This window comes from Callospermophilus lateralis, chromosome 7 (genome assembly GCF_048772815.1).
Source record: "Callospermophilus lateralis isolate mCalLat2 chromosome 7, mCalLat2.hap1, whole genome shotgun sequence".
NCBI lineage: Eukaryota > Metazoa > Chordata > Mammalia > Rodentia > Sciuridae > Callospermophilus > Callospermophilus lateralis.
Window position 1 is genome coordinate 103,388,590 of NC_135311.1, and position 108,272 is coordinate 103,496,861.

General features: G+C 37.9%; 1 protein-coding gene across 1 annotated transcript; it reads right to left on the reverse strand.

The window, feature by feature from the left end:
- Nucleotides 1-9,355: 9,355 nt before the first annotated feature.
- Nucleotides 9,356-84,179, reverse strand: Zyg11b (zyg-11 family member B, cell cycle regulator). Its single transcript, XM_076841297.2, has 14 exons — nucleotides 83,984-84,179; nucleotides 61,402-61,567; nucleotides 55,912-56,666; nucleotides 49,493-49,633; nucleotides 46,695-46,871; nucleotides 41,033-41,097; nucleotides 34,024-34,123; nucleotides 33,724-33,774; nucleotides 30,810-30,971; nucleotides 30,652-30,699; nucleotides 27,820-28,017; nucleotides 27,646-27,698; nucleotides 25,358-25,455; nucleotides 9,356-14,850 (listed from the first exon to the last, which is right to left on the reverse strand). The coding sequence occupies exons 1-14, from the start codon at nucleotides 84,011-84,013 to the stop codon at nucleotides 14,660-14,662; spliced, it is 2,235 nt and encodes a 744-aa protein (XP_076697412.1). The 5' UTR covers nucleotides 84,014-84,179; the 3' UTR covers nucleotides 9,356-14,659.
- Nucleotides 84,180-108,272: the final 24,093 nt, after the last annotated feature.

Consider the following 108,272-nt stretch of genomic DNA (forward strand, 5'->3'; position numbering starts at 1 on the left):
CTTGCAATTTGAATCCTGTGTTGGAATACTAACTCAGCCCTCTATTAATTTGTGAACTTTGGTCAAGATTCTTTTTTGTATTGAAGCTTAACGTCCTTATTAGTAAAATAGGATGAGAATGCTTTTATCTCAAAAGGTTAATGTGAGGATTAAATAAAATAATGTATGTAAAAACACCACAATGCAAGTCCTTGATGAGTGGATTCAAATGTTAAAATTACTTGAGCAAGTCCTTGATGAGTGGATTCAAATGTTAAAATTACTTTTCATGTAGAAATAACTTTGCAAAATGCTTTCCTTTAACGATTACTCCTCCTCTTTTAAAAAGTGGGCTATTTGGTGTCCTCCATTCCTAAAATTCAAACACCTCCTCCCCCATCCACACTAACTTTTCTTTTACTGAAAAACCAAAAACTATCACAAGCTCTGATATGAGTACCAGAAAATGTTATACGATTATTGACTGTGGGTATTTTAATTAGTGTGTGTGTTAAATTAAAAACTGTAAGCATTATGTCCATGATGTAATGTGTACTGCAAAACTTAGAATCTAACTGCAGAATTTAGATAGACTTAAGACAGTGATATAAGAATCTACACCGGGGCTTAGACCCCAGAGCTCACCCAGTTATCAGCTGGAAGAACAACTGAATTAGGACTTAAAAGCCCAGCCTTCGGGAGCCCGGGACTAACAGGACCCAGACAGAGAGGCGACATGACACTTCCGGTCCCTGTTGCCAACCCTGCACCAGACTCCTCAGGCCGGGATGGAGTTCTAGCGACCTGGACTTAAGACACATCACAGGTGAGTGTCTTGGACCCTTGGGTGTAGACTCAGTTATGACTTTGGGTGTGTGTCTGAAGTGTGATGAACATTAATAAAGTAGATTTGGTTGAATCTAACTGTGCCTCAGACTGATATGGGGGAAGTATTCCTACCTGTAAACGCTCTGCCTTTCCCTCCTTCCTCTTAAAAACTGTTTGTACTCTTAGCTAAGGCCAACCCATGGGCTTGTGCTCTAAATCCCATCACATCTGGCTTACTCCAAGACAACATCCAGCAACAGAATTTGCATGTCATTTTATTAGTTTATTTTCCAAAAGAAGAAACTGATGGGTTTTTGGTTGGGGATTGGGTGTTCCCCCTCCCCCCGGACCAATGCTGAGGAAACCCAACCCAAGTTACCAAGACTAGTGGCTACATCTTCAACCATTTTTATCTTTTTTTATTTTAAGAGAAGGTCTCTGTAAATTGCCCAGGCTGGCCTTGAACTTGCCATCTTCCTGCCCCCCACCAAATAGCTGAGATCACCACCACCACCCCCAGGGCCAAATTTAACAGAATTTTGAATACTGAGAAAACATACTAACAGCCTATGTGTTATTTTTGTCTTCTCAAACAGATAGGATGCTTTCCAAAGGAAAAGATTCTGTGTTGCTCTTGGACCTTCAAGAAGTCTTTATCTCTTCATGGGCATCAATTGCTTCACTTTTGAAATAGAATAAGGTGCCAGATCTGAGGCACTCCATCACTCTGCCGTTCTCTGGATCCCTCCTTTCCCTCCTCTAATATGTTCAATGGGTTTTCCAGGAATATTTACTTTATCCTGTGTGTGTGTGTGTGTGTGTGTGTGTGTGTCTCCTAGTACTGGGGTTGGAACCCAGGGCTTTCTGTATGTGAGACAGGAACTCTACCACTGAATTATGCCCCCAACTCTTTTCATTTTATTTTGAAACTTAATCTTGCTAAATTGTTCAGGTTGTATGGAATTTGCAGTCCTCCTGCCTGATCTCTCCTGCCTCAGCCTCCTGAGTAGTTGGGATTAAGTAGTGAAATTTTTTTTTTTTTTAAGAATTTGCAGTTTATTCTGCTGTCAGGTATAGTGAATTAGAATTTTTTAAAAAAATTGCAGCTTAATGACAAATAAAAGAAAAATTTAATAAAGTGGTAATCATTGTATTGAGCGGCAATTGAGAATGTTCAAGCAGGAGCCCAACCCTTTTTTAAAAAATTTTTTTGAGACTGTCTCATTAAATTGTTTAGGACTTTGCTTAATTGCTGAGGCTGCCTTCCAACTTGTGATACTCCTGTCTCAGCCCTCAGAGTCACTGGGATTACAGGCATGTGCAAATTTTTTTTTCCATTTTTATCTTTTAGTTTTTTTTTTTTTTTTTTTAGGTGGACACAATATCTTTATTTCATTTTTATGTGGTGCTGAGAATCAAACCCAGTGCCTCACGCATGCTAGGCGAGCGCCTACCACTTGAGCGCCCCCCAGCCCTTGCAAATTATACCAAGGAAAATTCCTGATTGTTGAACCACCTGCAAAGAAAAGACTACCAACTCCAATTTTAAATCAAATTAAAGCAAGCCTGTATTTGTGTACACTGGAGCTGGCCTGGACTGTCTCTCCCAAAAACCCCAGGCTAGAGATCAATACCCCAGCTCTCTGGGAACAAGGTTTTATAGCACAAAAAGTTGCAAAGGGGGGTGGGTGTCTTGAGAACTTAGAGTTAACAGGATTTTGACAAGCATAATACAAAGGCAGATAGTAGATTAATGATCCACATGGCATGATATTTCAAGGTAGGGAGTAAATTCAGATCCCAACATCAGAATTTATGAGGTGTCACTAACTAAGGTTTTAGAAAGTGTTGTTATCTGGTCAGGGAAAGCCAGGCATGGGTGAGTTCAAGGCACAGTCAGGAATTCCAAACAAGTTTAGAAATCGCAGTAATTTATAGTAAAACAGAAATTAATTTTTCATGACTTTTTGACAAGATGGCTCCCAATCTTAAGATGGAATTCCCCCCTTGTCTTATGTGTCCCTTTCAAATCTTTGATAGGGTGGAGAAAGAGCTCTGAAGGAATTTTAATCCCTCAGGGGACAGTCTCCAACTTTCCAGACTTACCGAAAATTGGCCTCCTTGCTCTGACCTGACTCGATTTACCTATCTACACTGTCTGTCCATCTAATTCTGTTTTTATTCCCCCCTTTCTAATTTTAGGAACTTTCTACTACTGTAAGGAAAAGGAGTAATGACCAACCTGGCTGCTTCACCAGAAGGGGCAAGAAGTTTGTAGTTCCCTTTTAGAAGTCAGGTTGGATTGAAGTTAGGTTGGATTGAAAATCTGGTTGGGGGGCTGGGGATGTGGCTCAAGCGGTAGCGCGCTCGCCTGGCATGCGTGCGGCCCGGGTTCGATCCTCAGCACCATGTACAGACAAAGATGTTGTGCCTGCCGAAAAACTAAAAAATAAATGTTAAAAAATTCTCTCTCTCTCTCCACTCTCTCTTAAAAAAAAAAAAAAAAAAAAAAGAAAGAAAATCTGGTTGGGGAAGAACACATTGTAAAGTCCTCTGGGGATAGATTCTTCTATAAGAGAGAGAAACAAAAAAAAAAAATTGAACAAATATTGCAGCTTCTGGAACATGTCAATGAATATCATAAAGACAACAGAAGTTAATATTGTCTCACCAGGAGGTGTGAAGACTGAGAAGCTGTTCCCATAATAAGGCCAGAGTGGACAAGGCCTTTATATAGGAATGTAAATCTTTAACATTTTAAAGTTATCAGGAATATAAACACAACATTTAACTTTTAATGTTGCAGGTGTCTAACCCCATGAGATGTAGCTAAGCTACTCAATGTCATCTGATCTTGTTAAATTTTACTGGTTATGTCCTCTGTGTCTAGTAGAGAACCTTTATTTCTGTTACTTAGGGTTATATAATTATGTTAGCAAATCTTGATCCTACCTGTGTCAGAGGTTAGGAAGATCTATACGGCTTAAACTGACCAAAACTTCTGACTTGGCAGTTTCACTGGATAGAAGAGATATTGTGTCCACCTAAAACTTAAGAATAAATATTGGGCTGAGGATGTGGCTCAAGCAGTAGCATGCTCACCTGGCATGCGCAGGGAACTGGGTTCAGTCCTCAGCACCACATAAAAATAAAAGATGTTGTGTCCACCGAAAACAGAAAAATACATATTAAAAAATTCTCTCTCTTTCCCCCTCCCTCCTCTCTCTCTCTCTTTAAAAAAAAATAAATATTAAAAAAAAAAAAAAGATTATATATTTTGTCTTCATTGCCTAAGACTCTGTCTTCCAAGTAGTCTAGTCTGTTGGTGATGCTTTTTATTGAATTTTTAATTTCGTTTATTGTTTCCTTCATTTCAAGGATTTCTGCTTTGTTATTGCTTTTTTTTCTTCAGAATCTTTGCCTCATTATTGAAGTGATCTTTGACTTCCTGTGTTTTCTCTTTGATTTCATTTCTTATACTCTCCTTTACTTCACAGATCAGTTTAACTATGCACATTCTAAATTCCTTCTCTGACACTTCTTTACCTGTGGTGTCAATGGATTCTGTTATTAGAGTATCTTGGTTTGTTCGAGGCAATTTGTTCCCTTGCTTTTTCATGTTGTTTTTGTATCTACCCATCTAACAGTATGGATCTCAGGCAGTAGAACTTTTACCCTGTGGACTTAGTATCCCTGAAGTTTTCCAATATCTCACTGTTTAGGGGCAGACAAATAATAACAACCACCTATGCAAACAATATACAGCATTAAACCAAACAGTTCCTACTATGATGTCTACAATGTTAATTATCACAATAAACAGAAATAATATGATCAGTTAATGCCTAAAAAAAAAAAAACAGCAGGTTTGAAAAAGGTTTATAATTTCAAAAGGTGGAAAGGGATAGACCATAAATGATATAGTATGTGATGATTATGAAGTAAAAGGAAAGAAGAAGTAAAAAAAAGAGTGAAATAACAATAGAGGTTGACTATTAGCAGAATAAAGGAGATTTTTACTTTATATATAAAGTAAAAATTTTAAAAATAAGAACACAAAACAAAACTAAAATATACTAATGGTTCATCAATTCTGATGAACCCAGTCTAATTCTCTCTTAAGATCAGGAGCCATCTTGTCAAAAGTTATAAAAGATTTACTTCTGTTTTCTGTAAAATACTAGGATTTCTATTTGGCTATAAAACTCTGCTCAAGCTGGAATACTGTCTTCCATCCCACAGATTTCAGGAGAGACAGTACCAGCTAGTCGGAATTACAAGCTTGCTTTAATTTGATGTAAAATTGGAGTCAGTGGTCTTTTCTTTGCATCATGGTTTAACAATTTTAGTTCACAAAAAAAAAAAAACTAATCCATGAAAAATAACTGGCTTCAAAAATGCTAGAAATGAGAGGAAAAAATGAGAATGTATAAATTACCATGTACCATTAAGGTCACAATTAAACAAAGAACAAAAAAATCTTTTTTTTTTTTTTTTTAATGTTAGCTTTTTGTTAAAACAATTGACTTTATTTATTTATTTTTTAATATTTGGCGGACACAACACTTTGTTTGTATGTGGTGCTGAGGATCGAACCCGGGCCACACGCATGCCAGGCGAGTGCGCTACCGCTTGAGCCACATCTCCAGCCCCCAAAAAAATCTTGATGAAAAGAATTCTTTCCGTTGGAGTTCAAAATATTCTCAGCTGGGCTCCAGGCTCTTTGCCAAATGCCAATTGGTCTGAAGATTTTTTAAAAAGTGTACCTCCAGTGCCCAGTATTTGCTGGTTCACACTGGATCTCCCCTGGGTTCCACTTGTGTGGTGGGGGACCCAATTTTTAATCCCCTACATCAACTTCAGACCCCACATTTCCTGGTCTTAGGTTCAGTCTCCAATCTGCTCCCACCCTTCTGAGTTCCCAGCCAGATGTGTCTCTCCCAGGGAGTCCTGCAAGCAATCAGATGGGCAGAGGTAGAGCTCAGTGGCTTTCCACAACCAGTTGTCCCCTGTGTAAACCTCTTTCTATGTTTGATTCTCTCCGGGTCACTTAAGCACACTCTGTAGTCCTGCAATGTGTGTTTACTGGGCCTGTATTTTGGCCCACACTCAGGTTTGCCAGGAATCAGCCCCCTCAGCTGCCAGCCCAGCAAAATAGTTCCTTCCTTTGTTCTCTGCACACTGCTAGAGACATGGCAGCTTCTTTCCCGCATGTAGATATTGTGCAGTATGTCTTTCAGGTTTGTCAGACAATGTCCTTGATCTCTAACTGCTCCAGACCCAGACACTCCTTAGGTCTCCTAAATATATGGGTTCCTTTTTTCCCCTTATCCCTCCATTATGCTCAGGGAGGGACTTCTCTGGCTGTGCTTCTGGCCCAGCCAAGGCAGTGGCTGTGCCACTAAGGATTTCTTTTTTTTTTTTTTAAGAGAGAGTGAGAGAGGAAGAGAGAGAGAGATAATTTTAATATTTATTTTTTAGTTATCTGCGGACACAACATCTTTGTTTGTATGTGGTGCTGAGGATCGAACCCGGGCTGCACGCATGCCAGGCGAGCGCGCTACTGCTTGAGCCACATCCCCAGCCCCGCCACTAAGGATTTCCTCCTTTATTTATTTATTTAAACTGTTTTCTTTTTTTAGCTGCAGATGGACACAATATATTTATCTAATATTTATTAAATAAAAATAAATATTTACGTGGTGCTGAGGATTGAACCCAGTGCCTCACATGCTAGGTAAGTGCTCTGCCACTGAGCCACAACCCCAGCCCTCTTCCTTCTTTTATTATATTCAACCTCCTTGTAAAGGTCAGGCGAACGTCGGAGGAAAAGACCACCAAGAGACTGTCTCATGCAACAGCAAAGGGTTTATTGGGGGTCCAGCATGCTGGGGCTCCAAGCCTACCTCGAAGAGGTAAAGAGCAAAGAACAAAGAGCCCTGAGAACAATTTAAGCAGAGTTTATATACATTCTTTGGAGAGGGAAGGAACTTTATATACATCATAGCATCCCTTAGCAAATCATCACATACCGCTGGAAAATCAAATAACAACTCTAACATGATTAGCACATTCACTGGCAGAAACAGGTCGGTTGGGGGTTATTGGTCAGTACTAAGAAGGGGTACACATTCAAACTGATTGGTTTAAGCCCTGAGGTGTATACGTGCTGGACTACACGGCTTCTGAGGAAAGATGGTTGTTCTCGTTGAGCAACTAGGTGGTCAGGGGAGATTTCGACACACATCTAATGGGCAGTTCCGGGAATTGTTTTACTGCCACATGAATTTCAGGTTCCGAATGCAACTTAAAAACTTTTCAGGACAAACCTTATCCTTTCACTCCTGAGTCCTCAGTCTGCTTTGAATGTCTAGTTTTAAATTCCAGTAAAGTCCCCCCATTTTTTTTTTTTTGTTTTGTTTTGTTTGTTTGTTTTTGTTCACCCATCTTGCTGAGAAGCTGCCTGTCTGCTTTCCTGGTTTCACTACACAGAACAGCCAGGAAAATGATGTCCTCTACTCCACCATCTTGAAAACCTCCTCCACCTTTTTAAAAATTTTTTAAGATAAGATCTGCCTAAATTGCTTGGGACCTTGCTAAGTTGCTAAGGCTGGCCTTGAACTTGCAATCCTCCTGCCTCAGCTGCCCAAGTGATTACAATTAAAAGTGTGCCCCTAGGAGCTGGGATGTGGCTCAAGTGGTAGCACACTTGCCTAGCATGCGTGAGGCACTGGGTTCGATTCTCGGCACCACATACAAATAAAAATAAAGATATTGTGTCCACCTAAAACTGAAAAATAAACATTAAAAAAAAAAAAAGTGTGCCCCACTAAGCCCAGCTTGTTTGGTTAAATATAGCCATAGATACAGGGGCAATGACTCTCAATTGTAATCCTGGCTTCTTGAGAGGCTGAAGCAGAAGGATTCCAAGTTTGAGGTCAGCCTGGATAATTTAGTGATACTTCTATCTCAAGACAAAGAATTTTTAAAAGGGTTGGGAATATAGCTCAGTGGTAGAGTGCCCTTGGGCTCAATACCCAATACTGCAAAACAAAACAACAACAAAAACCCAGAACAATAAGCTCTACAATCACCCTAACAAATCTAATCTCATTTTTTATTAGTGAAGTAGTAGTTTCTGTAGTGACTTTTTAAATTTTTTTTTGATAGTTGTAGATGGACAGAATGCCTTTATTTTATTTATTTTTATGTGTTGCTGAGGATTGAACCTAGTGTCTCATGCATGCTAGGCAAGCTCTCTATCACTGAGCTATAGCCCCAGCCCCTCTGTATTGACTTTTTATTAACGATTGTATGTAAGTACAGAATCTAAATAGTAATGCTGCTCTATAATGTCATTCTTGAAGACAATCTCCTTGGTACATTATTCTCTCCTGTAGCATTCATTTGACGCTTAATCACATTCTGTCAGAGATCTAAGAAATATCAAGTTATCCTATTATAAAATGGTGGGGTGGGATTCACTGTATTGGAAATGAGAATTGGAGTTGCTACAATCAATGTTCTGTGACTTAGGCAAATCGATTTACCTAAGACTTAACTATAAATGAAGGTTCTGAAACAAAAATCACAAATACTTTGTGTTTTTGGTAATCTCTCTCACTAAGTGCACTTAAACATTCTCTCTCCATAGATAGTTCTTTTTTTGGGGGGGGGTGGATATAGTGGGGATTGAATCCAGAGGTGCTTAACCACTGAGCCACATCCTCAGTCCTTTTTATTTTTTGAGGCAGTGTCTCACTAAGTTGCTTAAGGGCTCCCTTAATTGCTGAGGCTGGTCTCGAACTTGCAATCCTCCTGTCTCAGCCTCATGAGTCACTGAGATTACAGCATGCACCACCGTGCCCAGCAAACAATGTATACCAATTAATTATCTCAATTATATCACCAGGTATAGGTGTCCAGTTTGGATTAAGCACTGTGAACTGGGTTTCAAATATACTGTTAAATAATTTTTATTTAACCTTTATTCTTCTCCATTATTTTTTATTTTTTGGTACTGTGGATTGAGCTCAGAGGTACTTAATGAGAAAGCCACATCCCCAGCCCTTTTTGAGACAGGGCCTTGCTCAATTGCTTAGGGTCTTCTAAATTGCTGAGGCTGCCTTCAAATTTATTATCCTTCTGCCTCAGCCTCCCCAGTTGCTGGGATTAGAGGCATGCACCACCATGCCTGACAAACTATATAGCCTTTTTCACAAAGCAATTGCTGCAAGTAGATCACTAAGGAGCCCAGAACCCAAAACTTGCATTAATATTATTTTATTTATTTATTTGTTGGTACTGGGGATTGAATTCAGGATGCTGAGTCATATTCCCAGTCCTTTTTATTCTTTTATTTTGAGACAGGCTCTTGCTAAATTGCTTAGGTCCTTCCTAACTTTCTGAATCAGCTATGAACTTGAGGTCCTCATTCCTCAGCTCTTAACCTGCTGGAATTATAGGTGTAAGCCACCACACCCAGTTGCATTAATATTAAATTTTAAAGCAAAGGACTAGAAGCAAAGTAGACAAGACACACTTTACATAAAATTTATAACATTTATTTAGGCAAAAAAAAAAATCCAAAACAAAAATCTGTACACACATTAATACTTAAGTGATGTCCTGATTTAAAATATAGCATGATTCATGTACAGAATACTCCCATTCATCTGGCCATAATGAAAACAATGCCTCCAATCCAGATAATTGAGTCTTTAAAATGTACACACATTACACATTCCAATCAATTTTTCATATCCTTTGAAAGGAGCTAAATTATTTCATCAGAATTCAAGCAAAAGATAGCTTTTCTCATACAAGTCAGTGAGGATTTGATAAAGGGAATCCTATATAAATCAAGGATTTAAAAAACTTGTATTGTTGCAGATTATCTGAGTATTAATCTTCATAGTCTCTTATTTTTAGAGGGAAAAATGCTCTCAATAAAGTGTCTCAGCTTTCACTAGCTAAGTGGTTATTTGCTTCAAAAGCTGATTAAATAAACACACAAGAACCTAATTTGAACAATTTTACCCATAGTAAGGCCAAAATTAATCACATAGTATTAATGAACTAGATTTCTGACTTTCCATAATTTTGAATTATTGGAAAAAAATTTTTTTTTGACACAGGGTCTCACTATGTTGCCCAGGCTGGCCTCCAATTCCTAGGCTCAAGCTAATTCTCCCACCTCAGCTTCCAGAATAGCTGGGATTATGAAAGTGTACACCATGCCCAGCTCTGAATTTTTTCCCCACAGCATGGGGAATTGAACTCATGGTTTCTTTACCACGGGGCTACATCCCCATTATTTTTCACTTTGAGACAGGATCTTGCTAAATTGCTGATGTTGACCTTGAACTTATGACCCTCCTGTTTCACCTTCAGAGTAGCTGGGATCACAGGTGTATGCTACCATCACAATAGTTTCCTGTCTGGCTTTAAAGTTAGGCTATGCTGTCCAAGAGAGCTCTTATTCCATTCAGAGTAATAAGAAACAGCATTAATCTTTGTATAACTTACCAAAAAAGAGTGGGGCAGGGGACAAACAAGCAGAATAAGTTCTTTTTTAGACCACTAGTCAGTTAACATAAAAGTATCTTGGGTTAAGACTGATTTGGAAACGAAAGAATGCATAATTAGGAGTATACCATGTCATGCAAAGTCTATGAAACACTAAGTAAATAAAGCAATCACTCATTTAAAGCCCAATCAGCATTTTCCTATCATACTACTACTCTCATCACCAAACATTGATTTTACATTATTCCTAAAACAAATAGTTAACACTAAAAATTAAAAATGTGAACACTCAGCAAATGGTAAAGACTAACATCCCTTATTCACAAAATCATTCAAAACTGCTACAGTGGATTTAAGAGGGAAACCAAAAGTTTGCAAACATATCTGAAAGCTGTCTCAGAGCAATTTTGAAGCCCTAGCTGTACAAAGTCCCCCAATAAATAATATCAGATAAAATTGAAAAAGCCCACATCAGCTGACAATATGACACTATCTTTAACTTATGCCTTCAATTAAATAATACTGTTTATACCCCTTTTAATGTTGTACAAAAACCAAATATGTAAACATACATGAGAGGGCAGGAGTGGGGTGCATTTTTAAATATATAAAACAGTACATTTCTCCTACCTCTGTTCCTTGAGCACCGCTACACAGTGGTTTTTTTTTTTTTTTTTTTTTTTTGGAAGGGGGGTAATGCATTTTAAAACACTAAGCCCAATGAAACAAAACAAAAAATAAATAAAAACACTAAGCCAAACTTTTGGTTCATTAATTTACCCCAATTTGGTGCATAAAATGTTTTCATTAAGATTTGCTCAAAGAGGATGGAAGATGGCCCGATGCTATTTTGATAAATAGCATAATTAAAAACACAGCGAAACTAAAATGACTAGGAGAAATACAGGTCAATGTATAAGGACTCATTTGTAAGAGCAACTTTCTAAACTAGACAAATAGGATTAATAGTTTAAAATATGAATCTTTGATTCTTCAGAAGTTTGAAAATAAAAGAGATCAGGAAAGCAAATTCCCATAGCAACCTTATTTACCCCCACCTAGGGAAATCCCCTTCTAGTAATGGCATATCCACCCAGGGATGACAAGCAGCAATATTTATGGTCAACTCCAGGAATTATGGGTCTGATATGCTTTATAAAAATCCTCAACCTAGATCAGTAGCCATTGCATGTGTGGTTGAAGAATAAACTAACCCCCATTAGTACTTGATTTATGCTTCTTTTTTAACTACAAAAAGAAAAAAAAAAAAAACTAATACTCTTTTCTTTTTGGTGCTTGGGTCTGAACCCCAGGCCTTGTACATGCCAAGCACATGTTCAACTACTGAGCTGAGCTATGCCCTCAACCCAAAAGAAATGCTTTTTAGAATATAAAGACTATAGCACAACTTGATACAAAGAATAAGATCCCTAATAAAATTTGTTGTACTTCTTTCTTGTCTTACTCAATGATACCCACACATACCATTATAATCTAAAAGGTCTAATTCCATTTCCTTTAGTAGATCCAAACCTTGCTGTTGCTCCTAAACTGATCTACTGATGTATAATAATATCTGAGCATACCAATGATTTGAGTGGTTCAACTCTAGTGCTTGAAACAGCACTCTAAGTCACCAAAAGGTAACCTTTGAAGGTACCAAGTACTGGTACATTCTAGTCTACAGCTACAAAAAAGAAGCCTCATAGACACTAACTGTAGAGACTCCAATTATACCTCATAATTTCAATATATACATCCATTATATTTCAACCAGATTCAAGATCTTACAGTTAATTCTATGCCTTAATTATATACAAAATTTTAAGAACCATCCCAACCAGAAAGGCACCAAAATTTTTATATATTTGAGATGTGCTTGATTTGCTTTTAAGACTCAGATCTGGCTACTACTAAAAACAGTAAATTTAACTTTAACTTTAAATATTTTTTGAGTCTTTATATTTATTCTGAATAAAGAAGGGATTTACTGTTTTCTGTACATTTTTAGCCATTTCTGAAAACAAGTGGTAAAGATAAAAACCTATCAATAGTCTAACAGGGAACATACACAGTTGCCTTGAACAGTGTAAAACAAATTTGAAGACAAATTTCTCAGACAGGATTTCCCTTCAGTACACAAAACAGACCTGAAAATGGTCAACAGAGCTAGCAACTTTCAAGTTATTGCAGGCCATCCTATTTTCTAAATTTTGCCTTAGACACTGAGAAAAAAGGGAGACAAAGTATGGAGATGCATGCCTGTAATTCTGGTGACTGGGGAAGCTGAGGCAGTAGGATCCCTTGGCCCAAGGTCCAGGCCATTCTCAGGACTTTAAGAGAGGCCCTAAGCAACTTATTAGCAAGATCCTGTCTCAAAAGTGAAAAACGAAAAGAGCTGGGATGTACCTCAGTGGTAAAAACATTCATGGGTTCAATCCCAGTATAAAATAAAAAATAATAAAAATGAGAATGAGGAGGAGAAAAAAGGAAAGAAAACTTTAAAAATTCACTTTATCTAAAAAATTCCTTTAAGCCAATTAAGTTAGAATTAAAACACAATTTAATGTGCTTTTAGTGGTTCTAAATATTTGTTTTCTTTTAATATAAGTCAGTTTTCATTCCCATGAAGGAACTTGAAAAAATTCAAAGCTGATTATTGAGATAGTGGGTCAAATATGTGTGTCAAAAATGTTAACAGCATATTATCAAACCAGCTTCTTTCTAAGCTAAAATACCTTTGGAAAAAAATACTGCAATTTAAACATCCTATTTAAAATCTCTACTGAAAACATTTTGTCCATCTATGAAAAAAAAAGTAGTAATCTGAGATTACAGAAGAACCTTATCTCAAAGTGAAAATTTAAATGGAATTTACATTTCCAGGCAACTTGCTGCCTCCCAAGTGCAATTATTGATATAATGATAATTGATTCTTTACTATACTGGGTTAACTATCTTAAGGAAAAGGCAACTGTCAAAAAAATAATCCATCAAAAATATTTTCCTTATCTAAACATTTAACAATAACCTAATTCTTCTCTTGCATTTTAGGCAGTGAGATATGGACATTTTTCTCCAACATGAACACATTAAGAAGACATATATATGAACAAAAGAAAATTTAACCTTTTGGGGGGCATTAAACCCAGGGCCTTGCACAAACTAAATACCACTCTACCACTGAGTTATATGCCCAGCCCAAATTAAACTTTTTGTGGAAAAATTTACTGTTGTCAATTGTATTTTAACTGAGTAAGTCAATACCACAAGTAGTCACTATTCCACTGAACAAAAATGACTTTGAAATAGAGGGGAAAGAATGGCTAGTTTGAACCAGAGACAATTTGTAAAAAATTCACATTTTCACAACATTATGACATAATGGAGAATTAGACAGGCTTAAATACAGAATGCTATAATATTTTATACTGAGATATTTGGGGAAATATTTGTTGAGAGTAACCTGCAGTCTGTACAGGAAGTAGCAGTCCATACTTCCCAGCCATAAATACAGAAAACCAGCTTCTGCTCACTGCCTCAAGACAGATGGTCTCCAGAAGGATAGCCTGGCCCATTTAAAAAACTATACCATGAAAGCAATTCCCAATTCCTAACCTCTATTCTTCCTTAGTAGTTTTTCTTCCTAATATATTTTTCTTTCTTTTCTTCTTCTTCTTTTCTTTTTCTTTCTCTTTGTCTTTGTAGTACTAGGAATTGAACACAGGGCCTTACACATGCTGGGCAAGCGCTCTACTACTGAGATACATCCCCAGCCCTCTAAAAATATTTTTCTATTAGCCATCCAGGTTACAGTGAGTAAATTCCACAAGGAGACAACTTAGGTTTCCATTCTTTCATACTAAGAAGGACATCTTATAAAAGATACACAGAGAATAAAGGCATTTTGTACAGAAGCAGTATAAAATTTACAAGTGAAGCAGTGCCAGAAATCAAGTTAACAGCTCATGGGAAGCTGCAAATTGATTGGAAGGGACACTGAGATCAGAAGAATCTGGCCTAAGGGTTCGTGCAAACTTTATCATAAAACTTTAGAATCTCAAGCACAGTAAGTTCAAACACTGAAAGATGTGGAAAATTTCCTAAAAGGCAATGATGAAGGAAGAGACCTTTCTTGCCTCATTAGTTAAAAATCACAAGACAAATTAGAGACTGTTCACATGGGCAGTAGTGTACATTATCAATCCAAACTGATCTTATGAATCTTGTCACAGAACCCCCCCAAAACACCACAGAGGGTAAGATATTCCAAATGAACCAATCACAAATTCCTGTGGTTCAGTGATCCAATAATCTATGGATATTAATTTAGTCTAGCCTGAGGCTGCTTTTTACAGGGAGGCGGCCTCCCATGGCGCACAATGTGTTTTTCTAAGCTGTCCAGAATGGCCACAGCAATCTGTTGAACATGGGGATCAGTCTGTTCATGTTCTTTGATGTTGTATAAATGCTGCAGCCCTCCTTCTTCAATCAGCATGCTGCAATACCTTGAAGCTGAAAGAAAACAAGAGAAAACTTTTTTTTGATACTGGGAATTGAATCTAGGGGCAGTTAGCCACTGAGTCATACCCCCAGCCCTATTTTATTTTTTGGTACTGAGGATTGAACCCAGAGGTGTTTTACCACTGGGCTACATCTCCAGCCCTTTAAAAAATTTTTCTTTTCTTTTTTTTTTTTTTTTTAAGACAGAGTCTCACTAAGTTACTTAGGGCCTGCTGAACTGTGAGGCTGGAGTGAAATTTGTATCCTTCTACCTCCGCATTCTGAGCTGCTGGCATTACAGGCATGCTTATTTTTTATTTTGAGACAGGGTCTCACTAAGTTGCTTAGGGCTTCAATAAGGTGCTGAGGCTGGCCTTGAACTTGTGATCCTCTTGCCTTATCTCCCTATTCACTGGGATTATAGGAAGGTGCCACTAAGCCTGGCAAGAAAGCTTTATTAAAAACACAAATTATCCCACAAAAACCAAATTCTTAGGATCTTTTTGCATTTACAGTTAGATTTTTTTTTTTTTTTTTGGTGGATTGAATCCAGTAATCTCACACCTTGCACATTAGGCAAGGGCTCAAAAACTGAGCCACACCCCCAGCTCCCATTTCAGCTGTTTTATTATTGACCACTACATGATGATACAGCTTAATGAATATCACTATATATATATATATAATGATACTATGTCTATGGTCAAAGGCCCAAACATAAATAGTATACAATAAATAAATAAATCCAAAGTCTTTTTTATCCTAGTCTCAAGACACAGACAATCTGGAAAAGAAAATTAAAAAGAACTAGAATTACAAGTCTTATCTTTCTTGGATATCTGTCTTACCCAAAATCATAAGTAAGAAAAGTATTACTAAAATTTTTTTCTCAGTATTGGAGATTGAACTCAGGGTGCACTTTGTCATTGAACACTCACAGCCCTTTCTTATTTTTTATTTTGAGCCAAGGTCTTGCTAAATTGCCCAGGCTAACCTTGAATTTGTGATCCTCCTGCCTTAGCTTCCTGTGTAGCTGAAATTATAGGCCACAATGCCTAGTGCTAATTTTTTTTTTTTTTAAATTCACAAATGGTAACTTACACAGCTTAATAATGGAAGTGGGAGATCAACCTGGTGGTATATACCTGTAATCCCACCAACTCAGAAAGTTGAGGCAGGAGGATTACAAATTTGAGACCAGCCTCAACAATTTAGTGAGTCCCTGTCTCAAAATAAAAAAAAATTAAAAGGCCTGGGGATATAGCTCAGTAGTAAAGACCCCTGGGTTCTAACTCCAGTGCTAAAATGATGATGATGATGATGATGATGATGGAGAAGAAGAAGAAGAGTGGGGGAAAATAGAAGCATAGGAATGCCAATTAATTAAATTGTATTCTAAGTATACTGTATTATTCTTTCTTATAAGATTGTGTTATGTGAACATAACGCCTTCTCTCAGAGAGTCTCCAAATAAGAGGGGGAAAATGCAACTGGATGCTGTAACTGAAAGTGTTTTCAGTTGAAGACAAATGTTTTAGTCTGCTTTGCGTCACAGTGACCTAAATTTTTTTATTAAATCCAAATAATCTAGGTGGTTTTTGTTTTGTTAATTTTTTTTTTTTTTGTTACTTGTATTTCTGATGTCCTAAGAATCCATTACTTAATTCAAGGTTGTAAAGTTTTGTTCTGTTTTTTTTTTCTTTCTTCCATTTTTTTATTGGTGCATACATATTGGTGTGATTTGCTGTTACGTATTTATATATGCACTTTTTAAAAAATATATTTATTTTTAGTTGTAGTTGGACACAATACCTTTATTTTATTTATTTATTTTTATGTGGTGCTGAGAATCCAACCCAGCCCCTCATATGTACTAGGCAAGCGCTCTACCTCTGAGCCACAACCCGCCCCCTCCCTGTATATGCACTTTTTTAAACTGTTTTTCTGGTGCCAGGGATTGAACCAAGGGGTGCTTAACCACTGAGATACATCTTCAGCCCTTGTTTTTAGTTTTTATTTTAAGACAAGGTCTTGCTAAATTGCTGAGGCTGGCTTTGAACTTGCTATCCTCCTCCCCCAGCCTCCCAAGCCACTAGGATTATAGGCATGTGCCACTGTGCCTGGTATAACTTTTTTTTTTTGGTGGGGGGTACCAGAGATTGAACTCAGGGCTACTTGACCACTGAACCAAAACCCCAGCCCTATTTTGTATTTTATTTAAAGACAGGGTCTCTCTGAGTTGCTTAACACCTTGCTTTTGCTAAGGCTGGTTTTGAACTCATGATCCTCCTGCCTCAGTCTCCCAAAATGCTGGTATTAAGGGTGTGCCACCACACAGGGTGGGCTGGCCTAAATTTTCTTTTTTAAATGAAGTTTCATAGTTATGTTTCCTTCACAAAGTTTTATATATTTAGCTCTTACTGGTGGGTCTATTTTTTTTTTGAATTTTAATATTTATTTTTTAGTTTTCGGCGGACACAACATCTTTGTTCTATATGTGGTGTTAAGGATCGAACCCAGGCCGCACGCATGCCAGGCGAGCGCGCTACCGCTTGAGCCACATCCCCAGCCCTTACTGGTGGGTTTATAATCCAATTGGAGTTCATTTGTTGAAAAGCCTGCTCTTTTCCCAACAAAATGTTTCCGTAGCCTTTTTGAAAATAAGCTGACCATAGAATTATGGCATTTTCCTAGATTCTCAATTCTAATGCATCAATTGATATGTTTTTCCTTAAATTTAGCATATTTTGTATGTGTGTGTGTGTGTGTGTATGGTATTGGGGATTAAACCCAGGAGCACTATACCACTGAACTACACAACTCCAGCCATTTTTATTATGTATTTATTTTATTTTTACTTTTTTTGTTTTGTTTTTAGATGTTGATGGACTTTTATTTTATTCATTTATTTATATGCGATGCTGAGTATTGAACCCAGTGCCTCACACAATGGAGGCAAGTGCATTGATCCACAACCCCAGCCCCCACCTCGTTTTTTTTTTTCTTTAATATCTTTATTTCATTTTTATGTGGTGCTGAGGGAACCCACTGCCTCATGCATGCCAGGCAAGCGCACTACCACTTGAGCCACATCCCCAGCCCCCCCACCCCTTGTTTTTAAAGAGTAAACAGAGTAGGATTTTAAGTAAGAAGAGATGAATTCCTACCATGAGAGAGGGGGGATGATAGCAGAAAAACTCATGTTGGTGTGCCAGCTTAGGAGTTTGTATATGGTTTGGGGCAGAGCATGGACCAAAATTTATTTAAAATAGGTATTGAAAAAAGCATCCTGGCCACCATCTGGGTTCTCTTCCATCCTATCTGTGACCATCCTCCTTTCAGTAACTTCCATCGGGGTTCATCCCTGGGACAAAGGATTTGGTTGAAGGTGTTCCAGAGAGTCAGCCTCCAGGTTTTTTACATTTGAAATAAGCCTTAAAGGTACTCCTAAAATGGGGCCCATTATCCTGACTGCCTGGTCATTTTACTATCTATTCTATTTTATTGTCATTTACTGTGAACAGGAAACCATGAGGATGGCCTTAGGCCTGAGCCTAAGCAATTCTTTATAAACTTTTTAAAAACTCCAGTTTGAAACCTGCAATCCCACTAGGCACACCAAACTAAGGAGCCCACCAGTATTGCCCTCAGGCACAGACAAGTCACTCCCCCCAACCCAGATAAGCTCAGAGTGAAGCCTCTGGCAGGCTGTCCTCACCTGATAAAAAGGAAAGGACAAAAGATCAGGGTGGGGACCACAAGACCAGATATTTTAACCTCAGGGTAAATGATGGAAGCTGATAAAGATTAAAAGGGTGGGGGGCCAAAAGCCCCCAAATTTAGTATAAATAACAGAGCAAAGGAACAAATATTCAGTCAACCTATACTGATGCACACAAGCTGGAGAGCTTGATGAGGACCTGGATGACATCATCATTTGCTGATCCTCTGCATATTCCTCACCACTCTCAAACTCTATAGCCACATCTTGACCCCGGTGAGAATGGAAACTTCTCTCTAAGACCCTCTCCTCAGCCAGCTGTCAGCTCTACCCCAGGAGAAGTCTGCCTTGGTCCCAGACAATCACCTCGGTCTGAGTGAGTGTGCATCTGCTGGACTTAAAAGCCTAAGGCTTGAGACTTTTGAACTGATTAATCTAGAATTTTTTGCTGTGAATTGATTATGTTTATTGTAATGCCTAGCATTAAGGATTGTCATTTTCTTGATTAAGAAACTATAGAGTAAAATTGTATTGAATGATCTGAATGAATAAAGCATTGAAAAGGGCAGAAGCATGTGGACATTCTTTATTTCTCCCCCTGGACTGGATAAATCGCACCTTTTGCCCATCACAACAGGAACCCTGGCTTTGGAAATATAACAGTTTGACCTTTGAAGAGCTATGCAGGAATTCCAGATTTCAAATTTGGGTTCTGGATTTGAGATACTACTTCATCTACATTTAAAAAGCTCAGGAGGTATAGGTATGAGAATCAGAGTTCAAAGCCAGCCTCAGCAACTTAATGAGACCCTAAGAAACTGGTGAGATCCCGTCTCTAAATAAAAAATATAAGAAAGGGCTGGGGATATGGATCAGTGGATAAACACCGCTACCAAAAACCAAACAAAAAAACCCTCAGGAGAAACAAAAACTGAGGACCCTAAAAATCACAGCTTCTCTCATGTAGGAACACAACAAATGGAGTTGGGGTTCTCTCCTGATTATTATCCCAGTTTTCACCACATAAGCTGTGAACTTGCGGGGCTAGTGGCACATTGATATACACATAGACCTTTACCATTTCCTGGCTTTCAGGTTGCTTAGTGTTCTCCCTATGTGTGAGGATGGCCTTAAGCCTGAGCCTAAGCAATTCTATTTTAAAAACTCCTGTTTGAAACCTCTAGTTTCACCAGGCACATCCAACAGATCCCTCCAGTACAGTTTCAAACTTCCCCTCACCCTGATAAATAGAGTGAGGCCTCTGGCAGGCTGTGAGAAAGGCGAGATCAGGGTGGAGATCACAAGACCAGATATTTCTGACACCAGGGTAAATGATGTCATGGAGAAATCCCGTGGTAGCTGATAAGGATTGAAAGGGGGGTCAAAGCCCCAAAATTTAGTATAAATAATAGAGCAAATGAACAGGGATTTCGAACTGGAGAGCCTGATGAGGACCTGACATCCCATTACTTATCATCTTTTCCTGATCCTCACTGCTCTCAAATTCTACCACCTCCTCTGGACCTTGGTGAGAGCCACAACTTCTCCCTAGGACCCTCTCCTCAACCAGTTGTCCCTCCACGCCAGGAAAAGCCTGCCTTGGTTCTGGACCCGATCTCCTAGGTCTGATTGAGTGTGTGTATCTAGTGGACTTAAAGCCTAAAGCTCGAGACTTTTGACCTTAGCACACAGAGGGAATGTCTGTCATTAGCCTGTCATGATTAAGTGTGCTTGCAGTGCTTAGAATTAATCTAGAATTGTTGGCTGTGAGTTAATTAATCTAGAATTGTTGGCTGTGAATTGATTATATCTATTGCAGTGCCCAGCATTAAGAATTTCTGTTTTCTTAACAATCCAGAGTGAAATTGTATTGAGTAACTTGAGGGAATAAAGCATTGAAAGGGGCAGAAGCGCGTAGTAGACATTCTCTATTTCTCCCCTCTACTGCATATGTCGCAATTTTGCCCCATCTTGACACTATGGTTTTTTCAGCACCTGTGTAGCACAGAAAGCTAGGGCTCCTGATCTAGGAAAGGAAGCCTATAAACATTCAAATAATGGCGGGATCCAGACCCATAGTGACTAACTTTTACTTTTTGTGGTACTAAGGATGGAGCATTCTACCTCCAAGCTACATCATTAGTCATTTTTATTTTATTTGGAGACAAGGTCTTACTAGGTAGCCAAGATGGGCCTTGGAACCTTTTTTTTTTTTTTTTAATATTTATTTTTTTAGTTTTAGGTGGACACAATGTCTTTTATTTTATTTTTATGTGGTGCCAAGAATTGAACCCAGTGCCTCAAACATGCTAAGCAAGCTTGCTACCACTTGAGCAACATCCCCAGCCCAGGCCTTAGAACTTTTGATCCTTCTGCCTCAGCTTCCCAAATTACTGGTATTGTAGGCATGTAGGCATGTACCACTATGCTTTATTCTAGTGCTTCAATTTTTTTTTTTTTTTGGGGGGGGTACTAGGGAGTGAATACAGGGGCACTTAACCACTGAGCCACATCACCAGCCATTTTTAGCATTTTATTTAGAGACAGGGTCTCCCTGAGTCACGTAGGGCCTCACTAAGCTGCTGAGGCTGGCTTTGAACTTGTGATCCTCCTGCCTCAGCCTCCCAAGCCACAGGGATTACAGGCATGCGCCACCACACCCAGTAAGCTATTTTTTGGTTTTATTTTTAGCTCTATGATGAATTTAGAGCTAATTCTTTATGTAGTAGAGGTATAAATCAAAGTTCAATTTTTTTTTACATATTTATATCCAGTTGTTCTAGCACCATTTTTTACAAAGACTCCTTTCTCCACCAAACTGCTTTGAACCTATGTAAAAATTTAATTAATTTTATATGTATATGTCTATGTCTGTATTCTCTGTTTTGATTCATTAATCTATTTTTTTTTAAAGAAAGAGTGAGAGAGAGGAGAGAGAGGGAGAGAGAATTTTAATATTTATTTTTTAGTATTTGGCGGACACAACATCTTTGTCTGTATGTGGTGCTGAGGATCGAACCCAGGCCGCACGCATGCCAAGCGAACGCGCTACCGCTTGAGCCACATCCCCAGCCCATATTGGTTTATTTTTACATGGTGCTAAGGATCTAACCCAGGACCTCATGCATGCAAGGCAATCGCTCTACCACTGAGCTAGATCTCACTATGTTGCTTAGGGCCTCGTTAAATTGCTGAGGTTGACCTCAAACTTGCCATCCTCCTGCCTCAGCCTCCCCAGTCACCACCAGGCATGTCCTACTTTTATCTATTTTTATGTCTCAACACTTTGGGGCGGGGGGGGGGCGGGCACCAGGGATTGAACCTAGGGGTACTCAATCCCTGAGCCACATCACCAGCCCTTTTTTGTATTTTATTTATCAGCAGGGTCTTGCTGACTTGCTTAGGGCCTTGTTAAACTGCTAAGGCTGGCTTTGAATTCAAGATCCTCCTGCCTCAGCCTCCCAAGCTGCTGGGATTATAGGCATGCACCCCGGCACCTGGCCTGATACTATCTTGATTACTACAGGTATGTCAGATAATATAAGTCAAATTTGTTCTTCCTTTTTTATTTTTTAGTTGTAGTTAAACACAATACCATTATTTTCTTTATTTATCTTTATGTGGTGCTAAGGATCAAACCCAGGGCCTCACACATACTAGATGTGCACTCTATGGCAGAGCCACAACCTCAGCCCTCTTTTTTGATTCTTGTTATTTCTTTCTCTGTTTATGATGTCTTTAAATTTAAATTTCTCCCCCCCCCCATTTTTTGGCATCAAGGATTGAACCCAGGAGTGTTTTACCACTGAATCACATCCTCAGCCCTTTTTTTATTTTGAGACAGGGTATCATTAAGTTGTTTAGGGCCTATTCTCCTGCCTCAGCCTCCTGAGCCACTGGGATTATAGGCCTGACTTTTTTTTTTGGCTTTTTTTCCTTTTCTTTTTTGTGGTTCTGGGGATTGAACCCAGGGCCTTGTACATGCAAGGCAAACACTCTACCAACTGAGCTATATCCCCACCCTACCCCCCCTTTTCTTTGGCTTCTTGAGGTAGAAGTTGAAGTCACTGATTTGAGACATTTCTTCTTTTCTTACGTAGACATTTTGTATTTTTGTTATTGTTTCAGTGCTTGGGATCTAATCCAGGGCCTCATACATGCTAGATAGGCTCTCTACTATTGAACTATACATCTCAGTTCCCATATACAGACTTTTAATGTTATAAATTTCCCTCTTTTATCACAACCATCTCATCCATTTTGATGTTATTATGTTCATTCACTCATTTCAAGATACTTTTGTGCATGGCATATAACATGACTTTTTACTGACTCCTTTTAATGTTTCCTTTCCATTACCATTCTCGGTAATTTGATTCTAATGAGCTTTGTTATAATTTTATTACAATTTACTCTACTTGGCCTTTGTTGAGTTTCTTCAATATGTGGTTTTAGTTTCAAACAAATTTGGAGTATTTGCTACTATCGCTTTTTCCAATCTTTTTCTGTTCTCCCTCTTTCCACTAGTCAGACTCAAATTACACTTAGGACACTTGATGTTGTACCAAGGGTCACTGAGGTCTAAAATACTTCTTTTATGTATTCCAACTTTATGTTTGGGCCATCTCTATTGTTATATCTTCAATTTCACTGATTTTTCCTTTTGGTGTTATCTGCTCTTAAGGTCATTGTATGACTCACCTTTTTGTGGCTGAGACTAAAATACTTGACAAAAACAATACTAAAAGAGTTAAGTTTTATTTTGGCTCACAGTTTTACAGGTTTCAGTCCATGGTCAGCTGGCTTTATTACTTGGGCCTGCGGTAAGGCATAATGACATGGTGGAAATGCTTGGCAGAGAAAAGATGCTCAGCTCATGGTAGCCAGAAAGTAGACAGTATGTGATTACATCCCATCTTCTACAGTTTCTACTACCTCCCAATAATCTATTCAAATTATTAATCCATTGATGAGGTCAGAGCCCTCATGACCTAGTCACCTCCCAAAAACCCCATCTCTGAAGACTGCTGGTTAGGGAACACATGAGCCTTTGGGGCCATTCCATATGCAAACTCATGTAGATCTCCCACCCCCATACTTTACCACTGAGCCAAATCCCAGTCCTTTTGATTTTTTAGAGATAAGGTCTTACTAAGTTACTGAGACTGGCTTCAAACTTGTGATCCTCCTGCTTCAGCCTCCCAAGTAGCTAGGATTACACAGGTTTGCCACTACACCTCTCGGTAATTATATTACAACCTTCAAGAAATAAGAATATGACTGGGTGTGGTATTGCTCAGAGGCTGAAGCAGGAGGACCACAAATTCAAAGTCAATCTCAAGGCCCTAAGCAATTTAGTGAGACCCTGTCTGTAAATAAAAAGGGCAGGGGATGGCTTTGTGGTTAAGTGCCCCTGGGTTCAATCCCTAGTAACAAACAAAGAATGATATGAAACCTGACCTAAATGTTGCATCTGAGGCTTGGAGTGGAGCTCAGGGTTAGGGTGCTTACCTAATATGTACGAGCCATCCCAGCACCACACTCACACATTCACATCACACACACACACACACACACACACACACTCTTTTGAAAAATATATTTATAGGGCTGGGGTGTAGCTCAGTAGAGTGCCTGCTTCACACATGCAAGGCACTGGGTTTGATCCTCAGCACCACATAAAAATAAATAAATAAAGATATTGTGTCCATCTACAACTAAAAAAAAGATTTTAAAATAAATAAAAAATAAAAATATATTTATATTTGTGTGTATACACACACAGTATACACAAACACACACATATTCTGTTTAACGCTGCCATTTTGCTGGGCATAGTAGCACATGCTTATAATCTCACCTATTTAAGAGGCTGAGGCAGGAGAATTTTTTTTAGTTCAGGAGTTTGAGGCCTGCCTGGCAACATAGAAAGACTCCATGTTTTAAAATAAATAAATGAACAGGGAAGGAGTGGGAACTGCTGGGGAGTGATACTGCCCAAATTATATTGTTGTGCATGTGCATTATGAATATGTAACAACAAATTCCATCAATATGTACAATTATAATGCGCATACAAAAATGTGGAAAAAATAAATAAATGAATGACTGAAAAGAAAAATACTTTGTTTCTCCAGGGATAATGGGTACTAACAATAATGTCTTATATAATGAAATTTGGGGTGAATAAAGATTAGGCACTGGAATGTTTGATAAATAGCAGTGACCCTACTTAGGATCTTTTATTCAACAAATGGGACTCACTATAGGTTTTTTTGTTTGTTTGTTTGTTTTTAGTTTTCGGCGGACACAACATCTTTTTTGTATGCGGTGCTGAGGATTCAACCCGGGCTGCATGCATGCCAGGCGAGTGCGCTACCGCTTGAGCCACATCCCCAGCCCCATTGTTTTTTTTTTTTTTTTTAATATTTTTTTAGTTGTAAGTGGACACAATGCCTATATTTTATTTATTTATTTATTTCTATGTGGTGCTGAGGCTCAAACCCAGTGTGCCATAAATGCTTTACCACTGAGCTAAACCCCAGCCTTCACTATATGTTCTTAATCTTTAAATTCCATGAGGTCCAGAACAGTATCTCCATTATAGCACTATCATTCAGTATTGCCAAGCTCCTTCTGAAAGATTCTTTTAGTTTATAACCTCAAATTTTCTTATATTATATCTTTAAAAGTCAGTGTCCTTACAACCCACTACAATACACAAATGAGAAATGGGTTTCTGTGAAAGGAGAATTTCACTTGAAAAGGAAAACTGTAATTCTCTTTTTTGGTACATACGATTCTTGCTGCAGACATGTTGCATGGCCCAAACAGCCCACAGTTGGACTCCTGGTGTTGTGAAGCAGCCAAGTAGTGGGAAAAATGGATTAAAGGATCTAAAATTTCAAAAGAAAAGAATCAAAGTTACATTCTATATGTAGCGTTATTTTCTTTTTCTGGTACCAGGGATTGAACTCAGGGGTACTCAACTGCTGAGCCACCTCCCCAACTCTATTTCATATTTTTCTCACCGAGTTGCTTAGCACCTTGCTTTTGCTGAAGCTGGCTCTGGATTCTCGATCCTCCTGCCTCAGCTTCCTGGGCTGCTGGGATTACAGGCATGGGCCACCGCACCCAGCTCGAAGTGTTATTTTCTAAGTGGTAATTTCTAAACCTTTCATTTTAGAAATTTCATCTTGTTAATTCTAAATTAATATAAATGAATTTTAGAACATCTTTTCTTTGTCTTAGACTAATTTTAGAAAAGACTGCATTTAGATATATCTTGGTATAGAACATGAAAAGTGATTAGGACACAGAATCAAAAGAGGGGAAAAAAATCTTTCAAAAACATTTTTTTGGTCTTATAATACACATTTTGAACATTAAAGGATGTTGATTTAGAAATTAAGAAATGGATAAGTTAGGCGATAACTAATTGAGAATATTCTGAAGGTCTAGAATTAGCTTTTTTATTTCTACTGGTCTTCATAAAAATGGGTAAAACATAAATTGGGGAAGTCAATAAGCACTAGCACTTATGAAGCAGACAACAAAAATCAGTCATAAAAAAATTAAGAAGCAACCAGGACATGGGTGTGGTAGCATTAATCCCAGTGGCTCGGGAGGCTGAGGCCAGAGGATTGCAAATTCAAAATCAGGAACTTAGAGAGACTGTAAGCAACCTAGTAAGACCCTCTCTCAAAATAAAAAATAAAAAGTGTGAATTGGCTCAGTGGTTAACCACCCTTGGGTTCAGTCCTTGGTTCAAAAAAGAAAAAAAGAAAGAGAGAAAAGAATAAAAAGCAGCAACCAGGAATACTTTGGGTAATTTAGTAAATTGGCTATCAAGTCACTAAATTTTCATAAAGAGTTAGGAATTCAGTATGCACTTTAATTATTATAGTTTTCCTGAACAAATGTGGTATTACTTCTAGTTCTGTCAATGCTATCACGTTGTTTCAGATCTGTGTGTATTCACACATTGCTTTCTCATCAAAAAATCTCTTGCCCAACTTTAAGTATCTTTCAAAACTCAGTAGTAATTCACTTCCTTTAAATATCTTCCAGCATAAGGTTAAGGACTCTTATTTTTAATTTTACAACATTCTATGCACATCTAGCATAATGGTGAATTATATAAAATTCACATTTGATCTGCCTCACTAAAGTATAAGATTCTTGTGTGCAGTACCATGTCTTGGTCATCTTTGAATTCCGAGATTAGAGACAGGGGCTGGGGTTGTGGCTCAGCAGTAGAGCACTTGCCTAGCACTTGCCTAGCACTTGCCTAGCACGTGCGAGGGCCTGGGTTCAATCCTCAGCACCACATAAAAATAAATAAATAAAATAAAATAAAGGTATTGTATCCAACTACAACTAAAAAATAAAGAGTAGAGACAAATCCTTGGGACTTATATATATAGAAAGAATGATTAATGTATAGGTGACAGAAAAATGTCAAATATTTTGCTACTTTTTTTTTTCGGTTGTACTGGAGACTAAACCCAGGAGTGCTCTACCACTGAGATATATAACCAAACCATCTATTTTATTTTAAAACAGAATCTCACAGCCTGGAGTTTCTGATCCTCCTGCCCCTGCCTCCTGAGTAGCTGCGATTCCTCGGGTGTGCCACCACACCACGCAAAATTTTGCTTCTTTTAAAGCCAGTACTAATAGAGAAAAATTATACAACTAATAGGGGTAATCTTGAAGTATGAAAAATGACTGATTGATTTCAGGGGCATATTCCCAGCCCTATTTTGTATTTTATTTAGAGACAGGGTCTCAGTGAGTTGCTTAGTGCCTCACTTTAGTTGAGACTGGCTTTGAACTTGTGTTCCTTCTCCCTCAGCCACCTGGGCCACTGGGTTACAGAGCTACTGGGATTATACTGCGCCCAGCTGGTCACTAGCTTTGGTCACTAGCTTTTTAATCTTTTTTTTTTGTGTGTGTGTATGTGTGTGTGTGTGTGTTGCTTGGGATGGAACAAAGGGCCTCAGGTATGCTAAGCAAACAATCTAATAACTGAGCTATATCCTCAGCACTCCCACTGGCTGTTTACTAATTATCATGTTAATTACCTGTATGCTACCATTTCACACTCTGGAGTTGGCCATTTCAAAATAGCTGAATGCTAGAAGACATAAGACATACAGGAAGAATTATAATAATTATTAATGTCACATTATCATATTATAAGACTCTGATAGTTTAACCAATATGTAATTTTTCTAGAAAATGAAAAATGACCCTACCAGGTCATCAAGAAGAGAATTCCTCTGGCTACGGCTTAATGTCCAAGCTTGTTCTCCTCTTGATATTAAATGTGCAATAATTCCAGCTGCAAAGTAACTGACTTCCACTTCAACACTGTGTAGGAGACTACTGATGTGGTCTATAAAATCTTTCCACATTAATTCAGAATGCAATTCTTGAACTTCAGCTATATTGTTCTGAGAAAAAAAATAATATATGAAAATTAATGCAATACACATACTAAGTGGTTAAGGGAACTGTCTTCAGACACTGAACAACAATGCCAGAAGGTGACTGCTGAGAGAAAAGTATTCAAATGGTGCAGTTTCCAGATTACAATGAACCCAAAGAGAACCTTGCTGTTTTGTTGAGTTGAGAAGGCAGAAGTTGTAATTCAGGGTAGCCAAGCTGCAAAATTTTGTAAAACAGGGTATTGGAAAGGAAAGAGAGAGTGAGTATCAATAGTCAGACACATACACAGAGACAGAGTTGTATAGATGTACCCTCAAATCTTTGGCTGACTAATTATATGATATGGGGTGAAATACCATGGGGCTGAGTAAGAATAGAAGAAGGAAGGATGGCTAGAAAGGAGACAAACTGGGAAGGAAAAAGAAACTATAATTTTAAATCTAAAACTCTCATGAGGGGCTATTGTTGTGGCTCAGGGGTAGAGCACTTGCTTAGCATACATGAGGCACTGGGTTTAATCCTCAGCACCACATAAAATAAATAAATAAAATTTAAGTATTGTATCCATCTATAAAGAAAAACATTAAAAATAAATAAATAAACAAATAAAGCCTGCACGAACACTCTCTCCTTCACTTGCCAGACCTGTTTTCCTCCAGGCCTGAATTTTAAATAAAGGTCCAATAAATCTTAGGGTATTGTAAATTCAGTTAAATAGAGCCTATATACCTTGTCAGTTTACAGAATGTATTTTTAGACAGATTAAAAGAAGCAGAGAGAGAGAAAGAGAGAATGTTAAAAAGCTATTACATGGTACAGACTAAGTGCTATTATAAAGAACCAGATCACTCAGAATGACTCTGTTCCTTGATCAAAAGAATGGAGCTCATTAGGCTGATGCTCAACACTTAACAAAGTTTCCTTTAAAAGAAGAAGCCTAAGACCCCAAAAGCACGTCTCACTTTTTTTGTTTGTTTTGTTTTATATCAGGGATTGAACTCAGTATTCTACAACAGAGCGCATCCCCAGTCCATTTTATTTTTTATTTTGAGACAGGGACTAAGTTGCTTAGGGCCTCACTAAACTGCTGAAACTTTTCCTTGATCTTACAATCTTCCTGCCTCAGCCTCCTGAGTCACTGGGATTACAGGCATGCTTTACCATAGCCAGCTGGCATCTCACCCTTGAGTGCCCACACTCCCTGTGCTTTGAGTGCATATCCTGCTCTATTGTTTGCTTTCCTGGGTAAATCTCCTTACTTTTTCTAAATAAACCTCTGCTTGTGCCTCTTTGACACATACTGAAATTCCTTTCTGCAGTGTCAAGAACCTGCCAGGGCAGAATTAAGGTCTCCACTTGAGATACACAATACTTCTGGCAAAGATTTAAAAGAGCTATTATAAATATTACTCAAGATAAAATGAAAACATAAGCATGAGGAGAAAAAAATAAATATATAAGAAAGGGATGTGGCTCACTGGTAGAATATTTGCTTAGAATGCACTGGGTTCAATTCCAAGTACTGAAAAATTGCTAACTTTGTGGTAATTTCTTGCCAATGTTATGGGCGAGGATATATGGGAAATAACCAAACATAACTCCATTTTACCCTGAGACTCCTTGTCATATAAGAAATGCTTTTCCCATGGGAACACCCTGCCTCTATACCCATCAACAGTTGCTTAGGATAGCATGTTTGGCAATACAAAATGGCAATTCTTATGCAATGTAAAATTGTTCTCTTTTTGATTCCCATTTTTCTTGGACAATGTACCCTGTCAAAGAATGATTGTCTAGATATTAGTAACCATTCTTTAACTTGTAGTCAACTAGTGGGCTGGTGAATAAAGATGGTTCCATCTCCTGCTTTAAGATTGACTTGGTGATTTATTGCAATCTTGCCATAACACCCAGAGGGTGATGCAGGAGGACTGCAAGTTCAAGGCTAGCCTGGACAACTAAGTAACCCCCTGTCTCAAAATAAAATTTAAAAAAGGGTTGGGGATATAGCTTAATGGTAGATTGCTTGCTTACCCAGCATGCTCAAATCCCTGAATTCAATATTAAGTACTCCAGACAGAGAGAAAAGAGAAGAAGAGGGAAGAGGAGAGAAGAGAAGAAAGGAGAAGGAAGGGAAGAAGAGAAGAGGAGAGAGGGAAGGAGAGGACAGGAGAGGGGAGGGGAGAAAGAACAAACATGAGAAATATCATTTCCTCTCTCTCTTGGCGTATTAGTGATTATACTCGGGGTGCTCTACTACTGAGCCAAATCTCAGGCCCCCCGCCTTTAAAATATATATATATTTTTTTAGTTGGACACAATATCTTTATTTTATTTATTTATTTTTATGTGGTGCTGAGACTCAAACCCAGTGCCTCACATAGGCGAGGCATGAGCTCTACTACTGAGCCACAACCCAGCCCCAGCCCCAGCCCCCGCCACCCCCTTTTTTTTTTGAGATAAGGTTTTGCTAAATTGCCCAACTTGCCTTTGAATTTGCAATTCTCTGGCCTCAGTCTTCTGAGTACTGGGATTATTGGCGTGTGCTCCCATCACCTGTTCAGCAGCAGCTTTCAATGTATTCCCCCAGAAGGAAACAAAGATAGCTTGGAATTTAACAGGAAATGTTTATATCTTACCAAAAGTCCTAGAACTTTCTGTTGAATGGATGACTCAGTTGGGAAAGACTGTAACAAAGAAAGGGAAACCTGTAATTACCCAAAGAACCAAATATAACAAATAAATGCATAAATAAGTAAATCAATATTAAAACAGTAGACTAAGTTCTCATTCTAACCTCCAGAACTCTCATGAAGAGTTCTAAGCCTTGGTTTTCAATAAAGTGTCTGCAAGTGGTTGGGGATTCATCTGTGAGGTTCCAAAGTGCACTCAAAGTAAACTTCAATGTAGTATCCACTGAATTTTGGTTGGTTTTCTGCTTCACTATTTGAAGAAGTTGCTAAAAGAAGTAAAACAGAATTAATTTTTCATTATTGAATTGTCATTATAATTTGTGATTTTTTGTTGTTTTGTTTTTGGTTTTTTTGGTGCTAGGGATTGAACCCAGGGCCTCATACATTTTAGGCAAGTGCTCCAAACCTGAGCTATATCCTTACCCCTTTTTATTTTGAGACAGGATCTCACTAAGACGCTCAGGTTGACCTTGAATTTGCAATCCTCCTACCTCAGCCTCCAAAGTTATTGAGATTACAGGAGTGCACCAGCATACCTAGGCCCAGTCCTTTCTTAAATATTTTGAGACAGGGTTTTTCTTTTTTTTTTTTTTTTTTTTATTGGTTATTCAAAACATTACAAAGATTGCAGAATCACATCGGTTACACATCCACATTTTTACATAATGCCATAATAGTAACTGTTGTATTCTGCTACCTTTCCTATCCTCTACTATCCCCCCTCCCCTCCCATCTTCTCTCTCTACCCCATCTACTGTAATTCATTTCTCTCCTTATTTTTTTTCCCATTCCCCTCACAACCTCTTATATGTAATTTTGTATAACAATGAGGGTCTCCCTCCATTTCCAAGAAATTTCCCTTTTCTCTCCCTTTCCCTCCCACCTCATGACTCTGTTTAATGTTAATCTTTTCCTCCTGCTCTTCCTCCCTGCTCTATTCTTAGTTGCTCTCATTATATCAAAGAAGACATTTGGCATTTGTTTTTTAGGGATTGGCTAGCTTCACTTAGCATAATCTGCTCTAATGCCATCCATTTCCCTGCAAATTCCATGATTTTGTCATTTTTTAGTGCTGCGTAGTGCTCCATTGTATATAAATGCCACATTTTTTTTATCCATTCATCTATTGAGGGGCATCAGGGTTGGTTCCACAGTCTAGCTATTGTGAATTGTGCTGCTATGAACATCGAACGCTCTTTTAAGGTCTTCAGGGAATAGTCCGAGAATTGAGACAGGGTTTTTCTAAAGTGCCCAAGCTGGCCTTGAACTTGTGATCCTCCTGCATTACTGGGATTATAGGTGCAGGACTTTTTTTTTTTTTTTTCCTTAAACCTCCAGTACTGGGGATTGAATTTAGGTCCATTCTACACCCAGCCCTTTCTTTTATTTATTTATTTTTTAATATTTACTTTTTGGTTTTAGGTAGACACAATATCTTTATTTTACATTTATGTGGAGCTGAGGACTGAACCAAGGGCCTTGCACCTTCTAGGCGAGCACTCTACCACTGAGCCACAACCCCAGCCCCCAGCCCTATCTTATTTTTTATTTTGAGATAGGGATTCACTAAATGCTGAGGCTGGCTTCAAACGTGCAATCCTTCTGCCTTAACTCCTGAGTCACTGGGATTACAAGCATGCACTACCACACTGGGCTAGATAGGACTTTGTTATTGTTTTTGTACCAGGGATTAAACCCAGGGTGCTTACTCACTGAGCCATATTCCCAGCCCATGTTTTATTTTGAGACAGTATCTAAGTTTGCAGGGGCTAGCTTTGAACTTGTGATCCTCTTGCCTCAGCTTCCCAAATCACTGGAATTACAGATATGTGCCACATAACCCAGCTAGATAGGATCTTATTACTATGTAGGGCCCAGGATCTTTTTTTTTTTTTTTTTTTTTAAGAGAGAGTGAGAGAGGGAGAGAGAGAGGGAGAGAGAGAGAGAGAGAGAGGGAGAATTTTTTTTAATATTTATTTTTCAGTTTTCGGCGGACACAACATCTTTGTTTGTATGTGGTGTTGAGGATCGAACCCGGGCCGCACGCATGCCAGGCGAGCGCGCTACCGCTTGAGCCACATCCCCAGCCCCCAGGGCCCAGGATCTTAATGCTTATGTAGGCCCCAAAGGTTCAAGTAATTTGCCTAAAATTCACAAGTAAGATTACAAATTAGAATCTAGGTCATCTCAGGGCTTTCTCCATCTGTTAAGGCATGAAGTTGCTTCTTGAAAATAAATGAATACATCCATTAAGAAGTAATAAAGGGGCTGGGGTTGTGGCTCAGTGGTGTAGTGCTTGCCTCGCATGCGTGAGGCCCTGGGTTCAATCCTCAGCAACCCATAAAATAAATAAATAAAAAATAAAGACATCAGATCCATCCACAACTAAAAAATATTTAAAAAAAAAAAAAAGAAGTTATAAAAAAGCCAGGTGCAGGGATGCACGCCTATATCCCAGCATCTGGGGAGGCTGACACAGGAGGATCACGAGTTTAAACAGAGCCTCAGCAAAAGTGAAGCACAGAGCAAGTGAGACTCTGTCTCTAAATAAAATACAAAATAGGGCTGGGGATGTGGCTCAGTGGTTGAGTGCCCCTGAATTCAATCCCTGGAACCCCCCTCCCCCAAAAAAAGAAGAAGAAGAAGAAGAAGAAATAATAAATTGTTTTAAAAAAATAGAGGCTGAGGATGTAATTCAGTAGACCAGCACTTGCCTAGCATGTAAAAGCTCTGAAGTCAGTCCCCAGTACCAAGCTAGGCATGGTGGTGCTCATTTAGAATCCTAACTATTCAGGAGGCTGAGACAAGGAGGATCACAAGTTCCAGACCAGCGTAGACAACTTAGTGAGACTCTGTCAGCAGTAGAACATCAATGGGTTCAAACCCTAATACCAGAAAAACACACACACATGTGTACAGGTATATATGTGTATACAGTCAGAAGATACAAAACACTGCCTGAAAATAAGAAAAATAAATAACATCTAGTAGACTGCAGAGAGGAGATAATGAGCTTACCCTGACAATGAAGAGCTCAGCACCAAGCTGTGCAGTTTGTTCTGTAGAAAGCTAGAAACAAGCATAAGACAAAGTAAATGTCCAAAAACTAATAGTGTGAGTTTACTGCCATTTATTTTAATAGACTCTAAAGCCAAAATATCTGACCAACTTGGAATTCTCGAATATTTAATGCAGCTTGAATAAGTAGGTTGGCCAAGAGGCTTAATGATATTTCTAGGACTCAGAGGATGAGGGCAGATGGTAACTGTAATGGGAAACAACTTCCTATAGAAAATTATTCGGCAGGAGTTGAGGTACCTTGGCAGCTAGGATGGAAATGATAGCAACTGCCATCCTTTGCATATTTTGATCCTCGTGGTTGCAGAGCCACTGCATGACAAGCTTGGCTGCTTCAAACCTGAAAACACATATAGGGTTTCATGAGTTAATTCTGGAGGCCCGTAATTAGTTTCAGAGCTCTAGCTGGGAATTGATGCTATAACTGAAGTAGGTGAAATCAGAAAGTGAAAATTCTTCTTAACTGATAGAGAATAAACAATTACACTTAATGTTTTCTAGATGATGCCTTATTAATTCTGACATTTTATAAAGAATTAACAATTTGGAAAATATGGTCAAAACTGCATTTTATCTTCTAGAATTATCACCTATTTTATATTTCTATACTACAGGGACTTTGTTATTTTTATTTTATTTTTGGTACCAGGGATTGATCTCAGGCGCACTCAACCACTGAGCCACATACCCAGCCCTGTTGTGTATTTTATTTAGAGACAAGGTGTCACTGAGTTGCTTAGTGCCTTGCCATTGCTGGAGCTGGCTTTGAACTCAAGATCCCCCTGGCTCAGCCTCCTGAGCCACTGTAATTACAGGTGTGTGCTACCATGCCTACCTATACCACAGTGTTAATTTAAGCATTTTCTGGGCTCCTCATAGCACATAGCAAAAATAGGAACATTCATTAATTCACAAACTTTACTGAAAATCTGCTTTGTTCCAGAGTGTTCTTAGTGGTAGAGATAGAGCAGTGACCAAAGCAAAAACAAAAAAAAAAAAGAAATCCTTCTCATAGATTTTATATCTAGGGAAGAAGAAAAAAGACATTAAATCAGGTAAATAAATAAAATATATGGTATGGCATATACTACAAAAAATAATAAGCAGGGAAAGAGAAGATATGAAATGGTGAAATTTTATTTATGGACACTTAGTAAGTAAAGCCTTTTTAACCTTTTGAAGAAGTATAAGAGCAAGCCACATTAATGTAAAAGGAAAAGCATTCAGGGTAGAGAGATAGGAAATACATGGACATGAAATACATGAACAGGAAATTCATGGACATGATGTACCTGGAGGTTTTGAGAAATAGCATGGAAGCCAGTGAGGCCAGAGCAGAGAAAAGCAGGGCAAGACTCTGAGATGAAGTCAGAGATGGGTAACAGGGGAGCCAGATAAAGAGTTTTAGTAAAGAATTAGCTTGACCTGGGTTTTAGCTTAGTGGTAGAGCTAAAACCCAGCACATACGAGGCACTGGGTTCAATCTTCAGCATCACATAAAAATAAATGAAATAAATGTACTGTGTCTCCTACAACTAAAGAAAATTAAAAAAAAAAAAAAAAGAAAGAAAGAAAGAAATTAGCTTGCTAGGCAGTAGTGCATACCTTAATCCCAGCTACTCAGGAGGCAGAGGCAGGAGGATCACAAGTTTGAAGCAAGCTTAGGCAACATAGCACAAGACCCTGTCTCAAAATAAAAAGTTAATAGGTCTAGAGATGTAGCTCAGTGGTGGAGCACTCACCTAGCATGTGTGCTTAATACACAGTATGGGAAAAAAAAAAAAAAAAGAATTAGCTTTTTCTCTGAATGAGATAAAAAGACATGGAAGCTTTCTGAGTACAGATATGACAGGCACTGACTGATGGTTTATTCTGTGTTTTGGTACTGTGGATTGAATCTAGGGATGCTTTCCCAAAGAGCTATATCCTCTGATATTTTTATTTTTGATTCTGAGATAAGATTTCACTAAATTGCTGAGCTGGCCTCAAACTTGAAAACCTCCTACCTCAGGCTCCCAAGTCACTGAGATTATAGGCATGTGCCATTGCACCAGGCCCAATTCACTGATGTTTTTTAATAGGATTACTCTATTAGCTATGTGTAGAATGAGCATCAGAAGGCAAGAGACAGAAGCAGGAAAGCAGTTCAAAAGCTAGTACAATAATTCAAAAAGAAAGTTACTTTTAGTCTAGTCTGGGTGGTAGAAATGTCAGTAGAGAAAAATTGTAGAATTCTGGATATATTTTGAAATAGGGATTGAACCCAGGGTTTTGTGCATGCAAGGCAAGCCCTTTACCAACTAAGCTATATTCCCAGCCCAGTAAGTCATTGTTGACTTCTCAAACCCTTAGTGTTTTGTTTATAACTCAATCAGAGATCCATAATCATCCAGAGACTCACCTGAGTCCTCCCAATGGCTTGTGAGGTTCTTGAGGAAAGGAACCATATCCTATTTATACCTTTATGCCAGATACCCAATACGGTGATTAACAAATAAGTAGTGTTTCATACATGTTGGCTGAATGATTATATTGAGATTGATGTTCTGCAACTTCCCTCATTTAATGTTACCTCCTTTTATTCCCAAGGCCATCTCTGAGCAGGCATATTTTATTTTAATTGTATAGCTGTGTGGAACTGGGAATCCAATCTAGGGCTTCATGCATGTTAGGCAAATGCCCTTATCACTGAGCTGTATTATTACATCCCCAACCCAGGGACACTTTACCACTGAGGTATATCCCCAGCCCTTTCTATATTTTACTTTGAGACAAGGTCTCACTAAGTGGTTGAGGCTAGTCTTGAATTTGCAATCATTCTATGTCAGCTTCCAAAGTCACTGGGATTACAAGTGTGTGCCACTGTGCCAAGCCCAGCCCAACCCAGCATTCTTTTTTTGGTACTAGGTATTGAACCTAGGGCCATACCCCCAGCCCTTTTTATATTTTGTTTAGAGACACAGTCTCACTAAGTTGCTTAGGACCTCATTAAATTTCTAAGGCTGGCTTTGAACTTGCAATCCTCCTGCCTTGGCCTCCTGAGCCCCTAGGATTACAAGTATATTCCAACCCAGCAGTTTTAGATTTATAAGGTGGTTCTGTTTCCATTGCTTTCCCTTCAGTTTGTGTCTGCATGTTAGCAGTAAACTTGTCACAGAACTTAGGCATGATGTTGCGACTGTATAGCATTCTAGAATTATAGGATGGATCTACACTTTCAAATCTTTGCTTTTTCTTCTTCTTCTTCTTCTTCTTTTTTTTTTTTTTTTTTTTTTTTTTGCTACTAAAGATTAAACTCAGGGTTTCAGGAATGCTAGGCAAGTACTCTACCACTGAGGGACATCCTCAACCCTTTTTATTTTGAGAGTCTCACTAAATTGGCCACGACAACCTTGAACTGTGATTCTGCTGCCTCAGCCTTCAGAGTTGCTAGGATTACAGCTGTGCACTACCATGCCCGGCTAAGTGTATAGATTTTGAAGCCAGGTTTTGAATTCCAGTTACTCAATGATAATAATAAAATGAATTATTTTATCATGTAAAGCAATGCAGTCAAATCATTAAGAGCATCATATACTTTGGAGTCAGCCCGGATTCGAATACCAGTTTTATCACTTAGTAATTTTGGGACCCTGGTAAATTCCTTAATTCCTCTGAACTTCAATATTTTTATCTGTAAAATAACAACAAAAACATTCCATAAGGTTGCTGTGAGGATTAAACATCACATGGACTGGGATATAGTTCAGTGACAGAGCATTTGCTTAGTATAAGCAAGGCCCAGGGTTTGATTCTCAGCACTGCAAATATGCAAATAATAATAATATCACATACAAGCTCACAAACTTAGTACAAAACTTGTGACATAATAAGTTCTTAATAAAGGTTAATTTTTACTAGTATTATTATTATTTACTCTTTTTGTGCTTTTATTCATGCAATTTCTAAACATAAAACAACTCTATCATACCTTATCTTTAAAACTATTTATATATTATGGATATAAAAAGTAGAGACTCTGAAGTCAGCCTGGATTTATAGTTTTTGTTTGTTTTTTTATTTTATTTTTTGCAGTGCTGGAGATCAAATCCAGGGCCCCTGCACACCAGGCCACACTCTTACCACTGAGCCACATGCCCAGCCCACCAGTCTAGATTTAAATCTATACTACTCTACTTATTATCTTCATTACCTTGAACTTGTTATTAAGCCTTTCTGTGCCTGTCTCCTCATCTATAAAATGAACATAAGAATAACAATATTACTGAGTGTTGTAAGGACTGACTAAGCATATGAAAAACATTTGGGAATGGTGCGTGACGCGTTCATTATTATTATATCAAGTGCCATCACTAACATGAAGATATTTTTTTTTTTCCAGCGCTAGGAATTAAAACTAGGGCTTTGCACATGCTAGGCAAGTGCTCAAACTGAGCTACCTCCCCAGCTCTTTTATTTTATTTTGAGGCAAGAATCCCACTAAGTTTCCCAGGCCTGCCTCAGCCTCCTGAGTAGCTTGTATTGTAGGTATGCATGAGCTTAGTTTCAATGATCACCAATCATATATCACTTTTCTTTCTTGCTTGGGGTTCTAGTGAATTTTTCCAACATCTCTTCTATGAAAACTTCTGTCTCTTGTTATACTCATTTAGTTACTCATCCACCCATCCATTAAATATTCACATAAACACTAGAGACAGGACTGGGGTTGTGGCTCAGTGGTACAGCACTTGCCTACCATGTGTGAGGTACTGGGTTCAATTCTCAGCACTGCATATAAATAAATGAATAAAATAAAAGGCCCATCATCATCTAAAAAAATATTAAAAAACAAAAACAAAAACATACACCAGAGCCAGGTGCGATGGTACACGCCTGTAATTCCAGCAGTACAGGAGGCTGAGGCAGGAGGATCTCAAGTTCTAAGCCAGCCTCAGTAACTTCAAGGCACTAAGCAACTCAGTAAAAGCCTGTTTCTAAATAATATACAAAACAGGGTTGGGGATGTGGCTCAGTGGAGTGCCCCTGCCCCTGGGTTCAATCACTGGTAACAAAAAAACAAAAAACAAAAAAACACACACACTAGAGACAAAAAGATGAATCAGTCATAGCCTCTGGCCACAAAGAAGCTCAATTCTAGCACGATGCATTGGCTAGAACAGAGGGAGGCAAACTATAACCTGTGGGCCAGGCTGCCTGTTTTATAAAGTTTGTTGGAACTGATCCCACTCATTTGTTTACATATTGTCTATGGCTGCTCTTTACAATGAGTTAAAGTTTTTTCAATAGAGACCCTATAGCCCACAGCCTAAAATATTTATAATTTGGTTCTTTAAGAAAACTTGCTAGTACTTGGGCTAAATTTTAATCTTCTTTAGGAGAGTGAGAAAATCTTTCCCACCTTTGATTTTATTTCAGCCATAGGCATAGAGGTTCAGTGTTCATAAAATAAAATTAGCAATCTACCCCAGACATAGTTATATTTTTATACAAATATTTACTTCCAATAATAGATGCAATACCTCATCCCTTAGCCATGCCAGATAACAGTGTACTCTATATCCAAATAAAGTAAATCATGGCTGGTTGTAATGGCTTGGGAGATCAATGGCTTGGGAAGCCAAAGCAGGAGGATCACAAGTTCAAAGCCAGGCTCAGCAACTTAATAAGGCTCTCAGTAACTTATACCCTGTCTCTAAATAAAATTTTTAAAATGGGCTGGGGATGTAGCCCAGTGGGTAAGCACCCAAGAGTTCAATTCCCAGTATCAAAAATAAATAAATCTTGGGTTGGGATTATGGCTCAGCGGTAGAGTGCTCGCCTCGCACGTGCGAGGTCCTGGGTTCGGTCCTCAGCACCACACATAAATAAATAGTTATTGGGTTCAACTACAAATACAAAAATAAATATTTTTTAAAAATAAATAAATAAATAAATAAATCTCAATAAAATTGCTACTCAAGAAACGTGCTTCATTAAGTCATAAATTTCCTTTTCAAAATGCCATTGTTAAAAGAATGTTTAAATAGTAAAATGAAGGGAAAAAAAAAAATCACTGTTAAAACTCCCAAAGTACAACTTAAGACAACAAGAGACCCTTTTACATGTAATGGAATCCGATTACATTGCTTCCATTAGCCTCTGCTTAAAATGTTTCTTCCATAATTTAATACTGAATAATGATAATAATAAAGAGGTTTTTTACAGAGAAAAGAACTAGAAGGCCTGAGTCTTTCCAGCATTGCAGTCATCATTAGTCACAAAACCACAGGCAAGGCACTGAACCTAAGACTTAGTTTCTTTTTTTTTTTTTTTTTTAAAGAGAGAGTGAGAGAGGGAGAGAGAGAGAGAGAGAGAGAGAATTTTTAATATTTATTTTTTTTTTAGTTATTGGCGGACATGGCATCTTTGTTTGTATGTGGTGCTGAGAATCGAACCCGGGCCGCATGCATGCCAGGCGAGCGCGCTACCGCTTGAGCCACATCCCCAGCCCCAAGACTTAGTTTCTTCATCTTTCTTTTTTTTTCAGTACTGGGCTCAATTCCCAGTACTGGGTGGCATTCTACCACTGAGCTATATCTCCAGTCCTTTTTAATATTTTTTAATTATTTTGGGGGGGAGGGTGGTGCTGGGGATTGAACCCAGGGTTTTATGCATGCCAGGCAAGCATTCTACCAACTGAGCTTTATCTCCAGTCCAAACATTTTTTTTTCATTTTGACACAGGGTCTTACTAAGTTGCTAAGGCTGGCCTGGAACTTGTGATACTTCTGCCTTAGCTTCCCAAGTCACTAAGATTACAGGCATGCACCACTGTGCTTAGCCTGGCTCTTCAACTTTTAAATGGGGATAATAATACTAATAGCACACAATATTATGTGGATACTTTGCAAACCATAACCAATATAATTTATTTTATAAATATAAAATAAAGGGGGCTGGGACTGTGGCTCAGTGGTTAGAGTGCTCGCCTGATATGATGCACTGGGATTGGATCCTCAGCACCACATAAATTGTGTCAATCTAAAACTAAAGAATAAATATTTTTTAAAAATAATAAAATAAGGGCCAATAAGTTCTTGTGAATGTCAAAAGCATTAAATCTGAGAAAGATTAAGCATTCTTTAAATGAGTCAACCACAATTCCATCTACTCAATTAATCTTACCTCAAGGATATCCTAACCAATAAGAAATGACCCAAGACAGAATTCTAAAATTCCAAATTTTAATTTTTATGGCTATCACTTGCCTGTTAAATGGAACATCTTGAAGGATCCGGTCACTGCAAAGTGAAAGGAGGCAATTCTTCTGTAACTAAAGAATCAAAGGAAGAAAAAACATCCTAAATAAAACAGCACTCTTTATTTGCTTATTTGGTTTTTAGTTTTTTAGGAGGGAGTCCTGGGGATGGAAACCAGGATCTTATGTATGCTAGGCAAATGCTCTATCACCAAGCTATACTTCAGTCCTTAAATTTTGATATAGGGTCTTACTTTACTGCCCAGGATGGCCCTGAATTTGATATACTCCTGTCTCAGCCTTCCAAGTAGCTGGACTACAGATGTGTGTAATTATGTAATACTGTGTGCCACTGCACAGAACTCTTAACTTTTTTTTTTTGGCAGGAGGGGATACTTGGATTAAACCAAGGGTGCTTTACCACTGAGCTACTTCCCCAGCCTTATTTATTTATTTGTTTATTTTGAGGCAGTGTCTCACCAAGTTCTTCAGGGCCTTGCTAAATTGCTGAAGCAGGCCTCAAACTTGGGACCCCTCTGCCTCAGCTTCTGCTGGAACACCATGCCTGCCAGATCTGTTATCTTCTATTAGAAAAGGAAGAAAACTGATGGAATACTAGTTACTTCGTACAACCTTCATTCTGCCCATCTATTTGTTTTGTTTTGTTTCTGTGGTGCTGGAAATCTAGACCAGGTCTGTGCACAAGTAAGACAAGTGCACTACCACTGAGCCACATCCCCAGCTCCTTTGCCTGTCTATTGTTGAAATACGGACTTTCACTGGGCCCATATAAATTTATTAGCACTTTTTTTGTCTTTTCCATTATAGGAGAAATAGAATATAAACACAATAATATCAGTTAATTTCCCTCCTTTCATGTAGTCCATCAAGTAACCTTGTCTTTTTGTTTTCTGAAATGGAAAATATGACAAAAATGATGGCTGATGGGGCTGGGGATGTGGCTCAAGCAGTAGCGCGCTTGCCTGGCATGCGCGGGGCGCTGGGTTCAATATTCAGCACCACATAAAAATAAAATAAAAATGTTGTGTCTGCCGAAAACTGAAAAATAAATACTAAAAAATTCTCTCTCTCTCTCTCTCTCTCAAAAAAAAAAAAATGATGGCTGAGGGCTGGGGCTGTAGCTCAGTGGCAGGGCGCTTGCTTGGCATGCATGAGGCAATGGGTTCAATCCTCAGCACCACACAGAAATAAATAAATAAAATAAAATAAAGGCATTCTGTCCATCTACAAATACAAATAAATAAATTTTTTTAAAAATGATGGCTGAAAATTCTGCCTGGTGATATAGCATCAAGAAATTCAAGCCAGCCTGCTTTGATTATAGCCTAACTCTAACCTAGAATATATGGGGCTAGTGTTTTACACTTTGGCCTTTAAAGAAAGACTGACTGATATACTTGGCTCTGTCTTAAGTTTAGACTAATACCATTAAACAAGAGTAAATGAAAATATGAATCATTCACCAACCAGTAAAAGTACACCATCATAACAGAAGGGTGATTCAGGTTATTCCTGTGAAGCAAAATAATAACTTTTAAGGTGTGGGTTTAAAAAATTTGTTATTTTGTATGCACTAATTAATTTTTAATTTGGGAAAATGACTTTTTAATACTTTAGAAATTTTTCATTGTAATCAGTTGGGAGACCTCTTACCTAAAGAAGACAATATTAAGAGCTCAATCACAGAAAACAAAACTCAGATTAATGGGCTATTTAAAGCTAGTCAAGAAACAGCAAAATGGATATAAAATCAACATGTTACTTGTTTCATAGAAGATGTATCGAGATAGCAGGAATTTCACAGAAAAGACAAAATAGCACTAATCTCAGATAAATGACACTGAACAAGTCAGGTCTAAGAATAATTAATTAAGAGAGTTTCTCAGGAAATTCTATATTCACTACAAGTAGTCAAGGTGATAGGAAAGACTTGGCCTGAGTTACCTCCCCTGAAATCTGAATCATTATCTGGCATATGAGTGAGTAGCGGATACCTTGCCTCCTATGTCACCTTTCTTCTCATTTTTCTCCCCAAATAAACAATAATTTGTACAGGATCCACTGAAATAAGAGAGACAATAATGCTATTCCAATTACCTCTGCATGGAAAGCCCAAACCTCTTCCTCCTTTACCTGGAAAACTCCTAATTTTTTTTTCACAATTCAGCTCAAGGCAGATATTACATCTTTGAGGAAGACTTCTTAATTTTCAAATTGACCTAAATGATTCTTCTGTGTCCTCAGCATTATAGGTAGAACAGCTCAAATCTGAAATTCTTGGTTCCAAAAAAATGGTTAAGATTTCAAAGCTTTTCAGATTTTGGAATATTTGTTTAAAATTTAACAATTGAGCATTCCTAATCTGAAAATCCAGAATCCATAATGTTCCAAGATCCAAAACTTTTTGAGCGTCACATCAGTGTCAAAAATTTTGGTTTTCAAAAGATTTTTGGATTTTCATATTAGGAATGCTCATGCTATACTTACTTCTATCTCAGTACTTGCTGCACTGCGCTACATTATGTGTTCCTGTGTTTGGATTTGTAGAATTTGGCCCAGGGACACAAATTCTGAATTGAATAAAAAGACATGAAGTTTAACTAAACTAATGGCTTAAACTGGTAATAGAAGAAAAAGCTTCAGTGGATCTATGTCTTACTGCCTCTGAAAAGCACCACAGGCAAACGAGAGGTAAGATACTTGCTATATTCTTCAAGTTCTACTCAGCTAGAATTTGGGCTTCTGGGGCTATGGTTTGAAATTTCAAGTATTCAAGAATTTTCTATATGGGCATTTACCCAATCTAGTCATCTGGCTACACCCTACACTGTTCTTCCTATACTCTGGTCACAAGCAACTTGGCCTTCCTGGTATGGCCTGCACATTCACAAACGTTTCCACTGTTTTACTCAGATGTGAAATCCTATCTAGTTTTCAAGATACGATTTCACCGGGGACAATGGCACATGCCGGTAATCCAAGAGATTTGGGAGGTTGAGGCAGGAGTATCATCAGTTCAAAGTCAGCCTCAGCAACATAGCAAGACTCTAAGCAACTTAGCAAGACCCTGTCTCAAAAAAAAAAAAAAGTGCTAGGGCTATGGGTCAAGGGTTCAATCCTTGGTACCAAAAAAAAAAAAAAAAAAAAAAGTGATTTCAATGTCACCATCTCTTTGAAGTCTTGTCATGTATCTTTGTGCACACACCAATCTAGTAGTAGAACTATTAATTTTCCTCAAGTTTCCATGACATTTAATTACAGGTGTTTTATTTGTTGTTTGAGACAAGGTTTTGATATCTTGCCCACCCTGGCCTTGAATTCCTGAGTTCCAGCAATCCTCGTGCCTCTACCTCCCAAGTAGCTGAGACTTCAGGCATGTACCACCACACTCCACTAAATTAAATCATTTTAAATGTTATTATTTAATACTGAATACAGAAAAATACTTACTAAATGTATGTGGGTATAAAGCAGTGCTTCTCAAATGTTACATGCATACAAATCAACTGCAAGTCTTTACACAATGATTCAGTGGCTTAGAACTCAAGATTCTGTATTACTAAAAACCTTAAAGGCAATAGGCAGAATGCACTTTGAGTAACAGGTGCATAAAGAGTAACAATACAGGGATGGGTTGTGGCACAGTGGTAGAGCACTTGCCTTGAATATGTAAGGCATTGGATTCAATTCTCAGCACCGTATATAAATAAATGAATAAAATAAAGGTTCATCAACAACTAAAAAAAATTTTTTTTAAAGAATAAGAATACAACAAATACCTGTGTACCTACCACTCAGTTTAAGAAAACAAATGTATCACCAATAGGACCATTTACAAAATCTGTTTCCTCCCCTTGTTTCACTCTCATTTCCCCTGAGAGGAATCACTGTGTTTAGCAGTCCCTTACTTTAAAAAACAAAACAAAACAAAACTTATCTATTTATTTATTTAAATACTGGGGATTAAACCCAGGGGCACTTTACCACTGAGCCACATCCCCAGCCCTTTTTATTTTGTACTTTGAGACAGGGTCTCACCAAGTTGCCCAGGCAAGCCTTAAATTTATGATCCTCTGCCTCAGCCTCCCATGAATTGCTGAGACTACAGGCATGAACCAGTGCACCTGGGAGGTTTTTTGGTTTGGGGTTTTTTTTGTACTGGGGATTTAATCCAGGAATGTTTACCTCTGAACTACATCCCCAATCCTTTTCGTTTTATTTTGAGACAAGGTCTTGCTAAATTGCCTATGTGGACCTCAAACTTCTGATCGTCCTGCCTCAGCCTCCCAACATACCCAGGACTACTGTATGCACCATCATACGTGAATCCTAATTTTTTAATTTAAATCTTCTCATTTTTTTCTTGATCAATTTTGCCAATGATTTATTATTATTATTAACAAGTACAAATATATAATTCTTGGCTTTGTTAACCCTCTCTAATCCAATGTACATGTGGGTTTTTTCATTAATTTTTATTCTTTTTTTTAAAAAGAGAGAGAGAGAGAGAGAGAGAGAGAGAGAGAGAGAGAGAATTTTTTTAATATTTATTTTTTAGTTTTTGGCGGACACAACATCTTTGTTTGTATGTGGTGCTGAGGATCAAACCCGGGCCGCACACATGCCAGGCGAGCGCGCTACCACTTGAGACACATCCCCAGCCCTATTTTTATTCTCTTTTTATAATTTCCTTCCTTCTACTTTGTTTTGAGTTTATTATCTTGTTTAAAACAAACAGGTTTATTCTTAGCTTTCTTCTACTAAGGGCAAATCCTTTTGGTGGGGTAGTAAGAGATTTATGTGTGGGGTCTTTCTTTTGTCATTTGCTTTCTAGAGGCTATGAAAACCAAAGCCTAAATTTCCACTTGTTTGGCAACTGCTCTCAATAAGTGAATGTGGCTTTAATAGTTCAGTGACCAGTTTAAGGCTGTTATTTTTACTTGTTTTGGGGCCTCTGAGTTTTGTTTTTGCTGTTTTACTAATATGCCACTTACTGCTCAATTTCAAAAGAGCTAAATAATTCAAGTAGCATTTTTAGTATTTATCCTGAGAATAGGACATGTCATTTGGTCTATTATACAACTAGAAAAAGAAAACATATGTCCTACTCATTTCTGGGGGTTGAACCCAGAGGTGCTTAACCACTGAGCCATATCCTCAGCCCTTTTTTATATTTTTTTGAGACAGGGTCTTCTCGAGTTGCTTACGCCTCGCTAAGTTGCTGAGACTTGCTTTGAACTTGCAAAACTCCTGCCTCAGCCTCCCAAACCTGCTGGGATTACAGGCATGCACCACCATGCCCAGCTCTCCTACTCATTTCTATATCTCAGTATTTGACAGTGCCTAGTCCAAAATAAATCCTCCATGACTATTTACTGAAATTATTAAAACTCAAGATCTAGATGAAGGTGAGTTTTGTATGGTCTGCACTATTTCCCCCAATATATAGACTCTAAGGATGGAATTTATGCCTCACTTGTTCACTTCTCTATTGTCCTATACACAGTCATACCACAAATTTATTACTGTACTGTTTCAAAAGGTATTTGAGCTTCTAGCCTTGGTTTGTTAAATTGAATTATATGGAGGTAGGAGATGGGTAAAAGGAGAAGCTAGAAGGCTTATTTGTATGGGAATTCACATGAGCTTACCTGCTGGTGATTGGGAAAATGTTCCATGGCTTTGAGCAGCAAATGGGTTACATCAGCCAGGAGTCGAACAGGCATTCCTGCAGCAAGATCCTGCTTGGTTAAATTAAATACACAGGCGCTTGCAGCCAGTTGCACTGGCAAATTCATAGGGTGATTTCTCATTCCAGTAACTACAAGCTGAAAAATAATTAGTTCTCTTAATTTACCTTATAATGCAAGCCCTTTTCACACCAAATTTAATTCATTGATCTATACTAATTTCAAAGATGTCTTAACTATGTTTTTTATCCTCGTGTGCAAAGAGCCTAGGAGCCTATTAGTAGTTATTCACAAACAGTTCCTGCTCACTTGGTCAAGGTAGACATCCAGTTCTTTGTATCTAGAGATTTTCCTGTATAGCAGATCTTTTCTACACATGTAATAAGATCTATTTGTAATCCTAAAACCTACTATATGGAAAGCAGTGAATGAATTTTCACTGACTTGAATGGTGACAAATTGTACCTTCAATTCCCAACTTTCCCCTCTTTGAGAAGAACACTGCTGAAGTTGTAATACAATAAAATCCATTCATTTCCTCCTGGTCTAGACAACTATTCCTCACCTTTCCCTTTCTCCTTAACCTCCCCAAGTCCTCCCCATTCCTCATTATCAGTGGAAGATATATACTATACTAAGAAAACTGAAGCAATCAGGCAAGAACTTCAAATTTTCACTACTAAATGTTACCCTCTTACCTGCACACAGACATACATATGCAACCCTCTTACTGTTACCATAAATGATCTTTTTAGGCTTCTCTTTAAAGTTTATGCCTCCATTTATAAGCTAAATCATTCCCTTCTTTTCTACTCAAAGATATCACTTCAGCTGATCTCTGACACCTACATCAATTTTTTCTTTCTGTGCTGGGTCATTCATATGACCATACAAACAAGCTACTATTTTTCACTTCTTAAGAAAACAAAGCAAACAAAACTATTTAGTCAATTATCACCTTTTTTCTTTGTTATCTTTTGGAGCAAAATTCCTTATACAAAAAACACCTATATTTTAAAATTTCTACTCATTCCATGAATAAATGAATGAGTTTTTTTTTTTTTTTAATTAATGGGTATGTCAAAAAAAGACAATGCATATACAATGCATATACCAATATCCTCTAGTATCTATGGAGGGACTGACAATCTTGGGGATAATATACTAAGGAATGAAATGTTACCAGTTCCTATCCAAGCATCACGTTTTCAAAATTTAAGATAGTTAGGAATTCAAATCAGTTCTGGCTCTGCCACTGACTTATTATTACTTAACCTTCTAGACCTTCAGTTTCACAATCTGCAAAATGATAAAATCTATTTCTTCAGATTGTTGTGCCCACTAAAAGAAGTTATTAAATATAATATAGTCCTATACTCACTATTCTTCAGAATTCAATGTGCATTAGAAATATCTTAATGGGTGGGTCCTGGGGCTGGGGCTTAGTGGCAGAGCACTTGCCTGGCACATGTGAGGCACTGGGTTCAATCCTTAACACCACATATAAAAATAAGCAAACAAAATAAAGTCATGCTGTCCAACTACAAAAAAAAAAAAAAAGAAGAAAGAAAGAAATATCTTGTGGGCTTCTCAGGTGTGGTGACATACACCTGTATTCCCAGGTACTTGGAGGTTTGAAGCTGGAAAATCCCAAGTTTGAGGCCAGTATGGGCAACTTAGAGAGAATCTATCTCCAAATAAAAAAAGGCTGGGGATGTAGCTTAGAAATTGATTGCCCTGGGTCAACTCCCCAGTACTGAAGAAAAAAGAAAAAATCTTGAGGGTTTATTAAAATGCAGATTCATGTACCCATCTATCCCTATCAAATTTAAATTTCTTTGTGAGATTCACAAATATAATTTTTTTTTTATAGTATTGGAGAATTGAACCCAGGGGTGTTTTAGCACTGAATATATCCACAGCCTTTTCATTTTTTATTTTGAGATAGAGTCTTGCTTGCTAAGTTGCCCAAGCTGGCCTTAAACTTGCTTCTTCTGTCTCAATTTCCCAAGTCACTGGGTTTACAGGCTTCTACCACCGTGCCTAGTCACAAATGTGATTTTCATTTCAGATTTTTTGGTACCGGAGATTGGGAGTTCTACCACTGAGCTACATCCCCAGTCCTTTTGATTTTTCATTTTGAGAAAGGGTCTTACTAAGTTGCATGGGAAAATGGCATAAAAAAATGCATTAAGGAATTCGAATATTGCATTTCTAAAAAAATACTTTAATCTGGGAAGCAATACAAGGCTGATATACAATGCAGTGTACTGATTCCAGTCATATACTTTCATTTTTTTGGGGGGGTGGGGATATACCAGGAATTAAACCCAGGAACACTTAACCACTAAGCCACATCCAAGAGCCCTTTTTATTTTTTATTTTGAGACAGGGTATTGCTAAGTTGATGAGGCTGGCTTTGAATCTGCGATCCTCCTGCCTCAGCCTCCCAAATCACTGGGATTCCAGTCATGGACCACAGTGCCCAGATTATTTTCATTTTTTACTAGAGCTGGTGATAAAATGTCAGCATGATCTCTAGTTTTAGGCAGTTGAATATTACTAGAAAGCATTTACATTTCTTAATGAGACCTTTATAAAACTTCCATTACACTAGGCAGCTATCTTTCATTTTAGCTAATAATTGAAATCACAGATCATTAATTCCATTATAAATAAAAATTAAAAACTAAATGCAAATTTTCTTAGAAAATCCTCATCTACCAGGGAGACAGTTTCAAATTTTTCATAACTCTTACCTTTAAAATTTCTGGTTTTGTTTTTTCCATCACATGAGTCAGGCTAAAAAGGTGAAATAGAGCTTCTCGGACAAAAAATGCCCTTTCGCTGTACCGCTTCAGTGCTTCTGCAATCTGAGTTTCATTGGCTTCTCCAGACACCTTTGAACACAACCAAAAGATTAACTTTCAGATTTCTTTTCAACCCTCTACATTTCTCTATCTAAACAACCACTCTAAAGATGACATCCAGGATAGTCATGTAAGATGAAACAAATGGGAATGATTACTTTCTAACCCATCCTGAATAGTCATCCTAAAGAGATGTACATTAAATAGGCTCAGAACCAAGTATAAACCTATAGGGAAAATTTTCTGTACTGTACCTAAAATAAATTTCAAGATATTTAACACTATTTATAAGGCCTTACCATGCCATGAGGTTCTTATCTGCCTCTTTGTGTGGTACCGAAGATTAAACCCAAAGGCACTTTACCACTGAACTACATCCCTCAGACTTTTTAATTTTTATTTATTTATTTTTGACACAGGGTATTGTTAAATTACCAAGGCCTAGGTTGGAAATGTGGCTCAAGTGGTAGCGCGCTCGCCTGGCATGCGTGCGGCCCGGGTTCGATCCTCAGCACCACATACAAACAAAGATGTTGTGTTCGCCGAGAACTAAAAAATAAATATTAAAAAATTCTCTCTCTCTCTCTTTAAAAAAAAAAAAAAAAATTACCAAGGCCTGGAACCTGTGATTCTCCTGCCTCAGCCTCCACAGTAGCTGGGATTACAAGTGTGTGCCACCATACCAGGTGCCTCTTTTACAGGGGTAGCGGGTGCTGGGGATTGAATCCAGGGCCCTTTGTATCTCATGCATGCTAGGCAAGCAATCTACCATGGGCCTATACTCCCAGCCCACTTACCTGCCTTTTAATGTAACTCTTTCCCCCTTGTTCACAATGCAACATCAACCCTTTTTCTAATTTTTCATTAAGCTAAGCTCTTTCTCAACAAAATACCATTATAAATAATAATAAACTCTGAAACCTTCCGTTCTCTCTTTGCTTGACTAATTTATATTTATCCTTCCTAACTCAATCACTTCTTTTTTTAATATTTATTTTTTAGTTGTAGGTGGACACAATACCTTTATCTTATTTTTAATGTGGTGCTGAGGATGCATGAACCAAGTGCCTCATGCATGCTAGGCAAGCGCTCTACCTCTAAACCACAAACCCCAGCCCCTCAATCACTTCTTTTTTTTTTTTAAGAGAGAGAGAGAGAGAGAGAAAGAGAAAAAGAGAGAGAGAGAGAGAGAGAGAGAGAGAGAGAGAGAGAGAGAGAATTTTTAATATTTATTTTTCAGTTTTTTGGCAGACACAACATCTTTGTTTGTATGTGGTGCTGAGGATCGAACCCGGGCCGCACGCATGCCAGGCAAGCGCGCTACCACTTGAGCCACATCCCCAGCCCCCTCAATCACTTCTTTAGAGATCTTCTAATCTAAGGCATCTCTTTCATAGATATTATAATCTTCCCACTAGACTGACCCATTCACCACTGTGCCCCATGTCTAGCATTATGCTTAGCTCAAAATAAGCACAATAGGTATTCATCAAATAAATTTATTAATTTTCCAGATTTTTCAAGCTCTCTAAGAGGTCTGTTCAAAATTAAGTCTATGTAGGAATTTTTTATTTATACAGGTTAACATACTTATCTTAAACTGTGATTCAGGTACCATTGGATTACCAAATATAAATAACAGGAAGTGGCTCTTGTAAAAGTAATCCAACTATAAGTGGAAAAAAAAAAGATTAAAATATCACCATAATCCCCAGTGAATTAATAGTTCTAGGTATTGAGCTCCAATAGCTGTTAATATTACAGAAAAAAATAACAATTTTTTGCATTAGCACCAAAAATAATAACAACAAAAATAATCAAATACTTAAACTCAATAACTAAGTTTCATATATGAGATATTCATACTGGAAAAATGCAGCTTTGAAGAAATGAAAGAATGTATCATAGGTGACATTTCAACCATTGAAATGATATACCACAAAGGTCTAAAATGAATTGGACTATAATACTGACATATGCCAAGTGACACAAGGGTACACATTAAGTGTTTTTAATATTATAGAGACAACAATGGAAGTTTCTCTTTTTTTTTTTTAAACACATTTGGAAATTGAACCCAGGGGCACTCTACCACTGAGCTATACCCCCAATCCTTTTGTTATTATTTATTTGCTTACTTAGTTTGTTTTCAGTACTAGAGGTTTAACTTAGGGGTGCTTTACCACTAAGCTATATCTCTAGTCCTTTTAGTTTTTTATTTTGAGATTCAGTCTCACTAAATTGCTGAGGCTAGCCTCAAACATGTGATCCTCCTACTTCAGCCTCCTGCTTCACTGGAATTATAGGTATGCACCACCACACCAAGCTACAAAATGACTTTTAGAGTTTCTATTTATGCATAATACACACAAAAAATCGATTTTGACTACATATTCACATAAATAAGCAGTGATAAAATTTTTCAGTTTGTTCATTTTTTTTTCAAGCACCCTGAACTTTTTCTTGTAGGTTCAGAAACACACTGAAATGTGAAATGAAAAAGACTGCAAGAAGTAAAATATTTAATAATAATCTCAGTTGAACTTCATTTACTCATATTTGGTTGTTTCAACCCTTTGTAAATTTCCTATATTAATTACAACCTCAAGTTATATTTCAATACAAAACTAAAGAACTTTTAATTACTGGAATATTAAAAACTTTAAACAATTTCATGTTTTATTTAGTGATCAACACTCCTCTAGCTACTAATAAACCCTCAAATTGTGTAATCTGGCTCTTAAATCAATTTCATTTGCTAGATCAAAAAATAAGTACCACTGTGCATGGTGACACCTGCCTGTAATCTCAGCAGTTTGGGAGGCTAAGGCAAGAGGATTTCAAGTTTAAGGCTAGTCTCAGCAACTTAGTGAGGACTTAAGCAACTTAGTGAGACCCCATCTCAAAATTTGAAAAATAAAAATGGCTGGGGATATGACTCAGTGGTTAAGTACCCCTGGGTTCAACATCCAGTGCCCCCAAAAAAAGTATCTTAGGGGGTCATGGGAAGAACGGAGGAACTTTGGATTGGGCAAAGGGGAGGGTAGGGAAGGGTTATGAGAATAGGAAAGATGGTGGAATGAGATGGACATCATTAGCCTAGGTACATCTATGATTGCACGAATGGTGCACCTCTACACCGTGTATAACCAGAGAATTGAAATATTGTGCTCTATTTGTGTACGAGAATTGAAATGCATTCTGCTGTCATGTACAAATAAAAGTAGAAGTAGAACAAATAAATAATAATTAAAAAAAGAACTACCACAAAAAAGTATCTTTGTATACTAGTTTTTTCAAACTGTTTAAAAATAGAGAAACAATTCTTAGCCACTAAATTAAGCCTTACTAATATATGGATTAAAACTAAGTTTTAACACACTTACAACAAATTTTCTTACATACTAAAAACAATTTTTATTTTTCAATGCTGGGGATTGAAGCCAGAACATCATACTAGGCACATATTCTAACACTATGCTATACCCATATCCTATAGTTGGGACTACAGGCACTCACCATCTCACCAGAGACAAAAGAACAAATTTTCTTGTAGTATTCCACATAACTGTATTGAAGCTTTTTATTTTTAAACTGGGAACTGAACCCAGGAGTGCTCTATCAGTGAGCTACTTCCCAAACCCTTTTTCCTTTATATTTTTGAGACAGAGTCTTGCTAAATTGAAGATGCTGGCCTCAAATTTGCCATCCTTCTGCCTCAGGCTCCTGAGTAGTTGGGAATTCAGACATCTGCCACTGCACCTGGCAAAAAAAGCTATTTTTAAATTTGTCTGTTTCCTCTCCACTAGACTAGCATTCAAGAGCTAATCATCCCCCCAACATCTGTTTTTCTTTCTTTCTTTCATAATACTGGTAATTGAACAGTGGGGTTCTACTACAGAGCTATGCCCCTAGCCCCTTCGTTTCCCCGCCCCCCCCAGGGCTAAGGACTGAACTCAGGGCCTTGCGCAAGCACTCGGCCACTAAGCTAAACCCCCAAGCCCCCTTTGATTTTATGTGTTCTTCTATTTTTTTGCATCAGGGATTGAACCCAGGGGTGCTTAACCACTGAGCACATCCCCACCCCACCACCCTTGATTTTGTTTTGGTTTTTTTTTTGGTACCAAGGATTGAACTCTGGGGCACTGTTGACCACTGAGCCACATCCCCAGCCTTATTTTGTATTTTATTTAGGGACAGGGTCTCACTGAGTTGCTGAAGCTGGCTTTAAACTCACGATACTCCTATCTAAGCCTCCCAAACCACTGGGATTACAGGCATGCACCAACATGCCCGAAACCCCTTTTATATTATTTCCAGGATTACTTAGTACTAAACTATGGCTCATAACTCCTGAGAATCATTGGAAATCTGCAAATCCCAATGTTTAGCTCTATATCTGTTTGGGTGCTAAAATTTTTTCCAGGAAATATAGGTATAAGACCTAACAATCAACCTGGGTATGGTGGTACATACCTACAATCCCAGAAACTCTGGAGGCTGCAATAGTCCAGCACTGAATCCAGTGCTAGAGTATCCTTGGGTTCAATCCCCAGTATCACAAAAACAAATAAATATGTATAGATTTATAAAAAATAAATATATCTATAAAAAGTGTTTTTGTGTGGGTGTGATACTGGGGATTGAACCAAAGGCCTTGTACATGGTAAGCAAGTGCTCTATTGCTGAACTACATCCTCAGTCCTTAAACAGTGGTTCTTGACTTTGGTTGAATGTTCATTACCTAAGGAACTTTAAAAAAATATTGATTCCAGGGTCTCACCTTTATATACATTATTCTCTCTGCCTGGAATACTGTCAAGCTACTCACCCTTATGATCTCTATTCTTCAGAAAAGCCTTAAATTAAACCAATTCTCTCTGCTAAACATTCCCATATACAGTATTGGGTATTGTGTAGATTACTTACACAGTTTAAATAAATAAAAATGTATAGTTGGGTGAGGCGGCACATACCTATAATCCCAATGATTTGGGAGGCTAAGCCAGGAGGATTCCAGTTCAAGGATCAGCGTTGGCAACTTAGGCCCTAAACAATTTAGCTAGACCCTGTCTCAAAATTAAAAATTTTAAAAAAAAAGAAAAAAGGACAGGGGACGTAGCTTAGTGGTAAAACCCACCTGAGTTCAACCCCTAGTACCAATAAATAAATAAATGAATAAAATGTATAAACATATTTGTGATCATAACACCACTATTTCTTAGAAGCAGATTCTGTATTTTATTCATTTTTGAATCCCAAGCTGTACCAAGTTCAACTAATGTTTGTTAAATTTAAACTATTAGACATTAGAAACCTTAAGAAAAAATTTTCCAGGCATGGTATTGCAAATCTGTAATTCTAGCAATACCCTGTCTCTAATTTTCTAATAAAAATAGAAAAGGGCTTGCAATGTAATTCAGTGGTAGAGCACCCCTGAATTTATTTATTTATTTATTTATTTATTATTTATTTTTCAGTTTTCAGCGGACACAACATCTTTGTTTGTATGTGGTGCTGAGGACCGAACCCAGGCCACACGCATGCCAGGCGAGCGCGCTACCACTTGAGCCACATCCCCAGCCCCAGAGCACCCCTGAATTTAATTCCCAGTACCAAAAAAAACAAAACAAACAAAAAAATTCCCACTTCTACTATGGAGATTTCTTCAGAGAACTTAATTTACCTTTGGGTATTCAATTTAATAAGGGGTATTTTTAGTTTCATTGAAGTGATCCATTAGGAATGATATATTGATATGGTTCAAAATATATAAACATTGTAACAGTAAGACCTAATGTTTAACCAGGACCTACTACATGACTTGCACTTGGCTTTTTTTTTTTGGCCAAAATTTGGGATTAAACCCAGGATATTCTACCACTGAATTTCATCTCCAGCTTTTTATACTTTGTATTAGGAGTCAGGATCTCACTATATTGCCAAGGGTAGCCTCGAACTTGCAATCCTTCTGCCTTAGCATCCCAAGTAGCTGGGATTAGAGGTATGAGCAGTTGTACCTGCCTCACAATTACAATTATTAATCTTCAGAAGAATACTGCAAGGTAGGAATAGTATCTATTTTACAAATAAGGAAATAGAAACAGAGAGGTTATGCTATAACTCACTCTGGATCATGAAGCAAGAAAGCTGGGTTTTTTCTTAGGACTCTGACTCTAAAGTAAGCTTTACTATACATACCCTATTTCATGAATGTATTTCATATATCAGACAGTCATCTTAATAGAGTCTTATACCACCAAGACACAGGTCAGCTTGACAAAAATAATATATTTTTAAGGTCTAACCTTCAAAGGCCCTTCGCCTGTGAGAAATTCAGAGTATCCAGCATCAGTGGCCAGCAAACCTACAAACTGCATGCTGGGCCGTTGTTGTATAAAGGCTTCAACAGCTTTATCTGTCACATGCTTTCTCCCAGAAACATCCAGGGAGACAAGATTGGGTAGGATATCCTTTTGTTCTAGTAAGCGAAGAGCTATGTCTGATGTAAACTGTTTATCATCTGAGATATCAAGATGATTCAGATGTTTTAGTTCCCGAACAACATCCAGTATCTGGGTAGTTGTCATTTTTAAACATTTCAAGTGGTGCATGGTTAGAGACTTGAGTCGGTCTTTGCAGGCCAGGAGGGCAGTGATGTCTGTGATTGAGGTGTTAGAAATATCCAGGCTCTCTAATCTTGGTAATGAGGCAACTTCAGCCAGATCTTCATTGTAAAAGAGAACATTGGTGATGCTTAGAGCTCGAAGGCCAGAAAGCCGGCTGAAGCACCGCTCATATGGATCCTCAAGGGAGAGAGTTAATGAGTTCAGCACTAAGCACTGAAGATTTTGCTGGATCCATTTGTTACTGCCAAGCCCACTGATAATGTCTGTAATGGTGATGTCAGCATTCACACCTGTGGCATCAAGTTCCACTAACTTGTGGTGGCAGAAGGCTTTCCGGAAAGCAACAGCAGAGATCTTTGCCTTGCGAATGCAAGCTCGCTTTAAACGCATCTGGTTGCCTCTAAAAATACCCACAGTTCCATCGTTCAGTAGACCTGCGGAAAAACAAGCAGAATTTTAACTTCGAAAAACAAGCTAAGAAGAGCTAAAACTTCCATCATACTTTACATTTCCAATGTGCTCCCCCATTCAACTGTATCTCATTTGATACAATTCAGTGAGGATATTTTTGTCTATAATCATATGAGAATATTATTGACTATAATTTACAAATGAGTAAAATAGACCTCAGAAAGAGGCTTTCCAGGGGCTGGGATTGTGGCTCAGCAGTAGAGCGCTCGCCTAGCACGGGTGGGACCCAGGTTCGATCCTTAACACCACATAAAAATAAAGGTATTGTGTTGTGTCCATCTACACCTAAAAAAATAAATATTAAAAAAAAAAAAAAAAGAAAGAGGCTTTCCAAAATCATGGAGGTAGCAAGTGGCAGATTCAAGACTGTGGTAAACATGACTGATATCTATTAACATCTGTTTCTCCTCACCTTTCTAGAATCATAGACATACAGCTATACATACCAGCCCTCCCGTGGACTTAGGAGGGAACTTGTGCTAATTCTGGTCAATGGTGTGTAAGCTGAAGCACCTGAGACCCAGTGCATAGTTTTTCATGCTAGCTTCTCCTGCTATGGCAATGAGAAGGCTTCAGGTTCTAAAGAACTAAATTTGCTGGGTGCAGTGGTGCATGCCTATAATTCCAGCAATTTAGGAGGCTGAGGCAAAAGGATCACAAGTTCAAGGCCAGCCTCAGCAATTTAGAAAGACCCTAAACAACTTAGCGAGATCCTGTTTCAAAATAAAAAAATAAAAAGGGCTGGGGAAGTAGCTCAGTGGTAAAGTACCCCTGGGTTAAATCTCCAGTAACAAATAAATAAAATAAAAATAAAGAGTGTAAATTTAAAGGGTTAAAGTTTGGATACTAGGAGACATGGAACAAAACCCTCAATGGACTTCATTTCCAACCTATCCTTTAAATTGGTACAACATATTATTATACAAACCCATATACTTAGCTCATATATAATGTCTATAATTCATTATTAAACCACTAGCTACACCTGAAACCTTATTAAGAGGGGTTAGGAGTTATAGACCCTCACTGTCAGATAAATGCCAATCAAGTAGACACAGAAATTTCTTGAGGTCCCTTAGAGATTTACCTGCCTACCAATCAATAGATACTTTGGAGCCATATCTCAACAACATCACGTAAACTAAACAGCATCTACTGTGAAATAAGTAACAGTTATGACAATAAAAGGTAGTCTAAGAGATGGGGTAAATGAGCAGCTGGACAAGATAAATAAGTAGCCTGGGTTTGAACCTCAAATCAGTTCCAATATCTATTTGATATTTGACACTGAACAATTACTTATTCACAAAATATGAATAATTATATTTCCCTCACAGGGATTGCTATGAAAATTAAATAATACAGTGTACATAAAAAAAATTTTAAAACTTAAAACACTACATAAATGCCATTAATTAAATTTGAAGGAAATTTTCCTAAATATCTTTGTGGGTATTTCTGTTTTTGTTGTTTGGTGGTGCAGGGGATTGAACCCTCAAACTTGCAATCCTCCTACCTCAGCCTCCCAAATCACTGGGATTATAGGCATGTGCCATCTCACCCAGTCTATCTTTGCCTTCTTTCAAACATCAGCAAAATAAAGACTCATCTAGCTTTTCCTATAACCAAAAATTATTGCTAAATGATACTTTGCTGTCATACTAATCACTTATGTTACTAGGTGGCAGCCTTTCTCCTTCAGATTTGCAGTTCTTAATTTGCTACTGTCAGAGAATCAAGATTAGATTTTATGTATTAACAATCAATGCTGAACGTGGTGGCTCACACCTATAATTCCAGCAGCTCAGGAGGCTGAGACAGGAAGATTGTGGGTTCAAAGCTAGCCTCAGCAATAGCAAGGTGCTAAGCGATTCAGTGAGACCTGGTCCCTAAATAAAATATAAGATAGGGCTGGGGATGTGGCTCAGTGGTTGAGTGTCCCTAGGTTCTATCCCCAGTACTCAAAAAAAAAAAAAAAAGAATCAAGGGGTTGGGGTAGAGCCCAGGTGTAGAGCTCTTGCCTATTATATGTGAGGCTCTGGGTTCAATTCCCAGCACCACATATAAACAAATAAATAAACAAAAATAAAAGTCCATCAATGACTAAAAAAAAAAAAAAAAAAATGAATATGCTTCAGGAGTTCAACAGAGTATAGGAAAAAAATTTGAGAAGGAGGGTAGAGGGGTGGGCATGAACAAAATTTACCAAGTGTTACATCCATGTATGCTATGTCCACATATGAACATACCACAATAAATCTATGCACACATATACATGCATATATTTATAATGTACTCATTAAACTAATAATAATGACAATAATAATAATAATTATAGAAAGAGTCCAATAGAGCAGAGCAAGATGATCAGAGGGAGGGAAGAGGGGTATTGATACAATGAGTAAAGACTATGACAACAGAATCATAAATCCTAATATATAAAATCCCTTAGTGTCATAATTATTTTAATGAAGACTGTTATCAGTATAATCAATCCATTAAATGGGTAAATAATTTTTTTGTTTTATTTTGCTTTTCTTTGTTACTGGGGATTAAACTCAGAGATGCCCTACCACTGAGATACATCCCCAACCTTTTTTATTTTAACTTTGAGAAAGGATTTTGCTAAATTGCTTAGGCTGGCCTCAATCTTGTAAATCTCCTGCTCGTAAATCTCCTGAGTTGCTGGGATTACAGGTGTGTGCCCCGGTGCCCAGCAAATAAATTTAAAAAAATGTTAAGAGTACATGTTAAGTACTTTCTAAAATCAAAATGCTATTAGAAAATGCATGGTATTTCCAAAAATTTGAAAAAAAAAAAGAAGTAGTTTCAGTACTGGGAATTGAACCCAGGACCTCACACATGCTAGGCAAGCACTCTGTCACTGAGCTACATCTCCACTCCTTTTCTAAATTTTATTTTACTCTGAGACAGAATCTGGTTACCCAAGCTGACCATGAACTTGTGATCCTCCTGTCTCAACCTTCTAAGTGGCAGGGATTTACAGGAATGTGCCATCAGGCCCAGTGGTATTACCAGTTTTCATAGTATGATTGTTTTTTTCTATTTTATGAAAAATTTCAAACACAAGAAAATTTATAAAACAACTTTTTAAAGTTCTAACATGAAATAGCAAGATGGAGTTTTATTTGCATATTCAATTGCATCCACACTAAATCAATTCAAGATGGATACGATTTTTACAAAGATGTTAACTAATTCAGAACTTTTTTGGAGGTGGGTACTACAGAACTACATCTACATCCCCAATCTATTTTTTTTTATTTGTTCTATTTAATTGTATATGACAACAGAATGTATTTTAATTCATCGTACACAAATGAAGTACAACATTACAATTCTCTGGTTGTTCACAGTGTAGAGACGCACCATTTGTGCAATCATACATGTAGCTAGGGTAATAATGTCCATCTCATTCCATCATAGTTCCTATCCTCCTAACCCTACCCCAACCTCCCTTTTGCCGCATCCAAAGTTCCTGCATTCTTCCCATGCCTCTGCCCCTGCCCCCGCCCCCATCATAGATCACAATCCACTAATCAGAGAAAACATTCAGCCTTTAGGTTTTTGGATTGGCTTCTGTTGTTGTTGTGTAGATGGGCACAATATCTTTTTATTTATTTATTTTTATGTGGTACTGAGGATTGAACCCAGTGCCTCACATGTGCTATGCAGGTGCTCTAAAATTGAGCTACAGCCCCAGCCCTTGGCTTTTCTTTTTTTTTAAGTCAGGGTCTCTTTAAATGACAGAGACTGGCATTAATTTGTGATCTTTCTGCTTCAGCTTCTTCACTCACTGGGATTACAGGCCTATGCCACTGTGCCTGGTCAACTTTCCATTTTAAAAGTCAGAAACAGAAATCATTTTTTCATAATACTGTATGACTCTCTCACTGTCAAATTCAGATATAAGGTATTGGGGCTTGGGTTGTAGCTCAGTGGTACAGTGCTAGCATGTGTGAGACCCTGGGTTCCATCCTCAGCACCACATATAAATATATAAAATAAAAGTCCATCTACAATAAAAAAATATTTATATAAGGCTGAGGTTAGGGCTCAAAGGTAGAGTCTTTGCCTATAATGCATGAAGCACTGGGTTTGATCCTCAGCACCACATAAAAATAAACCAAAGGTATTGTGTCCACCTAGAAGTAAAAAATAAATTAAAAAAAAAAATTTATATATATTTATATACCGTGTGTGTGTGTGTGTGTGTATGTGTAAGGTATTTTATTCCTTAGACTTATAAATGAACATTGTAGACTTAGAGAAGTTATTTCTGACCTAAGAATGGTTTCTCAAAGAAAAGCAAACCAAAACAAAAAAAGCTACTTGCCAAAATTAGAAAAGAAAAATACTTTTCCTAAATTACAATTAAGGTGGCTCAGTGGTCGTGAGCTTGCCTTGCATGTGTGAGGTACTGGGTTCAATCCTCAGCACCACATAAAAACAAATAAACAAAATAAAGGTATTGTGTCCATCTACAATGAAAAAATAATAATAAATAAATTACATAGTTAAGAGTCAAGACAAGAAAAAATAAATGAATTCCTTTTTTCTAGAACTGGGCTTATCCGGAGTGTTATTTCTAAGAAAACAATTTAATGTCAACAATAATACTTCAAAATCCAATTCCAATTATTAGCACATAATTTGTTTTCTGTTTTTGTTTTTTACCATGAAATGCCATGGTCTGAAGCAGTCGATCAGCCACCTCCTGTGGAAATACTCCAGGTTCCTGCAGACATAATGTTCCATCTTGTCTTGCTGAACAGAACTTCTCAAGGTGTGTGGTCAGGAAACTCAAGCAGATATCAAGTAAGGAATAGGGAGATGCCTCCTCCTTGGAGCCCAGGAAGAAACATGGAACACAAAAGGGAACAAGTTAGTTTCCAGAAAAGTCCAGAATAAAAGATTGATTTACTCATTCAACAAGCCATAGGCAGTAGATACTTTGTTAGGCAGTAAGAATACAATGTGTGTCTGGAAGCAATGGCAGCACACCTATAATCTCAAATCACTTGGGAGATTGAGGTAAGAATATCTCAAGTTCAAAGCCAGGCTCAGCAAATTAGTGAGACACTGTCGCAAAATAAAAAATCAAAAGGGCTGGCAATGTGGCACAGTGGTTAAGCACTACTGGGTTCAGAACACAATATGTGACCTATGTTCTCAGAATCAAAAGAGAAACACTGAAACAAATATGTATACACAGTCTCCAGTACTACAACAGTGGACACATTAGGTACTATGTATAAATTGTTGAAGGGTTCTAAGCATTCAGGGGTAATCAGTCAAGACCTCAGAGGCACAGTAGATTAATTTTCCTAAACTATCACTCATGAACTCCCTACTCAACCTTCAATGGACTCTCACAGGCCTAAAGACAAAAAAACTAACATTGTTAGATTGGTATCTTGAGTTCTTCCAAAATCTATCCCTAATTTGCTTTTCAACATAATCTCCCACAAAATTTCCATTCTAACCTGATGGTTCAAATATGACAAATTCATTTGGACAAAAGAGTATATTCTCAAAGTAATATTCTCAAAAAAGGGAAAATTTAACCCAGTTATTCCAGTCTAAGGAATAAAGTAGCCAAAACTTAACTGGAAGGGATTTTTTTGTAGGATCAAACTTAGGGCCTCATACTTGCTAGGCAAGTGCTCTATCACTGCACTATACCCTCAGCCCAAATGTAAGGGCTTTAACTGCAGAAATAAACACTCTAAATGTTCCCAGCAATAAAATATGGTTAAAATATAATTACATTTAACCATCTAGTAGGTACTTTCTGCATGATTGTGCTAAGCATTTTATAAGAAATACATACTATTTCATTTATTCCTCACCCTTCTTTTGCATAGTCAAGTATTCTCTTCTTGTTTATATGACTAAAAACATGTTCATAAACAACATCTTTCTCAGCATTACACACAATAGTAAATGGCAAAGTATGGCTTCACAAAAGAAGTTGATTTGGTACTGATTGAACCCAGAGCTGCTTAACCACCGAGCCATATCCCTAATGCTTGTTATGTTTATTTTGAGACAGGGCCTTGCCAAGTTGTTGAGATTGGCTTTGAACTTATGATACTTCTGTCTCAGCCTCTCAAGCTGCTGGGATTACAGATGTGTACCACCACGCCTGCCACGAGTATAACTCTTAATCTCTCTATTCTACATATGTGACATTTTAATGGCTGAATAATGTATAGCCATTAAAAATTGTATTTCAAAGATATACTGTATAAATCACATAGAAAAATACAAGGTAAGGTATAAAAAATAGCCTACTAAACTTCCTCAACCCAATGAAGAACATCTACCAAAAAAAAAAAAAAAAAAAAAAAAACCAGTAAAGCTGGGTATAGTATGCACTCCTGTAATCTTAGCAACTCCAGGAAATTGAAGTTCTAGGATCACAGGTTTAAGGCCTGCCTCAGCAGTTTAGTGAGATCCCACAATAACTTAGCAAGATCCTGTCTCAAAATAAAAAAGGACTGGGAATGCAGCTCAGTAGTAAAGCATGCAGGGGTTCAAGGCCCAGTACCAAAAACAAACAAAAACTAAACAAAACAAAAAATCCAGTTAACAATCATAATTATGAAAATCTTAATGTTTTCACCCCAAATCAGGAAGAGGATGAGGATGTCTATTTTTACTACTTCTATTAAACATTTTACTGAAGGTTCTAACCAAAGAAATTAGGCATGAAAAAGAAATAAAAAGCATATAAATTAAAAAGGAAAAAGGAAAGCTATCTTTATTTGTAGTTGACACCATCCAGATACAGAAAATCCCAAAGAATTTTTTTTAAAACATGTTTCAATTACATCATGGACCCTTTTATTTATTTATTAAATATATATATATATATATATATATATATATATATATATATATATATTTTTTTTTTTTTTTTTTTTAACTCTTCCTTAGCAAGAAGAGTGAAGCAGGTGGCATCCCTATACCAGACCTTAAACTATATTACAGAGCAACAGTAACAAAAACAGCATGGTATTGACACCAAAAAAGACTTGTAGACCAATGATACAGAAAAGAGGACACAGAGACAAACTCACATAAATACAGTTATTTTCATACTAGACAAATGCACTAAAAACATATATTGGAGAAAAGATAGCCTCTTCAACAAATAGTGCTGGGAAAACTGGAAATCCATATGCAGTAAAATGAAATTAAGCCCCTATCTCTCATGAATAAAACTCAGCTCCAAGTGGACCAAGGACCTAGGAATTAGACCAGAGACCCTGTGCTTAATACAAGAAAAAGTAGGCCTAAATCTTCATCATGTCAGATTAGGTCCCAACTTCCTTAATAAGACTCCTATAATGCTAGAAATAAAACCAAGAATCAATAAATGGGATGGATTCAAACTGAAAAGTTTCTTCTTAGCAAAAGAAATAATCAGTGAGGTGAAGAGACAACCTACAGAATGGGAGCAAATTCTTACCAGATACACATCAGATACAGCACTAATCTCCAGGATATATAAAGAACTCAAAAAACTTATCACCACAAAAACAAATAACCCAATCAATAAATGGGCCAATGAACTGAACAGACACTTCTCAGAAGAAGATATACAATTAATCCACAAATATATGAAAAAAATGTTCAACATCTCTGGCAATTAGAGAAATGCGAATCAAAACTACTCTAAGATTTCATCTCATTCTAGTCAGAAAGGCAGTTATTAAGAATACAAACAATATAATAGGTACTGGCAAGGATGTGGGGGGGGAAAGGCACACATACTCATACATTGCCAGTGGAACTGCAAATTGGTAAACAACCAATCTGGAAAGCTATATGGAGATTGCTTGGAAAACTGGGAATGGAACCACCATTGGACCCAGCTATCCCACTCCTCAGATTACACCCAAAGGACTTAAAAACAGCATAGCCACATCAATATTCATTCTCAGCATCGCATATAAATAAATTAATTAAATAAAGGTCCATCAACTACTAAAAAAAATTTAAAACATAAAATAAGGGCTGGGGTTGTGGCTCAATGGTAGAGTACTTGCCTAGCATGTGTGAGGCACTGGGTTCAATTCCCAATACCGCATGTAAATAAATGAACAAAATAAAGGTTTATCAACATCCAAAAAAATATTTTTTTAAATAAATAAATAAAATAAAAGTTAAGCACAGAGTTACCATATGACCCAGTAATTCTACTTCTAGGCATAAACCCAAGAGAAATGAAAGCTTACCCACAGAACATGTACATGGACCACTGAGCAACAGTTTAGCAACATCCCCAGCACCCCCACACCTTTTTTTTTTTTTTTTTAAGACTAAGCTTTGCTAAACTGTCCAAGCTGGCCTCAAACTTGCAATCTTTCTGCCTCAGCCTCCAAAGTAGCTGGTATTATAGGTGTGCAACACCATGTCCAACAAGACACCTTTTTTGGGGGGTTCTGGGAATTGAACCCAGGGATACTTTACCACTGAGCTACATTCTCAGACTGTTTATTTTTTGAGAAAGGCTCTCACTAATTTGCTTAGGATGTCATTAAATTGTTGAAGCTGACCTCAAGCTTTCAATCTCAGCCTCCCAATTCAATAGGATCACAAGTGTGCCCCAATGCACAAGGATCAGACATCATTTTGTATGTGAAGATAACGAATAATGTACCCAAGTTTATCTACCTGGAATGTGACAGAATTATGCCTTGATCCAAGGTCTTTAATTCCAAATAGCAATATCCATTTTCTTACCTATAAGGTTCTCTCAACTAAAGAAGAAAAAGGATAGAAGAAGTTGAGAAAAAAAACTATATCTAAGATTTAAAATAGTACTTACCCAGGGAAAACAATAAATGCATGTGTGTAAAAAGAAATAGGCCATGTTACAGCATATGTAGTAAAATTTAGCATTTGGTGAATCTGGGTCGATGCTAGATGAGAATTATTTTCATTACTTTTGCAACTTTTCGAAATCTAAAACTGTTTCAAATAAAAAATAACAATTAGTACTTCCATGATCTCAATGAAAAAATTGGTAAGTAAAGAAATGGTACAGCTCAGTCCTATGAAAAGATAAATTCCTGGGGTGAATAAAAAAAGCAATTAAGCTCTACAAATAAATACCTTAAGTATAAGACGAAGAGTGAGAAGGTCCCTGAGCAATAGTTGAAAAGATATCCTATGGCAACAGAAACAACGATTCCAGCATGAGAGAACAATGCAGTCCATTTTTTAATTTTATTTTAATTTTTGGTTAACATGGTGTTTTCTAGAACATGATGTAACCCTGGTTATTGTGAAACTATTCAAATAAAGTTTACCCAGATTAGTGCTCTCAAATATTGCTGGTCAAAGTGTAAACTGGCACAATTTTTCAGAACATAGATTTAATAATAGTGTGGTGGCCTACACCTGTAATTCTAGTGACTCAGAAGGCTAAGGAAGGAAGAACACAAGTTCAAGGCCAACCTGGGCAACTTAGAAAAACCCTGTCTCAAAATTTTTTTTTAAAAAGGGGGTGGGGATAGGGGGAGGCTTAAGATGTAGTTCAGTTCAGTGGTGAGAGCCCTGGATTTAATCTTCAATACTACAAAATGAAACAAAAACTATATGCAGTAATAAAAAACTATATGCAGTAGGATTCAATTATGCATCTGTACAGGATAGGAAATGATACTGCCTAAAGCTTACTTTAGAATGTAAGATTAGAAAGCTAATCTCTAAATTAAATAATATAGAGAACTATAAAGAAAAGTAAGATTGGGCTGGGATTATAGCTCAGCATGGAGTGCTTGCCTGGTACATGCAAGGCCCTGGGTTCGATCCTCAGTACCTCATAAAAATAAAGAAAATAAAGGTACTGTGTTCAACTACAACTAAAAAATAAATATTTTTTTTAAAAAAGCAAGATTAAAAATAAGTTGTTACCTTGGGGTGGGGTATAAAGAAGTGGCATAGAAGAAGGAGGCACATAGTAAAAATGGTAGTGGTCATGTTCTTTGGTTTTTTTTTTTTTTTTTGTATACTGAGGATTAAACTCAGGGTCACTTTCCTGAGCTACATTCCCAGCCCTTTTTATTTTTCATTTTGAGACAGGCTCTCACTAAGTTACTGAGACTATCCTCAAACTTGGGATCCTCCTGCTTCAGCCTCCCAAGTCACTGAGATTATAGGTGTGCACCACTGCACTAGACATGTTCTGTTTCTTTTCTTTTCTTTTTTTTTTTTTTTTTGGTACCAGGGATTGAACCCAAGAGCAGAACCACTGAACCACATCCCCAGCCTTCCCCCCTTTTTTTGAGGCAGGGTTTCACTAAATTGCCCTAAGTTGCTGACACTGGCTTTGAACTTTCAATCCTCCTGCTTCAACATCCTGAGTTGCTGGGACATGCAGCACCATGCCCAACTAACATGTTTAATTCCTTAAATTGGATGCTGGGTTTAATTTTTATACAACTGTTTATATTCCATGGTTTACATATGTGTTTCAAATTGTCTTCTGAATACATCAAATTATTAAAATGGTAAAAGAACAAAAATAAAATTTGTGGAATTGAAAAAAGCTTGCATTCACTTACTCATTTTTCTGATTTTCAAATGTAAAATACTTTAGAAACCAAAACCATTGACCACATTTTCTAATAGTATATATATTCAAACTAGTCAGAACATTTTTCTCAGTAGATTCAATAAAATTGTTTTAATTTTGAATGAAAGTGTGTGTATATATAATACACATACAAAACTTTTATTTTCCCTAAACTGGTCATAAGGTAACTTCTCACTACTGCTCTTATACCTTTTCCTGATATAATTTTACACTCTCCAGGAGCCTTCACAATCTGATAATCATAGACTGTGACACAACCAAAAAGGAGTATTAGGGGAGTTTTTAGGTGAAACACAGAGGATTAGGGGAGGTGGTGATGATGTGTGAGGAAATTGATAGGAAATGAAAAAGTATCATCTGAGAACTCTCTTCATAGCATTTAAAAAAATCCAAATTAAAAACTTGAGTTATTTCAAAATAGCTTTTGGTTAGAGGATAATGTTCCACAATGCTCTAAAACTAGACCACGTTGGTCATAATGTAAGTACTTAAAATACTTATAAGCAAATAGAAAATTGTCTCCTATTAAAACAAGGAATATACATATATTTCGTTTCTGTTCTCACTTTGAATATCACAGAGAAGAGCTTTGAAGGAAAAGAAAAAAATTTCTGAGAGACATCAGAAGTCTTTTTTTTTTTTTTTTTTTTTTTTGCGGGGGGAGGATGTTACTGAGGATTTAATCCTAAATCACATCCCCAGACTTTTTTATTTCTTAGTTTGAGACTCACTAAATTGCTGGAACTGGTCTTGAACTTGTGATCTTCCTGCTTCTGCCTCCCAAGTCACTGGGATTACAGGTGTGTGCCACCGTGCTCAGCTCTTGGCTTTCTTTTACACTTCCCCTGCAGACCCCCACCCTTTTCTCTGCCTTCTTATAGTCTCTTTCCTTGAAGTATTTAGTCATTTATACACACTCAACTAAAGGCACTCTCAGTCATTCCCCCCGAGACTTAGTTATGTAATTTTTTTGGTGGGTTGATTGGAGATGGAACCCAGAGCTTTATACAGAAGAGGCAAGTGCTCTACCACTGAGCTATATGCTCAGGCCTGTATTTTCAAAACTTCATTCTGTTAGTATATTGCCAGAGCCATGGAAACAAGAATTTCAACGTTGTGAGTATAGCCCATCCATTTCTACCAAGTGAAGAGATGCGGGGGCGGGTGCTGGGACTCAACTACATACTATAAAACTGTTTACTTTTACAGACTGGTCTGATGACATCAAAGAGAGTCCCATAGATCTGTTATCTTTACACTTGGAAACTGAAGCCTCATAATAATGCATCAAATAAATTATTTGTTAAATGAATCAGTCAATTACTGAATGGATTATCTGTCTCAAAACTCATTTCTTAGTTGCGTTTAGTGGTACATGCCTGTAATTTCAATGACTCAAAAGGCTGAGGTAGGAAGATCACAAGTTCAAGGCCAGTCTTGATGATCTGATGAGACCTTGGCTCAAAATTTTAAAAATTAAAATTAAAAAGGGCCGGGGGTATAGTATCACAAAACAAAAGAAATCCTCATTTTTCCTGATACTACTTGAGGAAACATATAAAATGTAATACAGCTGGGCTGGGTGGGGGTCCCAGTTACTTGGGAGGCTGAGGCAGGAGGACAATGAGTTCAGGGCCAGTCTGGGCAACATAATAAGCCTCTATCTCAAAAATTTAGAAAGAATGGGCTGGGGATGTGGCTCAAGTGGTAGTGCGCTCGCCTGGCATGCGCGGCCCAGGTTCGATCCTCAGCATCACATACAAACAAAGATGTTGTGTCTGCCGAAAAACTAAAAAATAAATATTAAAAAATTCTCTCTCTCTCTCTCTTAAAAAAAATTTAAAAGGAAGGAAGGAAGGAAGGAAGGTTGGGTTATAAAATTTCCTTAATTCTTTAAAAAAACAAAACCTTTTTTCCTTAATTCTTTAAAGACAGACCTTTTGGACTTCCGAATCTTTGCATAATGAGACTTATGTTTAGGTTAGTTATAAGGAAAAATACCCTGTATAGATGATATTGGTGATTCAGATTCTTTAGTTCATTTGATACTCAAAATAACTTTATGAAGTAAAAAGAAAAGTATTACAAATTTCATTTTACAGTCAGGTACAGTGACACATGCCTGTAATCCCAGCTACACAGGAGGCTGAGGCAAGAGGATCCCAAGTTTGAGGCCAGTCTTGGTAATTTAGTGAGGCCCTGTCTCAAATAAAATAAAGGACTGGGGATGTAGCTCAGAGATAGAGTGCTTGGCTAAAACGTGTGAAGCCCTGGCTTATTTCCCAGTACCAAACACACAAACATCATTTTACAGATAAGGAAACTGCAGCACAAAAATAAAGTGACTTCTCTAGACATTTTATGGTTAGTAGGAAGAGTACTAGAACCAGATTTGAATCATAGTACTATCACACTGGGCAAATTATCTAGCTTTTCTGACCCTCAGTTATGGCCTTTGTAGAATGGGGATAATGTTAAGTATTAATCTCATGATACCTCTGTCCAAATGAAGTATGTTTTTTTTTTCCAAAATATTTTTTGTGTGTGTGCTGGTGATTGAACACATAGATTTGAGAATGCGAGGCAAGCACTCTACCAACTAAGCTATATCCCCAGCCCCTCAAACACATTTTATCATAGAACTATTCCAGACGAAGTATGTAAAACCCCAGCACGATACCTAACAAAACAGTTAATCAGTGTTTCCTATCCTCTTAGTAGTCACTACTTTGCACAGGTAACATAAATTCAAACCTCAGATACGTAAGACAGCAGTTTCATGGTTGTAAAATCTTTAAAAATTTCCCATCCAAAACTGGCCGTGGTGGTGCACCCCTGTAATCCTAGAGGCTCCAAGGCTGAGATAGGAGGCTGGAGAGTTCAAAGCCAGCCTATGCAATGCTGACAGGGAGGTGTTAAGCAACTCATTGAGACCCTGTTCTTTAATAAAATTCAAAATAGGGCTGGGGATGTGATTCAGTGGCTGAGTGCCCCTGAGTTCAATCCCTGGTACCACCCCCCACAAAAAACTTTTTTCCCATCCAAAATCCATCTCATGGCAAACAAACTTCTTTGTCTCCCCACTCCATCAGGCAGATACTTTTTTAGTCTTCCTTTTCACCAAAAGTATGGGTCTTTTAGGATCCTGGTTTTATGTAGTGGTCTCAGTTTCAGTTAATATGAATCAGGCTCTAGTTGTCATCTTCTACTGAAACATTCCTAAGACTGACAAGTCCTCCAATTGAATACAATGGCTTTTTATTTTATTTTTATTTATTTATTTATTTATTTTTTAGAATTTTAATATTTGTTTTTTAGTTATCGGTGGACACAACATCTTTGTTTGTACGTGGTGCTGAGGATCGAACGCGGGCCACACACATGCCAGGAGAGCACGCGCTATCGCTTGAGCCACATCCCCAGCCCCGGCTTTTTATTTTTTTGCATTCCTTTTTTCTTTGTTTTATGTGGTGCTGGGGACTGAAACCAGGGCTTCCTGTATGCTAAGCAAGTGTTCTACCACTGAGCTAAACACCCAGTCCCTCTTGAGTAATTTTTTCTTTTTTCCTCCTAGTGATTCTGTAGATAATGCATACTGGGGATTTAACGCAGGGGCATTTTACTACCCAGCTACACCCTCGTCATATTTTTATTTTTATTCTGAGACAGGGTCTCACTAAATTGCCCAGGCTAGCCTTGAATTTGCAATCTTTCTGCCTCAGCCTCCAGAGTCACCAGGATTACAGGTATGTACCACCACACCTGGCATCCTGAATGATTTTTTTCCTAAAGACTGGGCAGGAAACCAGGTAACTACAAGGATTACAAATGATAATTTTATGAGAGGAAGGTTTTTAACTGATGTGTTTCTGAAGGATTGTGTAACACTGTGTTGAAGAATGTGGACTTGAGACTCCAACTGCCTGCATTAAAATGCCAGCTCTACCATTTACAAAACAATATATCTTTAGGCCAAGTACTTAATTTCCCTGCACCTCATATATCATAAGACTGTTATCAGAATTAAACAAATTCTAAGTGCAAAACATTTATAACAGTACTGGCATATATTACATGCTCAATAAATGTTAACTAGGGCTGGGGTTGTAGCTCAGCGGTAGAACGCAAGCCTCCTTGCACCTGCGAGACCCTGGGTTCGGTCCTCAGCACTACATAAATACACAAATAAAATAAAGGTATTGTGTCCAACTACAACTAAAAAATAAACATTTTTAAAAATAATAATAAAATAAATAAATATATAACTATTATTATAAACTATAATCTCCATGGGGGAAGAAAATACATTTTTTTCACTGATATTGTCTGAGAGCCTAAAATACAGCCTACTAAACAGTGGCACTAAATGTTTACTGAATGAATGAGTAAATAGTCAAATACAAATTTACTATTAGATATAATTAAAGTACAAATTTGCTCTGACAAAAAGAGACTATAAACCCAAAGAGAAATATTAAGTCCCAAGACTAGCCCTGAAGTTAAAAAAAAATAGAACCAAAAGGTAGTCATGTGTCATCTAAGTTCACAGGTACTAATTAAAAACTAGATATTAGACATCGCTGACTCCTCACTGCAGTACACCATGAGAAATCTCTTAGTTTATGTGTTTTTTGTTTTTACAGCACTGTGGATCTAACCCAGGGCCTCATGCATGCTCAGCAAGTGTGCCACTGAGCTATACCCCCAGCTCTCTCCTCCCCCACCCTCATACAGGGGATTGAACCCCAGGGTGCTCTACCACTGAGCTATATCCCTAGACCTTTCCTCCTGCCTCAACCTCCCAAGTAGCTGGAATTACAGATGTGCACTATCACACCTGGCTTTTTTTTTTTTTTTCTTTTAACTAGTATTTTCTACCATTGATTCAACCAAGTCAGGCTTTCAGAAATAAGCATCTAATAAAGCCCTATTATGATCTAACTCTTTACCCTCACCTTCCCCAATCATAGTCATTTTTATAGATAAAGAAGATGAAGAAACTATTCCTACCAACTTTTTGCTTCCCCACACCCAATTAATATATTCTGAAAGTAACTTCAATCCTGTCTCCCAAGTTTTCAGTGTCAAAAAGATCTCTTTGTGAAGTCCTCTGCTTCAGACCAGAGATGAACATAAAACTCTGCATAGGAAAAATGCAATGTCTCCATTCTTATTTCCATTTTCACCTAGTTACTATAGGAAAATTTCATTTCATTTTCTAGTATGATAGTCTTCATCACAATTAGTGTGAAAGTAGCAGTAGTAGTAGTAGCAGCAGCATACAATTTGTCAAAGAAATACTTAAATGCTAAAGACATAGATAAAAGTGCTTTATAAAAGCGAGTTGAGGGGGGCTGGGGTTGTGGCTCAGTAGTAGAACCATGCCTTGCACGTGTGAGGTACTGGGTCTGATCCTCAGCACCACATAAAAATAAATAAAGGTATTGTGTCCATCTACAACTAAAAAATATGTATATGTTAAAAAAAAATAGCGATTGACAGCATGGAAAAAGAACCATAAAATTTATACCCTTTTGACCAATTTTCTTTCAATAAATATGAATTATCTTTACAATAAAACAATGCTAAAAATATTTTAAATGCCTCATTTCAGTTTAGATTTCTACAACTCATGGAGTCCATGGTATTTGAAATAATATTGGCTAGGGGTCAGAAAAATCAGAGGGTTTTTTTGGTACCAGAGATTGAACCTAGGGGCATTTAACCACCAAGCCACATCCCCAGCCCTTTTTTATATTTCATTAGAGACAGGGTCTTGCTGAGTTGCTTAGGGCCTCAATAAATTGCTGAGGCTGGGTTTGAACTGGAGATCTCCTAGCTCAGCCTCCGGAAGCACTGGGATTACAGGCATGCACCACATTCCTTTTTGCATTCAGTAGAAAAATCAGTGTTTGAATCAAGTTCTGACACTGAATAGCTGTGACTATAGGAAGGTTACTCGATTTTTCAAAGCCTTGATTTCTTATGTGTGCAATGAAAAAAAATCATCAACCTCAGAGAACTCTGTAGATTAATTAGCATATCCCTAGATACACTATATGGTCACTAAATGAAAGCTACTGCATGAATTCAAGCTCTTCTAAATGTCTAACATTCAAGAATTTTGCCTGTAATGTTTTTTAATTTTAATTATTAGCATTAAATTATGCAAATAATGACTATTATTTCTGCCACTCCCTAGTTAAATGTGCTTTTAAGAGAACACTTCAAAACCTATGAAAAGAACAATGTTTTAACCAGCATGTCCCAATTCATAGATGTTTTATAGGCTTATCATTGGATTCAATATTGATATTTATTTCAATCTACTTCTGAATATTTGATAAAATAATCATCTAAAATTTCCTTCTTTAAAAAACAGTTTGAGCCAGGCACAGTGGCAACATGCCTACAATCTCAGCAACTCAGGTGGCTAAAGCAGGAAGACCACAAGTTCAAGGGCAGCCTCGGCAATTCAGTGAGACCCTGTCTTTATTTATTTATTTATTTATTTTTTAAAGGATATTATGGATCAGAGAATATATTTTTTTTTTAAAGAGAGAGTGAGAGAGGAGAGAGAGAGAGAGAGAGAGAGAGAGAGAGAGAGAGAGAGAGAGAGAGAGAGAACTTTAATATTTATTTTTTAGTTATTGGCGGATACAACATCTTTTGTTTGTATGTGGTGCCGAGGATCAAACCCGGGCCACACGCATGCCAGGCAACGCGCTACCGCTTGAGCCACATCCCCAGCCAGAGACCCTGTCTTTAAATAAAATACAAAAGGGCTTGGAATGTGACTCAGTGGTTGAGTATCCCTGAGTTCAATCCCCAGTACTAATAAAAAAAGAAGAAAAAAGAGGCTAGGGTGTGTGTAGCTCACTGATAGAGCTTTTACTAGCATGCACAAGGTCCTGGATTTGATCTCTATCACTATAAAAATAACTAAGTACATGAAAATGAAAGAATAAATAAATATATTTATCGGATTTATTTATATTTATTTATTTATATTTATTATCCCTGATCAGGATTCTTAAGTAAAACACCAAGATATCAGTATTTTTTCTGTTATAAGTAAGAAGCATGCCAATAATTATGTTAAATTTGAATTTTTATTCATGGTAAGTAAAATATTCATACTTTAAAAGCTTTAAAAGCTTTATTGGGGAGACAAATTTTCCTTGTTTTTTTTTTTTTTTTTGGTCATTTACAAACAAAACAGAACAATTATAAAAATTTGTTGACTTTTTTTAAGTATAAAAATGCAAGAATTATAAACTTATGTTTTTGTTTGTTTGTTTTTGAGGTTTATTTTGTGGGGATGGGCAGGCTAGGAATTGAATCCAGGGCTGCACATTGTAAACACATACTCAACCATGGAGGTATAACTTTAACTCTCAAATTTAAATTTTTAAAAAGTCAGTTCTAATAGGCTGGAAATATAACTCAGTAGAGAATGCTTGCCTAGCATGTGTGAAGCCCTCAGTTCAATCCTCAGTACCACAAAATACATAAATAATCAGTTACTGTCTACTGTAGTAACATATTTAAAATATATATTCATTTAAAAATCTAATAATGCTGTATTTTATGATAATGTGTCATTTGTTAAACAAGAAAAAGCTGAAATTTGTTTTAATATATAATAAATAAACTATGTGTACAATTTAAAAATAAAGTAGGGCTGGGGTTGTAACTCAGTGGTAGAGCATGTACTCCGCATACCCAAGGACCTGGGTTAAATCCCTACACCATAACAAATTTTTTATTTTTTTTTATTTATTTTTTTTTTTTAGTTTTTCGGCAGTTTTTTTTTTTTTAGTTTTTTTTAGTTTTTTTTTTTTAGTTTTTTTTTTGTTTGTTTGTATGAGTTGCTGAGGATCGAACCCGGGCCGCACGCATGCCAGGCGAGCACGCTACCGCTTGAGCCACATCCCCAGCCCCACCATAACAAATTTTTAAAAAATACTTACTTATATATGTAAAAATTCCTTTCTCATATCATATAAAAACTATACAAAATATGCTCTTGGAAATGAATAATTATGATTTCTAGAATAAACAAATTTAATAAAAAGGAATAAAAAGTAACAATATTTGACAGACACTAACATTTCAAAATCAAGAATCCAAAAAAGGTTTGATAAACAGTAACAGAGTAGAATTTGATTTTAAAAAAACTTTAACTTTTTCTAGAAAAATCCAACCCAAGCTACTCTGAAAATGGCTAAAGTAACTAAGAAAAGGAGTAGCTGAGTCTTGTTTGTAAGTTTTAGTGAAACAGGAAGTGATTCTGTCTCCATATATAATTGCTTTCATGTATAAGAATTATCTATGGGGGCTGGGGATGTGGCTCAAGCGGTAGTGCGCTCGCCTGGCATGGGTGCCTCCCGGGTTCAATCCTCAACACCATATACAAACAAAGATGTTGTGTCCGCCGAAAACTAAAAAATAAATATTAAAAATTCAAAAAAAAAATGTAGTGGTATATTTCATGTCTTAAAAAAAAAAATTATCTATGGAAAACAACTACCTGTGTAGAATCATTATTTAACTCAGAAATTGAGTCTGCAAATAAATTAAACCATACACCTGAAAGTAGGGTCAAGGGAGATATAGAATACTACCAGTGTTAATATTTAATCTCTATATACAATTGTATAAATGCTTTTTTAAGAAGAAAATTTAATCAGATTTTTATTGTAGGATATTTCCCCTTTGGTGCTTTTAAATGACTGACTCACGCTATAGTGACATGTCTCAGATCTATCATTCAAAAGCATGAGCTTGGAAGGGATTTCTATTTATTTATGAATTCTCCATGTGCATATCCTTTTGGCAGTTTAAAGAATACATTTACTGATATTAATACTAACCTCCATCTTTTTAGTTTAAAATGTCACTACCATAAGAAAAAAAAATAATTGAAAGCCCTGATACAAACCCCCAGGAGAGGTCATTGTTGAATGGGAATTCTTTTCTTGTTGGTTTCTCTGTGTATGCCTTGTCTTTTAACAAGGAATATATATTCTTCATGGACAAATTCCCTGTCTCTAAATAACTTTGTACTCTGAAGCCTTAGGCAAATACTGCATACTGAGAAGGTGCCAAAGATGTGCTCCTGAAATTCAATCATTATAAGAGAGTACTGTTAAAACAGATTACTACCCCTTGCTTGACCTTCAGCTTTCTACATGCATAGATTGGGGGGGTGGGGAGGGGAGTGTCAGTGTATTTTTCACAAGGTGATTAATCTTTAATATAATCTATACTCAATCATTACAGGATAATAAAGATGATATCAGCAACCCCTAAAAAAAAAGTAATAATACTGATAAATAAAGTTAGGAATTGCTGATTTCCTAATACATAACTTTTGGGAAACCTACTGTTTGGAAAGGACTTTCATGTAGTAAACTTATTATAATATTTTCATGAAAACCTGAAGATTTATGAAAACTAAAGATCACTGAGCAAAATTGCAACATTATTAATGATTCTGCACTTTTTCTACAATTCCACTGTGATGTCTCTATGGAAAATTCACTTAGCCAAAAAGTAATGTACCAAATCTTTAACTTTATTTTTCTTTTCTTTTTTTAATATTTATTTTTTAATTATAGGTGGACACAATATCTTTATTTTATATTTATGTGTTGCTGAGGATCGAACCCAGTGCCTCATGCATGCTAGTCGAGCACTCTATCACTGAGCCACAACCCCAGCCCTGGACTTCATTTTTTAATATTCTTTCCTATTTTAATATTTTTATATTAAATATGTTTATTTATTAAAATTTTTATTAAATACTCAACATTTAATACTATTTTAATAACTATATTAATTATTAGTTATTTAATTTAAATCACCACTACTATAACAAGTTGAGGATAAAAACTCACACTTATTTTTCATCTAAAGTAGTACAATAACTATCCCATTCCAAACAATGTTTATGAATAATCATTCTTAAAATTCTTTTTTTCCCCTTTTTGATACCAGGGACTGAACCCAGTGGCACTTAACCACTGAGCCATATCCCCAGCGCTCCCCTTTTTTAAATTTTTTATTTTTTTTTTTTTTTAGTTTTCAGCGGACACAACATCTTTGTTTGTATGTGGTGCTGAGGATCGAACCGGGCCGCACACATGCCAGGCGAGCGCGCTACCGCTTGAGCCACATCCCCAGCCCGGCTCCCCTTTTTTAAAAATTATTTTTATTGGGCTGGGGATGTGGCTCAAGCGGTAGCGCGCTCGCCTGGCATGTGTGCGGCCCGGGTTGGATCCTCAGCACCACATACAAACAAAGATGTTGTGTCCGCCAAATACTAAAAAATAAATATTAAAATTTAAAAAAAAAAAATTATTTTTATTTACTATTTATTTTGAGACAGGGTCCCATTAGGATGCTTAGAGCCTCACCAAGTTGCTGGGATTACATGCATGTGCCACCATGCCCAGCTCAAATATCTTCTTGTTTATAATAGTCCTTTACACACCCACACATATACAAAAAAAAGCTTTTAAGGTACTTAGGATCTTTACAATATGGCCCAAACTGTAGCTTATGAGTTAAGGTTCCTCCACAATCTGACCTGCTCACCTAATCTCTACTGTACCCTCAATGCTGGAGTTATATATTTCCTAGAATCCATCATGGAATATATGGTATTTCACAAAGTTTATTTGTTTTAATAGACTATTAAAATAGTTATTAAAAGACTATTAAAATAATTATTTTTAATAACTATATTAACTATTAATTATTAAAATAGACTATTAAAACAAAATAAATTTACTCTATTTCTATTTCAGTTTCCATGCTCAAGCTTGTCCCTTTCCCTACTGGGAAAGCTTTCTTTCCCAAACTTTTACCTAGCTAAAATATCGTCTTGTTATAATAGTCCTTTACACACACACATATACAAAAAAAAACTTTTCATTTACTATTAAAACCAGCAGTTCATAGGCTAGGGATATAGCTCAGTTGGTGGAGTGCTTGCCTCCTATGCATAAGGTTCAATCTCTAGTAACACACACACACACACACACACACACACACACACACACAGAGGCAGTTTAAATGTCCCCTTCTAGCCTGTAATCCCAGCCAGGCTGAGGCAGGAGGATCCCAAATTCAAGGCTATCCTCAGCAAGTTTGAGGCCAGCCTGAGCAACTTAATGAGACCCTGTCTCAAAATTTAAAGAAGTGGGGGGGGTGGGGGGACAGAGAAAACAAAAAACAACAATAACAAATAATTAATGAGCTCTTATATGAGCACCAGGCATTATATAGGTATTGAAGATGCAATGATGGGCCAAACAAACATGGTATTACCTTCACTGATCAAGTACCTAACTTAATAGATTACCATGGGAATTAACAAATAAAACATATAAAGCACAAAAAACAGTACACAGTACAATCATGTTGAATAAATATTTGCTATTGTTGCTGCCTAACCATTCTATCTAAAATAGCTGCCACACATATACACACACACACACACACACATATCCGACTTTATATCTTATCCTAGTTTATTTTTTCTGTATATTAATAGATTTGTTTATTTCTATCCCCTCCCCCACCCACAAGTCTTTTTTTAACCACTGTAACCACAGTGCTGTAACATCCCCTGGCCCTTAGCAGCTGGTCAAAAAAATTATCTTTGTATCAAAGATTTTTATACTCTCTGGATTTGGAGAAAGACTCTAGTCAAATAATCATAGCAAGGAATATAAAATTACAATTGATATATATTCTATGAAGAAGAGTTACATAATAGAGAGAGTGTGACCTGGGTTTTGTTTTTGGTTTTTTTTGAGGGGTAGGCAGGGCAGAGAGTTTCCCTGAACAACTTGATTTGAGAATTCCAAGACATGTCAGTTACACAGTCTAGAAAAAATACTACCACAGGTCATCTGCACATGTTCTTCTTTCTTATCTGAACTACTCTTTCCATAACACAACTTTTATAATTTAATATCTCAGTTCTCTACTTTAAAGATTGAGCCTACCTGGGGGCTGGGGTTATGGCTCAGCAGTAGAGCGCTCCCCTAGCACGTGCGAGGCCCTGGGTTGGATCCTCAGCACCACATAAAATATAAAATAAAATAAATTTATTGTGTCCATCTACAACTAAAAATAAATATTAAAAAAAAAGATTGAGCCTGCCTGAAGCTACCCTTGACTATCCTATTCCATGATGTCAAAATTTCTTTCTTATCATTTTAAAAAAAGTACTCTTCACATTTAAAACTCTTCACATTTAAAAATTAATCTACTAAGGCTACAGTTCAGTGGGACAGTGCTTATCTAGCATATACAAGGCCCTGAGATCAATCCCCAATATGGCAAAAATAAAAATAAAATTTCAAAAATAATAAAATGGATATTCTTTAATAATAAAATTACACAAATAAGATAAAAAGTCAAGAATCACACTTGTTTTACCATCTGTGATATCCCCAATGCCAATACAGTTAATGAAATTCTATAAACACTGCTGGATAAATAAAAAGCAAGAGCTATTATCCTAAACCAGTGGTTCTTAAAAACATGGTTCAAAGACCATACTTTACACTGATTCTTGTCAGAAATTCAAATTCTCAGGTTCTACTCCAACCAAACCCAGTGAATCAAATTCTGGAGGTGGGCGGGAGGAAGCAAGCCTTGCTAGGGCTTAACCTTCTGATTTAAGGTAGTTTAAGAACCCCAGTCTTAGACATTTCTCACTGAGCTGCTTGCCTCTCATGGGTGAGGCAGCACCACATAAAAATAAACAAATAAAATAGAGGCATGCTGTCCGTCTACAACTACAAAATTAAAACATATATATATTTTAAAAGTTGAATATTTCAACTATTCAAAACACAATGTAGGGGCTGGGGATGTGGCTCAAGCGGTAGCGCGCTCGCCTGGCATGCGTGGGGCCCGGGGTTCAATCCTCAGCACCACATACAAAACAAAGATGTTGTGTCCGCCAATAACTTAAATAAATAAATAAATAAATAAATAACACAATGTAATAAACATTTGAAAAACATAAAATGCAAAGCTTTTTTTTTTTTTTTTCAATACTGGCGATTGAACTCATGGGCATCAACCACTGAGCCGCATCCCCAGTTCCATTTTGTATATTATTTAGAGACAGGGTCTCACTGAGTTGCTTAGTGCCTTGCTAAATTGCTGAGGCTGACTTTGAACTTGATCCTCCTGTCTCAGCCTCCCCAGCTGCTGGGATTACAGGAGTCCACCACTGTGCCCTGCCAAAATGCAAAGCTTGTAATAATCATTTACTCAACTCTTATTAAGAGTGCCTAATAAATATATTGTACAAGAAAAACAAAAAAGCAGCCTCCACAAATAATTCTGACATCACAATAAAGTAATATTTTGCCTTCCCTTAACTGCTCCAGTACACTCTTACTGTGTGAACATTTTTAATAAGGAAGGAAAAATCGAATTAGTTGGATGCAAAGTCTGAAACACAATAATGCCTAATATACCTGCTATGGTCTGAATATCTGCCTTCCCTAAATTCATATATTGAAATCCTAACCCCCCAAAGTGATAGCTTTGGAAGTAGGGCCTTTGGGAGATGATTAATCATCAAGACAGAACCCTCACAAATGTGACTGGCACCCTTATAAAAGAAGCCCTATAGAGGCTGTTTATAAAGCTCAGTTGGTAGAGTACTTACCTTAAATGCCCAAGGCCCTGGGTTCAATCACCAGCACCACAAAAAAAAAAAAAGAAGAAGAAGAAGAAGAAAAAGCCCTAGAACTGTCCTGCTCCTTTTACCATGCAAGGACACTGGTAGAAGATGCCATCTATTAAACAGGAAGACAGGAGCTGGGGCTGTAGCTCAATGGCAGAGCGCTTGCCTCTCATGTGTGAGGCATTGGGTTCAATCCACAGCACCACATAAAAATAAAAATATTTTATTTAAATAAAGGCATGCTATCCGTCCACAATTACAAAATTTAAAAAATATATATATTTTAATAATTTTTTTAGTTGCAGTTGGACACAATACCTTTATTTCACTTATTTATTTTTATATGGTGCTGAGGATTGAACCTAGGGTCCCGCACATGCGAGACGAGTATTCTACCACTGAGCCACAATGCCAGCTCATAATTTTTTTTTTTTTTTTTAGGTGTAGATGGACACAACACAATGCCTTTATTTTTATGTGGTGCTGAGAATAGAACCCGGGTCCCACTCGTGATAGACAAGCACTCTACCGATGAGCCACAATCCTAGCCCCTAAAAATTTTTTAAATAAATAAACAGGAAGAAAGCCCTCACCAGAAACCAAATGTGCCAGAGCCTTGATCTTGGACTTCCTAGCCCCCAGAACACTGAGAAATAAATTTCTGTTGTTTACAAGCTACCCACTTTATGGTATTTTGTTAAAGAAACATGAAAAGACTAAGACAATATCTTTCTAGCCTCATTTCCTAATACATATCTTCACTCTTACATCCTTTCATTCTATATAAGGTAATTCTGCGTCCTGAAATACATTCTATAGTTTTTCTACTTCATATTCACAGTGAAGCTTTCTTTCCCCTCCCAAATGATCTACAAATAAATAAATCCTATTCATCTTTCAGGCTCAGCTCAAATGACACTTTAAGGTCCTAAATAGCCAAAGAAGAGTTCATAATTCCTCCCTCTGTATTTATACATTCATTCTCAGTGGGAAGGCCCACACTTTCAAAAATCTAGCAATCTGTCTTGGGTAGGATGGCTCAAAATTAAAATTAAAAAAAAAAAAAATCTCAAAACTCACTCTTTTTTTTTTTAAGAGAGAGAGAGAGAGAGAGAGGGAGAATTTTAATATTTATTTTTTAGCTTTCAGCGGACACAACATCTTTGTTTATATGTGGTGCTGAGGATCGAACCCTGGCCGCACGCATGCCAGGCAAGCATGCTACCGCTTCAGCCACATCCCCAGCCCTCTCAAAATTCACTCTTGCTGTGGAGTCCACTAGTTGCCTCAATTTTCAGTTTAAGACTATCCATGTCAAGTTGAAAAATGAGAACACAAAGTGAATCAATCAAGCATCTACTTGACCTGGCACAGGGAATAACAGGAAGGCACAGTTGCTGCTAGAATTCACATTCCACAAGGACAAACAAGCTAGCACACATTGACAGTGTGATGGAGACATAAACAGGAGAATGAAAACCTATAAATGCAGTCAATGAGTTTGGAAATGTTTATAGGTTAAATGACTTGATAGTAAACCATTTCCTAAAATTCAGATAAAGAGAAAATAGAAACTGACTAACCAAGGAGAACATGATTACCAGCACTGAGTTTTGACTAGAATGTCTTATTCTTCACAGCGATCAAAATTTAGCTTGAAAGTGATGTAGTAATGTTTTCAATAAATGTACAGAAAATCACAGGTAATCAATTCAATGAAAAGCCAACCGAAGTCTCAACCTGTTTTGAAACATAAAGAAAATTTGTAAATAAAAGGCTCTCCCAAGAAAGGGCAAAACAAATGAACCCTTTAGAAGGAATCAGGCTGCCACAAGCTGATTGCCACACTTATTTTCAGTCTTCAAATGCCTTTGGTAGTTGCTTCCAAACAAGAACATTTTTTTTTCTTTTTTTAATTCTAAATGGACACAATATCTCTATTTTTGTATGGTGCTGAGGATCAAACCAGTACCTTATGCTTAGGAACTGAGCTACAACCACAGCCTAAAATTCATTTACTCTAAGTAATAACAGTAAAGTCTGAAAACAAATATTTTTAAATTTCACAAACTGTACCTCCACTTAAGACACTGAAAAGCAAATTTCAAAACATTTTTAGCTATTTCTGTCAAAAGGCCATATCTCTCATAAGATCACAATATGCATGCTGGCCCTCACTCCACCACTCCATAACACACCATCACTCAGGTTTTCCAATGACACAAAATAAAAAAGCTCCCAAGCTCTCTTTCATACCTCTAATATCTTTCTGCCCTCCAGAGAGGGAGGGAGGAGATGAAGAGATGAAGAGAGAGAGAGAGAGAGAAAGCCAGCCAACGAATCCCTATCTGCCCGCCCGACAGTTCCTGGGAAGCAATCGCCTTCAATTTGTTCCTGCTTAGACCCCTGAAGCCTGTAGAAGGAAATGGGGAGAACTGTGCGAGCCGGCGAGGCTAAGTGAAGGAAATGTGGATGGTAGAGGACGAAGGGGAGGAGGGGGTAGTGGAGATAAAATGGTGAAGGGGGTGAGAAGGGAGAGCAAAGTGCAGGAGCGAAAAATGGGGAGGAAGAAGGGGGAAGGGGTAAAGACCACAGCAGAGACAAAAAGGCAAAATGGTAGAGGAGAAAGAAAGGAAGGTTAAAGGAGAGGAGGGAGACGCGAAGAGAACGCGAGAGAGGCTGTCACTGGGGGGTGACAAAGGGTATCAGCGGGAATAAGGGAGATTAAGGGGGTGTCACCCGAAGGGGCTCGCCCCAGCAGGTGGACTGGGAGCACCGGGAAGGAGGAGCTGGACGCCGAGGGTGAGGCCACAAAGGGATAGGTGAGGGAAGGGCGTCCGAGGGACACCAAGGCTAGGGAGGGGCAGGCCCGCGGGGGCTAGGCTGGCGGGCGGCTCCGGCTAGGGCAGGCCTAGCTTCCTCACCATGGCTGTGCCGGCCGGGTCCTCGGGCATGCAGCTTCGGTCCTGGGTGCGGCGGCGGACCTGGCCCGAGCCGGCCCCCAGGCTGAGCCGGCGCGGAGGCTCCAGGAGGCTCCAGCGAGCTGCAACTCCGGGCTCGGCCCAGGCCTCGGCCTCCTTCCCTCAGAAGATAGGAGTGCACCAAGCCGCAGCCGCAGCCGCAGCCCGAAGCCGAGCGCAGACTCCACCCCCGCGAGGCCCCGCCCCCGCCGGCCCGACTGGCCGGAGCCGGCCCCGCCTCCGTCGTCCCGGCGCAGACTCGGCTGCGGGGACCCGCCCCAAACTGGACCTCAGGGCTCTGGGCGTGCAGGCCCTTAAAGGGGCAACGCCCCCCTCAAATCTACCTAGTCCCTTTGAAAACAGTAAGAGATTTGAGCCATACGTCTTGGCAGGAGACTGGAGCGTTTGTTTCAGTCACCTATGTACCCCTGTATCATTCACCATCGTTTTTGTTTTGGTTTTGGTACCGGGAAATTGAACTCAGGAGCACTTGACCACTGAGGCACCATTTTATATTTTATTTAGAGACAGGGTCTCACTCAAGATCTTAATTTTTGATTCACTGTCATTGAATTACCGTTGTCATCATTCTTGGTGATTTCAACATTCTCTTAGAGGATTCTTCCCTCTGGTTTCCTCTCCTCTAGAGATCACCCTTCTTTATCTTCTCATTCTTATGTTCATACCTTCTATTATCAATAATTACATAATTGCAACCTCTCTAATCATAATGCTTTTTTTTTCTGTCGGTGCTCAGAATTGAGCCCACAGCCTCGCATATGCTAGGTGAACTCTCAACCACTGATCTATATCTCCAGCCCGTGTAATCTCTAACTTTCCTACCACAATTTGCTTCCTTCCTCACTCCATCCAGTATTTCAACTGTTCAACTCTACCAAGACCCCAAATCCATTGATCCTACTACCCCTTCTCTATTCTTCTCACTGCCCTCATATCCTCACTTCCTTAGTAGCTTAGGCTCTATTGCCTGTGGTGAAAATCATTCCCAAATATTTACCTTCATTTCTCCAATCCATCTATCTCTCCTTACTTTATACTATCAAAACTTCAATCCTGAACCTGAAGCAAAACCAAGAGAGTGAGGAAAACCCAAAGCCATACTGACTGGTTGATTGATGCCCCTAACTTTGATTTCAGTATTCTCAAATGGGCCCTTAGTGTTTGGCTTCACTGCTACATCTATGTATGTTACCACCTTCCTAGGTAACTATCTCATATCCCTCTCTCTTCAAACCTCCAACACTTCTTCCCTCATCCTCATTTAACTTATGATTTTGCCTCCAACTCACTGAGAAAAGTGAAAGGAGCAAAAGAGAAAATATACAAGTTTCCACCATCCAACGGTGACTTCCAACCAATTTGTAACTCTGCCTTCCCTTCCTTATATGAAATATTGAGTCTTTATTGAGTCTTTTTTGTTTGTTTGCTTTCAGTGCTTATGGATCAAATTTCATACATGCTAGGCAAGTGTTTTCCCACTGAACTACATCCCCAGGTTGTATTTGTCTTTTAGCTAAGGTCAAATCCTTCTCAGTTCTGAAACCATCTGAGGCTGAAAACTGAAAACCCAGGTGTTTCTCCCTGAGTGTTAGACCTATATTTTTGTAAAATACAATAAAAATTAATTACTATGAAAAGTGAGTTTTTTTGATTTTTGGAGTTTTGTTTGTTTGTTTTTTTTTTTTTTTTTTTTTTTTTTTTTTTTTTTTTGTGGTTCTGGGGATCTAACCCAGGGCATTGCAATTGCACATGTTAAGTAATTGCACATGTTAATCATGGGCTCTACCACTAAGCTACATCCTTAACCTCCAGCTTTTTTTTTTTTCCCTTTCACCGTCATAACCGTTTTGTTTTTGTTGTTTTGGAACGGGGAATTGAACCTAGGGGTCTTTTACCATAAAGCTATATCCCTGGTCCTTTTATTTTTTTTAAGTTTGAGATAGGGCTCAGTAAGTTGCTGAGGCTGGACTTGAACTTGCAATCCTCCTGCCACAGCCTCCCCAGCTGGAGGATTGCAAGCCTGGCTCCATCCTAACCATTTTTTTTTTTTTTTAAAGAGAGTGAGAGGAGAGAGAGAGAGAGAGAGAGAGAGAGAGAGAGAGAGAGAGAGAGAGAGAGAGAATTTTTTAATATTTATTTTTTAGTTATCGGCAGACACAACATCTTTGTACGTGGTGCTGAGAATCGAACCCGGGCCGCACGCATGCCAGGTGAGCGCGCTACCACTTGAGCCACATCCCCAGCCCCCATTTTTTTTTAATATTTATTTATTTATTTATTTATTTTAGTTGTAGTTGGACACAATACCTTTATTTGATTTACTTATTTTTATGTAGTGCTGAGGATTGAACCCAGGGCCTCCCACGTGCTAGGCAAGTGCTCTGCTGCTGAGCAACAGCCCCAGCCTCCTAACCATTTTTAAATGTACCGTGAAGTGTACATTCACATTGTTGTGCCACCATCACCACTTTGCAGCCCTAGAACCCTTCATCTTGCAAAACTGAAATTCTGTACCCGACAATAACTCCCCATTCTCTCCTCTCCCAACCCCTGTTCATTTATGTGTGTGTGTGTGTGTGTGTGTGTGTGTGTGTGTGTGTTTTGTGCTGGGGGTCCAACCCAAGGACTCAAGCATGCTGGGCAAGTGCTGTACCACTGAGCTTCCAATCCAATACCGTTCTATTTTACCTCTATGACTTTGACTACTCTAGATCAAGTTTTATTTTTGTTTTTTTTTTCTGTTAGATCCCATAGACAAAAAAAGTTTTCTGTCTAATGGCACCCATTTGTATTCCCAGCTACTATTGAGGCGGGAGGATTGCTTAAGTATAGGAGCTTGTGACCAGCTTGGGTAACTTAGCAAAGGCCAGTCTCAAAAAAAGTTTTTTGTCAAACTGACATAAAGTTCTATATTATGTACAAACTATACTGTGCTGATATTTTTTAAGTTTCTAAATATTTACTCTGAATTTTTATCACAAACTGGTGGGCAAACCATTCTTAGACAATCATTAGTCTTTCTTAGAGGAGCACAAGTCCATTTCATTGTTTCAAAAATATCTTTCCAGCAATTCCTTTCTCATACATCAACATTTTTCCGCTTTTCTTTCCCATTGTTACATCAACATGAATATATGTCTTCCATTTTAAAAACAAACAAATGAAAACTACTTCCTAGACTTAGTTGTCCCTCCAGCTACAGCTCAGTGTCTCTACCTCCTTTACAGCAAAATGTCCCACAAAGGTAGCCTGTTCTAAACTCAATGTCTTGGCTGTGTTTCCCCCATTTTCTCTGGAACTCTCTCCACTACATTTTTCACCTCCAGTACTCCATCAAAATGCTCCCATCAGGGTCATCAGTGATGTCCACTTGCTAACAACAGTCCAGCCTCAGTGCCCTTATTCTTGACCACTGAAACAAAACAGCTCATCATCATCCCTTCCTTGAATACACCATGCTGTTCCACTCTTCTGGTTAGTCTAACTCACTAACTGACTTAAGTATCTTATTTCTCTGACCTTGAAATACTTCAGTGCCTCAAGGCTCAATACTTAGACTTAAATTTTTCCACCTAAACTCCCTGCTTGATGATCTTATTCCAAACGATTATGAATTTCAAATTACTATATCTACTGAGATAGGAATTTGGGATACAGCAAAAGAAAGATAATACTGTCAAAGACAAGTGTCCAGTGAACCCTTGGAAAGCAAGAAACACTCAAGAACTATTAGAATGCAAAACTAGAAACTCAGGAGCAACCTGTCAGCATCCTTAGCCCAATTCCTTGCCTGAAGAAAGTAGCATAATGTTACTGGGCATGGTGACATGCACCTGTAATCCCAGCAACTCAGGAAGCTGAGGAAGGAGGATTGCAAATTCAAGCCCAGCCTGGGAAATTTAGTAAGACCCTGTCTCAAAATACAAACTAAACAAAACCCCCCAAAAAGATAGGGGACTGGAGTTGTATTTCAATGTCATAGCTCTTGTCTAACAGGCTAAGACCCTTGGTTCAATCCCCAGGTTCCTCAGGAGCAAAGAAAGAAAAAGCACAAAGAAAAAAAAAAGAGAGAGAGAGAGAGATAAAACCATAAGGTACTAGTGGAAAGAGTCACACACAAAAATGGGGGAGGGGGGTACTAAGGATTCAACCCAGGGGGTGCTTAACCACTGAGCCACATCCCCTGCCCTTTAAAAAAAAAATAATTACACACACACACACACACAGAGAGAGAGAGAGAGAGAGAGAGAGATGGGGGGGAGTCTTGCTAAGTTGTTGAGGCTGGCTTTGAACTCTGATCCTCCTGCTTTGGCCTCACAAGCCACTCAGATTACAGGTATGTGTGCCACCACCCAGCAAGGGTAGCAAAATTCTTAAATTAGTAAAATTGATTCTTCAAGGGATTGGTTCAAATTCACTAAATTTGTTTATAATGCATATTTAAGAGCAACTAAACTAAGGAGGTACAAGTAAAAGGAAGAAAGAGGGAAAAACTACTCTCCAATAACAGTTGAAACTGTTAATATAAATTGGAAACTGCTAGGAACAACAACAAAAAGTCAAGGTTCTGCCCTCAAGAAAGAATGGAGTCACAGTTGTTTTGCAATCAATGAAATCAAATAGAAAATCCAAAAATACATCCAAATATATACAGGAATTTAGTATGATAAAATAGAATTTTAAATTAGTAAGGAAAAGGTGGGATTATCATTGGTGTCAGAATAATTGAATGCACCCTGGAAAAATTTAACATCACACTATTCAGCAAGATAAATTTCAAATAAATCAAACATTTAAATGTTTAAATTAAAGAAGAAGAAGATGAAACCCAAACACACTGAATGGAACCATAGGAGAATTTTTTTCTTCAGTGCTAGGGATGGAACCCAGGGCCGCACACACTAGCAAATGTTCTACCACTGAGAGCTACATTCCCACTCCACTGGAGAAATTTTTATAATCTCCGAGTAAGGTCTCTTTAAGTACAAAACAAAACTTGGATGCCATCAAAGGAAAGATCAATATATTTAGCCATGTAGGAATAAAAAAAAAAAACCATAAGGCAAAAAAAAAACACCATAAGGAAAGTCAGATGATAAATGACTACATATATTTGCATTTCTTATCTTAGAATAATGGATAATTTTCATATTTATACACAGTGCTGAAATTTGTGAGAACAAATATCCAAGGGGGAAAATGTACAGAAGATAGGAATTGTTAGAAAAAGAAATAAAGTGGCTCTTAATTGTTCACTCTTACTCATAATAAGAGAAAAGCAAATTAGAATTTCTTTGAAATACTACTTTTCACCTATTGAATTAACAAAGATCTATAAGACTAGTAAAACACTGTGTGACAAGGAGGGAATAATATTTAATAGGTATCTTCCTTTTGTCTGTGAAAGTGTAAATTGAAATAATTTTGTGGGTGTGTGATTCTGAGGATTGAACCCAGGACTTTGCACATGATAGTCAAGCAGTCTACCACTGAGCTATTTCCCCAGCCCCTTTAATAACTTCGGTGGAGACAATTAGGCAGTGGTATTTATCAAATTTTTAAATGCACATTCCCTTTGACCCAACAATTCTACTTCTAAAAAAATAATCTACACAAATGCTCAAGCATATGAATGAAATTTATTTAAAATAGCAAAAGATTGGACACAACTTAAATGGTTTGGGGGTTTTATTGAGGTACTGGGGACCTCCACATGCAGTCTACCAAAGAGCCACACCTCCAGCTATTAAATATCAATGCAACCATATAATGCATACTCTGCAGTCATAAAAAAATAGAATGAGAGGGCTGGGTTTGTAACTCAGTGGTAGAGTACTTGCCTAGCACGTGTGAGGCACTGGGTTCGGATCTTCAGCACCACATAAATAGATTAATTAATAAACAAAACAAAGTTGGGCTGGGACTGTGGCTCAGTGGTAGAGCGCCTGCCTCGCACGTGTGAGGCACTGGGTTCGATCCTCAGTACTGCATATAAATAAATAAATTAAATTAAATCATTGTGTTCATCTACAACTAAAGAAAAAACATTTAAAAAAATAAAAAATAAAAAGTTTTTAAAAAAAAAAGAAAGAAAGAAAAAGAGCCTGGTGCAGTGGTACATGCATGTCTGGAGACTCAGACTCAAGAGACTGAGGCAGGAGAATCACAAGTTTGAGGCTAGTCTTGGTGAGTGTGAAGCCAGCATGGGCAACTTAGCCAGACTCTATCTCAAAATATAAAATAAGGGGCTAGGGTTGTGGCTCAGTGGTAGAGCGCTTGCCTAGCATGTGTTTGATCCCCAGCACCACATAAAAATAAAAACAAATAAAATAAAATTATTGTGTCCATCTACAACTAAAAAAAAATTTAAAATAAATAAATATATAATATTTGTTTGTGTGTATATGTGTAAGTATATATATATATACTTTTTTTCAGTTGTTTGGAGCCACAGTCCCAGCCCAACTTTGTTTTGTTTATTAATTTATATATATATGGCTGGGGATGTAGCTCAGTGATAAAGCAGCCCTGGGCTCAATCAAACAAACAAAAATAAATAATTATTTTTAAAGGGATAGGGAGGGTCTGGGGTTGTGGCTCAGTGGTAGAGCACTTGCCTAGGATGCATGAGGCACCAAGTTCGATCCCCAACACAACATAAAAATAAATAATTAAAGGTATTGTATCCATCTAAACAACTGAAAATTATCTACAACTGAAAATACTTTTTTAAAAAAATGGGCTGCGGGGGTTGGGGCTGTGGCTCAGCAATAGAGTGCTCCCTTAGCACGTGTGAGGCCCTGGGTTCAATCCTCAGCACCATATATAAATAAATAAATAAATAAATAAATAAATAAATAAAGGTGTTGTGTCCAACTACAACTAAAAAATAAATACTTTTTTAAAATACATAAATAAAGGTATCATGTCCAACTATAACCAAAACAGTAAATACATTAAAAAAGGGGGGGGCTGGGGAATGTAGTTCAGTGACAGATTGGATTTGGGCTCAATCCCCAGTACTAGAGCAGTGGGGGGTGGAGGTTGGGTGGGGGAGTGAAGAGAGGGGGGAAATGCAAAAATTGTTTATGTACTGATGTAGAATGATTTTCAAATTGTTAAGTGAAGAAGCAAGTCCTAAACAGTGTATATTGCATGCTATCATTCCTCTAAGAAGGTAGGGGGTGCAGGTTTTGAGAGTGTAGCTAAGTAGCAGAGCACATGCTTAGCATGCAAAAGGCTCTGCATTCAATACCCAGCACCCAGGGGTAAAAAAATGTGGTGGTAATGTACATTAATAATTGCTTATATTTGCATAAATATTCCTGGAAGAATTTAATAGAAACTAATATCATTTTGCTGCCAGGAAGCAAACTAGATGACAGGAAACAGGTAAGAGAGAAGCTTTTCTTTTCTTTTTCTTTTTTTTTCTTTTTGGTACTGAGGATTGAACTCAGGGCCTTGTGTATGCTACGCATAGTACTCTACCACTGAACATATCTTCAGCCCAGAGACTGGCTGTAGTATATAGTTTTGGGTATCTTTTGATATTTTAAATAATGTGAATGTGTTATCTATTTTGAAAGTAAATAAATGTAAAAGTTTAAAGTAACTTATTTTTTATAAGTAAAACTCATTTTTACAAAGAAGAATGCCTTTATTGGTATTCCCAGCTTTAAGAGATTGTTAGTCCTTTTTTGTGAGTGTGAGTGTGGGTGTGTGGTACTGGGGATGGAACCCAGGGCTTCATACATGCTTAAGCAAGCCATCTACCACTGAGCTATATCAACAAAAATTTTTTTAGGGGGGTGCAGTTTACAGGGGATTAAATCAGGGGCACTCCACCATTGAGCCAAATCCCCAGTCTTATTTTGTATTTTATTAAGATACAGGGTTTCACTGAGTTGCTTAATGCCTCGCCATTGCTGAGTCTGGCTTTTAACTTGAGATCTTCCTGCCTCAGTGTGCGCCAACACACCTGGATCCCCAAAATTTTTTTATATTTTATTTTAAGACAAGGTCTCACTAAGTTGCCCAGGCTGGCCTGGGATTTGTGATCCTCCTGCCTCAGGCTCCCAAGTAGTTGGGATTACAGGGGAGTGCCTCAATACCCAATTTATTAAAGTCTCATTTTTTCAGTACTGGGGATTGAACCCAGGATTTCATGCATGTATGCTGGGTAAACTGTCTACCACTAAGCTATGTCTCCAGCCCCTACAATCTTTTATTCTTGTTGAGTTAATTAGATCAGCAGTTATTTATTATAAAGTTATTGAACATAACCAACCTCTTTTGGCAAAGAATTTACAATTTGTGTAAACAAATATTGTTTTCTTTTTTTAATATTTATTTATTTATGTATCTTTAATTTTAGGTGGATACATTAGTTTGTTTTTATTTGGTGCCAAGGATCGAACCCAGTGCCTCATGCATGCTAGGCGTGCACTCTACCATTGAGCCACCACTCCAGCCCCCAAATATTGTTTTCTACTATAAACATTTTAACAAATATAATTTATTATATAATAAAAATCTCAAAAATACAAATAAAAAACACAAATCAATATTCCTCAGAACTATAATTTTTGTATTATTGGCATGTTCTTCTTCTTTAAAAACACGTAGAGGGCTGGGGCTATAGCTCAGTGGCAGAGTGTTTGCCTTGCACATGTGAGGCACTGAGTTTGATCCTCAGCACCACATAAAAAATAAATAAAATAAAGGCATGCTGTCCATCTACAACTAAAAAATAAAATTTAAAAACATGTAGAAAATTAATTTTGTTTGTTTATTTGTTTTGCGGTACTAGAGATTGAATCCAGATGTGCTCTGAGCTACATCCTCAACCCTTTTTATTTCTTGAGACAGGGTCTCTCTAAATCTTCAAGGCTCTGACTTATTCTCCTCCTACCTCAACCTCCCAAGTCACTGGGATTACAGGTGAGTGCCACTGCACCTAGAATAAACTCAATTTTGTGAGGAAAGATTCAGAGTAAGCATATATTTAACTTAAATTCAATGATAAATGGTGCATGATTATAGTACATAATCCTACCATTATGTATAACTATAATGCACTGATTAAAAAATGTGCTCTTGGGGCTGGGGTTGTGGCTCAGCGGTAGCGCGATTGCCTAAGCATGTGTGAGACAATGGGTTCAATTCTCAGCACCACATACAAATAAGTGAAAATAAAAGTCCATCAACAACTAAAAATATATATATATTTTAAAAAAATGTGCTCTTATGTCCTTTTAAATTCCTGCTATTGATCTAATTATAATCAAGCGCAAATCTTGGATACTCATGGATTATAATTTATTTCTCCAAAAAGCCAGTTTTCAGAATTTGAAGGAGTTCTTCATATGCTTAAATGATAAGATTTGTGATTATGAACATAGCAACAGGAGGGTAGATTTCAATTCAACAAATGAAGAACATTCTAAGAATGAGAGAGTTCTCCCCCATGGAATGGGCTGCTTATGAGGTGTAAGTTCCTGGTCACCAGAGAGGTGCTAAAAGAAGCTAATTGACAAAATGTTGGGGATATGAAAAATAGGGGCTCGGGGCTAGGGATGTGGCTCAAGTGGTAGCGCACTAGCCTAGCATGCATGAGGCACTGGGTTCGATTCTCAGCACCACATAAAAACAAAATAAAGATATTGTGTCCACCTAAAACTAAAAAAAATAAATATTAAAAAAAAAAGAAAAATAGGGGCTCTATAATGACTGAAAGAATTTGGATCTAATACTTGTTGATTCCTATTCTAAAAGGCAGTTGTTCATAAAAGTTAAATGGGGAAAGACAGGATTTCCTGTAATTTTTACTATTCAGTGCCCTGAAACTTCAAGGGAGGGAACATTCTGAAGAACTACTGTCTTTTGTGAACTCTGTTGGATAATGAAAAACACCCCCAGTGAAAAATAAATGAGTTTCTCCTTAACAATTTAATAAGGGGGAACATGAACTTTGTGAGTACAATGAAATTTCAACTATCACTCCCTGAGCTTGAGGTGCTGAGCTGCATCAAACCACATCAGAGCCCAAGTATCCAAAAAGAACTACCCCCAATTCATGGGCTGGCTGTTCTGAGGCAGTAGCATAGGATTTTTTTTCTTCTCACTGGGAATTGAACCCAGGGGCAATTTACCACTGCACTACATCCCCAGTGCTTTTTATTTTGAGACAAGATCTCACTAAGTTGTTTGGGGCCCACTGAATTGCTGAGACTGGCCTGGAATATGGCAATGCTCCTGCCTCAGGCTCCCAAGGCATAAGGACTACAGGCAACTAGACCTGGATTTTTAAGGGCTGAAAGCAGCACCAGATACCAATTCTAGCAATCCCTCTCAAATTCACGCAGACATTTTTTAGAAAGCAGTCTACCGCCAGCCTCACAACAATTCCCTGGGATGATAGAGGTGTTATTATTCCATTTGATCAGAAAACACAGGCTGAGAGGAAGGAAACTTCACAAGTCAGTGGTGGAAGAGAAAAATCTAATATCAGAACTCATTCCACTTCCTCACAGCCTTGCAGGGGACTGGAATTCTCTCTAGGATAGGAAAAAATCAAATGAATAAAGGATCTTTCTAATGCAAAATTAACTTTTTACTGTGATGTGTCAGAAATTTTAGAAGCTATCAGAACCACCCGTTGAACTTACTATATCCCTCCCCAGAGTTTGTGAGCCATTGGATTTGGGTTTGGGCCCTAGATTTTGCATTACTAGCATGTTCCCAGGAGATGCTGATGATGCTGGTCCAGGAAGATATTTGGAGAGCCATTCTCTTACTGTATTTTTTCCTTCCTAGTCTCTGCTATTAGATTCCAGAAGAATTTTTGTTTGAGAAACAAACAAACAAAAAACCAAAATTATTTTATACCTCTGTAGACTGCTTCTGAGACATAAGTATACTATCTCAGAATAATCAGGAGTCAGAAGGATTAAATTACAACTCCAGATTCTGACACGGGGTGGAGAGAGGGTAGATTTGGTGACCTTTCAAGAATTTGGAACCCTGAGATTCTGGGTACTTGGGCAAATCATTCCTTTCTCTGGGGCTCAGTTAGATCATCTGTAACATGTCCTGAGTATGTAAGTGGTCAGGAGGGTTGACCTCCGAATTGTCTACCCATTCTAATGTAAACTTTTTTTTTCTCCCAGAGACAGGGTCTCACTAAATTGTCCAAGCTGGCCTCAAATGGATGATCCTCCCGAGGTACCTATACCTCCATCATGAGCAGGAAATAGGTAATATTTAGCACGGACTGCAAGAATTATGAGAAATTAAGAGTGTGCATGGGAAGTTCTGTTCAAATGATGACTCCAAAACCTTTTGGAGGAGCTGGTGAGAAATCCTGACTATGGAATCAAAAATTAAGTCTCCAAGGGAATTGGGGGTATAACCTTGTGGGTAAGCCCTGGCTTAGTCCTAGGTTCAATCCCTGGCACATCTTCAATGGGTGGGCGTGCACACATGCACACATTTTGTTTCCAGGTTGGGGGTGTTGCTCAATAGTAGAGTGTTTACTTAGCATAAATGAGGCACTGGGTTCTATCCCCAGTGCCTAAGACCAGAAACATGGATTAAACATCATCAATTAAGGTGGGCTGTAGCTGTAGCTCAATGGTAGAGCACTTTCCTAGCACACATGAGGCACTGGGTTCAATCATCAGCACCACATAAAAATCAATAATTAAAATAAAATTATATTTTAAAAAATCAGTTAAGATCAGGTGTGGTAGCACACACCTGTAATCCCAGCAGCTCAGGAGGCTGAGCCAGGAAGATTGTGAGTTCAAAGCCAGCCTCAGCAACAAAAATTGAGGTGCTAAGCAACTCAGTGAGACCCTATCTCTAAATAAAATACAAAATAGGGCTGGGGATGTGGCTCAGTGGTCAAACACCCCTGAGTTCAGTTCCCAGTACCAAAAAAATAATTAATTAATTAAAAAGGCTGGGGATGTAGCTCAGTGGTTAAATGTCCCTGGGCCCCTGGATTCAATCCCAGGTACAAAAAATAAAATCAATTAAGTAATTGTCTATCTTGATGAAAAAGGAACAATGGACACAGAGTTTTATACAGAGATAATGCCAAGCCTTCTTATGTGACTAAGAAGTCTGAGGAAAGGTCACCAGTAAGATTACATTTTACCACGCTCTGCTCTGTCTTTTATTACAAGTTACAAGTCCTTCCTCTATTTGCCTGACTTTTAGAGTAAATAGATAAGATTAATTTCTAAAGCTTGTAAACTATGTTTCAGAGAATTACATAAGGGCACAAAGCATGCTTTTAGTGAAAAAGATTCGTTGAGAAATATGTCTGCTATTTTCACTTAATAAGTGACCTCTCTTGTTATCTTTTCCTTTTCCCTTCTTCACTCCCTTAGCACATAGTGAAATCTCTGGGGGTAGAAAGCAATTTGGCATTACCCTCTGCTGTTTCCCCTGAAGTTGCTGAGTTTAAAATAGTTTCTTCCAGCTATTTCTGACTCAAACATCAAGGTGCAGTGTAGTCTATAAAACAAGGAACCAAAACTCCAGGACACAGAGTTGAAGACTTTAGACCAAGGAGGACAGAGGAAGACTGACAAAACGTCTGGTATGGCGTAGGGAGAAGTGTGTGCCTAAGGTGGACAAAGAACTGACCATCAGGTGAACTGACCATCAAGTGGAAGCATCCAAGTGTCAGGGTTGAATTCTAAGTCAATTATTTAAAGTCGGTGTTTCCCCCTCTTCATTGCTGTCATCAACTAAACACATTCATAGAAGATCTTGGCACCTGACCCAGTCTTTACTGTAGCAATTGTCAAAGTGTGGTCCCTACAGCATCAGCAGAAAAGCAAATGCTTGGGTCATCAAGATGAGCTGAATCAGAAACTTGGTGTGGGCCCCCAAACCTGTGTTTTAATAAGGTTTCCAAGTGATTCTGGTCAGCCCTAAAGTTTGAGATCTACTGGGCTATTGTAACCCTATGACAACATGGGTGACTTCAACTTCACCTCAGTGATCCATTCAGCTCTCTGAACTCTCTGCTGTTTGATCTCTTCAATTTTCCTTTTTTTTTTTTGGTATCAGGGATTGAATCCAGGAGTACTTAACCACTGAGCCACACCCCCAGCCCTTTTTATTTTTTATTTTGTGATACGGTCTCACTAACTTGCTTAGGGCCTCAGTAATTTGCTGATGCTGGCCTCCAACTTGTAATCCTCCTGCCCCAGCCTCTGGGATTACAGGTGTGCACTACACACACTGGGTCCAATTTTTTTTTTTTTTTTTTTTTCAGTAGTGAGGACCTCTCACATGCAAAGCAAGCGCTCTACCACTAAGCTATATCCTCAACCAGCACCTTTATTATTGTCATCCCAGTGGGTGTGTGAAGTGGTATCTCATTAAAGTTTTAATTCACATTTCCCTAATGACTAATCATGTTAAGTCTTTTAATGCACTTAAAAGCTATTTCCAGTCTCAAGCCTTTAATTTAACACACTTTTGCTATCAAAATTATCTTTGTAACCACATTAGAGCCCTGTTTGGGTGTATTATCTCCTACAGGACAAGGTCCAAATCCTGAATTTAACAATTGAGTTACTTCCCCATCTGGCCTCTGTCTATGTTTTGGTCATCAATGCTTTTGCTCCATATTTTTCTGTTCTGCTGAAGCTATACGAATTACTCATAGCTCTTAGAATACATGTGCTATTTCAAGCCTCTGTGTATTTGCTTATGGTATTCCCTTTGCCAATAAACCCTTTCTTACTTTCTTCCACTACCTTCTTCTTGCCCTTTAATACTACATTCATGTGTGACTTCCTCTGAAGGCCTTTCCTGATCAATTACCCTTTGGTAATTGGTAAATTAGTCATCCTTTATGACCTTTCTTTTATAGATTCTACTGTTTTCCCTTTTGTTTTTCTCCCCACCTAGGCTGTGAAGAACCTGAGAGCCTTGACTGAATTTGATGTATCTCTGTCTTCAGCGCCTAGAACACGGCCTGATGGAAGGAATTAACTTCATAGTATCCTGATGTCCCTCAAATGCCCTCTGGCTCCAGTGCTAAGACTTGTCCAGTTTCCTGGGAGGAAAGCAAAGCCAGTTTACCTTTAGGCATCTTAAAATAGCCCAGACCTCAGACAGAAAACCATTCAAAAAAGAACATAATAGTTGAAAGGTAAGGCATTCTAAAAAGGAATGGAAGACAATGCTTAACTCTTAATATTAACCCATTTTGTTTCATCTCATCAAACTTTAGGTACTGAATGATCATGTGTGTATGTGTGTGTGTGTGTGTGTGTGTGTGTGTGAGAGAGAGAGAGAGAGAGACAGACAGACAGACAGACAGATAGACAGATACACTGGGGATTGAACCCAGGGGTGCTTTACCAGTGAGCCACATCCCTGGCCTTTTTATTTTTAGAGACATGGTCTTGCTAAGTTGTTTAGGGCCTCATTAAGTTGCTGAGGCTGGCTTTGAACTTGTGGTCCTCCTGCCTCAGCCTTCCTAGTAGCTGAGGAGTGCACCACGGCACCCTGCTGAATTATCATTCTTATTCTCAATATTTGTTATGCACTGTTAAGGGGACTCCTTCCCTTTCTCATAATTATCTTACAGTAGGCAATAGACTATAGTACTTGTTAAGAGTAAGCCTATCTGGACTCTGGAGCAAGCCAGTCTGCCTAGATTTCACTCCCAGCTCTACACTTTTGACTCACAGGACCATAGAATAAAACTATATGACATTTCTGTATCTCTGATTCTGATTCTTCCTCTTTTTTTCTTTTTCTTTTCTTTTCTTTTTTTCTTTTTCTTTTTTTTTTTTTTTTGGTGGTGGTACTGGGGATTGAACCTAGGGGTTCTTTGCCATTGGGCTACATCCCCAGTCCTTTTTGAGTCAGGTTTTGCTAAATTGATCAGGCTGACCTCGAATTTGAGATCCTCCTCCTTAGGCTCCCAAGTCACAGTGATTACAGGCCTGAACCATGGTATTCAGCTCTATATACAGCTCTACTAAATAGCTATTTCTTTATCTATAAAATTTATGTAATAACTTTATTTCAGAGAGGTCCACCAAGGACTGAGTTTCTATATATTTATATAGCAAGCTCTTAAAACAGGACTGAGGGGGCTGGGGATGTGGCTCAAGCGGTAGCGCGCTCGCCTGGCATGCGTTCGGCCCGGGTTCGATTCTCAGCACCACGTACAAACAAAGATGTTGTGTCCGCCGAGAACTAAAAAATAAATATCAAAAAATTCTCTCTCTCTCTCTCTCCTTTCTCACTCTCTCTTTAAAAAAAAACAAAAAAACAAAAAAACACAGGACTGAGGTGATGAAACTGTTAAATAAAGATTAGCTATTATTATAAGATCCTCCTGCCAATCCTGCAAGTAAGACATTATAATCTTTATTTTACAGATGAGAAAACTGCAGCTTAGAGAGAGGAATGATTTGCCCCACATTAGAGAATTACATTAACTCCCAGATCTAATAACTGACTCAGATCTAGCAATTTACATGCATATTTTCTTGGGGTTTTATTTCCAGGGTACCCTTCTGTACAGTCTAACAAATCATGCATCTGCCACACATGTATGTATAGAGTGGGGTAAAATTCAAATTTCCCAGGCATCCTTACTTGTCATCTATTTACCATTCTAGCCCTTTCCTGGGAAGTTATACACTTGTAAATGATTTATTATCCAACAAATATAACTGAGGCTTTTCCTACACTAGAAATTCTATTGGTAACAAATTCCCTAACTAATGATAAGTCTTTTATTCTATAGTCTTTCTACTGAATTATGTACCCAATACCTCTCCTTTGTGTCAGGCTGTATACTACAAAGTGACTATGATCCAATCTCTGCCCTCAAGGTGCTCAATCAAATCTAATGAGTGAAAAGACAGGCAATATAAAAAGAATATGACTAGCCAGGTGAGGTGTACACTTGCAATCCTCGCGACTTGAGAGGCTGAGACAGGAGGATTGCAAGTTCAAAGCCAACCTCAGCAATATGGCAAGGCCCTAAGCAATTTAGTGAGAACTTGTGTCAAAACAAAAAGAGCTGGGGGATTTGGCTCAATGGTTAAGTGCTCCAAAAACAACAACAAAGAATGGCTATGATGGGGGTGTAGCACATGGCCTTGGCTTGCATCTCCAACACCACACACACACACACACACACAAAAAAAAAAAACATGGTGCCTACTAGAGCACAGAGGAATCAGAGCAGGTTTCCCAGGAGAGGTATGACTTGACCTGGGCTTTGAATATGAAGGAAGAATTACCTAACTTACTAGAACAGGAAAGAACATTCTATGTAGAGAGAACCACTTGTGTGAAGGCAGTGGAGCATGAAACCAGATGATATGTTCTGGGTCTACAAATACAGTGTGTATGGGAGGGGAAAGGAAGCTGGAAAGGCAGGCTGGGGCAGATTACTGCAGGGTTCATAGGCAAAGGTAAAGAGTTTATACTTCATTGTGCCTTCAGGCACAAGTGCTTTTTTCTGAGAGTCAGTTTTTGGTTACATTTAGAAGTCCAAATTAATTTATTCATTTTTGCCCATGTGCTAAACACCTACCTGTAATAGTCCCTGTGTACAGGAGAGAGGCTTCAGGAATAGACTTGGAGTCACAGCTTGAAACCTTGTGAGCTTTTTTAGAAGGCACTAAATCTCAGCCCAGACTCCAGATAATTTACCCTGAAACCTGATCCCTTCCCTGCCCTAGGTTTTGAAATCCAGTTGGGTCTTTTGGACTTCCCTGAGCATGCTGCAGTAAAAGGTCCCCCACCCCCTACTCCCACACATTGTGGGAATGGCTGCAATCACAAATGGAACCAGTCAGCTTGGGTGGTGAACAAATCCCTATTGTACTCAGGCACTAGGATCTCAAGAGTGAGATGGAGAAGGAAGAGAATAACAAGTCCCTACACTCTGGGATTTTACAAACTGAAAATGCAGCCCTGGAAGACATGTTTAGAAATCATTAGCCACATGGGATAAATTGAGCACTTACAAAGTGTCTGGCAAGGTGTTGAAACCTGGGAGGCAAATAAATAAATCAAACCTGGTTCCTATGCTTAAGGAATTCAAAGTCTGATAAAACAGATAATGTAACAGGTATTAATAATACAGATAATGTAACAGTTTATAATGTAAACAGGTATTAGCCAGCCACAATGGTGCAGGTCTATAATCCTAGTTACCCTGTCTCAAAAATAAAAAATAAAAAAAGGGCTGGGCGTGTAGGTCAGTGGCAAAGCATTTGCCTACCATGTTCTAGGCCCTGGGTTCAATCTCTAGTACCACAAAAAGTGGAGGGATGGAGGAAAGAAAAGAAAATAGGCAATGACTGCAGTGCTTCAGGAGGCAGATGTGATCACTGCCGGCTAACCACAGCCCACAGTCAACCTGTAAAATTGAGGAAGGCATTTTAGATAAGGACTGAGTTTGAGGGTCTGAGCTGAGGCTAGAGGGAAGTGGGAAGGGCAGCCCCAGAGAAAGCAGCCTGAGGAGTTCACAGGAGTAAAGTGAATTAGACGATGGGTTTTAAGACAGGAGGAAAAGTATCAAAATTAAAAATAAAATGGGCTGGATGTAGCTCAGTGACACCCCTGGATTCAACCCACAGTACCAAAACACACACACACTTACACACACATACACACAACTTAGGTATTGAGGCTGGGGTGTAGCTCAGTGAAAAAGTACTTCCTAGCATGTTCCCTCCCCCCAACCCCAGATTATTCCGGGTTGGATTATAAACCCCAGCACTGCAAAAAGAAATAAAAACAAAAAATCTCAAGTATTAAGGTTGGTCTATCTCCTCCCAGCTTTGGAGTGAGGTAGAGAGTATAAGGCCTATTTTACAGATTAGGAGACTGAGGATCTGAAAAAGAATGGATCTAGCCAAAGCCAAACACTGTAGAACTGACAGAAGAGGAGTTATTACAATTGAAACCTCTGGCCCCTATTTCAATGCTATTTCTGGCATATTTCTATGCTGCTTCGGGTGCTCATTTATTCATCCAACACAGATTTACCCTGCACCAACTACATTTCAGACCTGTCACAACATGTGAATGATGGGAAAGTTACCTTTCAACAAATCAAAGGAGTGAAATATACAAATGTAGGGGGAGAAGGCTTATTGTAGTTTGTGGCTTATTGTTTAGTTGTCAGCTTTAAAGACAGATTATAGAGAATGCAGAGAGATATTAACATTTTAAAAAATTTATTTATTTATTCTAATCAGTTATACATGACAATAGAATGCTCTTGGATTCAATGTACACAAATGGAGTACAAATTTTGATTTCTCGGGTTGTACCCAAAGTAGGGTCACACTATTCATGAAATCATATGTGTACCTAGGCTAGGGTAATGATGTACGTTCCATTCCACCATCTTTCCTACCCCCATGCCCACTCCCTCCAAGATATTAATATTAATCTCTGACTTTTGTACATACATTCATCAAATATTTCTCAAGCCCTAATTCTACACCAGGTCCTATGTTAGATTCATTAGATTCTGATGGCACAGGTACCAATCAGAGGCAGATCCCAGAGAGCTCACAGTTTAGTGTAACAGAGCGTTTTTTTGTTTGTAAGTCCTATCCCCAAAGCTAGCCTCAGCAACTTAGCAAGGCAATAAGCAATTCAGCAAGACCTGTCTCTAAATAAAAATATAAAAAAGAGCTGAGGATATGACTCAATGGTTGAGCACCCCTATGTTCAATCCCCTGTTCAAAAACAAAAACAAAAATCTTATCCCCATCATTAATGATAACTCTTGTTTGCTTAGTGCTTGATATATGCCAGTGTTGGTTTGTTTTATATATAATTATTATAATTATCTTAATTAATATTAAAAAATCTCATTAGAATCTATACTACCTAAGGGCAGGGTTTTTTGTTTGTTTTTGTTTTTTCTTTTGATACCAGGGATTTAACCCAGGGGTGCTTGACCACTGAGCCACATCCTTAGCCCTATTTTTAAAAATATATTTTATTTAGAGATACGATCTTGCTGAGTTGCCCAGGACCTTGCTGAATGTTCGAGGCTGGCTTTGAACTCAGGATCCTCCTGCCTCAGCCTCCTGAGCTGCTAGGAGTATAGGCATGCACCACTGCGCCTGGCAAGGGCAGGGATTTTCTTGTCTGTCTTGTTCACTGATGTATCCTTAGAACCTAGAAGAGTGCTTCCACGTAATAGACACTCAAAAAATTTTGTCACATGAATGAAAAAACAACCTTTTTGGGGAGATACACCCTTTACCTCCATTTCACAGATCCTTAAACTAAGGATCAGGTAGGTGAAATGCTTTACTTGAGATCTTCTAAATAGTAAAATGCAGAACCAAGATACTTCTAGAACCCTGGATTGTGTGATCCCATACCCAATGGTCTTAACCTTTGCATACCAGTAGTTCACAAACTTAAACATGAACAGAATTACCTATAGAGCTTGTTAAAAACAGATTGTGGGGCTCCAAACCACTCTATACTAACCACCTTCCCAATTTCTCATTTATTCCTATAAAGTGAAGAGAATGGAGATTAATAGATGAGAAAATTGAGAACAGAAAAGTAACAACTTTTCCAATTTCCAATTTCCCACAACACATTTTTCTTTCTTTTTTAATTTCTTTTTTTCCTATGGGACTGGCAATTCAACCCAGGGCCTCATACTGCTTCGCAAGCACTCTACCACTGAGCTATATCCTCAGCCCCTTGTAAAATTTACTATCTCCTATACTAAGGAAACAAGCAACCTGGAGAGTATTTCTCATAAAGAGGCAAAGATAAAATTGGAAAGGTTACTGTTACCGCTGTTTACTAGTGACAAATCCTTGCTTCCCTGAATGCTGAAGTATAACACCAGAGAAGCACCCTAAGGCAAGTGTAGAGCAGAAAGTGGATAGCAGAAAAGACTTCTCCCTAGAGGAAGAAGGGGAACCAAAAGGCGAAAGGCATGGGGCTGGGGATGTGGCTCAATTGGTAGCGCACTCGCCTAGAGTGTGTGAGGCACTGGGTTTGGTTCTCAGCACCACATAAATGTGAAATAAAGATACTGTGCCCACCTAAAAACTAAAGAAATAAATATTTAATTTTAAAAAAAGGCGAAAGGCAGAATCCATGGAAAGGGGAGGTCTTCCCTTTTTTATAGCTAAGGTCTTTTAGTTTTCTCATGTCCTTTGTTTCCTTTTATCTTGCAGTGATAAAATGCAGGTGGGAAGGCCAAAAGGTGGGAGAGAGGTGGACTGGAGAAGTAATCTGGGCAGGAAGCACCTGGGGTAGTTTGATTAGCACCTCCCAGCTTGCTGGGAGCTGTTTCATTAATAGTTCCGTAGGATGGGTTCTGGGCCTTGGGGACATTAACAATTCAATGTCCCCAGGTGCTGCTCTGGTTTCTTGGACATGATAATGGTCTCCATCTTCCATATCTTACTCGATATTAGACCCGATTTACCTAACTACACTAACTACCTATCTTTAAATCTGGCTTCATTACCACCCAACTTTCTGCCTTGAGAGGAGAGTTCGGGCTTTGTCACTAACTCCGGTCTGCCCTGGAAAAAGCCTTTTCCTCTCCAGACCTCAGTCCTTTTGTTCGGAAAGCAGGGACCTTTCCATTTTAAAGAATGGCCCCAATTCATATCCCACTTGAATCAAAGTGTGAAATATGATATATCAAGAACTATGTAATGTTTTGAACAACCAACAATAAAAATTAATTAAAAAAAAAAAAAAAAAAAAAAAAAAAGAATGGCCCCAAGCTTCAGAGACAGGCAGAAATTCAGGTTGCATTGAGTCCTGTTTCTGAATGCTTTGCGCCGGCTCCGGACCAGGCAGGTCTTGTGAGGATTATGTGACGTGTAATTACCGCTTGAAACGTGAGTCTGAGCGGAGATGGCAGCTGTCACAACAATCTTTCCTAGTCTCGGTGGCGGAGGGTAGGGTGGGGGAGTAAGGCAGCGAGGGAGGTCTGCAGGCTGCCGGGTTTGGGAGATAGACTGGCCACAGCCAAAAGGGCAGGCGACTTCCACCGCCATCCTACCCAAAGCCGAGGGTCTCCGATCTTCAAAGGTCTAGGAGCTTGGCAAGCCCGGGGCGACTCTGACCCAGCTCACCACCTCTAGCTGAGGAAGGCCATCTCAGACACCAGCACCAATGCTAGGCCTTCAAAGTGAGATCACAGCAAACGTGATTGGCCGCTTTCTCTACGCTGAACAAGTACTGTTAGCTCAGATTTGTAACTCAGAGAGGAGGGCGACTTCAGCAGGTTGTATGTCTTTGAAGACATCACTTTACTTCTCTGAACCTCTTCTTAAAAATGGAGATACTGCTGGGCGCGGTGGTGCCCGCTTGCAATCACTGCAACTCCGGAGGCTGCGGTAGGGGGATGGCGAGTTTGAGGCCAGCGTCAGCAACTTAGCGAGAACCCGGCTCAAAATGAAAAATAAAATAGGGCTGGGGATGTAGCTCAGTGATAGAACACCCTAGGTTAAATCCACAGTACTGCAAAATACTTAAGTAAATAAAATGAGGAAAAATTAAAATGGAAATATTAATATCTATCCTGAATTAAGCCATAGGACAGTGAACAACATGTGTAGGAAAGACATTATGTCTTTAAAAGGTACTTTTATTATTCCATCTGCTTACAAAAGTAATGTGATTCTTAAAAACAGGGACAACAGTACACTATTCCCTCTCTCCTTCTCAACCCATAGTTAGCAACTATTAATAGTTTAGTGCTTTTTCCTCAGGTTTTTTTCCCTATGAATATACATAGGCTTAATTTTTATTTATTTTGTTTTATCTCTTTGATAAGGCTGGTCTCAAAGTCCTAGGTTCAAGTAATCCATGTTTCAGTCTCCTGAGTAGCTGGAGTTACAGGCTTGCATCACTGCACACAGCTAAAAGTTGAATTTTGATTAATTAATAATATTCATTTATTTTTATTTTTGGTGCCGGGGATTAAACCCAGAGGTGCTTTACTACTGGGCTACATTTCCAGTCTTATTTACTTATTTATTTATTTGTTTTTGAGACAAGATCTCTTTAAGTTTCTGAGACTGGCCTTGGACTTGGCGATCCTCATGCCTGTGAGAAATAGAAAGACTGGTGGTCCATCTTCAGTATACAGTATTCAGACTTAGTTGGATCCAATTGTAACCATTTAATTATAGCCCTTCCCTTTTGCCCACCCTAATATTAAAATTAGCCAATGGCATAGATTGTGCCCCTGAGTCCTCCAATGAGGGCAAAAGTCAATGCTGCCCAAAAGTGTATACACTGCTTCTGCCCAGGCATACTTGCTAGCCAGGTTCTGTAGTATGCCCTTCTGTTGTAAGTAAATGTTTGCCTTGCCCACCCACTTTCAGGCATTTGTTTGATTTCTTGCAGCACTTCGCTATTTCTAACATGCTTCAGCCTCCCCAGTGGCTAGGATTACAGGCATGTACCACCATACCAGGCTAAAGTTTAGTTTTTAAACAAAAACGATGTTGTACAATACAACTTTTTATTTTTTACTTAATAATGCATTCAAATATCTTTCTGTGGGGCTGGGGATGTGGCTCAAGCAGTAATGCGCTTGCCTGGCATGTGCGGGGTGCTGGGCACCATATAAAAATAAAAAAAGAAGATTATATATATATATAATCTTTCTGTGGTTGAGTGGTCAGTACAAGCAAGCCAGAGTAGGAAAGATCTGAGTTTGAATTTCCATTCTGCCTCTTTCTGACCTTGAGAATCTTGTATCTTTTGCTTCTCTGAACCCCAATTTTCTTACTTACAAGACTGGTGTTTTGAAATTGTGCCTGCTGCAAAGCTTTGTTGTAAGGATAAAATAAGATTATATGGGTAAGGGCTCCAGGGCTTGGTTGGAATTTGGCAGTTTTGTAACAATTTGAGGGGTGGTACTATTTTTTTTCTCATTATGGATTAGAAAGCAAGTTGGAGTATATGAAACTCAGCTTGAAAATATTGAATTATTTTAGCTGAGTATCTTCATTATTTATCTCAAATACAAGGCTTAACCTTGAAGTATTATGACAGAAGTGACATTTTAAGGGCTATATAACCTTCCCAGTTATCACCTTAGGAAGCAATATTCATATTCATTTTAAATTTATTATCCTTGCTGATTTATTTGGGAATTTTCTACAGGTATTACCAGCCCAAAGGGCTAGAGGTCTTCAGGCATAGTAAATCTTCGTATCTGGAAGGCAAATGTTTATGTTTTGATAATAAAGAAGCGTTTGGTACCAAATCTAGTAAATGAAATGAATTATTTGGAGAATACATTATTATAAAATTTTTTAAAATAAAAAATATGTCTTTCAATGTTGGTCTGAATATATGTTTCATTCTTTTTAATATCTACATTGCATTCAAATCCACTATTATAGGACACTTGTTTTTCTTTTTTTTCAAAATATTTTTATTTGTAGATTGATATAAAAACATTATTACTTATTTATTTTGTGTGTGTGGTTTCGAGGATTGAACCCACGACCTCACACGTGCTAGGCAAGCGCTCTACCACTGAGCTTCAACCCCAGCTTACATTTGTTGTTTCTAAGAACAGCAGCAGCAGCAACAACACCTACAGAAAGTATTTATTTATTTGTGCAAGAATTTTTTTGTAGGATACATTCTTGGAAGTTGAATTTCTAGGTAAAAACATAAACACATTTTCAATGTTAGTAAATACTACCGAATTGCTTTCCAAAAAGGAGGCATCAATCTATTACTGTACTAACAGTCTGTGGAAATGCTGTTTTTTCAGTTTGCTCACAAACATAGGATGTCCATCTTTGTAAAACTAACAGATGAAAAATACTACATTGTTTTCCTTTAATCATCTTATCATATGTTTATTAACAGGTGCTTTTCTTCTTTCAAGAATTGCATGTTCTTGTTGAGATCTTGTTTTCATTATTGTAGCCCTTAAACCCTAGTCATTATTAAGCACCCAGGGAATGTTTGATGAATAAAAAGCAATGCTGTGAAGAAGAGGTGAAATAGTGATCAACAACTATTAGTTGAATCTAAGTCTGGAGTCAGGAAGTGAGCTCTGTAAAGCTCTTGAATTCTTCCTTTGGAATCTTGTTGTAAATCTAGGATTACAAAAGGCACCCCTATCCTCTTATTGTGTTTTTGTTTGTTTGTTTTTGGTACTGGGGATTGAACTTAGAGGTGCTTTACCACT

Bases quoted from the DNA above. Each gene is read 5' to 3' on its own strand.
- Zyg11b (XM_076841297.2), bottom strand. From the start codon at position 84,013: ATGCCCGAGGACCCGGCCGGCACAGCCATG. The intron at 56,667-61,401 runs GTAAAAAACAAA...GTTTTTCCGCAG, and splicing joins TCAGACCATGGCATTTCATG to GTCTACTGAACGATGGAACT. The intron at 34,124-41,032 runs GCAAGTGATAGC...ATGTGTTTTCAG, and splicing joins CAAGATGTTCCATTTAACAG to GTTTGAAGCAGCCAAGCTTG.